A 107,485-nucleotide genomic window follows, 5' to 3' on the forward strand; every position below is an offset into this window, starting at 1 on the left:
ACGCCTTTAATCCCAGCACTCGGGAGGCAGAGGCAGGCAGATCGCTGTGGGTTCCAGGCCAGCCTGGTCTACAAAGCGAGTCCAGGACAGTCAAAGCTACACACAGAAACCATGTCTCAGAAAAAAACAAACAAACAAGCAAAAAAACAAACAAACAAACAAACAAAAAACATCAGCAAAGCTTACTGCACAGGCATGAGGATTTAAGATCCTCTAGCACCCGGGTGACACACCTGAAGTCTCTAAATGAGGTAAGCAGACAGGAGGCCAGACAGTTTAGCTGATTGACAAACCCAAAGTTCAGCAAGAGATGATGTCTCAAAAGCTAAAAAGGACATGAGCTGGGGAGATGGTGCAGCAGTTAAGAGCACTGGCTAGCCGGCCGTGGTGGCGCACGCCTGTAATCCCAGCACTCGGGAGGCAGAGGCAGGCGGATCTCTGTGAGTTCGAGGCCAGCCTGGTCTACAAAGTGAGTCCAGGACAGCCAAGGCTACACAGAGAAACCCTGTCTCAAAAAAACCAAAAAAAAAAAAAAAAAAAAGAGCACTGGCTACTCTTGAAGTGGACCAGTGTTGGGTTGCCAGTACCCAAATAGTGGCTAACAACCATTGGTAACTCCAGTTCCGTGGGGGGCGGGGAAGTGCCCTCTTTGACTTTTACTGGCCTTGCTTGCATGTGGTTCACAGACCTACATGAAGGCAAGACACTCCATATACATTAAAAAAAAAAAAAAAAAGATGGTTAGGTTTGATGGAACCCACCTTAAATCTTAGCACTTAGGCAAGTGGATCTCTGATCAGTTCAAGGCCAGCCTGGTCTACATAGCAGGTGTCAGCTGCCTCTGAAATCCCCCACACCATAATCATGCTGTATGTATGCATGTGCGTGTCGTGTGCATGTGCGGGTCCAGATGGGTTGGGAGTGGGGCAAAGATTCTTGCCTAAGGGCTGGAGAGATGGCTCAGAGGTTAAGAGCATCGTCTGCTCTTTCAGAGGTCCTGAGTTCAATTCCCAGCACCCACATGGTGGCTCACAGCCATCTGTAATGAGATTTGGTGCCCTCTTCTGGTATGCTGCCATGCATGCAGGCAGAGCACTGAATAAATAATAAATAAATCTTAAAAAAAAAAAAAAAAGACTCTTGCTTAAGGAATAACCTGATTGCCTGCAGCCAACGTTTGCCATATATGGACATATGTCACTTCTTATGGTCTGATTAGTTGGCAACTCATGATTGGTTGAAGCTTGGTTACTGCAGCTATCTTGGACTCACTTTGTAGACCAGGCTGGCCTCAAACTCACGGAGATCCCACCTGCCTCTGCCTCTGCCTCTGCCAGGATTAAAGGCATGGCGCCACCACTGCCTGGCTAGAGGGCCAGTCTTGAAATCAGTTAAGAGAGAGGAGACAGGCTTTTGAAGGGACTGATACTGCTTCCCCACAGAGACAGGGAAAAGACGGGGTTTTGTTTTTCTTCTTCCCACCAAGAACTGGAGCCAAAACTGTAGTCCTATCCCCAGTCCTATCCCCAGTGTGGAGGGGAAGCTGGTCCAGGCTTGGGCCACATGCTCATGCCACAGAGCATCCATGGTCCAAGCATCTGTTGCTCTCTCCCCACGTCCACGTATTAGCACCTGCCTACTTGAACAGTTGACTGATGGGGAAGGCCTTCCTGGTCACCCATTGGTCCAGGATAAGCCAAGGGCCCTGTGATATCGGTGTCTGTAAGCTGAGAGCTGGGCCTCTGCTCTGACTCACCTGGAGTCTTCCTCTTCCGGTACTAGTGCACAGTTAGCTCAAGGGAACAGCTAGTAAATAAAGTCACAGCTGGGAATTGTGGGTGAGGGAGTGCTGGTGTGTGTGTGTGTGTGTGAAGACCTGTGAATTGGGTAAACTGTGGCTGTGATCTGCTTGTCTGAGACGCATAAATACATGATGCCCTTCCTAAGAATATGTTTTTCTTTTGACTGTGGCAGTCAAAGAGAAATTGGCATCTCCTTTCCACAGATTGGGAAAGTGAGAAGAAATAGGAAGGGAGAGCCGGGCGTGGTGCCGCACGCCTGTAATCCCAGCACTCGGGAGGCAGAGGCAGGTGCTATGAGCTGGAGGCCAGCCTGGTCTACAAAGCAAGTCGAGGACAGCCAAGGCTACACAGAGAGACCCTGTCTTGAAAAACCAAAAAAAAAAAAAAAAAAAAAGGGGAAAATTCATCTGTAATCCCTTATAAATAACCCCTGACTAATATTTTGGTATATATCTCTTCATACATTTTAATGCCTATTTTAATGTAATTGGATCCATAAGCATATACTGCTGTCATTCCATTGTTTCACCATATGAACATTTTCCTACATCACTAAATCATTTCAAAACTGCTTCTATTATCTGCATATTTCCCATGTGAATAGTCCCTTAATCATTCTCCTAATCAGAATTAAGTTATTCATTCACTTATTCACTCTTTAGTATTGTTATGACCAAAGATGCAGGTATGGGCATTTTATTTTATTTTAAGATTTATTTACTACTTATTATGTATACAGGGTTCTGCCTGCACATACACCTCCAGGCCAGAAGAGGGCATCAGATCACATTCTAGATGGTTGTGAACCATCATGTGGTTGTTGGGAATTGAACTCAGGACCTCTGGAGGAGAAGTCAGTGCCCTTAACCTCTGAGCCATCTCTCCAGCCCAGGAATGGGCCGTTGAAAGGCTAAAGCTGGTCCTGGTTCTGTTCTTTCCTTCAAAGTCTATCTTCAGGATAGAGTTCAGGAAATGGAATTCACTATATAAAAAAGCAGGAGCATTCAAGACCCTGAAGGGCTGGGTGGTTTTGTCTTGCTTGGAAGTTAACCTGTGCAGAACTGGGGTTGTTAAGTTCTGTGTGAACGGCTGAGTATGTGCCTGTGAGACCAGGATCCTCAACATGGAAGGAAGACCGGGTCTGTTAGCTCTCCCAAACTACACTGTCAACCGCACAGGGTCCCATGAGTCTACTAACTCACTCTTGGTGGAGAAGGTCACACAAACACATTTTCTAGCCGATTCTCAAGGAAGCCATTCTAGTTAGCGGCAGAGCCAGATGCTTGTAGATGGCAGGACGTGTGGCCACTGCTGAGTGACCTTTGTGATAAAAGCGCACCACTGGCAGATTATAAGTGGCTCAGAAAGCCAAAACTAGACCACCAATCTGTTCACAAGCCCTCGTGGTACCATCAGAGTTGGCTGATCAAATTGGAAATTTGGGAAAATATGGGAAAGTGTCAACAATGGTCAAAGAGGCGGTGACTATACCCTAGCCTGTTTCCTTTTTATTTATTTTTAATTTATTTATTTATTTATTCATTTTGGTTTTTTGAGACAGGGTTTTTCTGTGTTGCCCTGGCTGTCTTGGACTCATTTTGTAGACCAGGTCTGCCTCTGCCTCCCAAATGCTGGGATTACAGACGTGCACCATCTCACCCAGCTACCTGTTTCCTTTTTAATTTCCATCCATCATCACCAAAAAAAGGAGGGCCAGTCCTTTCATGCACTCTGCATATTGGAGATGTCATATGCCTCTGGTGAACGTTCTACTTGATGCTTTGTGCCCTCTATCCCACAAGGCAGATCCCCTCTGGGTGGGAGCCGAGAACACACTGGGGAGTAGTTTATGGCTGTGCTCTGTACAAGGTGAGCTCTTTCCTTGCAAGAGAACTGGCCAATCACGAGCCTGGCCTGCTGTGGTAGTTTCTGATTGGCAGCAATCTTTCCCGGTATGTCCAGCTCACAACAGTGGATGCGTTGCCATGTCCAACATAATGATGAATAGGATCTGGGTCACGCAGTCTATGTTAACAGCCTTATTCCAGTTGGTTCAAAACACAAACAAACATGTCCTTAGGATGGGCATACGTATTTGAGAGAGACTGAAGAGATGGCTCAGTGGTTAAGAGCCCTGGCTGCTATTCCAGAGGACCTGTTTGATTCCCAGCACCCACACGGCAGCTCACAAACTGTCTCTAATTCCAGTTGCAGGAAACTTGACACTCTTTTTTTTTTAAAATAATTTATGTATTTTTATTGTATGTGCATGATGTTTTTGCATGCATGTATGTCTGTGTGAGGGTGTCAGATCTTGGAGTTACAGACAGTTGTGAGCTGCCATGTGGGTGCTGGGAATCGAACCCAGGTCCTTTGGAAGAACAGTCTGTGCTCTTAACCGCTGAGCCATCTCTCCAGCCCCTTGACACTCTTCTTTCTAGCCTTCAGTCAGCAAGCACACAAGTGGTGCACAGACATTCGTTCAGGCAAAACACCCATACATATAAAACTAAGATAAAAATAAACAGACACACACAAAACCAGTTGAGGTTTTCTAAGTGACAGACCAAACTGGGCCACTGACAACAGCCCAAGATTTAGGGGGAGATAAGGTCAGTGAAATGGAATGCTATGTCCAGGCCAATCAACTGGTCCTGCTTACAGGGCAGTGACTCATGCACTTTCGGTTTGGTGTGGCTGCTTCTGCGTAAACAACCACAGCTGGCAGACACCACGGTTTCAGTTCAGTCAAGCTATCAGTAAACCAGCAGATGGTGTTAAGGTCCCCCATGGAGCCTGTGGCTTTGCTGCGAGTATGGCTGTGTTCTTCCCTCAAAGGCTAGCTGCCGATTTTCTTCATGAAAAGCTGAGCTACAACCTGGGTGGCCCCGGTAGCTTTAAGCTTGAATAGACTGCTTCCATTTTACTACCATGGCTTTCAAGAAACATCTTAAGGATGGCCTTTGAACTCACAACCCTCTTACCTCAGCCTCAGGGCTGGAACTAGACATGTGCCACCATATCCAGCAAAGGACTCTATTTTAATTAGTATCCAGAGGAGCCAGGTTCAGTGCCTAGGGCCCATCTGGTGGCTCACAACCATCTGTAACCCCAGTTCCAGAAGAAGGTCCAAAGCTCTCTTCTGCCCTCCTTGGGCATGGCATGCACATGATGTACAGACACACATGCAGGCAGAATATCCCCTAATAGTCAGTCAGCTTTGTAGGATGAATAGCTAGTCACTGTGTCAGGGATACACTGAGCCCCCCCACACCCCCGCAATGTTCAGAGGCACCTCTAGCGTCCCTCTGTCTGAAGCTCCAAGCAGCAAAGTTATCAACTGCAGAGCCTTAACAGCCTTTTAAAGGGTGTTTGGGTTGCTGGAGGCCTCAGGTAGAGCAGCTCACACCTTGCCGGGCACTTTAGAGGGCTGTTGTCTGAACGTTGCTCAAAGGGTGCTGATCTGCAAAGCAGCATAAAGAGGACCCACTAGGGCTGAGTGAGGCCCTGCCGCTCCTACTGGGGAGGAGAGAGGGGACAGAGTGAGGCCCTGCCACTGCTACTGGGGAGGACAGAGGGACAGAGTAAGGCCCTGCCGCTGCTACTGGGGAGGACACAGGACAGAGTGGGGCCCTGCCGCTGCTACTGGGAAGGACAGGGGACAGAGTGAGGCCCTGCTACTGGGGAGGACAGGGGACAGAGCGAGGCCCTGCCACTGCTACTGGGGAGGACAGGGGACAGAGTGAGGCCCTGCTACTGGGGAGGACAGAGGTATAGAGTGAGGCTCTGCCGCTGCTACTGGGGAAGACACAGAACAGAGCTTCTCCTTAGCACCGGAACTGGAAATGGCGAATCATGCACTCAGCCTGTAAAAACTGAATCTTGTCAGATTATCAGTCATGTCAGCTGGTGGAGGTATCATAACACACCAAAAGCCTAGAATACCCTGGCGTCTGGCGGCGGGGAGCAAGGGAGGGGCACAGGCAACAAAGGCTGGAGCCCTCCCACTGAGCCCCCTGCTCCCTTCCTGTACAGACCATCTACTTCAACTTAGCAAAATGTCCTATCTTCTTTAAGAACTGGTCCGCATTCTGAAACACACACGTGCTATCTATCCAGCCTTGTCCAGCACTGGGGCCTTGAAGGCAGAGAACGAAATTCTTAACCCAGCTAAAACTAGATACAACATTCCAAGGGCCTGGTTCTAAGAAGTCAGGCCAACGATTTGGGGAGACAGAACTCTGTGGACCAACACAGCTTCCCAACACCGGACAAAGGGTGCTACCACTGTACAGTGAGAATATTTATTGAGAATGGCTCATTTCAAACAAAATATATTTATGTATAAAATCCTCTGCTATGCAAAAGATCCCTTTCACCCTCCTGTGGCTGGTGACAGAGACCTGGAGTCCCACACGTGGCCTCAGAGCCTACACTGGGCTGCACGAGAAGCTGAAACGTGTTGGTGTCACATGCTGTGGGCAAGTAAGATGATAAGGCTTTGTGTCGGCCATTTTCATGACAGCATGCCATGCGCCCTGCCCCTGTGACCCTCCTCAGGCAGGTGGATCTTGAAGACAGCAGCTTTCTTGTTATTCTTAGACAAGTGGACTCGGTGACTTTTGGCTTGCCCTGAGAAGCCTTTATCTGGGTCCAGAGACTGAGTATTTTTTAAATGTCCTAGAGGGTAAAGATAACTTCCTCCTATGGAAGCCATCTCCCATGAGCATCCAGGAGCATGTATACCGTGCCACATCCATCCACGTGTGAAGGCTTGACCTCCTAGCAGTTAGTCTCCCCTGAGGCTCCTCTGAGGACATCCACACCCACAGCTTCTGTGTGGTACTCCTGAGCTTGGAGCCAGAGTTCCTTGGGGCCCTGGACCACCCAACATTAAGGCAATAGAGATGAGACCAGACTGAGAACAGCACTAGTCTCTGAGACCCAGAGCGGCTGCCTAGCCGACAGCACCTCCCTTCGACCCAAGTCTTCATCTCCTATTGAAAAATATGGTGACTGCTCTGACTGCCCTTGTAAACACTGACCACCTCTGTCCTCAAACTGCCATGAGGGGGCAGCTAGTGGTAGGGGAAGCAGCTGCTGCCACGTCATGCCTTGAGTGCTGAAAGACCAAGGCCCCTGCAGTACAGTGATGGTGAGAGGCTGTTGGGATACCCTTTATTCTTCACCAGAGCGCCCAGGAGGAGTAGGCTCCCTAGTCTCTGTAAGAATGACCCATTCAAATTGTCTTTGGTGCAGTTTTACCATGCAGACTGCTGCCCAGGCCAGCCCAGCCCAGCCATCTTATTAAGAAAGGACTTGGACTGCCCTATCTGCCCTCTGTAATGAAGGGTTAGTGGTTTCAAAGTACCTGTATCTATTATTTCTTACTCCCCACACAGTGGAAACTGGTCTTAATAAAACAATACCCTTGCTACCAAGAGCAAAATAAGACAAATTCACTAGCTGTAGCTGATGCTACCTGCTGTGCTGTATGATGCTGACACTGCCTTTCTTCAAGACTAAAGAGACCCAGTACTTCGTGCAGATGTTCCTGGTGTGAACATCAGGGTGGAAGGGAAGCTCCCTGCTGTTTTAGGAGCACAGGCCCTCTAGCACACATCCTCAAAAGGCTCCCAGATTTAGAGGGCAGACCTGGTTGTGGGAAGTCAAGCTGGTGTCAGGTGGCCTTGTGGATGCAGGGACTCTCTGAGAAGTCTCTTGTCAACTCCATCTTCCTAAAACATTTTCTTCTGCTGTCATCCACTTGGCCCTGCCCATTTCTAAAGGCTTTCCCATTCTACAGGAGAGCACCTAGAAGCTGAGAAGGCATCAGCATCCTAGGGTCAGAGGGCCTCAGAATGGCTGTGAGGTATGCTTATGCTGCGTGGTAACAGACCGAGACCTAAGTCCATTGGAGGCAGAAGAAGCAGTGACACCGTCCGCTATGGGGCTTGGAGTGGCCCAGAACCACAGGCCTGGATTGGGGCGCGCTCTTCCCAAATGTGCTTCTCTCCCAGGGTTCTGCCCTTCCCCTTTCCTTAGGCACAGCTGGAGTCAGACGTGAGGTCTTCTCTGGGCACAGCTAGAGTCAGACGTGAGGTCTTCTCTGGGCACAGCTAGGGTCAGACTTAGGATCTTGAGAGATGCTCCCCTTAGATGCTCTTGGGTTGTCTCCGGCAACTACAAGGTGTTTAGGGAAGTGGCATGATGACACTGGAGGACAAAGCAGTCAGAGTTCCCAAGGGCTTTGACAAATAGGCTGAGACCACAATTCTGAGCCCCAGTGCCAACAGCCCTGGGTGTGAGCATCCTGAGTGGGCCTGGCTGGGGTAGGACACAGGGTCTGAGGACCTGGCTTGTCAGGCTCCTGCTGTCAGCTGTCCAGGTAGACAAAGAGGATGTCTTCATCTGTGCCGTAGCTGGTTCTGGCCTCCTCGAAGTTACTGATGCTGGTGCTGCACATTCCTGCTGGGTGTGGGAAGGACCAGAGTTGGGTCAGCGGGTGGGGTAAGTACTCAGCCCATCGGCGTTCTGGTTGACTGGATGGGGTCTGGGTTCTACCTGCCTTGCCACCTCTCAGCTCAAGCCTTCCACCCATAGGAAACCTTTCCTGCCCATTCTGGTCTTCATGAGTTAATTCTTTCTTTTGACTCCTTCCTAGATTAGCAGATAGAGAGCAAGGCCCAAAGGGAAGAAAAAAATATGCTAAATATGTTCCAGGCCACACAGATCAGAGAAGGCCCTGTCCACGTGATGGGGTGAGGACAGTGGATAGTCTACGACAAGGGCAAGGTCTGTCCCAACTGTCTAGCTTGTGTGCTGGCTATCCTATGAAGCCCAGCGAGGGACTACAGCCTGTGGAACCTAAGTTATCCAAGAGGGGACTGAGCAGTAAAGTAAAGCTGGTGGCCAGGACAGCAGCAGGTTGGTTTGTACAACCCGATGGGCAAGGCCTGATGACAAAATCCCAGGAGGAAAAGGAGCTTTGGAGACAAGACATTGGCCATAGCAGCTTGAAAGAGAGGAAGTGTGGTCTGTACAGAGGGGACAATCAACACAGGCCACCGTGGATCTCTTGTCCCCAGCACTCACGGTCAGCATAGGCTGGGTTGTTGTAGAAGATGCAGCCGGTAGCCCTGTTGTAGCCACGCAGGACGATGAAGTGGCCCTGGTAGTCGGGGGTGCGGCAGAAGCAGTGGTGGCCGCTGGGAGTGAAGCAGCAGTACTTGACAGGGCTGGAGCACAGGTCACAGTGCAACACCCCTGAGTTCACCAACACGATGGCCACGTGGCCCTGCGCCAGGTGTGCTTGGATGTCCTGCACGCTCACTGTGCTGTGGGCAGGAGGGAGGTCAGCCAGTGCCAATGGGTCCTTGTCCTCTTCTCCCAGACTGGTGTCCCCTGAGTTTGCACCCACTCCCCAGTGGTTCGCCTGCCCTCTGCCCTGAGCTCCCTGTCACTGTGAGGCAGGAAAGTGGAGTGGGAAGGCTTACCATTTCTCCACTCGCACCTTGCAGGCCTTGGCTTGTGCAAACAGCTTGTTCACCCGGGTCTCCTCTGTGTCGAAGTGTTTCCTGTAGAAGGACTGAAGACAGAAGAGCAGGCGGGAGTTACCATCCTGGACGCACACACTGCATTCCAACAAATCAAAGAGCATATTACAGAAGTAGGTACAGGAGTCCCACTGCCGGGCAGGCGACTTTACCCAGCATGCCCAGGAAGAAAGCTGTGTCTGTCCCTGGCTGGAGAGTGGACAGGACCACAGAGGGGCATGAAGAGGATACTCAAGAGATGAAAAAGCCGAAGATTCAGAGTAGCTCCCAAAGGAGGACTAGGGAGGCAAACCTCTGGTAGATGTGAGGAGGAGCCTAAAGCAAAGGATCATGGAGGGCAAGGCTGCCCTCCCAACCCCCACTAGGACAGCTCCGTCACAGTCCAGTGTAGCCAACTGTGATTCACAGAACATACTCTGCTAAGTGTTAGGGCCTCATGTGACCCGAGCCCCAGGAGGCAGGCCAAAGACATTCTGTTCTCAGGTCCCCTTTTCCGTCTTACGATTTAGTAGCCGCCTTTACCTGGCATGGAAGGCTCAAAGAAGAATTAGGCCAACTGCCACTGGCCACCATGTGACAGCTCTTCTGCCAATGAGTCCAGCCGAGACAACTCTGCCAAGTCTTGGCGCCTGGGCCTCAAGGGCAGGTAAGACTGGCCCTGGCTTTGCCAAGGGGACAGAACGCATTGGTGTGCTGGGGCGGCCATCTACAATGGCTTTATTTTTCAAGAGAGGAAGAAAAAGAGAAAGACGGAGAAGCAGACGGACACTTTTCTTCCAGAATACCAATTACCTTGGCAAGAAGGAAGAAAACAAGCCAACGATAGTCACACGAGAGCAGTGTACTCTGCAGCCTTTAACCTGCCTTGTGCTATGGTGGAGAAAGACCCAGAAAGGCAGACACAAGTCCAGGCCTCAATGTGTAGATGCCCCATACAGGCCAGGCCTCAAGGCCACCTGCCGGTAGTCTTTCTGCCACTGATCTCTGAACACCTGTGCATTTACGCAAGTGTCCAGGCTTTGACCGTTATCTCCTGTGACTGATGACTGGGTGGCCTATGCCTCTGCTTTCCCACATGTGGAAGGCCTGCCCAGTGGGTAGCTGCTCACCTGGTTCTTGTAACCCTTGTCAACACCCAGAGTCTGGGTACAGAAGCGGTGTCTCACACCAAAGTGGCGCATCAGGTAGGCCAGGTCAATGGTCCAGATGCTCCTGGTCAGTTGCAGCTCCTGGAGGGCATTTTCAAACTCCCCATCGTCTAGCTGGCCCAGGTACCTGAGGCAAGAGGACAAAGAGGTTAGCTTGTTCTTGGAGCAAAGCTAGACCAAGGCACCCTCTGATGCGACTGCCACAGGTACTGCGGGCTCTTCTGATCCTTTACCACGAAGCCCCACGGCATGCCCACCCGAGACCTGAACACAACCTGAGGCTTTGGAGGCTCAGGCAGCCTGGGACACTGTGTGGCCCCAGGGGGAAGGGCCTGGGTTTTGGTTCTTTCATCTCTCACCGACTATGTGAACTTGGGGAAGTTATTGCTCTCTCTGGCCTTGTTGGCTGCACATGTAAGATGAAGTGCTTGGATCACAGAAGTGGTTTTCAAAATTGCAGGCACTAAACATTTCGTTAAGCTCTATCGTTCCCAGAATCCTAATACGTAAGATAGATAAAGGAGAACTGATCTGGGTCTCCAGAGCCAGACAATTGCCCACAGTGATGGGAACAGTCCTTTCTGGCTCAGACTATCAAGGTTCTTATATTTATGGAACATTCTGGTCACCTGATATCAGAGCGAGGCAGATGCACCCACCCTGAACACCTGGGACTTCCTTGATCATCACAAGCCAACACCTGCGCAGCCTGATCCACCCTTTGTTCGTGGTTAAAATACAACAAGGCCTAAATGGCAGTCGGGCCTCTTACAAGGTTCAAACAAAGCCCGCCCATACAGTTGCTGGATCTCACCCCTGAGCCAGCGCGGGTTCGCACACTCACCGGAGCACCATCCTGGAGCAGGCCAGGCCACAGTCCCAGTGGTAGAGCTGCTGGATGATGGGCACAGGCAGCTGCACAAAGTCCCCTGCAAAGAAACAAGAGTGAGGGCCCAGAGCTCTGCAGTGTCCACTAACGCCGCCCCCACCGGAAACACCATCACAGCCTCTGCTGACACTCCACAGGACCTCAGGGGCCTTCCCATAGCCCCTGCTCCCTCCTAAACATCAGCCACAGCCAGTCACCCCTACTCCAAAGTCTCCAGCATGTTGGTCCCCAGGTTAAGACAAATCGGTGTTAGCTGCTGCCTCAGCAAGTTCATCAGTTTTGCATCACCAGGGCCCACTCTAGGCAGGGGGCGGGCTCTGCACACAATTTCCTAGGCGCTTTAGGCTTCCCACAAGCTAACACCTGCCCCTCTCCTCAGTGACCCCAGGAGGTCTGCCTGGCTCCAAAGTTTCCAAGATGAACAAGCAACATGGCAAGACCATGGCTAGGAGGAGGGGGATGTCACACAAGATAGCTAAGCAGAATGTTCCTCCAAACCCCAGCTAGTATTGTCCCTGGGCAAACCTGTCCGTCTGTCCGTTCCAGGCTGTGAAGTGGAAGAGAAAGGGCCACGCCTCACATGCTGTTACCACTGGCTGACTGCGGGGCTAGGCGACTATCCTCTCACTGGATTGAGTTTACTATTCCTACTGTTCCAAGATCCTGGCACATGTACTGTAAGATAGTGACAAGGAACAGGGCACGGTCCTGTCCCAGTGCGGGGCAAGAACAAACACATACAGCAGATAGCCAGAAGCTTAGGGTAGGAAAACAATGGGCTGTGCCTCAGAGAACACAACACGGATGGGAAACAGCATGCGCTGAGGCGCTGAGGGGAGGACAGCTGGCACGTGGCCTGCAGGAGCCTAGCCCGTGCCTGTGCCCAAAGTTCAGTCTAGCTGGGTATGGTGACACAGATTCATAATCACACGACTTGGGAGGCTGAGACAGGAGGAGCATAAGGCCTCATAGACCGACAGACAGACACGCACATGAGGAAGTGAAGGAGGAAGGGAGCGGGGAACAGGGCAATGCAGACTTTAAAAAACCAGGAGGGACGGGAGCTGGAGAGATGGCTCAGTGGTTAGGAGCACTGGCTGCTCTTACGGAGGACCCAGGCTTATTCCCAGCACCCACATGGCACCTTACCACTGTCTGTCACTCCAGTTCCAGGTAATCTGATACCTTCATACATACACATTCAATGTTAAAAAGTTTAAAAAACAAGCCAGGAGGTGGTGGCGCACGCCTTTAATGCCAGCACTTGGGAGGCAGAGGCAGGTGGCTCTCTGTGAGGTCGAGGCCACCTGGTCTACAGAGTGAGTCCAGGACAGCCAAGGCTACACAGAGAAACCCTGTCTCAAAAAACCAAACCAAACCAAACCAGGAGACGGACTTCTCTATATTGGTCGTCACCTCACTCAGCCTACTCAAATTCCCCGTTGTGGATTTCTGGGATCTCCCCTGGGCCAGGTGACTCGCTCTTTATAGTGTCACGCAGGAGCCCACCTACCAGGCCCACCCCTCTCCCACCACTCCCAGTATGTGTCAGAGGAGGGTCATTCAGTAGCCTGGTGTCTTGAGTTGTAACTACCTGCTCTACCATGTCTTCAGGGACTCGCTTTCCCTAACCCGAGGCGGTCAGTCACTCCCCACCCTTCGTGTGTGATCCTTTAAGCCTGAGTTCACACTTCAGGTCATAGAATGCAGCCCTTACACTGATTTTTTTTTAAGGTTTATTTATTATTATGTATACAGTGCTCTGTCTGCATGTACACCAGCAGCCCAGAAGAGGGCACTAGATCACATTGTAGATGGTTGTGAGCCGCCATGTGGTTGCTGGGAATTGAACTCAGGACCTCTGGAAGAGCAGCCCCAGTGCTCTTAACCACTGAGCCATCTCTCCAGCCCTGCTTACACTGATCTTACCTGTAGCCTGCTGGTCAGGGACTCATGACTGTTCCTGGCCCTTCACCTCCAAGTAGGAGGCAGGATGTAATGGCAAATCCGCCACCTGACTTTTCTGTGTCGGCTTCCTCCTCTAGGAAACGGGACCACCACCACCAAGGCAGCTCACAGAAGGCAATGAGTAAGTGGAGCAACAACACGCATAATGCTTTTTTGTAGGAAATTATGTCAACCACCAGTGGCCATGCCCGGGCCTAGGCCAAGCTGAGGCTTCATGTCCTTTATTCTCTTTACCCCAGGCACTTCTACACCTGTGTCTTTCCAAGGCCCTTGGCCTTTTAGCATCTGGCAGATTCGGTCCTGCCTGGCCCCTTCCCAAATCCTGTCCCATCACTTGTGCCTAGACATGGCAGCCAGAGGAATTTCATCTGCAGTTTCTAATCTTTAGAGTCCATGTGATGGGCAGATGGCTCAGTGGGTAAGAAGCTCAAGCACGGGCTGGAGAAATGGCTCAGTGGTTAAGAGCACTGCCTGCTCTTCCAAAGGACCCGGGTTCCGTTCCCAGCACCCACATGGCAGCTCACAACTGTCTGTAACTCCAAGATCTGACACCCTCACAGCAACACACATAAAAAAAATTAAATATTAAAAAAAAAAAAGCTCAAGCACAACAACCCAGGTGCAGACCCCAGAACCCGCTCCTGCCTGTAATTCCAGCGCGCAGATGGAGAGAAAACATCTAGAGCAAGCTGACTAGCCAGACAACAGAAACAGCAAACTGCACGCTGACTAAGAGGCCTTGCCTCAACATAAAGAGTGGGGTTGATCAAGGGAGACACCTGATGTCAGCCTTGGGCCTCCACGTGCATGCACACACACATGCACCCATATATGTGAGAGCATACATATATGCACAACACATACAAAAATTGTAATAATAAAAATAAATGAAGTTCTCACTGCCTCACCACATACTTTTTTTTGTTTCAAACGGGCTGTCCTCAAAGTTGAAAGGTGACACTAAACTTCTGATCCTCTACCCTCCCACCTAAGGGATTACAGGCATGTGCCACAATGAGTAACTTTATGTGGCTCTGGGGATGCAACCCGGGCTTCCTGCTGGGCAGTCACTATGCCAACTGAGCTACATCTCTCCCTAACCACCTTCCACAGGCTGCAGGCCCCTGCCCAACTTAGGTCCAGCAGACTCACTTCAGCCTTCATCTGGTTCCAGGTTTTAAACCCAGCAGTCTCAGCTATGAAAGAGTGTCTCTGCCATGTGGCACCGTCAGTCTGGAACTCTTTTTTCTTCACTGTTCTCGTCATTTCAGCCTCAGTTCAAAAACCCCCTCAGAGGTTGTTGTTTTTTTTTTTTTTCTGGCCATGCATTGGACGGGTGAGAAGGGCATTCCTGCTTGCTTAGTGGTTATGAGTACTGACTGCTCTTCCAGAGGACCTAGGTTCAGTTCCCAGCACCTACACGGAAGCTCACAACCGGATATAACGCCAAGCCTCAGGGGATCACCAACACTCTCTTCTGACCTCAGAGCACACATGCGGTACTCAGACAGACCCACAAGCAAACACTCATACACACAAATCTTTAAATAAATGAAGAAAGTTGGATCTTTGGGGAAGTAATTACCCAATCGCAGGGTCTCTAAATGGGCCTTCATATCCAAAATCAGGAACAGACAGCAAAGAATATATGCATGTCTGTCCTTCCCTCGCCCCAACCTTTTTTTTTTAAAGTCAGTCTGGGGCTCTATCCAGGAAACAGACCTGCCCACATTTAGGGCGAGTCTACTCAGCTCAATTAACCCACTAAGAAAATTCCTGAAAGTGGCACTAGACAATTCCTCATTAGACACTGTGCCCACGTGACTATAGATTATATCAGATTCACAATTAAAACTAAATGGCTGGAGATTGCTCAGCAGTTTTTTAACTGCTTAATGCCTTCGCAAAGGACCCAGGCACAGTTCAGTTCCAAACACCTACACAGTGGCTTACAGCTGCCTGTAACTCCAGTTCAAGGGGTTCTGACATCCTCTTCTAGCCTGTGAGGGCTGCATGCAGAAAAAACACTCAAGACACATGCAATTCTAGAAAGGAAATCTTAGAAAACAAGCTAACAGTCGTGGGCCCTTTTCTTGTTATCTTTCTCACACTCGGCTGTGCAAGGACACAGTATTTCTCCCTTCCCTCTCTTCCTGGAAAGGACGGATCTTGTACTGAACTTGCCAGCATCTTGATCTTGGAATTCTCAGCCTCCAGAACAGTGAGAAAATACATTCCTATTGTTTATAAATTATTCAGCTGTACAAATGGACTAAGACACACGGGAACTTCTTGTTTCCTGTTTCCTTAGTAGTAACTCACTGTTAGTATACTTCAGGTTGGGGATACAGCACTTGTCAAGTGCTGCCCAGGACCTAGGCTCAATCTCCAGTGCTGCAAATTTAAAAAAAAAAAAAATGGAAAAAAAACTCACACTTACTGAAGTGATAGCCTCTGGGCACACCAAGGTGACGTAAACCTTGGTCTCTAGGGACTTACATTCTAAAACAATTCTCCCACAATATGCTAGTGGAAAAACTCTCGTCAGGGTGTGGCTCTATCAAGCTGGGTGTCTTCCCTTTTCAGAACCCTCATTAAGGCTGTAAATGGCCTTTCTGCACTCATCTACTCAGGCCGATTACTACCCCGGTTTTGTCTTTATCTAACCATTGGTCTGGAATGTTGCTCTCTCATCTCCGGCATCCAAATGCTCGGCCCCACCCTGCTCTCCTCCCTCTCTGTGCCCTGCAATATGCTCACAGAGGGGGCATCTACTTTCTCCCTGGTCAGCCTGAGACGCCTATGGTGGGCATGTAGGGCCAAGATTGCATTTGGCTCGTCCCAGCCCTCACCCACAGCTAGCACTCATTTATGCTGTTGAATAAGTTTCTAGTTGTTTTGGTTTGGTTTTTTTGGTTTGTTTGTTCATTTGTTTTTAAAGCTCCACCCTTTAAAATGCCTACTTGTCACTCCAAGTGCCCATTGGTTCTAGGCTTCCAGATCACTAACTTCTGTTGGAGGCTCCCTCCTTACTCTGTGGCCTGAGCTCTGGTCCTAATTAGTTGGGCCATGCCTTCTCTTATACTGTCAGATGCTCCTCCTCAGGGTCCTAAGAGACTCGATTGTCTCTCCTCTTTCACTCACCCTGAGATCGCCTAGATCCTGAGGCCTCACACGCCGAACATCCCTGCTTGACTATCCTGATCCTTAGCACAGGAAAGATGTTTTCTGGGGGGTAAGTGATAACGATAGAAGAGGCCTTGGTATTTGTCCTGATAACAGCGTTAGCATTCAGAGCCCAAAACTGCTGCAAATACCGATGCCTTAAGCCAAGATAGTTCTCCACCTGAGAGCTAAGGTATGCTTTGGAGAAAGTCCAGACCTGGCTTCAGGTGTCACAAGAGAAAAGAGGGCAGCCAAGTCTTCCTGGACACTCTAACCCTCTCAGCCTGTCTGCTCACCTCAAAAAGTACTAAAGAGGGCTGGAGAGATGGCTCAGAAGGTTAAGAGCACTGACTCTGCTCTTCCAGAGGTTCTGAGTTCAATTCCCAGCAACCACATAGTGACTCACAGCCACCTATAATGAGATCTGGTGCCCTCTTCTGGTGGGCAGGCACACATGCGGGCAGAGCACTGTATATATAATAAATAAAAATCTCTAAAAAAAAAAAAAGTACTAAAGAACAGCAGTAGCCTGCCTTACTGGGATTTATGAAAATTAATTTTACAGTTCATACACTTTAGCACTGCATCTACCTCTGAACGCCCTACACAAGTGAGCCATTATTTACCGAGGATAAGAAAGAGCAATGATCTTGTCAAAGTTCACAGTTAGGTAACTGGAGGCGTACGAGTAAATTCCAGTACAAGCCCTGCTCCAGGCAACAACTAGAAGCAATCACATCCGGAACTTGATGCTGCTCTACAACTGCCACTGAAGGGGTTGATCCCAAACTCCTTGACCCCTTCCAAGAGATGGCACCTCGCCGTAACAGTTTATTAATATCAACTCTCGTGCCTTAAGCTGAGATCCACCATGACTTCTCGCTTCCCCTACTTATTGGTTTTTCTCCTCAGGGCAGAAGGAGCCAGAGAACAGTAACAAGACAAGAGCACCAAGTTTGGGAAGCAGGAGAAAAAGACCTTCCCTTTGCTGAGTGTTCTCAGACCATTCTCCCCCCTCCCCCGCCCCCCTTTCCCGGGCCCAGGCTTTCCAGTTCCCCGGGGGGACAGGATCACCCAACGTGGTTCAAGCAGGACTTTACCGGGAAGGTAATGGTGCCTTTGCCCCTTGGGCTTTTCCACTAGACTGCTCAGAACTCTCTGGGCTTCAAGCCCCGGGAAATTCAGGAGCAACCAAACAGAAGTGGAGCATGGAAGATGGGAAGGAATATCCACTTAGCTAACTAAGATCTACTTAGAAGCTCCAGGCTGGCCTGAGGACGCAGATCTCCCCAAGGTCGCGCGCAGCCAGACCCTGCGGGGCTCTAGGGCGGAGTCCCCCTCCGTTCCCCCGGTGAGGGCAAAGGCCCTTAAGAGAGGCAACTGACCCGGCTCGAGCGGCTGCCCCGCTGCCTCTGCCTCCGTCCTCATGACCCGGGTGGCGCAGGGCGCCCATGGCCCCGGCCTGGAGCTGAGAGCCGCTGGGACTTCTGCTGGGCAGCGAGCGCGGCCAGTGAGTGTCGAGCTCCTCCGCGGCCGCCGCCTCCGCGGTACAGAGTCCGGTAGGCGGCGGCTAGGCCGCCACAAGCCACGCCTGGTCCCTTCCAGGTCTGGGACCTGGAAGCCCGCCCCATACCATAAGCCACGCCTCTTCCCTTCCACCCACTTCTCTCCCATAAAATCGCTACCCGCAGGTCCATCCTCGAAACGTTCTCCGGAAGCCCCGCCCCCTTCCCGAACCCCGCCCCCCCAAACTCTTCCCATTTCTCAAACTCTCCAAAGCGCTCTCCCTCCGCTAGGTCGGCTCTTTTGTAGCTTCAGGTGTCATCTGGTGGCCCTCGCAATGCCTCGTCGAGATGCCAGGGAATCCTTTTTTCTGATTCCCCTTAGGTCGTACCTACACAGGGACTAAGGATAGTTTCCCTGGTGTCCGTGCGCCGCTTACCTGAAGGCGAGCGGATTCAAAACTTAAATTCCTACTCCGAGCCTCCCTTCCTGTCGCCCCAGAGCATTGGGTTCAAGCCTAGATGCCGCCCAGTCCCTGGAGTACTTTGTTAAGTGTGGGTCCCCCATGTTCCTTTTGGCGCTCCAGGGAGCATTGATGTTTCCGGCGGTCCCGGGCCCTCCCCAGTTCCGGAACTATAGTGCTGGAGACATCGCTTCCCAGCCGGCAGAGTAAGGAGGAAACGTAAGTAAGCGCGAGCTCACCGCTGGGGAAAGGAAAGGGAGGAGCCCCGCGCAGGGCATTCTGGGAACGCGTGGTATTCTGGGTACTCGGGGCCCGCCATTCCCTCGCTTCACGCCTTCGTCTCCTAACGTTTGTGCCAGAACCGAAAAGGAACCTACAGTTACTTGGTGAGGAGAGACGGCGAGTGGGCGAGAGGAGGCCGAGGCTCTCCTCGAGGGCTAGGGGCTGGAAGGGACGCTGCGGAGGGTGGGCAGCCGGGGCCGAGCCACACCGTCCCGCTTTCGCTTGGAACTGTTAACAATTTACGCCGCTGGTCTGCACGTTCTGTGCCTTTCCGGGTCGCGGGTTTTCGAAGCTTACAAGCAGTCATTTCTTGGCTAATTCCCTCTTTTCCCTCTGGTTCGTTATTTTCTACGTCCTTTGCATCTCTGCCTCTGCTCCCTTTCCGGCCCTGGTCCTCTCACTGCTTGTCACGCGGCTGCAGAAACTATACGTTCGCGCCACTTTGTAGATGCAGCTAATTTTTTTATTTTTTGAGTCTTTGGCTATCAGCCTGCAGTGTTTCCCCCACCGTTTCCTGCATAAAAACCCACCCTCCTAAAGTTGAAAGTTGTGGTTCCTCCCCGAGAGAGCCTGCGTTTAGCATTCTGAGGGGTCTTTTCATGAAAGTAGGTGACGTGAGTCGTTGCCTATTGCAGACTTTCAAAAGCCCTGTGCATAGTCTTTGTCTTTTAGTGAGACTTCAGTCGAGTGTTTACCGTGATTGTTTTCCTGCATGAAAAGCATTTCCTGTTTGTAGCACGTATCGCTTTATGAGTGCCTTGACACGTTATTTTTGCCTTTGATGGGGAGTCAGAAAGCTGAATTGAAAGCACATCCTCTCTTCCTAGATTTCTCTGGGTTTGGGTCTGTATGTACTATCAGGTACTGTAGCCTTTTGCCAAATATGGTTGCTGAGTACTTGGAATATTCCTAGTGTGACTCAGGGACTGTTTTGTTGTTGTTGTTGTTCATTTTTAATCTACATTTTGTTTAAATAATTAAATGTAAACAGTGATTAGTTTACACACCGGGTCCATATCATAGTTGTTTTGATAGCTATAAAGGGACAAATGGTTGGGATGAGAAAGGAGGCATTCTGTTCCCGTTAGCTTTCTCTCTCTGTTTTTGTTTTTGGTTTGGTTTGGTTTTTTCGAGACAGGGTTTCTCTGTGTAGCTTTGGCAGGTCCAGACTCACTCTATAGACCGGGCTGGCCTCGAACTCACAGAGATCCTGCCTGCCTCTGCCTCCCGAGTGCTGGGATTACAGGCTGTAGCCACCCCGCCCATCGGGTCGATTTCTTTCTCCAGCTTACCATCTTTTCTCACTTTACATGTTTCCCTAATTTGCCATGGTGGTTCCTTCAAGTCCAGAGCCAGGCCCCTTCCAAAGAAAATGCAGCTCTGACACATTTGCAAAAGCCTGTGGGAATGCCAGTCCGTCTTAGGCTCTGACAGGTGACTGTTGTCTCTCTTTCACTACAGCACAGGAAGAGTCCTGCCAAGATGTCTATTGGAGTGCCGATTAAAGTCTTGCACGAGGCTGAGGGCCACATAGTAACATGTGAGACCAACACTGGCGAGGTGTACCGGGGGAAGCTCATTGAAGCCGAGGACAACATGAACTGCCAGGTAGCTTGCTTTGCACCAGGGGCCGTGAAGGAGCCATGGGGGATAACAAGACGGACTTGGAGGTTGTGGGGAAGTCACTCTCGTGCAACAGTTCTAACTGAAGTCTTAACATGTGTCGGGCACTCTTACAGGCTCTGAGATTTGTGCGCTTGCTTACTTTTTGTCTTGCAGAAAGTCTCATCTGATAACACTACCAAAGTTTTGACATGGCTTTTGGTTTTTCCACTAGTTAAGAACTTGAGCTTTGGAATCAGAACTCCCTGGTTCCAGTTTGAGTTGAATCATAATTCTATGACCTTGGGTATCTTAATCATTTATTCTCTCTCCTATAAATGAAGGTGGAGTTGTTTTGGATGGACTGTGCTATAAATGCAAAAACACTTAAATCTACAAGAGACTTACTGGGAAATGGCAGTGAAGGGTCACAGTGAGAGAGCAGGAGTATGTCCATGATTAGTTACCTTTCTTGTTGCTGTGATAGGATTTCTGACCAAAGCATCTTAAGGAAGGAAGGGTTCTAACTACAGTGTGAGGATATCATCTGTCAAAGAGGAAGTCACAGTGGCGTGACTTTGAGGGCTAGTCACATTGAATCTGCCGTTGAGAAGCAGAGATGAGTGCCTGGACCAAGCACATCAAGTTGGGTCTCCTCACTTCAGGGTAAACTGGATAATCCCTCACAGACACGCTTATCCCTTCAGTGGCTCTAAATCCACCAAGTTGATATTGTTAGCCATCGTGGCAGCAGAGTTTTCAGTCCAGGGAAAGGAAGGCAGATTGAGTGAAAAGAGCCTCTGATGGTCCCTTAGTGCTGAGGAAGTTTCATCCAGGTAAGAGAAGTGACAGGACAGAGGCAGGAGTGGACTGGCAGCCTGTGGGGAGGCTACTGCGGAGCAAGTGCCGTGGTGGATCCACAGAGTGGCAGCTGGGGGCTATCAGCTCATACACTCCTCCCACTTACTTCTGAGGAGGTGAAGCTACCATCCAAAGACTGCTCCAGGTCGGCAGTCATCCTCCTTGGCGTCGCTACAGAGATGCTTTGCTGTTAGAAGCTTAGTATACCTGTCTATATATGGTGTCTGTTGCTGCACTCCAAGTGAGAAAACAAGGTTGGTGAGTAAAGTACATTATTTACGGTCACACACCTGTGGTAAGCTGGCCTGGTAAGTAACCTGTTGGTTACTTTTTTGTGGCTGCAACAATACCATTCCATAGGAGTTTATTTTGTCAAGGAGGTATGGTGACAGAAGCAGGAAGCTGTGAAATTACAAACTGGAAGGGTTGCAGGGTGTTAATCTCAAAGTGACATTCTTCCTTCAGTAAGGCTGCATTCCCTAACCCTCCCATCCCCCCGCCACACCCCCATACACACAACCAACCAAACCAAAAGAGTCACCAACAACTGGGGGCCGAGTGTTCAAATGCTTGCAGTTATGTAGCATAGTTTTCATTTAAACTACAATTGTGCTGGTTAGTTTTTTTGTCAATTTGACACAAGCTATAATTGTCCTGGAAAAGGGAACCTCAGTAATGTGGGAGGGCCCAGGCTATTACATTGCATACTGTGCCACTCCTACACAGTTGTTTCTGAGTGGTATAAGAAAAGTAACTCAAGGTTGAACATGCTGGTGAAACACCTTTAATCCCAGCACTTGAGAGGCAGAGACAGGAGGGCAACCAGGCTCACATAGAGAGACTATCTCAAAAAAAAACAAAAACAAAAAAATCAGAACACAGTGTGGTAGTGAACACCTTGAATCCTGGCACTTGGGAGGCAAAGGCAAGTGGATCTTAGAATTTGAAGTCGGTCTGGTCTACAAAAACGAGTTGCATGTCAGCCAAGGCCACACAGAAACCCTATCTCACAAAAAACAAAAACAACAAAGGGGTGTGTGTGTGTGTGTACACATGTATGTGTGTAAAAGTAAAGAAAGGTAACTGCATTAGAGCCTGGAGGGCAGTCAGTAAGCGGCGTTTCTCTGTGATCTCTACTTGAGTCCCTGCCTTGGCTTCCCTTAGTGATAACTGTGGTCAGGGTGTGTATGCCAGATAACCCCCTCACTTTTAGCTGGGATGTTACAGCAACAGAAAGGAAGCTAAAAACAAGGTTAGTTTTCAGTTGGTGTGAGGAGGGTGCCCTCTTTCTCCTTTTCTGGGTATGGAACCTAGTGCCTCAGACACAATAGTTTAAACACTCCCTTTCGCCTTTTTGGGGTTGTTTTTGAGTCAGGATCTCTTTAGAGCCCAAGCTGGTCTTTAACACTTGGTCTGCCTGCCTCATCGTTACTTCTGTAATTTCAGGCAGGTGTTACCCCACCCAGCTGTCAGGCTTTCGGAAGCCCTGTACTACTTGGTTTGCTTCTGAGGGAAGGCCATGGGAGATGTAGCTGACTAGTGCTGTCAAGATCCTGGCTGCAGTAGTCGGCCTGGTGACATGCCGTGTTCACAGGTCTAGTCCTCTCACTTTGTCTGTTTTAGGGCATTTAGTTTTATGAGTAGAATGAAACTTTCCAGATAGTGACGATTAATGTGTATATTATGCGCAACATGCTGAGGTTTAGGGGCCTTAGACAGCCTAACTGTAATATGAATTCATCTGACTAAATGATGATGGTTTTCTCAGAATGCAGCCCACATGTTACTAAGCACACACATCTTGGTGATACCAGGTTACGAGTTAGAAAGAAATATGTCTTGTGCTGGGCCTTTGTGTCTCCCTTACTCTCTATTCCCTACAAAATCGGTGACCAACTAACAGCTAAATGCTTGTTTTGATCTTGTAGAGTCTATAAACATGATTACACTCTGAAGTACTGGGAATTAGGACTTCACTAATGTTCTAATCTTGCTGGGGCACAGTTTAGCCATAACACTGGCCACATCATGCCGAGCACTGGTGGCGCACGCCTTTAATCCCAGCACTCGGGAGGCAGAGGCAGGCAGATCTCTATAAGGTCGAGGCCAGCCTGGTCTACAAAGTGAGTACAGAACAGCCAAGGCTACACAGAGAAACCCTGTCTCAAAAAAACAAAAACAAAACAAAAAATACTGGCTATATCAAGATAGTGAGGCTTCGTTAGGTTGACCAGAGCCTAAGCACATTGCGTAATTGAGACTATTTATTATTTTTAACAGGGACTTAATTGAATAGACAGGACTGAAATACGGATATTCATGTGCAAAAGTGATTTGTACAAAAAAGAAAAAGCAATATTATCTCATGCTAACAGACTGTGGTAGATAGGACGTCTGTTTCCCTTAGTGCTAAGAGTGTAACCCAGGGCTTTGTACACGGTAGGAAAGTAATCTACCACTGAACTGTATCCCCAGTCATTTCTTTCTGAATTGAAAATTGTGGGAATTTACTTACAACCCCAGAACAGAAAGACAGATCAGAATTTGTTTCTCTGACCAACATGAGGTAAGAGAAATTCTAGCTTTTGTGGACTGTTTTTAAAAGGGAATTATAAGGCCGGAACCATGAACAAAATACCATATTATATATTCCAACATTACTTCACAGTCCTGCATCATGCTTTCTCTGTCTTGGCCCACAGAAGCCATTAAGTTTGTGTTATTTATTGTGGCTGCTTAGGAAAACCGTAAACTCTATGTTTCTGTCTGACATCCAGAAAAACCTAAGTTCTTGTGGCTGGATGGCTGACCAATTCAGAGTTCTTGCTGCTTTTCCAAAGGATTGGTGTGGGTTCCTAGCGCTCAGGGGATCTTAACCCACGGTCCCCAGCTTCTGCAGTCACTCACACACTACACTCACTTAAATAAATCTTGATGTTTTAAGGTAGTTGAGGTAAACATATTACTTAAAAGAGGATGCCTTTGGCTTTAAGAGGAAACACGGGGCTTCCTTGGAACAGAGTTACCGCTTGTTCAATATGCAAAGAAGGAAAAAGATGCATTAAAGCAGTAACTGCACATGATTTAAACACCAAAGTGCTAGAATATTTGTCAGGTGACATTGAGAGCCCATCATGGGACATTGGTAGACGCACCTAGTTTAAGTCTTGTTGGATCTGTGGGACAGTCTCGTGGAGACTATCAGGGCACAGTGGGGAGATGAGGCTTAATAACAGTGCTCCCCAAAATAAACATCATAGTTCAGATTAGACACAACTGGGTTTGCTCTATCTCAGGTAGTTGAGACAACATTTAGATATGCATGTTATGCCTTATTTAATTTGTTTTTTTTAACAATTTCAGGAAAGTAGTCTGTTATACTTTCAAGTAGGGAGTGGTTCAGATCTGATAGACCTGGGTTTGAACCTCAAACAAAACATGTGAGGGCTGGGTGACCTTGGGCAAAAGTATAGGGAGAGTAAAGGCGTGGACCTTTAGAGACCAATCTGCCTCTGACGGGTTGTGCTGTCTCCTGTAGGGTGTCATGGTCTGAAATCAGTCATCTGTGCTAGTGCCAGCTGTCTGTATTTGTGCTCAGGAAATGTTGGCCTTTCTTACTGTATTTCCTCTAGTCTGGGAGGGAATTGGGGCTCAGGGCTATACCTCTGGAAGGTGGCAAAGCCAGGTCTCACTGGAGGTCCTTGGACCACTTCGGTGTCTTCTACAGAGTCGTAAGTATGCTTAGAATTGCGGGGTGGGGTGGGTGGAGTCCAGGTTTTGGGGTTGGGTAAGCCAACCATAACTACCTATTTGTGGTAGCAGAGGTGCTGGCACTTGTCCAAGGAACTGTGGCAAGGACTTAGGAACTGTGAGATTTTAAGAGGATGGCAATAGGAAATCTGCAACTGGTTGGTGGGAAACTGGGGCCCTCTTGAGCGTAGAATAGGACCAGTGGTTTGAATCAGGCTGGAGAGATGGCTCAGAGGTTAGGAGCACTGACTGCTCCTCCAGAGGTCCTGAGTTCAATTCCCAGCAACCATATGGTGGCTCACAGCCATCTATAATGTGATCTGATGCCCTCTTCTGGCCTGGAGGTGTACGTGCAGCCAAAGCACTATATACATTGAGGGGGGAGACAGACAGACAGACACACACACACACACACACACACACACACACACACAACACACACACACACGGGGAGGAAGGGAGAGCGCTTGTGGTAGCACACGCCTTTAATCCCAGCACTTGGGAGGCAGAGGCAGGTGGATCACTGTGAGTTCAAAGCCAGCCTGGTCTACAAAGTGAGTCGAGGATAGCCAAGACTACACAGAGAAACCCTGTTTCAAACAAAAAAAGAAAGAAAGAAAGAAGGAAAGCCTAAAAGTCATTCCCACTGCTCAGATAAAGCGGGGATAGTCTCAGAGCATTGATGGGTTTTGGTTTTGGTTTTCACTGTTGGTGTTCAAGCAGAGACCGCCTGGCCATATAGAAAGCACTTGGGAGATGGAGTCCTGGGTGACAATGCAGCTGAAGATGATCTTTAAGCAAATGAACCCAGTCTTAGAAAGAAGATGTTTTCTCTGTTTGTGAGTCCTAGATTTTATAGTCATATAAAATCATGTGTGTGTATAGAAAATGAACGTAGACGGGAAGTTGTCTGGGAATAAGGGGGACAGACAGCAGGGAGAGGAAGCACGGAAGGAGAAACGAGTAGGGAGACGTGTTCAGTGTAAAGTATAACACAGACATAGTTTTACAAAGAGAGAAATCTGGGAGCTGGCACATCTTTGCAGTGTGGGCTTGACCCATTCTAGATAAAGGGTAGTCCTCTTCTGCCCAGAAGACCACAATTAAGCAACTGTGATCAAAGTGGCACCTACTGAATTTGGTGCTGGCAGGTTTATGTCACTTTTCCTGTTCCTTGTGGGTCTCCTGACTGGATTTATAGAGACAACTCTTTCCCTTCATCCTACACCTACTCCGGTTAGCACATTTGTCCTTCCAAAATACTGCCTTAGTCCTGTTGGCCATTTCTCCACCTACAAACTTGAGTGATCTGCCTGGTGTCTGAAGTGTCCTCAGCACTGTCCACATGTGCTGCTCCGATGCTCCGGTCCGGGCATGCTGAAGGCTACAGCTCAAGCCTCCTCTCCTTGTGTAGGCCCTGGGAGCAGGCGCTGCCGCGTCCGTTGCTCCATCCCTACCCTTGTCTTCCTAATGTATACTGAGAGTCAGGACTGTGTCGGGTGCGTACATACAACCTTGAAGGTGCCTTTCCAGCCAGAGTGGCAGCAGGTCCCCAAGGCTGCACCTTGGACATGAAGTAACAAAGGCCTTACTACCATCCCTCACAGGCTGGCCTAGGAGCTGGAACGCTGCCTCTGAGCTCCCTGGTGCCAGCCTGATGGCTCCTACATATCAGCTGTTTGAGTTCGTTTTCGTTTGGTTGTAATCTGTAATAGTAGGAGAGCACATACTTATGTCTGACGTTTCTGTGCAGTGTGCAGCAGCCATTGCTGTGCTAGCTTACCATCTTGGTCCAGTTCTTTTTTCATGCTGGTGTCAGGCTTTTGTATGCCTAAACTTACTCCAGTTAAGGCTCCCTGGCCTTGTGTGCTCTAGCACTTTGTCCTCACAAATAAGCTGGTGGTTCCCTTCCAGATGTCCAACATCACAGTCACGTACAGAGACGGCCGAGTGGCACAGCTGGAACAGGTATACATACGCGGCAGCAAGATCCGATTTCTGATTTTGCCCGACATGTTGAAAAATGCACCCATGTTAAAGAGCATGAAAAATAAAAACCAAGGCTCAGGGGCTGGCCGAGGAAAAGCTGCTATCCTGAAGGCCCAAGGTAGGTGCCCCTCTGGGACTGGCTTTAGAATTCCCATTACCTTGTTTCTTTTAGGGAAGGCCCTGTTGTTGCATGGGGACGGGTGAATCTGATTGCACTGCTCTCCACGCTTGCTGCTATACCCTGTCCTGATCTGCTTGAGAAATCCTTGGGAATGGGGCCTTTCCCCTGTTTTTTCTTGCCTTACTTGATCCTATCATGGAGTTTACTGTAAAAATCCCAAACTTCTCCTTAGGGAAAAAAATTGCAGATTTCTTAAGCAAGGTGTGGTGCTGACACCTATTATCCTAGCACTCAAGAGTCCCAGGCAGGAGGAGTACAGTGAGGTGGAGGCCAGCCTGAACTACATAGCAAGACCCTGGAGAGACGAGCAGAGAGAACCCTGTCTGAAGTGGTACAGTCTATAGTGAAGGCCCTCCTTTTCAGAAATTCTATCCAAGAGGGCTGGGCAGCTTGCTCTGGACTAGTGAGGGTATGGATTGGTGTCCAAAACAGTACAGTGGCATTTCCGGGACTATGTGTGATTTCCCACCCCAGCCCCCAAAGAGTCTTTTTTTCTATTTACTCAAGATAGAAAGGGTAACAACAAACCAAAGAAACAGTTGCACCCAAGTCTGTGGTGATAAACCAGTGGGCTTATCAGGGTTGCTTAGGAGCATAGGTGGCTCTTGCAGCGTCACTGAACTCTGTCACCCGACCTCAACATGAAGCTGCTTCACTGGAGTCCCTGTGGGTTAACCGTCCACTTTCTCTGTACTGATCACCTCCAAGACTGCAGCTACGGCAGGGTTGCGAGAGCAGGAGAGTGTGTCAGGAAAAGTGAGTGGCTATAATCTGAGGTGAGGGTCTCCTATGCCTTATCCCAGCTGCTCTGATTTCACGGTGTAAACGGCCTTCATGTATCTGGGAAGTGATGTTCCATAGCAGCAGGATGTAAGTGGTGTCTGGTACCCCATGTGTCCCAGATAGATTTGAGCCTCTAGTGCCCAGGCTGGCCTCAGGCTTATTGTGTACTTGACAGCAACCTTGAACTCTGGTGCACTTGCCTCCAGCTCCCAAGGGCTAGTGCCCACACACTCAGATTAGGAATGAACACGGTGTCTCTCTACAAGCACTCTACCAACTGAGCTACATCCCAGCCCTCTAGTTAGAACCATCTTGTTTTGATTGTACAGAGCTTTTTGTTCAGTTTGCATTATTTTATTTTATTTTTTGCGAGGGTCGGGGAGCGGTTCGAGACAGGGTTTCTGTCCCGGCCCACGGGGTCTTCAGTGGGTACCTGTGGAGGGGGCAGACAAGTGGGGGGACAGGAGACACAAAGAAATGAGGGCAAGTCTGGGTTCTGATCAAGCCCCATTTATTGAAAATTTTCAGAGTTTTAATAGCCACGAGGGCATGGGTATTTGCGTAAGCGAGGGTTGCTATGGATACCTAACTCTGGAATGCTCCAGCAGGTGTCTACCTTTGCAGCTGCTATAATCGCAGAAGATGGAGAAATTCCAGAGAGAAAGGGAAGCTGTAAAAGATGTAGTTAGTCAGGAAAAAGTTCTCGGAACTGCTACTCACAGGCAGCTGGCCTTTAATCTGATTTTACCAGTAGTCTTACTGGAAAAGCTAGTTTATAGCCAGAAAGGAGTAGCTCTTACTATGACGTGTGGGGGGGGGGGTGTCTTAGAATGACCGTCCCCCAATAAACCACAACAAGTGTCTAACTGCCGAACCACAACAGGGTCAGCTGGTTTCTGGTAAATGACAGACTGCTGGAGAAATAGGAACCTAGGCTGAGCCATCTTGCCAACCCTTGCTTTATGTTTTACATTTTCTAAAACTTGACATTAAGTCCCTCCTTTGACACATACTAGCATTGTAGCCACAGTGTCCCCAGTGACTGCTTAGCTGCTCTCAGAGGCTAGCCCAGTCATGGTTTATATTTGTGTCCTTGAAAAGCTCTGCCACGTTATTAGATACAGAAGCATAGTGTATTTAGAAGTATATTGTGTGTTTTATGTGTGAGGTAGCTTCTATGTTTAAAGATAGAATGTTTTGGAGGTTTGTTTGTTTGAAGACTTCTGTCGGGCATGGTAGTACACACCTTTAATCCCAGCACTCGGGAAGCAGAGACTGGTGGTCCACTGTGGTCTACAAAGTCCAGGACAGCCAAGACTACCTTGTCTCAAAACAAACAGAAAGACTTCTAAAAAGACTGATAAAATCTTGGAAACAGCGGTGGCTTAGTGCTAAAGGTGATTGTTACACAAGGCTGCCAGAGGTTGTCCTCTGACCTCTACATGCACACAGTACACACACAAATAAATACATATTTTTTAAAAGAGAGAAAAAATTTTCTTTGCCTCTGAGAGGACTGTTCTTTCTGTCACAATGAAGCTAGCTATCACATCTTCACCGTCAAATTGCTGTGCACTTCAGGCAGTAAGTTTGTCCAGACCCGCTGCCTGCTGCCTGAGCCACCTGTGCCTTTCCCAGCCCCTGGCTCTAGTTCCTATCAGCACGTGCGTAGGTTCCCATCAGACTCCTCCCTCAGACTGCTCCAGGCTCTGAAAGAACAGAGAAGAAGGAGCCTGGTTTGTCAGTCTTCAGAATCCTCCATGTGTCCTTTAGAGCCTCTAGCCTCCTGGGTACATTGGGTCACAGAGTGGAATTTGTCTTTGCTGTGTACTCAGACTGCTGTCAGCACTGACACCTTGACGCCAGGGATCAGTGCCAACTTCCACTCCTCTTCTTCCCCTGTCACCATGTGGCAGGTAGTGATTCTGGGTGATGGTGTCCAATGGCCTTCCAGGTCCCTTCCAGAGCTGATGGTCAGGCTCCAGCTAGTGCTTGTCCTGAGCATCCCTAACCCTACTGACCTCTCTCCTTCTTCCTTTCAGTGGCTGCGAGAGGAAGAGGACGTGGAATGGGGCGTGGAAACATCTTCCAGAAGCGAAGATAATTTTCTCTGTTGAAGGGAACTTTGTCCTTTTTTCTCTTAGGTTTTGGGAGGGTTACATGTGCATATGTCCTAGGTTTTCTTTTGATATTTCTCTTTGTATCAGAGAAACTGTTAAGCTAAATAAAGTGTGGTTGTTTTATGGTTTGTGTATGTGAGAGGCTTTTTTTTTTTTTTTTGGTCTTTCCCCCCCCCCCCCCCAAGGAAATAAGAACTGTGTGTTCATTGTGTAGTTTGCTTTGGCAGCATGTTAGAATCTGGTATGTTTGGATGTGTGCTGAGAGAATGCCAGTGCTCTTCAAATAGCAGTTACGGATAAGAGTTCAAGCGCTGGGGCTGGAGAGATGGCTCAGAGGTTAAGAGCACTGTTTGCTCTTCCGAAGATCCTGAGTTCAATTCCCAGCAACCACATGGTGGCTCACAACCACCTGTCATGAGATCTGGTGTCTTCTTGTGGTGGGAAGGCACATGTGTGGGCAGAATACTGTATAAATAATAAATAAATCTTTAAAAAAAAAAAGTTCAAGCGCTGTTCAGGCCAGATTCTAGTTGAGTCAAGAAAAGCCTAACTCAGAAGTTCTGGGGCCTGTGTTATCTCTACATGTGCACTTAGTGTGGCACTTTGCTTAAACTTTTGTGGAACACCATCAGCTCAGCTCTGGCAACTCTACCTGTAAAGGTGTCTTATATTCTGATCAGTTGTCTAGTGACCCTGGCACCTCAGCCCTTGAGTGCAATCTTCTAATACTAAAAACTAATCCAGGGCATCCTTGTGAGTGGCTACTCTACTGCTCCACACTGCTGTGAGCTCTCAGCATGCATTAGCGCACTGATTATTAACAGAGGGAGAAAATAAGCAACGTAAGTGGTTGGCATAAACACATTGGGGAAACAGCCTGAAGCATTCAACTGTTGGAAAGAAAGTTGTCAAAGGGTCATTCTGAGGTGAGCTAGCAGAAACCCTCAATAGAAAAAGGGTCAGTTACTTGGGTTTTGTTTTTTTTTAATGTATAAGTACTCTCGTCATGTGCGCATACGCACCAGAAGAGGGCGTCGAATCCCATTATAGATGGTTGTGAGCCACCATATGGGTGCTTTGAGTGGAACTTAGGACCTCTGGAGCCAGTGCTCTTAGCCTCTGAGCCATCTCTCCAGCCCTCTTTTGCTTCTTCTTGCATTTGCGGTACTCTTTGATGATATTCTTGACCTAAGGGTTTTGGGGAGTGGGGGGCTGGAGTGGCCATACTCTTGTAACCAAGTCGAAGCCTGCAGCATTAGCAGTCACCCGGTGCTCAGCTTAATAAAATTCCTTTGCTTTCTCATCCACTCTGGACTCTGTCTCTCAATTGGGCTTCCAGGAATAGACTCTGATGACCTGAGTCTAGCATTCCAAGTTGGAACTGGTTTTCCATCGTATTGAATGACTAATCCTGCCTGGAGAGATGTGAACAAACACCTACTCTTCCCAGATAGGGAACCAGCAACAGACCAAAGTACATATGCTACCAGAGTCCAACTTGGTGAGCCAGTGGATTTTAGTACGTTATTTATAGGAGTATGGGTAAAGGGTTACTTACAGGAGCAGAAAATGGCAGGTTCACCACCAAGACTCACACCAGCGTGGGTGGTGGCTTTAGAAACTTGGAGTGTGCCCTTTCCAGGCAGCTCACCTGGGCTAAGCTGAACCTCTTCTAGGCAACTCAGCTTGTCTAAGTGTCAGTGGTGTTTAATTGCTTATATATGTTTAGGGAGGTATAGCATGGTGAATTTGATCAGATTCAGGGCCTTTTGAAGCCTTGTGTTCAGTTAATGAACTTAAGGACCTTCCCATAGGATGGAGGGTTCTGTTCCCCCTTGGAACATCCTGTGTCTTGAGCTTCCATGCAAATAGAATGTTTATTCTCTGAGGATATTACTATACAATACTTCAGACTTTGAAGGCATTCATACTTTGTGGTTTTGCAGCTGTTAGGAATGTCACCATTAACATACCTTGAGACATGGTCCTTACCATGTGTTGTGCAAGTCCTTGATGAACTCTTTCAGAGCTGATCATACCCTTTTCTGGGAAACTTTCTTTGTTGGCTCTGATTCCTTAATGGTTTTACTTTATTAGGGATTTATTAAAGGCATGTACTTCCCTTACAACCCAACTGCCCTAAATAGGAGGGAACAAGAGTGAAACTTGGATTATCCGTTTTGTGGGGCAATTCCCCTGGCGTAATTCTCAGGAGTCTAGTAGATCATCTGTCCAATAGAAGAAGCCATACCTTGGACTGAGGGTCTTTCCCTCCACCCCCCTGCAAGTCCTGAAACTCCCAGCCAAAAGCTCTCCATTTCCCCAGTCTTCATCCCCACCTCCACCTCACTTTCTCATCCCAATCTATGGTTTTTGCAATACAATACCCCTGAATCGCCCTGGCCCCTGTCTTTTGTCTTAGGCTAACCCTCCCTCCCTCTTAGTCTATAGTAAGATGTTTCTCAGTTTATAGAGACCAAGTCTCAGTGGGGTCAAGCATCCCAAGATTGTTTTCACCTCTGAGGGCCCAGACTAAGGCGAGGTTACATTTTCTTCACACTTTCTTAACTTATTTGTTAATAATTTCCTTCCATGGCATGCCTGTGGCAGTCTGGAAACAATTTCTGGATTCTATGGGTCAAGCTCAGGTCATCAGGCATGACAGCATCTAGCCAGCCCATTTTTCAGTCTTTACTTTAGGAAATATTATTGCCCCAAGCTGATTTCCTGAGTGTTCTGAAGTTTTGTTATGCCAGTAGTGTCTTCTCTTTGGGAAACTTAATGTGTTTGATGCTTTTATCTCCTTACATACGTTTTTCTGCCTTTTTTGTTTTTGCCTTCCTTGTTACAGATTTTTAGCTTGCCTGATAATCATTAGTAATCTGTGGGGTTACTAATGATTGCTAATATGTGTACAGATTACTAATATATATGGAATATTAGAAGGAATATGTTTGTAGGGTAGTCTGGTTGAACTTTGCCAAGGAATTGAATCCAGAGCTTTACACATGCTAAGGAGGTGCTCAGCTCAGTGTCTTCAAGCGTTCTTGGGATAGGCAAATTCTCTGGGGAAGATGGCCAGGTTTAGGCCAGATGTGGTGGTCCATGCCTGTAATTGCACTTGTGAGGGCAGAGGCAGGCAGAGCTCTGTGAGCTTGAGGTCAGCCTGCTCTTTGTATGGAGTTCTAGGCCAGCCAGGAATAGTGAGACCCTGTCTCAAAAATAAAAATAAGTATTTTTCTAAAGAAAGGTGACACTGTAGAACAGTAACTGGTCCCCCAAAAGGCCAGTGAGTAACATTGGCTCTGACTACCACACTACTGTTCTCCTCTAGACAGGGAAGTTTAGACTCCACTGAATCTGTGGGACCAACTCTCCCAGCATGAAAGGGTTTTACTGTGTATTCCATATTTAAGTTAAGTGTAGGCTTTTGTTTTTACTATTGGCCAAAGCAAAAGAAAGTAATTACATTTACAGATGTCCCTGAAAAAATAAAGCAAACAGAATACATGAAATTCGTTTTCAAAGATATTGAAGAACACTAACGTTTAATAAATAGGGGAGTTACCCTTTGTCCAGCTTAGACTTTACAAAGAGATTCCGCCCTGTGGACCAGCCAGGAAGGACTGAGCCTCACTGGAGCCTGCCTGCTGCATGAAGACTCAAAAGCTAAGAAAGAAGCCAGAGGAGCCCAGGGTATCTGTAGGGCAGTCCTGAGCATTTAGCAGAGTATGAATCAGCACATGATTGCACGAAAACAGGTTCCAATCAGCAGGAAAGTCTCTTGCTATAGATCTTGGGTGATGTCTGATGATATTCTTAGCTTTAGAGTTGTTGATGGCTTGTGGCCTAGCAGTACATTCTGGGAGGCTTTCCCAAGAACCACGGGATAGTTAGGCCAGACATAGAGGTGGGTGATAGATGGCTATTAAGTAGACCAAAGATATTCGCAGATAATTTGGCCAAATCTCCATATATTTGTTACTCTGACATTACAAATCTCCACATTGGGTCAGTCTTGGGTCTTTAACGTAGGTTTTTGATTTTTCTGGAAAACTCAGCTCACCTGGAGAAGCACCAAGGTTGAGTCAGAAAGCAAAGGGGACAAGGGGACACTGGCTCGGAGCCTTGATGGTGTTTTCTACATGAGACAAATTTGATTTCAATGGGTTCTGGGTAACAAGAGTGGTCTTCAACTATCAAGTTTTTGGCTCTGGGCTTTGTGGAAAAGTTAGATAAAGTTAGATAAAGGAGGGGACCTGTCTAGGATTGATTGATTTGTGTATGAAAAACACACTGGCAGGCATGATGTTTGCAATTTTTAGGAAGTAGCTAGTCCTGGGAGCAGCACTGTCTCTGAGATTACCAAGAACCCAAAATATCAAAGCATACATTCAGAAATATATGTGTGCATATACATATAAATGTGTGTGTGTGTGTGTGTGTGTGTGTGTGTGTGTGTGTGTGTGTATTTCACAAAGAACACTAAAACACAATTGAGGCTTTTGTTTGGTCGGTTTTGGTTTTTGAGACAGGGTTTCTCAGTGTAGCCTTGGCTGTCCTGGACTCCCTTTGTAGGCTAGGCTGGTCTCAAACTTGGCAGAGATCTGCCTACCTCTGCCTCCCTGAGGGCTGGGGTTACAGGAGGTTCTTTGTAACAAATAACAGACTTTAGTTATTTAAGAGGAAAAGCATGTCTACAGACAGGAAATGTTAAGACAAAATGATTCAGTCTTACTAATTTTAATATTTGCTGTTCTATCTGTGAGTGTGGAGGCAGAATATCATAGGGTACATACGGAGGACTGAGGGTAACTTCCAGGAGTTGGTTCTCTATCCCCACTAAGGCACCCAGAGATCAAACTTAGGGGATCAGGCTTGTGTAGCAAGTTCTTTTACCCATGGAGCCATCTCGCAAATTCACCAAAATTGACATTTATTATTTAATATTTTTGGTGAAAGGTTTTTTTTGTTTGGTTTTTGGTTTTTTGGTTTTTTGGTTTTTCGAGACAGGGTTTCACTATGTAGTCTTGGCTGTCCTGGACTCGCTTTGTAGACCAGGCTGGCCTCAAACTCACAGCGATCTGCCTGCCTCTCGCCTCCCAAGTGCTGGGATTAAAGACGTGTGTCATCACGCCCGGCTAAAAAGATATTCTTAAGAAATTACAATCGATCATATTTATATAGCTAAATTTTGTTTATTATGAAAAGTTTATTTGCTCAGATTTTTTTAGGTTATATATTTTATGTGTATGAGTGTTTTTCTTCCATGTATATAGGTGTACTGTGTTCGTGCTTGGTGCCTGTGGAGGCCAAGAGGGCATCCAATGCAGAACTGGAGTTAGAGATGGTTGCGAATCACCATATAGGTTCCGGAAACCAAACAGCTAGTGCTGAGAACGGCTGAGCCATCTCTTCAGCCCCAAACTTGGGGTTTTAATGCCTTTTTGTTGTTATTGTTTTGTTATGTTTTGTTTTGAGACAGGGTTTCTCTCTGTAGCCTTGTCTGTCCTGGACTCACTTTGTAGACCAGGCTGGCCTCGAACTCACAGTGATCCACCTGCCTCTGCCTCCTGAGTGCTGGGATTAAAGGCGTGCACTACCACGCCTGGCTTTAATGCCTTTTATACTTAAGTTGAGACTTAAATTTGAGTTGCATTATAAGAACAATGTCTGGTGACGTGACGTGACTTTTAAGTGGTACTGTTGTTGTCTTTCTAAATGTACTTTGATAAAACAACAAAGAATTTAGAAAGCTTGTCAAAGTTGGGGAAATGACTGAGTAAATGAATACTTCATACAAATGAAGACCTGAGTTCTAGGCATGGCCAGGGAAGTCTCCAACACCACACGTGGGGAGCAGACAGGTTTCCTGGCTGCCAGCCTAGCACCAGGTTCAGCGAGAAGCCTCTCACACCAGTAAGGCAGAGAGCCAGCCATAAGCATAGCACGTCTACACACATACAAGCCCTACTGGTCTTGACAATATGCAAGGGACTGAATATAATATTTCATCTTTTTTTAAGATTGATTTTTTTGAATGTGTATGAGTGTATGAGACAGTATGACACTGTCTCCCTGCACACCAGAAGAGGACATCAGATTCTATTACAGATGGTTGTTAACCACCACGTGATTGCAGGTAATTGAACCAGGACCTCTGGAAGAACAGACAGTGCTCTTAACTGCTGAGCCATCTCTCCAGCCCTCATCTTTTATTTTACAAGTAAAAGATTACACTATTACATTAGCTTATGTGTATAAGTAACACTTTGAAATTTATTATTTGACTGACTAAAATAACTGAAAAATAAGGCTGGCCGTAGTGGCGCACGCCTTTAAACCCAGCACTCAGGAGGCAGAGGCAGATGGATCACTGTGAATTCGAGGTCAGACTGCTCTACAAAGCAAGTCTAGGACAGCCAAAAAAAAAAAAAAGAAAGAAAGATGAGCAAACCTGAACTATGTTTGATCCCTGTAAACCCATGGCATGCATGCACACACACCCTCACAGATACACACACATATTCAGACATCATCATCATCTTTTTTTTTTTTTGAGATGGGTTTTTTATTTTGTTTTGTTTTTTGTTTTTTGAGACAGGGTTTCTCTGTGTATCCTTGGCTGTCCTTGACGCACTTTGTAGACCAGGCTGGCCTCAAACCCACATTGATCCCCCTACCTCTGCTTCCCAAGTGCTGGGATTAAAGGTGTGTGCCACCACACCCAGCGGGTTTTTGTTTTTGTTTTTAATGTATATCATTTTTTTCAAAGTGTGTGTTTAGCATCTGTTTGGGGTTTGCATTCTGTATCTCAGGCTCTGCCAGGAATTTGTGCTGAAGGTTAGGCTGGCATCAAAGTTGCGATCTTCCTGCCTTAGCCTCCCAAATGCTAGGATTGCCCACATGCCACCATGCTCTCCTCAGCTTAGAAACTAACTACATGTAAAAATACAAATAGTAGAAGTAAGAAAATGAAAGAGTGAGCCCCTCCTCCGGGCCACCTCCACCTGCTAGTGGCAGGGCCCTTGGTGCAGACACGGGTCCTCACAGTTCAGCCTTTCCTTCTGTCTACCCACAGACGTTCCTCTGTGACCCCCGCTGGCCAGCGTTTCCACTCTGTGCTGGGGATCACACAGTTGTCATACTTGCCAAGGATCCAGCAACCAAAAGAATGAATACCCATCCCCCCCAAAATAAGACCAGAAATATCTACACTGAGGAACACTTCAAAACCATAAGTGCAAATGCTTACATTCCAGTACAAAAATGTAGACGTGAACAAACAAGACAATATGCCTCCTCCAGAAGCCAACAGCTTTTTTGAAAAACAATTTACCTAAAGTGCAAGACAAGGACATCAAAATATCAATGGGCGAATATGTTTAAGGACCTTAAATAGGATATGAATAAATGTCTTAATGAAGATTATAAACACAAATAATTAGATGAAATAATGAAAATAATTCAAGACATGAAAGTAAAATGTAATGAAGAAATAGAATCACTAGAGAAAACCCAAACTGAGCCAGGCGGTGGTGGTGGTGCACACCTTTAATCCCAGCACTTGGAAGGCAGAGGTAGGCAGACGGCTGTGAGTTCAAGGCCAGCCTGGTTACAAAGTTAGCCCAGGACATTCCAAGGCTACACAGAGATACCCTGTCTTAAAAAAAAAAAAAAAAAAAAAAAAAAGAGAACCCCCCCCCCCTACCCAGATCTAGCCAATGGACAGGACATTCTCCACAATTGAGTAGAGAGTGGGATCTGACTTTCACACGTACTCTGGTGCCTCATATTTGACCACATACCCTGGGTGGGGAGACCTGGTGGCACTCAGAGGAAGGATAGCAGGCTACCAAGAAGAGACTTGATACCCTATGAGCATATACAGGGGGAGGAAGTCCCGCTCAGTCACAGTCACAGGGGAGGGGAATAAGGGGAAAATGGGAGGGAGGGAGGAATGGGAGGATACAAGGGATGGGATAACCATTGAGATGTAATAAGAATAAATTAATAAAATAAAATTTAAAAATTAAAAAAGAAAAAGAAAAGAAAACCCAAACTGAAATGAAACTGGAAATGGATGCTCAGGATGTCAAGTGAAAGCTTCAGAGGTAAGCCCTGCCCACAGATGAAAGAAAGAATTTCAGGTGTTAAAGACAAAGTAGGAGAAATGAATGGCCCAGTAGAAAAAAATGTTAAATCTAAACAAACCCAGGTGCAAAACACCCAGGAAACCTGAGGCACTATGAAAAGACCAAATATAAGAATAATGGAAATAAAGGGAGGAGAAGAAATCCAGGTTGAAGGCACAGAAAGGATTTTAAACAAAATCAAAGACGAAAACTCCCCCAGTCTGAATAAGGAGATGCCTATGAAGATAGGAGAAGCATACAGGATACCAAATAGAGGTGACCATAGGAGAAACTCCACATGACACAGAATAATCAGAACTCTAAATGTACAGAACAAAGAAAGTGTATTAAAAGCTGCAAGGGTGGGGTGGGGGGCGACAGCAACACAAACAAGTCACTTATAAAGGCTCGCCATTAGAAGAACACCGGATTCTGCAGTGGAAACTCTGAAAGAAGCCTCTCAGATATTCTACGAACTCTGAGAAACCTGCACAAAATTTAACTACAAATGAATCTAGCACCACAACATAAGACCAGATATCATGAAGCTGATAGAAGAGAAAACAGGGAATAGTTTGAGCTCACTGGCACAAGAAAGGACTTTCTGAATAGGACACTAGTAGCAGAAACACTAAGACCAACAATTAATATATGGGGCTTCATGAAGCCAAAAGCTTCTGTATTAAAAAAAAAAAAACATAATTCAAGCAAAGTGCTGGCCTGCAGAATGGGAGAGAAAATATTTGCCAGCCACACATCTGGTAGAGTGTTAGTATGTAGAATATATAAAGAACTAAAACAAAACCCAAAACAAAAAACTAAACATCAAGATAACGAATAGCCAATATAAAAATGGTAAATACAACTAAACAGAAAGTTCTGAAAAGATAAAATACAAATAGCTGAGAAATGGGTTGTTTGTTTGTTTATTAGTTTGTTTGCTTTTTTTAATGTTCAACATCCTTAGCTTTCGGGGAAATGCAAATTAAAATTTCCTTGAGATTTCATCTTGGCTGGTCAGAATAGCCAAGATCAATTAAAAACAGAAATGACAGTACATGCTGGCAAGAATTTTGGGAAAAGAAATGCTTATTCATTGACGGTGGAACTGCAAACTTAAACAGCCACTATAGAATCAGTGTGGCAGTTCCTGAGGAAGCTGGGGATTGATCTGCCATATGATCCAGCTATACCACTCTTGGGTGTATATGCAAAGGCCCCTGCATCTTTCTACAGAGACCCTTGCTCATCCATGCTCATCTCTATTCTACTAATAATTTCCAGAAATTAGAAACAGCCTAGATGACCATTAGTTGATGATAGTGAAAATGTGCTCCATTTACACTGTGGAATATTCAACTGTTAAGAAAAATGAGATTATGAAATTTTCAGCTAAGTAGATGAAGCTGCAAAAAAAAAAAAAAGGGTTTTTTTTCCTTTTGAATGGGGTAACCCAGACCCAAAAAGCAAATCTTGCATGTTTTCTCTTACATGTGGATTTTGACTTCTAAGCTTTCAATATGTGTGTTTCACTCTGAATAACCACAGAGATTAGGTATTTAGTAATGGGGGAGGATGGCGTCTTATAAGGAAGGGAAAACTGTAAATTGTTATAAAGAAATACAGAGGAAAATATTATAGGGGAATTAAATGGGCAGGCTAGAAGAGAAAATATGAGGATGGTTAATATGAGATATTAGTCTGTGAGATATACTGGTGCAATATGGGACAGTGTTATGGGAGTAACCAACCACTCTTTGCTTGGCCCACTCCATGCCATGAAATCGATAACCTCACACAGCTCAAGTGACCAGGAATCTGACACTAGATAGGCCATGAGCTCCAGAAGAAAACCTACTACTAAAGGAACATATTAGCAAAGTGACTTCTAGAGACATGTTATTGTGCCCATGGATCATAATAGGAAAGGCCTTTTGAAAGTTGTATGGATACCTACTATTGTAGACGCTTCCTAATGATATTTACATCCATGAAAGGTATTTAAATGAAGTCACCTAAATAATGGGGAAGACAATGCCCCAACTAGACATCTTATGCCACCACATAAGACCTCCAGGACAAGGAATGGATTACATCTTGTTGAGCCACTGGCCAAAGGAGTCCCATAAACACACACACACACACACACACACACACACACACACACACACACATACACACAGTGAGAGAGAGACAGAGAGAGAGAGAGACAGAGAGAAAGAGAGAGAGAGAGAGAGAGAGAGAGAGAGAGAGAGAGAGAGATAGTGAGAACGCACACAGGTTATTGCCAAGGCTATTGGTTACTCTCCACAACCTACCAGTAAGGTGATGGTGTTGAAAATGCCAGTTATTTATGCCATTGAACATATCAACAAAGTGACTTCATTTTTTTTTTTAACAAAGTGACTGCTAATGACATGGTATTTTGCCTATAGATTGGTACATTGCTCAGCCTTCATCAGGAGAACTTTTTTTTCAATGGATGGTGATTAACAGAGATTCACCACTGGACAATGTGCAGATATTGAGAGACTTGGGAGCACTTAGCCCTATGTGAGCTGTCTTTGCCAAACTTCTCCTGTCAGAGCTTGGGAAGAGGTGGGAGATTGTGGGTGTCAGGGCTGGTAGATGACTCTGGGGAAACACTGTTGTACAGACACACAGGACTGACATACACAGTAACTCACAGAGACTGTGATAACATACATAAGGCCAGCACAGTTCAAACAAATTCATACCACTGAGAAGGAAGGTAGATTTAGAAGTCCTACCCCTCACCATGAAGTTAGTTGTAGCTGATGCCTTCTGGTAAAAGGGAAAATCAGTGTTGAGGGGTGCTTTACTGGGTTTTTGTTTGAATTTTTATTTTTGTTTTTGTTTTTAGAGAGACTGAATATGAGGCAGAGAAGATCTGGGAAGAGTTGACGAGGAGGAGGATATGACTAAAATACATTGGTTTTTTTGTTTGTTGGGGGGGGTCTTTTTTTGTTTGTTTTTCGAGACAAGGTTTCTCTGTGTAGCCTTTGCTGTCCTGGACTCACTTTGTAGACCAGGCTGGCCTTGAACTCACAGAGATCCACCTGCCTCTGCCTCGAAAAACCACAAAAATAAAATTAAATTAAAAAATAAAAAGGCACATATACTATGTGTCTTTGTTAGGTTTCTCTTGCTGTGATAAAACACCATGACCAGCAGGGCCAGCCTGGTCTACAAAGTGAGTCCAAGCCAGCCACAGCTACATAGTGAAACCTTGTCTTGAAAAACAAAAAGACAAAACAAAACAAAACACACCATGACCAAAGCAACATGGGGAGGAATAGGTTTACTTCAGCCTATGTTTCCACAGTCCATGACTGAGGGAAGTCAGGGTGAGCACGCAATTAGAACAGGAACCTGGAGGCAGGAGCTGATGCAGAGGCCATGGAGGGTGCTGCTCACTGGCGTGCTGCTCCTGGCTTAATCAACCTGCTTTCTTACAGAATCCAGGACCACCAGCCCAGATTAGCACCACCCACAGTGTGTTGGACCGTCCCACATCAAGCTCTGGCTGTCCTGGAACTTACTCTACAGACCAGGCTTTGAACTCACAAAGATCCGCCTATCTCTTCCTCCTGAGTGCTGGGATTAAAGGTGTGCACCACCACCACCACCAGGCTCTGGTGGGTATATTATCTCAACTAATTCTTTCTTCCCAAATGATTCTAGCTTGTATCAACTTGACATAGAACCTAGCCATTAATAATAATCTAGCTGGGCTGGAGAGATGGCTCAGATGTTAGGAGCACTGCCTGCTCTTCCAAAGGTCCTTAGTTCAATTCCCAGCAACCACATGGTGGCTCACAACCATCTATAATGTGATCTGATGTTCTCTTCTAGTGTGCAGGTGTACATGGAGGCAGAACACTGTATAATAAAAATAAATAAATAAATAAGTCTTATAATAATCATCATCATCATCATCATCTAGCATTGATGTTAAGTATTGTGTGACTAATTAACATAAGGTAAGCACATTTCAGAAGAAGGATTATTACCAGGATGTAATAAAGGTTCAAATCAAGGGTCCGTAGCAGTCTTTTATGCTCCCAATATTAAGTCTTCAGAAAGTACAAAGCAAAAAATGGTAGACCATCAATAAGAGACAGACAAATGCACAATTATAGTCAGAGACGTCACTGTTCCCTCCCAACAGATAAAACAAATAGGCAGGAAATCAGTAAGCATAGTTCAGACTTAAACAATGCTACCCACCACCTTGACTTTGATTAACACTTAGCAATTGCCCAACAGCACTGGGATATACATTCTTTACAAGCACACACATTTACCAGTTATCGGCTGTATAATGGGCTGTGAAACTAGCCAATAAATTCAAGCAGTACAAAGCCACGCTGCATTCTCAGACAATGGTGAAACCAAATTAAATACCACAGGGCCAGTGGGATGGGTTAGTGGGTAAAGGCTCCGGCTGTGCCAGCCTGGCATTCTGAGTTCAATTCCTAGAGTCCATGTAGATATAGAAGGAGAAAACTCAGTCCATAAAGTTGTCTTCTGACCTCCCCATGTGTGCCATGGAACCCCCCATCCACCCCCACACCACACTATTAGTAATGTTTTCAGTTCGCAACTATAAACGGGAGGACCCAAAACCATGTACCCTGCTACTAAGACTGTGAAATTATATAAAGACCTTGAAGATCAGTGTGCCACTTTTAATTGTTAGAGATGTCCACTCCGTGACCTAGCCATTCTATTATGGGTGGGCTGTGAACTGTAGCCCCTAAAGGCTCATATCCTGGTGGCCTGATTCACACAGCTGGTGGTGCTCCACAGAGCTGACTAGACCACCAGTGGGTTAATCCTTCACCAATGAGTTAGAGAATGGCTTTCCTTGAACACGTCTAACCTTTCCTTAGGCCCAAGTGTACAGGGCCGAGGAACCAAATGAACGTGGACAGACACCCCTGAAATAATGAACCAAAGTAAATCCTTCGTCTCCTCAGTTTTTCCCCTTTAGGTGTTTTGTCACAGCAAGGAAAGGCTGGTTAATATGCATGCCCAGGTGCTTACTCAGGAGAAATGAGACGTTGGCGCCACAACTAGCACACGAAATCTCATAGCATCCTTGTCTGTCACCGCCAGGACCTAGAAACACCTGAGTATCCATCAACAGGTTCATGCACAAACTGTGGTACACCCATGGAATACCATTCACAAAGCAGTTCTTCATCCATGCAATAATACAGTGTTTCAAAGTGACTATGCTGTCTTTTTATTAAAAAAAAAAAACAACTATGTAAACTAGTACATTTGAATGATCCCACGGACTGGTGTAAATCTAGAAAATGTAAGCTGATCTATGGGGGCAGAACACACACCACTGGAGAACACACACCACTGGTTTCTGAGAGGTAGGGGTGGAAGGGAGAGGTCAGCAGGGAACATAGCACGCTTGGAGATAACAGACACATTTACTACCAAGGGTTTCATGGATGTGTAAATAGGACAAAACTATATTGCACACTTTAGATTTGTCACAGTGTGTTTGCCTTATTATGTGGCAATTTTTTTTTTTTTGGTTTTGGTTTTGGTTTTTCGAGACAGGGTTTCTCTGTGTAGCCTTGGCTGTCCTGGACTCACTTTGTAGACCAGGCTGGTCTCAAACTCACAGTGATCCACCTGCCTCTGCCTCCCGAGTGCTAGGACTAAAGGCGTGCGCCACCACGCCCGGCTTATGTGGCAATTTTATGGGCGCTTACTACATAGCCAAGGCTGGCCCAGAGGCATGTACAACCACACCCAGCTCATAACTTGTTTTTTATTTTTGCTTTTTTTTAAAATAAATTTCTGTTTTAAAAAACAAACAGTATGCAGTTGGGAAGAAAGTACTGAAGGTTTCTGTTAGGGGAGGTGACGTAGTGCTAATGACTGACGACAATCTCCCAGGACAAGTGTGCTTTCCTTTCTACCCAAAGAAAACCTTGGTGCATCAGGAACCAGTTGCCCATCATTCTGGATTCTTTTTCTTTCTTTCTTTTTTTTTTTTTCCTTTTCTTTTCTTTTTTTGGTTTTTTTTTTTTTTCGAGACAGGGTTTCTCTGTGTAGCCTTGGCTGTCCTGGACTCACTTTGTAGTCCAGGCTGGCCTCGAACTCACAGCGATCCGCCTGCCTCTGCCTCCCGAGTGCTGGGATTAAAGGCGTGCGCCACTACTCCCGGCTCATTCTGGATTCTTAGAAAGATTGTGCTAGACGCAATGACACCCGCCTTTCCTTCCAGCACTCAGAAGGCAGAAGCAAGGTAGGCTGCACCACAAGACTGTAGCTAGCTAGCTAACTAAATAAATAAATAGGGAGCTGGGATACAGTCCATTGAGAAAGTACACGCCTAGTATGCTTCAGGCCCAGAGTCCAATTCTCAGAGCTAAAATGAATAGATCAGACAGACAGACAGACAGACAGAAAAACGTGTTATTTCAGCCTAGCTCTTGCCAAACTTCAGCACCCAAATGCACCTGGCCTGTAGCCCTCATGTGGTAAGCTCTTTTTAAACCTCATTTCCTTCTCACTTCAGCAGGACAAGGGATTTTTTTTTTTTTATTTTAAATTTTTGGTTTTGGTTTTTCGAGAGAGGGTTTCTCTGTGTAGCCTTGGCTGTCCTGGAGTCACTTTGTAGACCAGGCTGGCCTCGAACTCACAGTGATCTGCCTGCCTCTGCCTCCCGAGTGCTGGGATTAAAGGCGTGCACCACCACGCCCAGCCCAGGACAAGGGATTTTTGTACCTAGTTCCCAAGTGGACCATAGTACTGCTAGGAAGCGATGGGTTCGTTTGCCTCCAGGTCCACACGCACGTGAGCAAGGCCAGTGCTCTCTTCACCACCAAGCTGAGTGAAGCATGCTACAGGCTTGAATGCCTCCCTCAGAGTGTATGCACCGAAAGCCCAACAGGTTTGAGGCATGATTTAGAGCGATTATGTTAGCGGAGCTCTTCCCTCACACGTGGGCGTGCTCATTGCCCCTTTCCTGCTCTCTGACCATGTGATACATACAATGACACAGCAAGAAAGCCCTCGCCAGACCTCTTCTGTCTGCCTTTCCAGCCTTCAGAGCCACGAGCTAAGTAAACTTCTGTTGTTGATAAATGACCAGGATGTGGTAATCTGTTACAGAGGCACAAAGACAAGGCACAGTCTTCACTTCTGGAAATCTCTGTCCCTGCCTGTGGAATCTCCCTCCCTCCTGGTAGTCATGAGAATCCCTTGAGGGCCAGGCCTACTTGCGTAGCACCAAAGCCAACTTAGCCCACATCTCCAAAGCTGTCTCAGGAGCTGGCTCAGCTATTGCGTCACTTGCCTCCGAAAGGTGGAGAAGTTGAGGCCATCTGCTGCCATCTGGCTTTGCTTAGAAACTGCCTGGGATGCGTGGCTCCGGTCCTGACACACCATCCTAAGAGGAGTCTCACCGCACCGCACCGTGCTTCTCAAGGTTTGTGGGCTGGCTTTAGACCAGCTGTAGGCAAAGTACGGAGGGCAGGGGAGGCTTGGGGCTTTGCTTTCCTACAGCAAGGACTTACAGGGAGAACTCGGTCTGGGCATGTGACGATGGGGTTAGCAGTCTGCTGGGCCCAAAGCTGGCCCTCCCTCCCTTCCCTCAGCTGGCCCATACTGCATCCTGCTCTGCCTGGTTCCAGAAAGCCCAAACCCTTGTCCTGAGTGGTTAAGGCAAAGAGAAAAGTCCCACAACTCAAAGCCGTGTCTTTAAAACAAGAGGGAGGGGGCAGGGAGTAATTCAAGGCGAAACACTGAGTGCCAGGATCCAGGACAGCGAGTTCTATTTAACAAGAGGTTGGGAGGGGGATGAGGGGGGAGTTGGGTCCAAGACCCAAAGAGGTAGAAGACCTGGCCAGGTCCCCCAGCAAGTGCAAGGCAGGGCAAGAGGCCCTGCGCTTTTCTCAAGCAATGGAGCATAAGGTGAAATCCTTTTCCTCACCTGTTCTCTTTCCCAGGCCTGAGCTCTGACAGAATCCAGGCCTCTCTCTTCTTAGCCACACTGGGCTGCACATGTGCTGGTACTGATGCTTCTTTTAATAATTTATTTTATTTTATTTTAGTGTGAGGGGTGTTGCCATTGGAACTGGTATTACAGACAGTTGTGAGCTGCCATGCGGTGGCTGGGAATTGAACCCGGGTCCTTTGGAAGAGCAGACAGTGCTCTTTAACCACTGAGCCATCTCTCCAGCCCCTGGGACTGATGTTTCCTGGGTGTGGATATACTGTCCCTAGCCCACTTGGACTCAGACAGGCAGGTGGGGGGTGGTGTCGGAACTGGTCGGAATTGGTGGGCCACGGGCACATGGGTCCAGCTGACACCAGCCTTTACTTTGACCCCAAGGCTTCCCTCTGTTACTTGGTCTCTCCACTGTCACCACACCTTTAAGTCTTGGCTCTATGAGAGGCCTTAGGCCACTGGCTTCCCTACCCTGTGTTTCTCTGAGTCTCTTTCTTACTTGCCCTGCCTGTTACTAGTTGGGCTTAAAACTAGTTTTCTAAATGGGGCCGTGGGGGGTGACCAGACATTAGGCTTCTAGTTGGGAAGTCATCTTGAGGGATTTTGGAAAGGAAGACAGGAACTCTCTATAGAGACACCCTTAGGTCTGTTCTGCCCTGAGAATTCCTGATGCTCTCTGGGCCCACCTCCACCCCTTACATGCTGTGCGTGACCCCAGAACTAGAGAAAACACCACAACTCTTCGTCTCCAGCCAGACGCGTCTCCTCACCCTGCCACAATGCTCACTCGGCATGTAAGAAAGCCTGGGCACTAGAGCTAGGCAAAGTGGGCAGTGCTGTGCCCACTGGGAAACAAACACATAGTCAAGCCCCTCAGATCCACTATGGCCGTGCCTTTGGTGGGCACAGCCTTGTGCCCAGTCCAGTGCACACTAAAGGGCCCTGACTGCATTTGCTGTGGGGCCCCTATACAGAGCTCTTCCTGACTGTGCCTCCCAGCCTGCTCCCGTGAAGCTGCCTGCTCTGAGATCAGGTCCCCTCTAATAAACTCCCAAGCCCACACCACTGAACCCGTGACCCCTACACTTTGATCTCCATGGAGCCAAGCGAGCAGGAAGGGACATCGGCCTGGCCGTGGGTCACCTACCCTGAGCAGGTGGGGGTCTTCCTACCTCTGCAACAGGCCTGGAGCTCAGTGAGTCTGAAGTGTTGTGGTGCAGAAAACCTGAGGTAAGGGAGACTGTCCATTCCTGGAAGGTCTGGGCTGTGGATGCTGGGGCCTCTCTTACTGGGTGAAGTGGAGGCCCTAGCCTGGGCTGGCTGGCCTGCCTCCCATGAAACCCTTCTCCTTCCACCTGCTTCACCCCAAGCTGAGCATTTTCACTGTCCTTCCGTAGGCTGACCTTGGGCCTTCAATACCTGGTTCTTAAAATACCTCAGTCAGTAGCAGTGAGCCAGATCAGTAGTAAGTCACCTGGCACAACAACCCTGAGGCTCTGGTCCCGGCTCAGTAGCTGCAGAGCCCCAGGTGGAGACAGCAGCAGCCCCAGCCATGCCACCCCCAGACTCGAGGTCCAGGCCCTCGTAGATGGTAGGGAGTGAGGTGTGCTGACTCAGCCGCCGTCGCAGGCCAACCAGGAGGGGCTGGGGAAGTGAGGACACATCCACATTGTTACCCAGATCTACCCAGGCCAACACAGGGAATCTAGTGGTGTCCTTGATGGCCTCGGTGAGTTCTCTGGCAGCCGCTCTCGTCAGCCGATTGCCGTTGAGCAACAGCTGGGTGAGGCGGGGCAGCGCCCAGAGGCTGGGTAGCAGCAGATGCAGCAGCTCGTCGCTCAACTCCGTGAAGCTCAGGTCTAAGACCACCAGCTCAGCACCGTGGCTGCCCAGGCAGCGTGCTATGTGCTGCACATCTCGGGTTGATAGTGGGATGCCGGAAAGGTCCACGGTCTCCCCTACCAGCAGGGTCTTCTGGAGGCCGCTCTTGAGGCTATGGAGAGACGCAGCAGGTGGGTGCACTTGAACCCGGGTCCAAGCCCAGGCAGGACCCTAGCCACCGCAGCCAAGTACCCAGGGCAACCTATCTCCTCTGGCCTGGCAAAGCCCGGTTTAAAATGCCACTTCTGGGACTGGAGAGATGGCTCAGCAGTCAAGAGTACCTACTGCTCTTGCAGAGGACCCAAGTTCAGTTCCTAGCACCCAAGTGATGACTTAACAACCATATGTAACTTCACCCCCTAGCCTTCTCAGGCACCAAGTACATCCACAGAGCACATACATGCATGCAGGAAAAACATTCATATACTTTTTTAAAAAACATATCTTTTTAAAATCTGGTTTGTTTGTTTGTTTGTTTGTTTGTTTTTTCCTTCAAGACAGGGTTTCTCTGTGTTATTTTGGCAGTCCTAGACTTGCTTTGTAGACTAGGCTGGCCTTGAACCACCTGCCTTTGCAACCTGCCCCTCTCCCCAAGTACTGGGATTAAAAGCATGTGCCACCACACCCGGCTTTTAACTCTATTTTTAAAGTTGCTGGCCAAAGGCAATGCTTGGAATCTTTTTGAGCTCAGTTTCCCCTCTGGTGAAATGGGGACAGGATCGTTGTAAAGGTTACATATATGAATTAAGTGCATAATATATGGTACATATATGTAGACTATTATTATTATGCTTTCTGCCTCTGTTAATATTACTTATTTTCATGACAGCCCAAGGGTGTATAAGTGACGGCCCACTCCACAAAGGAACTATGAGCAGTGGAAAGGGTCTCTTGGCTACACATCATTAAGAGGGGACCAGGGACCTAAATCATGGTGCTCTCTGACCCCTGAGCCTACGCTCTTTTTCCTGTGCCCCTCTGGAAGTTGCATCCTTTAAGCGAATGAAAAAAGCAAATAAAACAAAAATGAAAACAAACAAAAAAAATCCAACAACAACAAAGAGAATGAAAAACTCTGCCATAAACAGATATGGTATCATTCTGGTCCTCTTGGTGTTTGGGGGCTAGAGGCGAGACAAGCATCAGTAGACGGGAGGGGGTAGGTGGATACTGTGGCCTGAGGGACGTGTGTGGGAGGCCTCCCTGTGTCACGCTGAAAGAGGCATTTGGAGACTGAGGAAGGGTGCCCGCAGGTCCCCTGGAACATTTTCCTCTTCCTCCTGCCCTTTATCCTCAGTGCCACAGGGGAGACAGGCCTGCTCTGGGTGATAGGTTATGAAGAGCAGTGCAGGCATTGCCAGGGCCCCATGAGGAAGCAACCTCATGGGTTCTGGGTTCACCTGGGGCCCCACGGCACGAGAATCAAACAGAGTCGGGGATACATGGAGCTCAGGTCGGCTCCCAGCTGTAGTTCTACGCCTTTGGGTGCCAGAACTGGTTGTGGACTGACACTGTGTCACGAGGCTATGAGACAGTGACCAAAATGGGCGACCATAAGCAGAGAGCAAGCTCTCGGGAGGCCGTGGAAGTCTCTGCATCAAGAAGTCTGGAGCTGATGAATTCCCAAAAGGATGCAGGATGTTCCAGGAAGGAATGGCCTTAGGCAAGCCTCTTACCCTCTCCTGACTTGGTGCTCTTCCCTAGGAAGATTTTACCGAATGTGCCTGGACAACAAGGAGGCACAGGCCCTAAAAGGGGGCTGGGATGGAGGGACAGGTGAGGGATAGTGAGTGACAGTGAGTGACACTGTCCTAAAAGAAATGGGAACTTACAGGGAGCATGCTGCTTGGCTTAGGGACATCTGCTGCCATGGGCCAGGGCGGCTGCCAAGGCTGGAGCCTTAATGTAGATGGGGCAAGGGAGCAACAACAGAGCAAGATTTTTTGCACACTTAGCTCTCAGAGAAGGGACCCCAAAAGATGACAGCATGCAAGGGCTGTGGCTGGGCTCTCCTTACCTGCTCTGGGGTTTCCTGTGGGGCTTTCTCTTGGAGTGAGGAGTGAGGTGGTAGATGAGCTGCCGACAGATCTTATCCGAGGACTTCCAGGGCTCGTGGTCCTACAGGGGGGGCGGGGGAGGCGGAGAAAGGGGACGCTGTGGTCAGGATGAGCCGGAGCTCCTGCCCTGGCTGTAGCCTGGCATACAGCCAGGCGAGGCTGCCTGCTGGGAGCTGGACAGGCTAGTCTGAGGCCCCGCAGTGCCAGGGGGGAGGAAAGCCTAGACAATGAGCCCTTGTTCGCTGTCCTCAGGCCTTAGGCCAGTAGCTCGAGCTATCAGCCGGCAGCTTGCCACCCTCAACACCCCCAGGGGACTTGCCACAAGGAGGAGGCCAGACCAGGCCCCTTGAGGGAGCCCTATTCCAGAGACGCCAGTCCCAGAGAATAGGAACAAGGTCAGCACGCTCTTCCTCTTCATTCTTCGAGCTATGCCGTGCGCTGCGTCCCCAGCCGTATGGGGCCTGGGTCTGGGCTGACGTGGCCGGTGCTGGGCAGGGGCTTGACGGTTTTTTACTGCACCACATGGCTCTCTCTCTCTCTCTCTCTCTCTCTCTCTCTCTCTCTCTCTCTCTCTCTCTCGGTCCTAACTGTATCCCCCAAAGAGGCCCAGCTTGGGGCAAAACACAAGGCATGCTCCAGTACCCAGAACATTCGTTTGTACTATTAGCAGCACCCAGAGCATGCAACATACACAGTGGCAGCAGATTAGGTGGCTATTGGGATGGCTGCGGACTAGCCAGCTGAGTACAGAGCCCACAGTGGACCCCCCCTCCCCTTATTTCATGACTGTTGTGGGGGAGGCTCATTGGGTTTAAGCTTCTTGGGAACACGTGGCTGAGCACAGACATGCAGGCCAGTGCTGTGTCCATGTTCACAGGAGGACACCTGGAGGTGGTGTCAGAACAGGGCCCAAGGAGGTAGAGGCTGCACATCACAGGCTCCAACCTAGCATGGGGTATGGATTTGTTTGTGACTCAAGTTCCAGTGGAAGGGATTCAGTGATGCCCCTGCCCCGCCCCACCCCCCATGCCCAAAGGTGTCCAGGTGGGATAGAGACCAGGATCCTCAGCCTAGGGTGTCTCTCTTCTGACCCAGGAACAAGAGTATATGGTTCTGGTAGTGGGTGTGTCAAGACAGGCTGTGTGTTCTGTGTCCCTGCAGGCCTTCTGCACAGATGGGGTACACAGCACCTCACAGTGGGAAAACCTAAGAGTTATTTTTTTTTTTAGGGGGATCAGCAAGACAGTTGCCGCCTGTTCCTAAAGCTGTTCTTGAGGAGAGACAGTGGCTTGCCCAAGGCCACCCAACAAGCATGAGAACCCAAGTCCCCAGGGTCTGTGTCTGCTGAGCTCACCTTCTTGGGGCACTGCAGGTCCCGGGCCAGGTTCACCAGCAGGTCATGGGTGATTGGGTCCACCAGGTTAAGGAAAGTCACATTCCTGTAGAGGATGTCAGTGAGGAGGTTCCCTTCAAGCCCCAGGTCCTATGGGTGGTGAAGACTGAGTAAGCTGTCCATCCATCAGGGCTTTCCTTCTCACTGGCACCCGTGTTTCTAACGCTCTCCCCAGGGATAGCTGGAACTTCTCAACAGCCGTGTGTGTGTGTGTGTGTGTGTGTGTGTGTGTGTGTGTGTGTGTGTGTGTAGGGGCATAGTAAGGCCTCAGGGGGGTGATTATCAGGTTACTCAGACAAGTTGTCATCTTGCTGTGATACCTTTCCCCTCTAAGACCTTGAATGCTGATGTCCCTAGCACTCCCTTAAGGGCCTTTGTCTCCATCCTATCCCTGAGGTCTCCCAAACTGTGGCGGCCAACCTTTGTGCCTCAGGGCGTGATCTTCTTCCGGATCATGTTCCCAAAGGCAGCTCTGCACCCAACCAGTTCACTTGCCGACCTTAGATCCCTTTCAGAGTGCAGTAGCTCCCCCACCCCCACCCCTGTCCCCCTCTGTAGGGCTCCCCTAGCATCCTTTCCCTTTATCCTCAGCTCACTCAGTGAGGATTCTCCCACTGCTGTCGCCAAGGTTCGGACCTCATACCTAGTCACCTTTGCTCAGGGTTCCTAGCCTTCCACAGTCATTCCTGGGATGCCAGGGCCACTCTGTGAGACACACCCGACCTTTACCCATCACTCCATTGGTGGAGACTAAGCAGTCAGAGACTTACAGAGGAGCCATGGCTCCCTGGATTGGGTTATCACACCCTTCCCAGCCTACCAGAAACTTCTCTTTGGGCAGACCCCAGAGTCAGGGCCCTGGCTTGGTACTGTTGCCTTCATCCCTCGGCCTTCGACCATCTGCAGCTATAGGCCTGATGTGAGACTGAACATCTCTGATTTCTTTTTATTTTTTTCAAGGTAGAGTCTCACTATGTGGCCCTGACCAGCTTGGAATTCGCTGTATACATACCAGGCTGGCTCCCATATACTGAGATTAAAGGAGTGCACACAAAGATGCCTTTAGTGGACACACAGGCAACCTATAAGCATCCAGCCTCCATGTGCCATCTCCTTCCCTGTTAGCCAGAGAAGGGAATGCCCCTATGCCATGCTGAGCACACAGGAAGTCAGGCCAGGCAACAGGAACGCAATGGGCTGCAGTTACCGAGTTCCTACAGGTTATGAGGCTGAGCAGGCTCCTGGATCTGCCTCAGACCTCAACTTCAGGGATACGAGGAGGGGACTTAGCTCCTTTCTGAGCTTGGCTCCCTCTGTGATGCTCTGAGGGCAAACGCAAGCTCCACCATCCCAGATAGTGATCTGTAATTCTAGGCAGTATGCCTGCCTGGGGGCTGCTTGGCAGTTGCTCTCTTGTTTATATTTCCAATATGGTTCAAGCCACAGATGCCAGAAGGAAGGAGGCTTGTGAGTCTAGACAGAGCCCCAGACAGCAGCCTACCTTCCACTGGCCTGGTCAGTGCCTCTTAAAGTGACAGCTCCAATTTTCCAGACTGCTGAGTCTACAGAGAGGACACCCAGTGGCGGAGGAAGAGCAGGATTGAAAAAGATCTCTCTCTCTCTTCTCAAATGCTCTAACAGCGAGCCACATCCCTAGACTCCTTTCTCAGTCTCTGTCTGGGTCCCTTCGCACGGTTTCTCTTAACTCTAAGCATCTACCTCCATGGTGGGAGCAGCAGCTACTGCAGGAGATCAGAAAACTGAATAGGAAATGATTTGCCCAGGGGGAGTGCTGAGACAGGCATCCCTGTCTCGTAGGGCAACTTGGGGCTCAGGATCTCTGAGTAGGGTACCAAATATGTCTCCCAAGGGCTCAGATGTGGCACTGCAGTGTACAAACGTGGTTATGTATACCCAGTGGGCTCAAGCTGCCTGTTAGTGGGTGGTGCGTGCGCTGTGGCTTTGTCTAGGCTGTCATGGTGTCTGTCTCCTGGCGCGCACCCGCAGACCATCTGGGCTGTGCATCCCAGGACGCTTTCTCCTGCATCTGATGCTACCTTTCTTGCTGCAGGATGGGGAGCTGCCCTCTTCCCATTGTCCTGCAGCATGAGATATCCCTACCCTCACCCACTCCAACTCTTGAGAAGGTCCAAATGCAGGCTCTCAGCTCCAGACTGTTGGTCCCTTAACACACACACCATACCACACTTAAAATCTCAGTGCCCCAACATGCCAACCCCATCTTTGGCAAGCAATCCACCAGCCTCACTTGGCCCTCTCTTTAACCGCACCCTCCCTCCAGGCAAGAACCCACCGTGTGCGCCGCTAGGAACTTCCCCCCCACCCCCCGCGCGCCATCTCCAACCCCCCCGAAGCCCACAACCCCGGCTCCTCCTTGACGCTCCCAATCCCGGGCCGCCCCGCTCTTTCTCTCGCCTGGCGCAGGAGGCGCAGCAGCTGCCGAGCGCGCTCCGGCCGCCGCTCGCGGAGCGTGGACTGGATCTCTCGCAGCCAGCGCACCCGGCGCTCGTAGGGCGCGGGCCCGGCGCCAGCCGCCGCAGGGGCATCTGCCTTTGCCCGCCGCCCCAGCCGCGCCCCCATGGCCGCCTCGGGCGGGCACTGGGAGGGTGGAGGGGAGGCGGGCTAGCTGCGCCTCGCCCCGCCCGGGATGCGCGGTATGGGCAGTGCCGGCTCTACGGCTGCGCGCCCAAGCGCTGGCCGCCAGCGTGGAGCCCAGGGTCACTCCTCTTTGGCAGAGGTTTCGCTGTCGAGGGCCCCGCCCTCGTAGGACCTGGCGTTTGGAGCTCTTCCCAGGAGCGGCCAGGGGAGACGCTGAGGAGGACAAGGTGGCATTTGACACCTCCCAATCATGTGGCCCTAAGTCACTGCTGACTTGGGGAGAATAGTCTTGACTGTACACAAAGTGCTTCAGGCGGGTGAAGTTGCTGCTTTAGGCAATGCCAGCACCTGCTTTCAGGGATCGCTCCTGTGAGCAAGTGCGTCTGTCTTGTCCACTCTGTGTGGGTGTTACCAGGCTTGGCAAATCCCGAATGACACTTCCTGCTTGAAGGGGGACAGAGGCAGGCCCAAGGAAGCTGAGCATAGTCGACTTATTCTGACCCCCATGCCTGAGAGATGAACAGGCTAAACCCAGCTCTGGGCAGCCTGGCACCAGGCCCTGTATACGTAGCTGGTTCTGCTTTTCCCACCTAACAAAAAAGGGATGGTTGTGCCCTCAGGGGTTCCTGGCTCCCCTGACGACCAAGTTTGGGCTCAGAACCATTTAGCTCTTAGTCCCTGTTGGAAGCCTGCAGCCCCATCTGGGCCCAGTTGCAGGTTTCTCACGTTCTGTAGGAAGGGGCATTTGTGGCTCTGCACGATAGCCTCACACTCCCATCCGTAATCAAGGAACATGTGTCCAGCCCTAGTCTGGGAAGCATGTGAGGGTGGAGCTATCCCGGGGCATTCAGTGAGGGATGCCTGCCAGAGTCCTTCCGTTGGGGCCAAGCAATGCTAGACCAGAAACTGGAGGTGGAGGTGAGACACTGGAGGCCAGGCTTTATGATGCCCCAGGACTGGGGCCAATAGACAAGGCAGAACGTGTACTTACCAGACCACTCACTGACACCCCCTAACCACTTCTAGGCTGAGTCCTGGGCCTCCTTTTTCCCCAGCAGTCTCCCCCAAGGTCCCTCCTCTGCAGCAGTATTATCCTAGGGCCACCTTGGCACGACAGGTTTCCTCCCTGGCAAACCTGCATGACTACCCAACCCGCCCTCCCCCAACCCCCAACCCTACCAAGGGCCAAGGCTGTCGCTGAATTGAGAGAGTGTGTGTGAAAAAAGCCAGAGCTTCGAGCAGCAGTCCAAGTACCTCAGGGCCTTCTCGGACCCCGTTGCCCAGAGCGGGAGGCCAGGTGAGTCCTCTTCCTCTCTCTTCCTTCCTGCGCCCTCAGGGCTGTGAGACAGACATAGATGCCTTCCAGATCCTGACCATGCTGTTTCCGGAGGCTAAGCCAATGCTGAGCATCATACCTTGGAGTATGAGGAGACGGAGGCGGGAGCCAAAAGGGAGGAGAAAGCAGGGAGGGCCGAGCACCACACCAGAAAGGAACTAGCGAGGCAGTGGCATAAGCGGGAAATGCCTAAAACTTAGTCCTGTGGCAGGTAGAGAACGGCCCCAGCTTCTCCTCTATGACCCTCCTAAAAGGACTTTTTTCAGGAGAAGAGCAAGTGTAGTATCCAGACCCAGATCCGAGGGTGAGCTTTCTTTAGCCTGCTGTCCTGGTGCCTGGGTGAGTTGGCTCTTGGGCACTGGTTTTTTTGGTTTTTTGTTTTTTGTTTTTTCCTTAACCTGACTTGGACAAGAGATCCCATAGACAGAGCTGTCCCCTCTGGGGGTGGGGATACCATTCCACCTCACCAGTCTCCATGTATACTGAACTAAAGGCTGCTGGCCCCTCTCCCTGGAGCTGTCCTGGGCAGCAGGGTTTGTGGCAAATGCCACAGTGAGGCAGAGACTCTGATGCTGCCATCTGGATCTCTAGGAATGACGTGGCGGCATAGAGGGTTGGCTTCTGTCCTTTGGGGGCAGACTTGCCATCCTTAGTAAGCCCATGGGGGTATAAAAAATGAGGAGGCGTGAGTGTGAGGACACCACCAGACCCCGGGCCTTGATGGGGAGATATGAGGCCCCAAGGAGGAACCGCCTGGAGATTGAGTATTGGCAGCAGTTGCACCCTGGTTGGTCTAAGTCCTTAACTACCCATGTGGTAACCCAGTGGGAGCAGACACGATGCCATGATGTGAGTGACCAGCAAGTAGGCTGGAGGGTATGGAACTGAACTAGCTCTGTTGTTGGTCTCCTCCATCCATGCAATGAGAAAGCCCAAACAGGAAAGCCACCTCAAGGCTGTTATCTCAGCAAGGATCCAGGTCATCCCGACCTTCCTGGTAACCAGGACAAAGGATACAATCTCTGTTGTTTGTTTGCTTGTGATAGAGTGTCACATTGCTTAAATTAGGAGTTCTGTGGCTGAGAGTGGCCTTGGACTCCTGATCTTTCTTTATTTACCTCCCAAGTGCTGGGATTGTAGATTTGAACTACCGGGTCCAACCACAGAACCTTTCCTGGGAGGAAGGAGGCCGCCAGTTTCCCTGAGCTTACTCTATCAGGCATGGGTCCTCTGCCTTTCAGCAGGAGTTGCCAAGGAGGAAAAAGGAGGAAGCAGATCAGGGCTTCAGTTCTCTGGGTTGCTCTTCACTGAGTGCGTAGCCATTCACAAAGCAGGGAGAAGCACTGCTTTCCCAGGTGGCTACAACCCAGTGCCTCAAGTTCAGCGGCTTAAAACAGCTAGTTCTTGCTGGGCGGTGGTGGCGAACGCCTTTAATCCCAGCGCTTGGGAGGCAGAGGCAGGCAGATCTCTGAGTTTGAGGCCAGCCTGATCTACAAAGAGAGTTCCAGGATAGGCAGGGCTATTACACAGAGGAATCCTATCTCAAAAAGCCAAAACAAAAAACAAACAAAACAAAACAAAACAAAACAAACCAACACTCCCACAAGTTCTGGTTATTGGGAGCCTGGAATCCAAATAGTAGCAGAGCCGTCTCCCCTGAAAACTATGGGGCCAGCCTCTTCTTCGCCTCCCCTCCTTCTGAGCTTTCTGGCAGTCCTTGAGGCTGTTTGGCTTGTACTTGTGTCACGCTGACCTCAGCTTCCATCTTCCCATGGCGGTCCATCCTGTGCAACTGCTCAAACGGTCATCTTGCGAGACCACTAATTACCGCATTTAGGGCCTACCCTAATCCAAGATGATCTCATCTTAACTAATTATCATGAGAAGACTCTATTTCTAAATAAGGTCACACTCCGAGCTCCCTAGTGGGCATGAACTTGGTAGTGGGGAGAAACAACACACCACTGAAGCCCGAGCAAACCTCAGTTTCCTTGTCTGTGAAGTGGCAATGGCATCAGAGGATTAGAGACATGAGTAAAAAGGCTGGTGTAGCACGGTGTTGCATAAGTGTATGTTTATTTTTCATGTAATTAATCTTCTGTGGTATTTTTCCTTTCCTTCTTTTGGTTCTGATATTTGAGCCCAAGGTCTCTTGCATGCTTGGCATCACTCTACCTTTGAGCCACACCTAGCCCCTCGTGATGGCTTTTTATTCTACTTTATTTTATTTTATTTTTTTGGTTTTTTGAGACAGGGTTTCTTTGTGTAGCTTTCACTATCCTGGACTCACTTTGTAGACCAGGCTGGCCTTGGACTCACAGCGATCCGCTTGCCTCTGCCTCCCGAGTGTGCCACCACGCCCGGCTTGTGCTGGCTTTTGTTTTGTTTTGGTTTGGTTTGGTTTGGTTTTTCAAGACAGGGCTTCTCTGTGTAGCCTTGGCTGTCCTGGACTCACACTGTAGACCAGGCTAGCCTTGAACTCACAGGGATCCGCCTGCCTCTGCCTCCCGAGTGCTGGGATTAAAGGCGTGTGCCAACCACCACCTGGCAGTGATGGCTTTTTAATAAGCCTGCCCATTCAGCCCTCAGCCAACATCAGCCTGTTCAGGAAAGGGTGACTGGGTGCTATGAATGCTGCTTTGGCAGAGAAAGTAGGCGTGACAGCTTTGCCCTCAGAGTCGGGAGCAAAGGAAAGTTTAAGAAGGTGGTGTTGAGGTAGGGGGTCTAGAAAAAGAATACTTTAGGCCAACGTAGTAGCCTATAAAATGTCCTGGCAGAAGCACTGGCTGCAGACAGAGGGCAGGGCAGGCACCAGCAAGGCAAGAATTTCTCTGCAGGGCAAAGGGGGCCTTTGAAGGGTTTTCCAGTAAGAGAGGAAAGTGTTCCAACTTCCATGTTGAGCCGGAGTTCCATTAGGGAAGCAGCAGCCTTGCAACCTATGACTGGGCGTCACCAGGTGATAGGAGTGGCTCGTTGGGGCTGATGGGGGAGGGTGTTAGGTGTGGCTTGGAGGTCACAGATAGCACCAATTGGAAGGGACCAGTGAAGATGCAGGGGTGGCCTCCGAGGGGCTGGACTCTGCCTTCTGTGGCTGGTAGAGGTCTGAGGAAGGCAGTTGCCTAGTTCAGGTTTGGGCATGTTGACCTCAGGCATCTGACCCAGCCAGTGGCTCAGACTTGGACTCTGTATGCTTGATGTGAGAGTTCAGCATCCAGGAGCTAAGGGAGGCAGAGGAGCTGCCACAAAGGGGAAGGGAGTTCCGGGAGCCTGGGTAAGCTGAGCAGTTTGGGTAGCAATAAAGTCACAAGGAGGTGGAGGTGGAGGGTGAGCCGGAGTGCCTGCCTTGTGGTCCAAGAGTGTAGGAGACAGAAGTGAGCTGGCTCTCCTGCAGACTGTGGCCTGTGATGCGGTGGCGGGTGGGGCAGGGCATGGATAAGGCTGGGCTTCTCTCCCAGCCCCCTGGAGATTCCAGGCAGCACAGCTAATTACCAGGTGATACAGTAAATGCCACCTGAGCAGGGTAGCTGGGGGGTGGGGTGGGGGGCACTTTGGGCCCTGGCTCTGAATGGTTCATCAGACAAAACAGAAGTGACTACAGAACTGAGGGTCAGAGCCAGGCCAACACCGTCTTGGAAGAGCATCCGGGCCTCCTGGAGTCTGTCTCATTCAGTCTTCTAGCTCCCTGATGCTCTCTAGAGAGGAAACTGAGGCCAGAAAGAGAGAGGCTTCCCAGGTCCCCATACCAGCTATCAGGGAGGTGAGGCATGAAACTGAAGACCACTGGGGCCCATGTCTGTGATTTGCCCATTGAATTTTGAAGTTGGACTTGATCCACCAGATGCCGGGCTGGCCCTGTTGCTGAATGCTCCCAGGCACTAACAAGCTGAGGACCCTGGAGGATCACACACTTGACTGAGTACAAGCTCTGCTCACACCAAAGGTGAGTGCTGGAATGGGGCAGGGGGGGTGGGGTGGGGTGGGGAGATGGAGGTGGGTGGGAACAGTACCAAAAAGTTAGGCTTGTGGGCTGGGTGGGGAGCACAGGAACTCTGACCTTGCTGTGGTCAATCAGGGCATCCTCAACACCACTGGGTGAACTAGCCCACATAGGGACTCTTCCATCTGGTTGGTGTGGTCTGTGTGGTTCTGAGGGTACTATTACCAGTTAGCTGCGGGGTGTGGGTGTCCCCTGCCTTTCTGATCTGTGGCCTGGGATGATTGGATGAATCGAAGGGTCTGAGAAGGGACCCATCCAAAATGAAATGAGTCTGGTAGCTTGTAGAAGGCACCACAAGCGGCAAGATGGGGCTCGAATCTGAATCTGGGGAGAACTTGCCAAGCACTTTTAGAGATTCTGAGCTCCCCAGCAGTGGCAGATGTGGAAGCTGGCATTTCTAGGGGCTTGGAGAATCAGAACAAACGTTGAGATTCTGTGATCCTAGAGTTAACTAGGTTGTTAACTTTTGGATTTAAAGTCAGTTTCATTGCACTAGTTTACTAAGAGGGGGCATTAAATGTCCTGGATGGGATCAGAGTTCTTGGCTTCTGCCCCGCCACACCCCCCCCACCTCCTACCCCCGGTGAGGAGGGAGGGCCTGTCTCAAGAGTTCTAGAGTAAGCTTATACCTGGATCCACCCACTTTGATTACTCACAGTGACTAGGGACTTCAGCTGTGACCCTTACCCACCGGGGGCTCAAGACCTGCCCAGAGTCAGGTGTAGTCAGCCTTCCACACCTGACAGTGACATGGGGCGTGGCTGGAGGCCGCAGAGAGATGACAGTTTCAGGAAGTGGTTGGCACAGGCTCTCCTTGTCTAGGTTCCTGTCCTGCCAATGTCTGTGGCTAGAATCCCTCCCCAACCTAGTGAACTGCAAACCGCCCCCCACCACCCCCACCCCGGGTTTTTGGTTTCCTGTGCTGGCAACACAAGTCTTGCTTTATCAGAACTTGGTTTTCTAAGGTGGGGTGGAGGAAGAGAAGCCCTTTGAAACAGGAAGTGCCTTGGGGGCCACTGTGAACCCACTTCCTGAGCCACCCCTAAGTGTCCTACCTGGCCAAGGCCCCCACCCCCTCCCTGAGGCATCGACAGATGGTCCCAGCAAAGGAGTAATTTTAAAATGAAAGGCACTAGGGCCTGGCATGGTGGTACATGCATATAGTCCCCAGCACTAGGCAGGCAGAGGCTGCCTGTGAGGAGGTCTCTGTGAGTTGGAGACCAGCCTGGTCTACAAAGCAAGTTGACAGCTAGGGTTACAGAGAAACCCTGTCTAGAAAAACAAAACAAAACAAAACAAAAAGAGAGAAAGAAAGAAAGAAAGGCATTGAAATGGTGATGTGGCACCCCTAGGCCACTCATGTGCAAAAGCTTCTGCAGTGATAAACACAGAGAGCACCCAGCTCAGCCAGCCCTCACCAGTGCCACCGCCAAAACTCTCCTTCTCATGGATGCCCTCTGCCCGTTTCCCCAGAACAAACCAAGGAGCAAAGAGGCACACACTAGGGTCTTAATGAGCAAGCCAGGGTTAATGGGTTACCCAGCATGGTGATATATTCACCAGCCTCCCAGGGTTCTCAAAGTCCAGACTGGCTTAGCTTTCAAGGTCTAGGCTTGTAGGCCTTTCCAGCTCTGACACCTTCGAGTTCAAGGAGGGGAGGGGGAAGGGAAGTCAAGAGATCTCCACACCGTACATGGAACTGTCCTGCAGCAAGTCACCAGTTCCAGCCTCCTGCCGTAGTTAGGATCCTTTCCTGGGTCACTGTTTGCTCATTTTTAAGTTTTACATGTATTGTGTTTTGCTTGCATGTATGCCTGTGGTCCACTTGTGTGCCCGGTGCCCCTGCTGACCAAAAGAGAGCATCACCTGTGGGTGATGGAAATCGAACCTGGGTCCTCTGGAAAAACAGCCAGTGTCTTAACCATGGAACCATATCTCTCTAGTCCCTGGGTTTTTGTTGTTGTTGTTTGTTTGTTTGTTTTGTTTTGTTTTGTTTTGTTGGTTTTTGTTTTTCAAGACAGGGTTTCTCTGTGTAATAGCCCTGGCTGTCCTGGAACTCTCTTTGTAGAGCAGGCTGACCTCAAACTCAGAGATCCACTTGCCTCTGCCTCCTGAGGGCTGGGATTAAAGGAATGTGCCACCGTGCCACCCCCCCTCCCCCCGGCTGTTTGTTTGTTTTAAACCTTTCAACTCCCAGCACCTACAGCACCTGACACCACACTGATTTTCTCGTATGCAGACACACACCTAAGTGTGTACACCTAAGTAATAATAAAAGCCTTTTACGTTTTCTTTTATTATTTTACGTGTGTATGTAGCTTGCCCACAGGCATGGCTTATGCACCACATATGTGCAGGTGCCCAAGGAAGTCAGCGAGGACAACAGACTACCCCCGGAACTGGAGCTATAGATGGCTGTGAGCCACTGTGTCGGTGCTGACCTTTTCTCATTCAATGAGAAGTCCTAAGGGCTTAAACAGATGGATTCCCCCACTTCCCCAACCAAGCACACTCCCCATAGGCCAGACTGCTGAGGAATTAGGAAACACTCTTAGGTTGTTAAACCGGAATACTTGGGGTAGCAGCCCCTCCTCCACTCTGTGGGCCAGATAGTCTGGAGGGCCAGCCTCGACCTGGTAATCTCGGAGGGGAACAGACTCCTTGGACCTTGTAGGGCCTTCAAGGCTTTCAGCCATAATTCTACTAGGATAGGACATCTGGCTGCATCCCGGACCTTATTTGAACACAGGAATTTCGGCCCGGTCGATACAGCTGAGCCCAGGGCCCTCGGGCTTCTTCTCAGGCCCTGAGCTATCCCCAGGCTGTTCCAGGTCACTTGGCGCCAGGGATTGGATTCAGAGCCAACTTTTACTCTCACCTGGTGCAGTTCCTGTACCTTTAAAGCCTCCTCCCATCCCAGGCCAGCTAGGGGGGGTGGGGTGGGGGCGTGGGGAGGAGCTGGGTCACAGCTGGGGATGGGGATTTTAGTCTTCCGCTGCTGCTGCTGCTGTGGAGCTGGGAGCGGACCGCATCACGTGTCTGGCTGCGCCCCAGCTGCTGTGTGACCCTAGAGCCCTCCTCACCCTCTCTGAGCTGCTGGACACCGTAGGTGGGGAAAATAGACTTGGGGGCCCTCAAGAATGTATGGAGTCCTGGTTCTGGCCCTCGGCCCTGTGCCGAGCCGTTCTAGAGGCTCTAGTGACCCTTTCAGCGCCTGAGTGGAGCCACCTGCGCAGCAGTAGTGCGCCACACTTCTGGATAACAGGGCAGGAGGCTTCTGTGCCCTGGTGCCCCTGGGTTCACACAGGTAGGCAGAACCCGATCCTTATCAGACAACTGAGCTTGAGGGAGCCCGACCAGGCATCGTGTAGGGGGGTGTTAGGGGCTTGGAGTGGAGTCCCGGACTCCTCAGAAGAAGACTTTGGGTCGCGGGTTTTCAGAAAGTGGATTTGGGATTATGATACTCAGGGTGTGTGTGACCGGCCTGTGAGGAGTGATGGTCAGCCATCCGGACATGTCTGCCCTTCTCTGAGCTTAGGGTGGGGGTGGGGCAGGAACCATTGTGCAACGAGTCATTATCAAGCTCCAGGGGGCTCTGTCATCCTTAGGTCTCTACATAGGCACTTTTAAGCTCTTTCATCAGGTTTCCAACAAGCAGTGCTTTGCAAGTCATCAGAAGGAAGGGTGTGTGTGTGTGGTGTGTGTGTGTAAAAGTATATAAGTGTGTGAGGGGTATACATGTGTTTGTAAGGGGTATAGGTGTGTATGTAAGAGGGTGAGTGACCCAGTGGTGCTGGCACAGGCCTTTAATCTTAGCACTTGGGAGGCAGAGGCAGCCGGATCTCTGTGAGTTCAAGGCCAGCCTAGTCTACAAAGTTAGTCCAGGACAGCCAAGGCTACACAGAGAAACCCTGTCTGGGGGAGGGGGGAGGAGAAAAGAAAAACAAAACAAAACAAAAGCCAAAGTTTAGATGAAAGCAATTTGTCTAAGATCAGCTGTCCCTGGGAGGTCAGCAGACCACACGTGGGCCAGGACACCCCTCACTCCATCTGCTTGTAAGGACAGGTGGGTAGGAGAACACAGATGTCCTTGGGCTCCCAGTCTTGTCTGATCCTGACGGGATACTTACTTCTCCAAGACCTCAACTTGGAATCTGCCTTGTTTGCTGCCCAAAGTGGTGTGGATGGCAGAGGGCCACACCTATAATCCCCCTTAGAAACACTCTAAAAACCAGGTGTGAGGTGCATGCCTGTAACCCAGCACTCTTAAGGCAGAGTCAGGCAGATCTCTGTGAGTTCAAGGCCAGCCTGATCTACAAGACGAGTCTAGGACAGCCTAGGCTACATAGAGAAACCCTGTCTTGAAACAAACAAACAATCAAAGATATACACATATATCGCCTTACACATGCACCTATCTATACCCTTGCTTTGTAGACCAGGGACCAGGCTGACCTTGAACTCACAGAGATCTGCCTACCTCTCCCTCCCTGAGTGCTGGGATTAAAGCTGTGCGCCACCATGCCTGGTTTAAACTTAAGTTTCTTTTCTTTTCTTTTTTCGTTTTTGTTTTTGTTTTTTTGAGACAACAGCTCACTATGTGTGGCTCTGGTTGGCCTCGAACTCATGGAGAACAGCCTGCTTCTGCCCCCTAGTGCTGCTGTTAAAGGCTTACACTACCATGCCTAGTCTTAACCTTCATTTCTTGCTGGTGGATGCCCCTTGAGGCAGACCCGTAACTGCATCTGCTTGGAGCTTCATTGGTGAGCTAGTCAGCAGCAATGGGGGGCGGGGGGGGGGGGGGGGGGGCGAACCAGGTGGCAAGATTGCTCTGCTGGGCTGTGTGACTCTGGGCCAGGTCTGGCCTTCTCTGGGCCTTGTCTTTCTAGGCTGCTCCTGTCATTGACTGGGCTTGTGGGCTAATGTTTCTTGATTGGTGGATGCTGAGGCCCCAGGTCCTGTTCCAGGAACGCACCTCTGTCATTGACCAGTAGGGTACAATGAGGCTTCTTAGATCTTGGCGACAGTCTAGTGCCTGAGGGTACCCCCACTTCATTGCCTCAGGAACGTTTTAAGGACACTGTGTCTGTCTCTAAATTCACAGAGGGACCTAGTGGAGAGGCGGGGAAGGACTCACCGGGTGGCCTCTGCCCTTTGGAGGGAGCCAAATCTGAAAGGGGGGGGGGGGCCCTTTCCCAGGCTCTTAGCACCTCCCACCTCCCCCCCACCCCTGCCTAGGGCCCTCCTGGGGCTGCGTGAACTTTAGTCACCTGGAGACTAGCCTGATCACTGGTGCTGGTGCGCCTCCTTGCTGCTGTGACGTCAGTATTGACCATCCTCCCAGCCTGGCTGGACCTCTTGCCGAGGACTCCCTATTCCACACCCCACTCGGAAGCCTCCAGCTGCCCTTCTGGGAAGCTGGGCACCCCTTAGCTGTCCTCTTGCCCCTCTGGGATTAGGTAAGCACACGGGTCCTATTCTGCTACCACCCCCTTCCTACCTCTACCCTGAGGAGAGGCCCAAGCCCAGATCCTGATCCCAAATAGGGGTTGGGAACACTGAGCTGTTCTGCAAGGGTGACAGGCATGGCTCTGGCTGCTTCTGGGGGATAACCACTTTTGTGGCCAGGACTTCCTTGGAGGACCTATATACCTCCTCTCCATCCCAGGACTCTCCTCTGAGGAAGAACGGGCTCTCTCCTAAGCCCTGCCCCCCCCCCCTCCATTGTCTCCATGACCTCTGGGAAACCCACCAGAGTTACAGAGAAGGAGGGGTCTGGGTCTGAGGACCAGTGCCTCAGTTTCCCTCCCGACACTGATCTGGGTGAAACCACACTTGCACATTCTTTTAGTGAATCTTTGAGAAAACTTTGGGTGGAGGGGTGGGAAATGGAAGCCTGGGCTTCCAGCAGGGCGTCTTCCGCTCACACTGGAACATCTGCTTGCAGAGGCTGGGCCAGCCCTCCCTGTCACACTGTCCCAAAGGAAGGGACAGGGGTCAGGGGTCAGGGCAACCCACTTCCCAGGCTCTTTGGAAGAGGAGACCCTGCCGGGTGCCCGGGTGCCCTTTGGGGCTGTTCAGTGGACAGGAGGATGAGTGGGTGGTTAAGGAAGGGTGAAGTGTGTACCACAGGAGTCGCAGATGGTTGACCTCAGGGCCCTGAGACCCTAAGACTACTTTTAGTTTACAACCCCAAGCCTGGGAGAAATGAAACCCAAGATGCCCCAAATGGAGCAGAGAGCGCTACATGAGGTCATGGCGTGGGACACTGACCACGCCCATCCCCTACCCTACTGCGTAGAGGGAGTGTTCTACATCAACAATGCATGATGCCACGCATGTTCCTGGCCTGGCTCCTACAACCCCTTGAGATCCCCCCAGCGTGACTTTCTCACCAGGAATCTCAGACCCTGACCTAGGTCCACCCTGGGGGGGGCCCAGGGTACCTGTATCAAGGTCTAGAGAAGGGTATGGACTGTCCCTTGGACAACAGGGACAGAGGCTGGTTGGCACTATGGATAGGAGGACCATGCTGGCCAGAGGAACTATAGGAGTAAGACTGTATTCTCAGGGCAGAGTGATCCCTGCATTCAGGCAGGGAAGAGACATTAGGGATGCTATACCACAGGGTGGTGTCCCCTCTGCCCTGGGGTTTCGTTTCCCCTTCTGCCTCAAGAGCTGCAAATCTACTTTCCGTGAGATGAGGCATGAAATCCCATTATGCCACCCACCAAACCCACCCCCTAATCCAGGGGAGGGAACTTTTCCGTTGTGGCATCAGTAATTTTCTCCTCAGGTGTGGGGAGGAGACAAGAACTTCATTCCTGCCGGGCGTGGTGGCGGCGGCTGCGCACACCTTTAATCCCAGCGTTCCGGAGGCAGAGACAGAAGCAGAAGCAGGCGGATCGCTGTGAGTTCGAGGCCAGCCTGGTCTACAAAGCGAGCCCAGGACAGTCAAGGCTAACAGAGAGAGAGAGAGAGAGAGAGAGAGAGAGAGAGAGAGAGAGAGAGAGAGAGAGAGAGAGAGAGAGAGAGACCTCCCTGTCTCAAACTCCCCCCCCCCCAAAAGAACTTCATTCCTAGACCATGGGATACCCTGACTGGTTCTGATCCTCCAGGGTTCTGAACAAGGACAGTGAGAGCGAGAGTGGGAGACAGCCCAGGACTTTAAGAAGGGCTCTCTGGTGGATGCAACCCTTCGGAAGGAATGGAGTCTGGGAGAAGCGCACCCCACACACCTTTGTCAACACTCACCTACCCCCAAGCCTCAGTGTAAGGCTGGGCTTTCCTTCTCTGCTTGGCCTGAAAGGAAATCCTCGGGAGAAATTGTCAGCTAGGAGTCCCACCTACCTATTTATTTATTTGTTTATTTAATTATTTACTTATGTTTTTTGGAGACAGGGTTTCTCTGTGTAGCCTTGACTGTCCTGGACTCACTCTGTAGACCAGGCTGGCCTGGAATTCACAGAGAGTCACCTGCTTCTGCCTCCCTGAGTGCTGGGATTACATGTGTGAGCTATCGTACCCTGCTGGGCACACTTTTTTTTTCCTTAATATTTGCTTACCTTATTTTCTGTGTATGAGTGTTTTCCTTGCACGTTTGCATGTGTGTGTTACTTTCTGCATGCCTGGTGTCCACAGAGGCCAAAAGAGGGCATCAGGTCTCTTAGAACAGGAGATCTGTTATTATGAGCTGCCATGTGGGTGCTGGGAATGGAGGTCCTCTGGAATAGCAGCCGGTGCTCTTAACCACTGAGTCGTCTCTCCAGCCCACCTCTTGTTGTTGTTGTTGGTTGTTTTTGTTTTTGTTTTTTGAGACAGGGTTTCTCAGTGTAGTCTTGGCTGTCCTGGACTCACTTTGTAGACCAGGCTGTCCTCGAACTCACAGCAATCCGCCTGCCTCTGCCTCCTAAGTGCTGGGTTGTTTTTGTTTTTGAGACAGGGTTTCTCTGTGTAGTCTAAGCTGTCCTGGACTCGCATTGTAGACCAGGCTGCCTTCAAACTCACAGGGATCCGCCTGCCTCTGCCTCCTGAGTGCTGGGATTAAAGGCGTGCACCACCACCGCCTGGCCCACCTCCTGTGTTTTTTTATTTGTTTGTTTGTTTGTTTGGTTGGTTTGTTGAAGATAGGATCTCATACTGTAGCACAAGCTAGCACTGGGTAACCTGTGCTGAGCTCAAATCTATGGCAATTCTTCTGCTTGGGCTCTCTGAAGGCTAGGGTTACAGGCGTAGCCACCAATGCCCATTTTAGCATTTTACGTGTCCTTATCCAAGTTATTCAAAAAGCACCCCGTAAGTGAGGTCAGGGACACACACAATAAGAGTTACACAACCGGCGAATACCAAGTCCAATCTCAGGAAGGGCCTGGACCCTTGGACCCCTCTGTTTGGTTCACACTCTGCTCTTACTACCAAATCCTGGGCTTAACACATGAATGCCCCAGGCCCCTCCCTGCCCTGTTCTGTGACCTCTTCCCTAGGCGGCTCTTGGGAGAAGTCATGCATACATACAAGCAGCTGGCAGCCTCTTTGGCTCCAGAGTTCAATGGGAGGCAGAGGGTGATTGTCACATCAGGCACTCCAGAAAGTGTTGGGCCGGTTTTAGGTTTAACTCTGTGATTTTTTTTTTCAGGAGTACAAGGAGGTAGCCTGCTCCAGCAGTTTCAGAGAAGACTGGCCGTAGGTTTCTGCAGAGTGTGGGGGAGTTCCTCCTGCTTATCCAGAGAGCTGTTTTTCAGGGGCCACCTCCCCAAGGAAGGTGTGGGGCTCCTACTGGACGGTAAGTCTTGGCCCATGCAGCTAGTTTACTTTTGGGGGTGCCTCCTTGGAAGACATGATAGATGTCCAAGCGTAAGCCACTCTTGGGGGGGTCTATGGATGGGGTCAGGCTCTCAGCTAGGGTAGGGGACACAGAGGGAATAGGGAAGCCTAGCCTGCCTCGAGTTTCTCTCAGGCCAGTAGCCGCTCTGTTTCTGTAGGCAGGTACCCAAGGCACGTGGAGTCTGAAGGGTCTCCTTGGGAGGGTCGGTGCTGGGAATGAAGTCCATACAGAGATGAGCCCTGAAGAGAAAGGGGATTTCTAATAGCAGAGGTGGGGTCCAGAGCTTCTGGCAGAAGGAATGGCCTGGCCAAAGGTCTGGGGGGGCTGGACAGCCCACACATGTTCAAAGAGACTGAAAGGAAGCTCAGGGCTGTGTCCCTGACGCTTGACTTTAGACTGTGCCCCATGGGGGGTTGGGAGGGGATGGTCTGGGAATTCCCAAGGCTGGGCCTGACAGTAATCCTTCTCACGAGGCAACAGAGCCATGAAGAATCGGTTCTTGGTCCTGGGCCTGGTGGCTGTGGTCCTGGTATTCCTCATCATCGGCCTCTGCATCTGGCTGCCCTACACCTCTGGGAAGCCGAGCCATGTGTACTCCAGGGCAGCTGTGGCCACGGATGCCAAACGCTGTTCAGAGATTGGACGGTAAGTGGGTCTGCCGGCTCTGGGGCAAGGCACTGTGGAAGACAGCCGGCTAGTGAGCTTGTGCGAGACTTGAGTTCCCCATCTGTAAACTAGACATAAAGAGTGTGTGGTGGACAGGGAGCTGCCGTCTGTTCCTTGGACTCTCTTGGTAGCCTCTGTCTAGGGATAAGGGACAGTGACTCTGCAAACAGGGTATTAATTTTCTTACACCCAATTTGGGACCCTCTTTTCAGCGTTATCTCTGAAAAATGCTGCCGTTCCATCCCCATTTTAGATTGTGAGGTTTGTTTGTTTTTTTGCTTTATTAAAATTTTTTTTTATGTGTGTGGGTGTTTAGCCTGAGTGTATGTTTATGCGTCACTTGTATGCCTGGTACCCTTGGAGGCGAGAAGAGGGCATTGGATCCCCCCAGAACTGGATTACAGACTGTGAGAGCCGGGCGTGGTGGTGCACACCTTTAATCCCAGCACTCGGGAGGCTGAGGCAGGTGGATCGCTGTGAGTTCGAGGCTAGCCTGGTCTACAAAGTGAGTTCAGGATAGCAAGGCTACACAGAGAAACCCTGTCTCGAAAAACCAAAACAAACAAACAAACAAACAAAAACCCAAACAAACAGACAGTTGTGAGCCATGCTATGGGTGCTGGGAATTGAACCCAGATCCTCTGGAAGAACATCTTAGATCCTGGACCATCGCTCCAGCCTCTGCTCATTTTAGAATTTTATTTCATTATATGTAAAAGTCAGTTCCCATTTAGAGACATAATCAGAAAAAAATAAATTAATAAAAAATAGCCTCTTGTCAGGTGTGGTGGCTGCACACCTTTAATCCTAGCACTCGGGAGCCAGAGGCAGGTGAATCGCTGTGAGTTCGAGGCCAGCCTGGTCTACAAATTTAGTCCAGGACAGCCAAGGCTACACAGAGAAACCCTGTCTCGAAAAACCAAAAACCAGACAAACAAACAAATAAACAAACACCTTTGAGGCCAGAGATGATGGTTCAATGAGTCAGACAGTATGCTGCTCTTTCAAAGAACCCAAGTCCAGTTCCCCATACCCAGGTCAGGCAGTTCACAACTGCCTGGAACCCCAGAATCATCTGGTGCCCTCTTTTGACATCCATTGATACCTACCTCCATTGATACACACACACACACACACACACACACACACACACATAAACACAGGGAGCTGGAGAGATGGCTCAGTGGTAAAGAGCACTGTCTGCTCTTCCAAAGGACCTGGGTTCAATTCCCAGCACCTACATGGTGGTTCTGACACCTACATATCAATACCCATAAAAGAAAACTAAATAAAAATTGCATAAACAAACCAATTCACCTGTAAAAATAAAAATTAAAAAAAAAAATTCCACCTGTAATCTCAGCCCTTGGGGTAAAACCCTGTCTCAATAAACTAAAACAGGTGAACAAGCAAACAAAGCACCTGGCTCAGCCAAGCGCTGGCAGCTGTACTCCCCAGCCTGAGAGATGTGAAGCCAGCTTGGGCTGCATAGTAAATTAGGCACAGCAGGTGATTCTGTCTCCAAACAGAAAGGCCAGGCCTAGGATCTCGTCTTCTAGGATCTCATCTTCCTTGGGGCAGGGTGGCCAGAGAGTCTCACTTCCTATATGCTGCCCATAGGGACATGCTACAGGAGGGTGGCTCCGTGGTGGATGCAGCCATCGCGAGCTTGCTGTGCATGGGGCTCATGAATGCCCACAGTATGGGCATCGGGGGCGGCATGTTCTTCATCATCTACAACAGCACCACACGTGAGTGCCCAGGGTGGGGAGGGTGAGTGGCTCAGGCCATCCCTCTGATGGCTGAGTGAGTTGGTCTTAGGGCAGCATAGCTGGGTGTCTCCTGGGCTCACTTGACAGGAGGGGGTTGGGATAACCCGGCCCTGCCAACATGATGTTTTTATAGGAAAAGCTGAGGTTATCAATGCCCGTGAAGTGGCTCCCCGGCTGGCCAATGGCACCATGTGCAATACCTCTAAGGACTGTGAAGCAGGTAAGGTATCGTATGGGCCGTGGGTACGGCTCAGCGCCCACAGGGGACACGGACCATCTGAGGCCTGCGGGCAGCTCTGGTACCCATGACACCCTTCCGTAAAGAATAGTTTAGATCACTATCGTGAGGGTAGGGGTAGCTTTTATTTCTTCTCAGCCCCTGCATGCAGCCAGCTCTGTATGCACACAGAGAGAATAATCACAGTGGAGCTCTGGTGTCCACAGAAAACCTGCATTTGACTCTTAGCACCCACATGATGGCTGGCAACCGCCTATAACTACTGTCCAGGGGAATCTGATGTCCTTTTCTGACCTCCTCAGGCACCACATGCGTATGGTACATCCACATGCGTGCAGGCCAAGTACTTATACACAAAAAATAAATAAACTTCTTTTTCTTTTTCTTTTTCTTTTCTTTTTCTTTTTCTTTTACCCCCAAGACAGGGTTTCTCTATGTAGTCCTGGCTGTCCTAGACTTGCTTTGTAGACCAGGCTGGCCTTGAATTTACATCGATTCACCTGCCTCTGCCTCCTGAGTGCTGAGATTAAAGGCGTGCGCCACCACACCTGGCTAGCCCCCTTTTTTAAAGGGCCTCCCTCCTTCCTGATGAATCTATAGCTTTTGTCAAGTTGACGTAAAACTACCCAGGGTTTTGAGGGTAGCTCAGACTGAGAGTCAGAAAGTGTGTGAGGGGTTCTGGCTTTCCCCAAAGCTTGTAGATAACCATAGTCTGGACACAGGATTTTGCACATGGAGGTACTGTAAGGTCACCCCAGTACACAGCCACCTGTCCCACCTGCTCCCCGTTCTGTACTCGGTGAGAAGTGTTTGGTCACCACTTTGTTTGTTTCCCGAGACATGGTTTCTATGTGTGTAGCCATGGCTGTCCTGGAGTCACTTTGTAGACCAGGCCGCCCTGGAACTCACGGCCATCCGCCTGCCTCTGTTTCCCGAGTGCTGGGATTACAGGTATGCACCACCACACCCGGCTTGCTCACCACTTCTTGCCTGTGAAGCTCAGCTATGATCTTAAACTTCTCTCTGCCTAGGATGGGGCTGTAGCTCAGTGGTAAAGCCCTTGTCCACCACTCAGGAGGTCCAGGGTTCGATCCCTAGTACTACCCTTTTTTCCAAGCTGATCCAGCACCACTCATTAAATGGGTTGGAGGAAGTGCCTGGAATGTTACTGCTTTTCTTTTTCTATTTTTTTTTGAGTATTTTTTAAAGGTTTATTTATTTATTATTTACAGTGTTCTATCTGCATACGAACCAACAGGCCAGAAGAAGGCATCAGATCTCATTTTAGATGGTTATGAGCCACCATGTGGTTGCTGGGAATTGAACTCAGGACCTCTAGAAGAACAGTCTGTGCCCTTAACCTCTGAGCCATTGCTCCAGCCCCTTTTTCTAATGGGGTGCTAGGAACAAACCAGGCAGTAACACAGAGTAACTACACAATGGCCCTTTTCTCGTCTTCCTTTTTAGATAGGGTCTTGTTAATCTGCTCAGGCAGGCTGTTTTTTATTTTATTTTATTTTATTTTATTTTTAATTTTTTTTGCTCAGGCTGTTCTTGAACTCCCTCTGTAGCCTAGGCAGCCCTTAAACTTGAAAGCCCTCTTGTCTCAGCTTTTTAGTAGCAGGGAACATAGGCCTAGTGATCGTACCCAGCCAGTCTCTCAATCTCTTTGTCCTTTTTTTTTTTTTTAATTTTTTGGAGACAGGGTTTCTCTGTGTAGCCTTGGCTGTCCTCGCTTTGTAAACCAGGCTGGCCTCGAACTCACAGCGATCTGCCTGCCCCTGCCTCCCGAGTGCTGGGATTAAAGGTGTGCACCGTCACACCCGGGTCTGTCTTTCAAACTCTGTTCATCCCTGGTTCCTAGGTGGCCTTTCCGTGGCAGTTCCTGGTGAAATCCGTGGTTATGAGCTGGCACACCAACGGCATGGGCGGCTACCCTGGGCTCGCCTCTTCCAGCCCAGCATCCAGCTGGCTCGCTATGGCTTCCCTGTGGGCAAGGGCTTGGCCATAGCACTAGACAGAAAGCGAGAGACCATTGAGACGACACCTGCCTTGTGGTAGGTGGCCTCATGTCCAAGTAGCCCGTCCCGGGGTTTAGAGGTCCCAGGGGGAACATTGTGGCCTGAGCAAGATAGGACACTGGAAACTCTGAGTGAGAAGAAAATCCACCTATGGGCAGGATTTACCTGTGTTTGTACTCTGCACCCTCAGGACAAAAGGGTGACGGGGTGGGTGTGAGGTATAAGGGGTTCTGCACATCTGTTGCCTCACGTGAGTCCCCTCTGCCCCAGCGAGGTGTTCTGTCACCAAGGGAAGGTGCTTCGGGAAGGAGACACAGTAACTATGCCAAAGCTGGCCGATACGCTGCAGATACTGGCCCAGGAAGGTGCCAAGGCCTTCTACAATGGGAGCCTCACAGCACAGATTGTGAAGGACATCCAGGAAGCTGGTGAGTGGGGGCTTGCGTGGGGGAACTCCACAGCAGGAGCACTGGGTGGTGCTCCCTGCCTAGGAGGCCTCTGGGTCCTCGGGGAGCACTTGGCGGGGAAGGGTCAGCATGGACCATTGGATCCATAGCTCCTGGCCCAGCAGCATAGGAAACCCCTTGGAGTATGAAGAGAGATATAGGCAGCCCCTTGGGACTGAGGAAGAGCTAAAGGCTTCAGACGTGTTCAGATGATGTGCGCGAAGTGAGCTATAGTGACTGTTAGGCAGAGAGGGGAGGGCGTGGCCTAAGGGTTTGAGGAAGACTTTGTGAGACTGGCATTAGAGGCACTTGGGCGGCCAACGAAGGCTGTTGTTTGAGCCTGGCCTAGGTGGCGAGCACCAGTAGTGCCTAGGGCTCCCAGTGAGGGTCAGGGTTACCAGTCTGATGGCTCCGTGGCCCCTCCTGGTGGTATAGACCATCTCGTCACTATATACAAACTTGTCCTTCTACTCGATGGGGACCAACCTCTTTCCTAAACAGCCCTGACCTCATCGTGTACCCTTGGCGGTACTTCTTGCTTTCACCCTGTACTCTGCCCAATGATAAATCCAGTCCCGCGTGATGCAGCCCTGTCCCCAACCACAGCACAACCCCATCACACAGCCATTGAGTCCTTGTCCCATGGCAGGGGGCATTATCACGGTTGAGGACCTTAATGACTACCGTGCAGAGCTGATAGAGCATCCAATGACCGTCAGCCTCGGGGACTTCACACTGTATGTGCCCAGCGTCCCACTCAGCGGGCCCGTGCTGGTTCTGATCTTGAACATCCTCAAAGGTGAGATGTCCCCCTCTCTGGCCCCGCTGAGGGGCAAGGGGGCATAAAGTCTCCTTCCTGGGGCTCCATATTTGCTGGGCCTCTTTGCCCTATATCTTTCCATCGGTGATCTGGGGGAGTGTCTACCCTGCCTCATGGCCGGTGGCCTCCTGGAGGCGGTGTTGAGTGCCAGGGCACCCCATGGGGGTGCAGGTGGGGGTGACACTTAGTAGCTGGAAGAGGAAAAGTGTTCAGGAAGAGAATGGGAGTGCAGAGCAGGGCCCTTGTCCAGAGTGTGTTTCTGGCTAGTGTAAGTGATCTTCCAGAAACCCGTAGACAGGGCTTCTCTATAGAGCCCTGGCTGACCTGGAATACCAGGCCATACTCGAACTCAGAGATCCACCTGCCTCTGCCTCCCAAGTGCTAGTATTAAAGGCATGAGTACATCACCTCCCAGTTGCTATGCCCTTGCATTACCATCTTTCTCAATGGCCACTGCTGTTGGTTATATTTGTTTTTTCCACGGCAGAGGGTAGGAAACATGGCTCAGAGGTGTGCTAACCCCTTGAGCCCCTCCAGGCCCTAATTGCCTGCCAACGTGTGCCTGCCTATCCACTCAGGGTACAACTTATCTCCGAAGAGTGTGGCAAGCCCAGAACAGAAGGCGCTGACGTATCACCGTATCGTGGAGGCCTTCCGGTTTGCCTATGCCAAGAGGACTATGCTTGGTGACCCAAAGTTTGTCGATGTGTCTCAGGTAAGGGGGTACCTCACAGTGGGTGGGAGACCTGCCAAAGGGGTGTTAGGTGAGCCCTGAAAGGCCCACCCTACCATCCAGCTTCATGCATGCTTTCTGAACCAGATGTGGTTTCAGGGTAGACTTGATACCCTGTCCCTGACCTCTGTTTTATGGAGATCATACAATGGGGGAAACTGAGGGAAAAGGGTTGTTATGCCGTCTCCAATCCCTCTACCCCTGCAAGCCAGCTCCTAGCTCAGATCCTTTGTGCATGCTCGGGGCTTTGGCCTGGAAGATTCTGGACTGCTCAGTGCAGTAGGGAGGGAGGGATGGAAGGGTTGCATCCCTCAGGAATCATGAAGGCTACGGGAGGAATTAAGACCAGGTGAACAGCTGGGCATAGTGGTGCACGCCTTTAATCCCAGCACTCGGGAGGCAGAGGCAGGAGGATCTCTGTGAGTTCGAGGCCAGCCTGGCCCCTACAAAGCAAGTCCAGGACAGCCAGGGCTACACAGAGAAACCCTGTCTCCAAAAAAAGAAAAGAAAAGGAAACCCCAGTTACCTGGTGCCCAAGGCTAAATGCATCCCCTGTGGTTTGTTTGTTTGTTTGTTTGTTTGTTTGTTTGTGACAGGGTCTTCACTAGGTAGCACAGGCTAACCTGCAATTCACTTCTTAGGCCAGGCTGCCCTTGAATTCACAGAGGCCTTCCTGTCTCTGCCCTCTGAGTGCTAGAATTAAAAGCATGTGCCATCATGCACCCTGTGAGGCCATTAGGTTTATTTGATGTCAGAGGTTGAAGAGTAAAGAGGAGAGTTGAAACTGCTCAGAGAGCTTGGGGTGGGGTGGGGTGGGGTGGGGGCATCGGAAACAGTGTATCTTGCACAGGGAGGGAGGGAGAAAGGACTCTAGTTAAGGCATGACTTAGCTGAAGCAGAGGAGGTGGAGGAGGGGGCGGAGCTAGTTAGCATGGGCCCATTATGCCAGTAGCCCAGGAGGGGTGGGGGTGGGGGTCCTGCCTGGCCCGGTAGCAGCAGGGGTCCCAGAATCAGCTAGCTGGTGGAAGAGCCACAGGATCACCTTAACTGAATAGGGAGGGATTTGCCAATAGCTGCTCAGGAAGACAGGGAAAGGCTGCTGCAGGTGAGTGGCCTGATTGGCCTTTCGCCTAAACCTGACAGGGTCCCAGGGCTCCTTTCTTCCCAGCTGCCCCCTTCGGTTTCCTCTTCCAACCCATCTTCTCTTGCCAGTAGCTTCCAGCAGCCATCCATCGCGTGCCCACGCTGTGTTTATGCCTTCATTTCTGTCTGTAAATATCACACATGAACCTATGTTCAGGGACCCATCTGCCCAAGCCACACTTTTCACTGTCTCCCGAAGCAAGCAAGTCCTTAACTGCCCCCAACAGCTCCTACAGCTGCTGCTTCTCCTTCTCTAGCATTTACTTCCCCAGTCAATGGCAACTCCAGGCCCACGCACTGTCCTTTTTCTCCCACCCACAGTGACATCTTCATCTGTGATATGCTTGTCCACAGCCTTTCCCGTGACCCCCCCCCCTTCTCTCCAGGGACCCCCCCATCCTCCTTACTCCTCTACCCCAAGCCTGTGTGGCTCATAGCAAAAGCCAAAGTCACTCTTTATAGACCACTGAGACCTCACAGAATGGATGCATGCTGGCCAGCATCCTTCCTCTTCATCCTGTTCTTTGCTACCCAGGGTCTTCGCGCTTACCTTTTGGGCTCCATTCTGGGCTCTTTTTAGGAAGCTTTGAGCGTCCCCTTCTCCACTGCAGTCTTCCCAACCGCTGTTGTTTTTCTCCCTGTTATGCAGAGCGATGCCCCTGTGTCTCTTCCCTACTGATTTCTCAGCCCTGAGCAGGTGACACAAGTTCCATAAACCATTACACACATATATCATGTAAGGTCACGGCAAGAGTCTAGAGGCTTGAGGGATGGGCAGAGGTTAGAGAGGGTGTCCAGGCAGGAGTTACCAGGCGCTGTCCCTGGTCCTGGGCAGGTCGTGGTTTACAATGGAGGTAAGTTGTGGTCAGATCCATGGCTGGCCCATCTTGAGACCAGCTGGGACAGCCCTGTTGTATCCCCCTCCCCCATCCTAACCTCCTCAGGCCAGCTCTGGGGTCTCGGCAGGTAATCCGCAACATGACCTCTGAGTTCTTCGCTGCTCAAATTCGAGACCGCATCTCCGATATGACCACTCACCCAGCCGCCTACTATGAGCCCGAATTCTACCTTCCCGACGATGGGGGCACTGCTCACCTGTCTGTGGTTTCCGAGGACGGCAGTGCTGTGTCTGCCACCAGTACCATCAACCTCTAGTAGGGGCCGTGGGGCAGTGCAGAATCATGAGCATTGGGTTGATCTTCATTTCCTATAAGGACCTATCTCTTTCATGGTGGGAAACAGAGGCCACACCTTGGTAACATGCCCACTGTGGGCAGGAGCTCCTAGGGAGTGCTGCTGGCCTGGAGGTGGGTGGGGACCAGGTTGGGGGAGAAGTGACTGGGTTGTGAGTGGTTGTTGCCTGAGCCGGGTCTATCTTCAGCTTTGGCTCCAAGGTGCTTTCACGAGTCAGCGGCATCCTGTTTAATGACGAGATGGATGATTTCAGCTCACCCAACTTCATCAACCAGTTTGGAGTATACCCCTCGCCAGCCAACTTCATCAAGCCAGGTGCAGGGTGGGTCTGACTTGGGAGGGGGCCGGTACCTCAGCCAGGCAGCTGACCCGTATCTCTGTCTCCTCCCACGGAACCGTAGGCAAGCAGCCACTTTCATCCATGTGTCCCTCCATCATTGTGGATAAGGACGGCAAGGTGAAGATGGTGGTGGGAGCCTCGGGAGGCACCCAGATCACCACATCCATTGCACTGGTATATGCCTTCCGCCTGCCCTTTCTGGCCCTGTCTCTCCCTGCCCTTGCTCCCAGGCTATGCTGACATCTTCCTATCCTCTCCCTCCAGGCCATCATCAACCACCTGTGGTTCGGCTATGACGTCAAGAGAACAGTGGAGGAGCCCCGGCTCCACAACCAGCTTTTTCCCAACACCACAACAGTAGAGAAAAATATTGATCAGGTAGGCTGAGAGCTGTGAGGAAACAGAATCAGGGTGTGGCATCAAGAGGAGATCCCAGACTCGGGGCTGGCATCTTCCGGCGTCGCTACAGAGCAAATAGTGGCTAGGGTCCCCTGCCCAAGGCATATATGGTCCCCAGGCTCTCAGAATAGGTCATCCTCAGCCCTTGCTCAATGACAGCCAAACAGCCTGTTCCCAGGAGACCTTAGAGGGTCCAGTGTACCTCTATTTCTTCCTGCCTACTTGACCAGAAGTAGCTCTAATCAGATGTGTGAGGCCCATGTCACAGCCACACCCATGGCCTCGCTGAACTCGCTCTGCCCTCTCACCTCCCCCAGGCGGTGACTGCAGGCTTAAAGACTCGCCACCACCATACAGAGGTCACTTCCTCCTTCATCGCTGTGGTTCAAGCCGTTGTGCGGACATCGGGTGGTTGGGCAGCTGCCTCAGACTCCAGGAAAGGTGGGGTGCCAGCTGGCTACTGAGTGCTCAGAAGGGGTTAAGGCTGACCTGCAATCCCAGCATGAGACACTCAGAGTGAGACTCTGGAGAACGTGCTGCCCCCCCCCCCCCAGTGGGACAGAGCGGCATAATAAATGGCTACTGGCAGGGAAGCCTTGCTGGCTGGACTATCCATATCACCGGCTTTAGTGTCTTGTGTATGAAATGGAGCCATCTGGTTGGGAGAATGGTGAGGCAGGACCCTAAGACTTACCACTGTTATTCATGAAGCTAGCCTCAACCTTTTAAATGAGGCGGGGTGAGGGGGGTAGGGGTGGGGAAAGCCCATTGTGCCTGGGGAGTTAGGGGTGAAGGGGTAAACAAACCAAGCACCTAAATTGTCCTAGGCCGGAACACTTACAATATTAGCCACTAGAGGGCGCCCCAACCTTGCCGTTAACTGGGACAAAGCAACCCCTCAACAAAGGGGGCTCTCACTGCTTAGCACTTTGGGAGGTAAAACTGAAAGAGAGATGACTAGACAAGACGCATAAACAAAGCAACTTGGCAGGGGACATACTTGAAGTCACTTTTCAAGCACAGACCCATAGTGACATCCAAGCTTGCCTTGCAAAGAGTCCCGGTTCTCAAAGAACAGCTGGTCAGCAAGCTATAGGAAACCCATAGGTCCCAGAGGAGGACACAGATTAAAATGGGTGGGCCCAGAAGAGCACCGTTAGTTACAACACTCTTCCTTGTCTTGGGGTGTCTATCGCTGTGATGAAACACTATCACCAAAGCATCTTGGGGAGGAAAGGGTTGATTTGGCTTACACACTTCCACAGCACCGGTCACCATCACAGGAAGTCAGGACAGGAACTCAAACAGGGCAGGAACCTGGAGGCAGGAGCTGATGCAGAGGCTGTGAAGGGTGCTGCTTACTAGTTGTTCCCCATGGCTTGTTCAGCCTCCTTTCTTATAGAACCCAGGGCCACCAGCCCAGGGATGGCCCCGCCCACAATGGGCTGGGCCCTCTTCCTTCAACCACCAATTAAGAAATTAAGCCCTATAGGCTTGCTCACAGCCTGGTCTTACGGAGGCATTTTCTCCATTGAGGCTCTCCCTCTGATGAGTCTAGCCTGTGGATATAAAACGAGCCAGAACATTGCTAAAAGGGCAGCCCCTCCCTCTGCGTCAAGGTCTGGAGAATTCCAAGCTGTGACCATGAAGTAAGGTGAACGCTTGGAGACACGTAGTGGGCCATTGGGGTGCCTGAGGGAAGGGGCCCAGTGGCTGGAGGAGGGTCCCTGGAGGCTGGAAATCCTGATGTTTCCAACCTGCCCACGAGAAAGCAGGACTGTCCTATAAGGTATGCTCCATGTCCAGGCCCTAGAAGTCTCTGTTTCTGGGCTTCCCTGAGGAAGTCAAGAGACTGAGCTGGGTGGGGGTGCCAGTCATTCCTCAGTCCGTATTTGTAAGGGAGAAGGCAGGCTTCCCCAGGCCACTGTGTTGAGGTGTGGTATGTCACAGTGTTCCATGCCCCCATGGGACTGGCTGGAGAGGTCCATGGACCCGGCACGCCCAGGGATGTACTTTACTCTCCCAGATGCATGAGATTTATCCCAGAGTTTCTTCAGGGACTTGGGGCCTTGAGTGACCTTTCCTTTCTGCCGTCCTTTCCCAGTTACCTCCTGGGTAAAGGCCCTCAGAGCCATCAGAACTGGCCTTCCCAGCCAAGTCCGGTATGATACCAGTCTTGAGAATTTGGAGCACTCTCTCTACACTCTGGCCTGTGCCTGACCAGGGTGTCCCAGCGAGGGAGGAGAAGGGAAGACAACCTACCCTTGGGTCGCCTTGTCCCTCACTGTTGCAGCCTTAGAACTTAGCTGCGGCCAGTGGGGTGGCCTGGCCTACACTTAGGAATGCGCTTTGGTTACTGGTTGAGCAACAGGCATGGCAGTGTGGGAGACAGCTGGGATGGGGATGGCTCCCACAGACACTACCCTCTCCCTCTAGGCAGATGTGGGAACAGGCTTCCAGGAAACAGCCTCTCTGGCCCAGGCTGCAGGCTCTGGGTGTGACACTTAAGAGGCTGGGTGGCCAGCACAGGCATTCCCTCTCTGGGCCTCATTTTTTTGGTGGTGCCAAGCAGGGGGTATGAAGATGGGAAAGGGGCACAATCAATGGAAAGAGAGAGTGAGGGATGCTGGGAAGGCACTGAGCTGGAGAGAAAGTCCAGCCCTGTGCTCTCCTGCCCTGCACGCCTATTAAGCCTGATCAAAAAGAACACATCAGTGGGTCCTCACTCCTCCAGCCTGCCTCCCACTTGAACACCCTGAGGCCCGGGAAAGACAGGACCTAAGCCAGGCCCCCAAGAGGAAGAGGCTCCCCAGCACAGCAATGGTCTTGAGCACCACTGGATCCAGGGAGACAGGCCAGCAGCCAGCAGGGTACCCAAGCAGGACAGTCTTACCCGCCAAAGGCCTAAGGTTGTGTTTCTGGGTCACCGTGTCCCAGGGTGTATGATGCAGAGGCACTGGGTACCAGGAGTTAGACATGTGGCCCATCTGCTCACCCTCTTCTCACTGAACGTTCACATGTATGAATAAGGCTGTGGCGAGCTGTGGTAAAATGGTCCGGGGTGGCTGCCTTGGTCCACTTTCAGCGCCATCTCTGTACCATGTGGGTGGCTAGATTGAGTTGCTGCTTAGGTGGAACCAGCTGGGAGTTGTGGGACTGGGGAGTCGAGCTCCAACGTGCACAAGGAGACACTACACCCGTGAGCTGTTGGGAGCCAGGAAAGTGGCGAGAAAGCGTTTCTGTGAGTCCTGTGCCTAAGTTCCCCTGGCAGGCAGCAAGCCTCACATTCCCAAGGGCACTGGGATGAGGAGCCGCTGGGGTGGTGTTGGGGCAGCAGAAAAGGCCATGGGCTCAACTGGCAGTGAAAGAGTTAACAGCAGCAGCTGGCTCTTCTCTTCAAGAAAATAAAACTCCCTGTAGATGCCTGGCCACCTTCCAGAGCCAAGCTCTAGAAGCTAAAAACTGGAAGTTCAGACCTGTGGCCAGATCTGCCTCTGTAGCAAGCAGTGGTGGGTAACAGCCTGGCCACTGTCTGTCTTGTCTGTCTATCCAAAAAGCCATCTGGCTGGCTGGCTTCCTGTTGCTCCTCTGTAACCTGCCTGCCTACCTATCTGTCAGCTGGTCTGTCATCCTTTCTATCCAATTGCTTGACTTGTGTAACTATTTCTCTTCTCTTTTCTTCTCTTCTTTTTCCCTCCTCCCCCCCCCCTCTGGACCCCATTGATCTTTTCCATCTGTCCAATCACCTGAGAGTTCACCTGTGTTGTTTCTTTTCCATTCATCTGGCAGTCAGTTTGTCCCCTCTGTCTGTCCACTGCCTTGTGTGCCCCACCTGCCACCTCTTCTCTCCCTGGACCATTGAGTCATGGCGTGGGGCCACCAGGCCACAGTCTGCCTGGTCCTGCTAGGTCTGGGTCTGGGTCTGGCCATTGTTGTGCTGGCTGTGGTGTTTTCTCCTCATCAAGCCTCTTGTGGTCCTGAGGCCTTCGCACATGCAGCCGTAGCTGCCGACGCCAAGATCTGCTCTGATATCGGACGGTGAGTGTGAGCTCAGTGGCCTTTGGCAGCTGGCTGCCTCTGGAGACCGTGTGTCTGTGGTGGTGGGGGTGTGAAGAGGATACGTGAGTGCCATCCTGCCTGTGAGGTAAGGGGCATGTGTGTTTTGGCTTCCCAGTGCCGTTCCCATAATGTGTCAGGCCCAGGGCCCTTGCATAAAACAGTGAAGGCTTATCCCTAGGGAAGACAGGCACATGGGACGGTTTTGAAAAGATAGTGCGACTCTATTGCTCAAGAAGGCCACTTGTACAATGCTGCTTGGAAAGGCACACTGAGGCCTGCTACCTTGTCCCTATTTGTCCTGACCAAGGCTGGAATTTTTTCAGAGACCTCAGCAATGGGCTTCAGGGATCCATGTTTGTCTGTCCTGCCTACCAGCCATACACAACGCTTCCCAGGGCCAGTCTCCTTCCTGGTCCAGACTACAGCTCCAAGTCTGTCAGCACACACACACACACACACACACACACACACACACACACACACACACATACACACATACACACCAGTGCCACATCTGTCAGGACCTCCCTCTCTGTGACAGGGTCTGGCCTTGGTGAGTGGTGTGACTGATGTTTGACAGGCTGGGAGGAAGAAAGAGTGACAGGAGCCACAGTGTGTGTTTCCTGACCACCTTCTAGGAAACCCAGCCCATGGGAAGCCTCTGTTGCCCACCACAGGACCAAGTTGTGACAGGAAGCCATTCCTGCTCCCCTGCACCCAACTGGGCCCCTCAGAAACCTGGGCAAGCCTTTCCTTCCTTCTAGCCCTCTGGGCCCTCCTTCCCAGAATGTCAGCCTGGTAGCCCACTATGGGGGCGCAAGTGCCTTAAACACCCGAGGCTGGGTCCTGCAGCGGGGAGAGTGGTAACCCAAAATACCACACTAGTACGCTTTCTTTGACTGTTCTTGAATTTGTTCTCCTTTCCTTCTTTCCTTCCTTAATCCATCTGTCTATCCATTTTCTCCCACCTCCTATGCTTATCGGAGCCCACAACCCTGCCGACCCGGTTTTTTCTGTCTCCTCATTCACATCCACGTTTAACTTGGTAACTGGAATAGCAGTTCAAATCACCAGGGCCCATCCTTTCTACCACACATGGTGTTGTTCCCCATGGACGCAAGAGTTAAGACCAACTGTTGCTCTGTCCTGTGAGATGCAGCGTCTGTTTAATCCTCCCAGAATGCAAAAGAATAGATGAGGGGTGTGTGTGTGTGTGTGTGTGTGTGTGTGTGTGTGTGTGTGTGTGTGTGTGTGTGTGTGTGTGTGTGTGTGTGTGTGTGTGTGTGTGTGTGTGTGTGTGTGTGTGTGTGTGTGTGTGTGTGTGTGTGTGTGTGTGTGTGTTGTGTGTGTGTGTGTGTGTGTGTGTGTGTGTTTGCTCAGACCCCACAGATAGCCAGCCAGATGCCTGTCCCGCCCCCCCTTCCTCCGGGTCCCTTTCCTCCCCCTGCCCCTGCCCCCTCCCCCACATTCCCCCTGATTCCCCTATCTCCCCCCCACTCCCCATGAACAAGGAAGGAAGATCTCTGCTCACCCCCATGAGGGTCAGGCTGTGGTTGGACTTGGAGCCAGCACTCCTTTGCACTCTAAACTTTTTCTCCCAAGCTCTCCCCTGGTGAAAAGCGGATGCGGGTCCCCCACAACCCCCCCTCCCTCCACAACCCCCACTCCTGGTGTTTTGTCAAACAATTCTCCCTGCTTCCTGTTCTTGTTTTAAGAAGCCAGGAGTGGGAGGAAGTCTCCCCGGGCCCCAGCTACTTAACGTGAGGTCAGTGACCATAGCCAAGCGAGGCCTCAGGAAAGTGCCCCTGCTGCTGTGGCCTCTAACCAAGAGCTTTCCATTTGACTTAAGATGTCTGCCCAGGGGAGGACCATTGTCACAGCCGGAAGTGTCAGTTGGCCTGGCATTCTCCCCCTGCTGTTGCTCCTGCCAACTCCTGCCAGGGTAGAAGGGCTGGGTACAGGGCGGGTGCCATTCTTTCTAAAGCCCCCCCCCAACCCCAAGCTGCCCAGCCCTAGGCATGTAATGGCTACAGCTATATTTACCGACACTGCAGAAGGAAGGGCCACCTTGGAGACCTGGGGACCAAGTTTCTGGAGGGTTGCCATCTGGAATGACAATGGGCCACAAGTCGGGTGACAGCTGAACCCCAAGGGCTGAGTATGGCCTGCTCAGGGTTGCGCTCTGGACTCAGAGGAGAGCAGTAACACAGGCCAAGCTATATAGCACCATGTGGGCTTGAGTTTCTTCCCTGCGAAGCGACATTTAGGCTGGCATCTCCCTCAAGGGATGGCTGTGAGCCAGCAGGTGAGTTCAGCGCACACGAAAGACCTGTTTATTCCCTCAGTAGCTCTGTATAGTGTCGTCTGCCTCGGTCTATCAGGACATAGGCCAACTTCTCAGGACCTGAGGGAAGGCTAGGGTGTGGCTCCTAGACCCTAACTTCCAGGGCCTTTCTTCCTCCCCGCCAGAAACTTTTTCTGCGACCTTCATGTTGTCCGTATTTCCTGGCCAGCTCACCAGGAAGTGGCTGGCTGCCTTCCCTGACCACTGGGGCTCACGAGGAAAAGCCCTTTGCATCTATGGATGGTACACATGTATGTAAACGCCTGTGTGAACACACACACACACACAGCTGAGCGAGCGTGTCTCGGCAGCGGGGGTGACAGCAGCCTGCCAGTTCCTTAAGGAGAGGCGCGTGCAAAGTGTTTCAGTCTCTTACTGATCAAAGCCGATCCCGTTTCTCAGCTGAGGAAAGCCAGGCTCCGGAAGTTGATTACTCTTGCAGCCGGCTGGAAAAAAACTATAGCCCTACTGTAGTCCTACCACAGTGGGGCAACTACAGTCCCAGGCTTCTGGCTTGGCTTGTGGTTGTGGGGTTGGGGGTAACACGTAAGTAATTCAGGAACCCCCTCCCTTCCCTGCAACATCTAATGCTCCTGTTTGCTGTGTATCAAACATGTGAGAGGTCAGTGCATGCTCAGTGGTGTGGCGCTTTGCCTACCATGCTTGAGGTTCTGGGTTCCATTTCTGTCACGGTGGTAAAGTAATATGTGAGGAACCAAGTATAGTCCTGGTGTGGCCTAGGGACACAATGGTAAGCCCCTCCCCCCTTTCGTGGGAGGAGATGCGATGCTGGATGGTTGGGTGTGATTACTGTTTACTTTCTGGTCTGTAAAATTCTCTCTCTCTCTCTCTCTCTCTCTCTCTCTCTCTCTCTCTCTCTCTCTCTCTCTCTCTCTCTCCCTCTCCCTCTCTCTCTCACACATCTTTCTGTGACGATCAGGACATTGGGAGCCATCCTGGCCGGCAGCATGGAGCACTTCCCTGCCCTCTTTCTGCTGGTCTTACTAGGTTGAACATTAGAGGTATTTTCTATCTTGTTATTTCTCTCCCTTTAAAATGCAGTGAGGAGGGCTGGAGAGATGGCTCAGAGGTTAAGAGCACTGGCTGTTCTACCAAAGGTCCTGAGTTCAATTCCCAGCATCCACATGGTAGCCCACAACCATCTATAATGAGGCTTGGCGCTCTCTTCTGGCCTCCTGGCTCACACGCAGGCAGAACACTGTGTACATAATAAATAAATAAATAGTTCCTTAAAACGCAGTGAGTCTTAAGCCACTTTGTATTCCTAGCACAAGCTCCGCCAAATAGTGATTCAATATGATTTTTACGTCATAGGCGATAAAAATTTTGACCCACTAATTTTTGTCTTGATGGTCTGCAATTTCTCTTTCTTAAAGTTGTCACATCAGTTTAGTTTTGTTTCAGCACATGGATCCAATGCAGGGCCTGGTGCACACTAGGAGCATGCTGCACCTCCCGAGCCACACTTGATTGTATTTGGTGACATGTTCATGTTGGTCCCATAAAGACCTGAGAAGCTGTGTCTTCTTTTCCCATGGCTATGTTAAAATACCCCGATGACAAAGACCGCTCATTACAGACAGTGAGGAGGTCAAGGCGACAGCAGCGGGAGGCAGCTGAGCGCATCACAGCCACAATCAAGACACAGAAAACAAGCCGTGCGTGGTGGTGCATGCCTTTGATCGGACCCACACACACTCTGGAGGCAGAAGCAGGAAGATCTCTGAGTTTGAGGCCAGCCTGGTTTATAGAGTGAGTTCTGGAAGAGAGAAAGAGAGACAGACAGACAGACTGAAGAGAACAAGGCATGCCTGTGCTCTCTCTACTTTCTCCTTTCCATACAGTTCAGGGTCCCTCGCAGGAAACCCACAATAAACCTAGTCGAAATCATCCACTCATGCCCAGGGGCCAGTCTCCCAGGTGGCTCTGGATCGCTGCCACCCGATCCTAACTGTCATAGAGCCATTCTCTCTTTTAGTGTTTTGTGTGCTTTAAATGGGCTTATTCTATCTTTACTTGCTGAGGAGGATTTACTGGCTAAGCCTTCTGCACTAGTTTGGATCTTATATGTCTTCTCGAGGTGGTGCTCAGGGTGAGCTCGCCTCTTGGTGGGTTCGGAAAATGGTGGAACTTTACGAGGCAGGCAGAGTAGGAGGCCTTGGGAGGCCTGGGACATGCCCTGGAAGAGGACCGGGAGACCCAGTCCCGTCCATTTTTCTCTTTTTTACTTCCTAGGAGGTTTTGTGCTGCCAAATACCTCTACCACATGTCACCACAGCCACAGAGCCACAGGAGCAGCTGGCCTGTGGACTACGCCTTCTGGGCTGTGAGTCCAAACAAAACTTTCTTTTTTAAAGTAGATTATCTCGGTATTTGTTATAGCAACAGAGAGCTAACATCCCCTCTGTGCTTGAGTTATTTGTGGGCGAATGTGAAACATTTCTGGGGGTTTTGGGTTTTGTTGTTGTTGTTGTTTGTTTGTTTGTTTGTTTTTGAGACAGGGTTTCTCTGTGTAGCCCTGGTTGTCTTGGCCTTTGTAGACCAGGCTGGCCTCGAACTCACAGCGATCCACTTGCCTCTGCCTCCCGAGTGCTGGGATTAAAGGCATGCACCATCACACCTGGCTTTATTATTATTATTATTATTATTATTATTATTATTATTATTATTATTAATTATTACTATTATTATTAGTAGTAATAGTATTAGTAATTACTTTGTTTTGTTTTTCTTTAGACAAGGTTTCTCTGTGTAGCATTGGCTGTCCTAGACTCACTTTGTAGACCAGGCTGGCCTCGAACTCACAGCGATCCGCCTGCCTCTGCCTCCCGAGTGCTGGGATTAAAGGCGTGCGCCACCACGCCCGGCCTTGAGGTTTCTGTTTCTTTAGTAGGTATCAAGTTTCTATGTTTTAAATATTTTACATTTATTTTTTTACTTTGTATATATGTGTGGTGTGGTATGTGTGTGTATGTGATGCATGTGAGTATGTATGTGTGTGTATGTATGTGTGTGTGGTGTATGTATGTGTGTATATGTGTGTGTGGTATATGTGGTGTATGTGTGTGGTGTGTGGTGTGTGGTATGGTGTGTGTGTGTGTGTGTGTGTGTGTGTGTGTGTGTGTGTGTGTGTGTGATGTAGGTCAGAGACCAACTCATGGTGAAGTTGGTTTTCTCCTTTCATCATGTGGATTCTGGAAACTGCATTTTAGTCATCAGGTTTGGCAGCAAACACTGAACACTGAACCATCTCACCCACCCAACTTTCTATTTCTTTGTATGAAATACAAGAAGTTAGTAAATTCTTTTCAAGAAATGTGTCCAGTTTATGCACACCGTCACATGTATTGACATACTTTTTTTGAAATGTAAAAATCTTCTTTCACTGAACATGGTGGTACACGCCTTTAATCCCAGCACTTGGGAGGCAGAGGCAGCTGGATCACTGTGAGTTCGAGGCCAGCCTGGTCTACAAAGTGAGTCTAGAACAGCCAAGGCTACACAGAGAGACCCTGTCTTGAAAAAACAAAACAAAACAAAAATCTTTTTTTTAGTCATGGTGCCATACACCTTCAATCCCAGTACCTGGGAAGACTCTGAGTTCGAAACCAGCATTGTCCACATAGTAAGACCCTGTTAGCATCTTTCGAATGTTTACAGGGTCTTTAGTGAATCTCTGTTCCTGACTCATCTTGATGGCCCTTATGAAGAAACAGTGTTTGGCTCTGCTGATTTCCTTTTTTAGCTTGGGTGGCTAAGCCCAGGCCCTTGAGCAAGGCAGGCGCCGGATCTCTGTGCCACACCCTGGGCTGGGATGGTATTGCCTGGGTATTTGTTTCCCCTTTTACTACTTTCTGATTCTGTGTTGATTCTTTTTTTTTCCAGACAGGGTTTCTCTGTGTAGCTCTGGCTGTCCTGGACTCCCTTGGCAGACCAGGCTGGCCTCAAACTCACAGAGATCCACCTGCCTCTGCCTCCCAAGTGCTGGGATTAAAGGCGTGCACCACTCCCGGTTCTGTGTTGATTCTTTTCTCCCATCTCCTTGGGCTTATAGTTGCTGTTTCTGCCTAGGAATGTAGCTCAGTGTATAGCATGTGCAAAGGCCCTAAGCCTTTCCAAGCATCAAAAACAACAACAAAAACTGATTTTTGTTGTTGTTTTTGGTTTTTTCTGAGACAGAGTTTCTCTGTGAAACAGCCCTGGCTGTCCTGGATTCGCATTGTAGACCAGCCGGCCTGGAACTCACAGAGATCCACCTGCCTCTGCCTCCCAAGTGCTGGGATTAAAGGTGTGCGCTACCACACCCAGCTAAAAACTGATTAAAAAAAATATTCATGTTGAATTTGTGTTGAGATTCAGTTTAAGAAACAAATGATAAACCGGGTGGTGGTGGCACATGCCTTTAATCCCAGCACTCGGGAGGCAGAGGCAGGCGGATCTCTGTAAATTCAAGGCCAGCCTGGTCTACAAAGCGAGTCCAGGACAGCCAAGGCTACACAGAGAAACCTTGTCTTGAAAAACCAAAAACCAAACCAAACCAAACCAAACAAAAACAAAAACAAAATACAAAAAAAGAAAGAAATGACAATAAGTTACAATTTGTTTCTGACTAAGTGATCCTCATTCAGGGCACTGACCCAGGACCGAGTAGCAGTGTCTGCTGATGGTCTCTTGCTGGCAGTCTTCCGAAGTGATGGCGGAGTGCCATGTGACCCAGGAAAGGGACAAGACAAAACCAGATTCCCAAACTTACAATTGCCTCACTATCCATTGGCGATGCGCTTTAGCCGTCCTCTCCTCTCCCTGCCCCTGAATCTTGAGTGTTACTGCTGACTCACGGATGCTTGCTTTGCTCTATTATGTTTGTGTGTTTTGGCTTTTGCTTTAAAGACATATTCTATGTGTGTGAAAGTTTACAGGCACGTAAGTATGTGTACCTCGTGCCAGATAGGTCAGAAGAAGACACCACGTCCCGTTGAACTGGAGTTATGGATGGTGATGAGCAGCCATGTGTGTGATGGTAACTGAACCGTGGTCCTCTGCAAGAACAGCCAGTGCTCTTAACCACTAAGCCATCTCTCCAGCCCCTTCTTTCTTTTTTTCAATGCTCAAATTTGGTCAGAAACATGCGCTCTCTCTCTCTCTCTCTCTCTCTCTCTCATATACATATATATTTATTTTATTTTTATGTGTATGAGTATTTTGCTGCATGTATGCATGTGTACCACATGCGTGCCTGGCGTCTTCAGAGGGCAAACAGAGACATTGGATTTCCTGAAACTGAAGCCACAAATGTCTGTGTGCTACCATATGGGTACTGACACTCAAACCTTGGTCTCTGCAAGAACAATTAATGTTCTTTTTTTTTTTTAAGATGTATTTATTTACTATTCATGCAGTATTCTGCCTGCAAGCCAGAAGAGAGTGCCAGATCTCATTATGGATGGTTGTGAGCCACCATGCGGTTGCTGAGAATTGAACTCGGGACCTTTGGAAGAGCAGACAGTGCTTTTAACCGCTGAGCCATCTCTCCAGCCCATAATTAATGTTCTCAACTGCAGGGCCATCTCTCTAGCCCGTGGCTAAGTTCTTTTACACATATTGTGTTGGTCACAATTCCATTACCATAACAAACACCTCAGAAGAAGGAAATTTTTTGGCCTGCTCTTTGGGAGATTTTGCTCATGATCTGTTGGCCTCATTGCTTTGGAGCAGCACATGGCAAAGCTGCTTACCTCATGTCTGAGATAAAAAAAATAGAGAGCTTGGCCAGGCGGTGGTGGCGCCTGCCTTTAATCCCAGCACTTGGGCGGCAGAGGCAGGCGGATCTCTGTGAGTTTAAGACCAGGTTGGTCGACAAAGTGAGTTCTGGACAGCTAGGGCTACACAGAGAAATCCTGTCTAAAAACAAAACAAAACAAAACAAAACAAGGCAAAAGTGGAGAGCTTGGGTGAGGGGCATTAAGGCTGTCTTCAATCCCCAAAAGACATCCCAGGGGGCTACATATCTTGTGCTGGTTTGAATAGGACTGGTACCCATAGGCGCATATATTTGAATGCTTAGTCACCAGTTAGTGCAACTGTTTGGGAAGGAGTAGGAGGTGTGGCCTTCTTGGAGGAGGTGTGTCAATAAGGGTGGGCCTTGAGGTTTCAATAGGCCACACCACGTCTGTGCATCAACCCCCCTATCCCACCCCGACCCCCACCCCTGTCTGTCTTTCTCCCTCTGCCTGCTGCCTGTGGATCAAGATGTAAAGCTCTCACCTACTGTTTTCAGCATTATGCCTGTTCTCTGCCATGATGATCATGGACTGACTAACCCTCTGAAACTGTAAGCAAGCCCCCAATTAGATGCCCTTTTCTAAATAAGAGTTGCCTTGGCCATGGTGTCTCCTCACATCAATTAAACAGTAATTAAGACACACCTTAAATATTCCACCACCAAAAATAATTTTCCATCATCATCCAAAGTGCCAAGTTGGGGACTAATCCTTTCACAGACGGGGAGTCTTCTTGACATGCTCACCAGGCTTGGAGAACATTCCAGTCTCCTAGCCCCGATGTCTCAGGATCAATCTGCATGTTCCTTTAACGAGATATGAAGTCAAGACCTAACCAAGGATGTTATGCGTGCATGTCTGTATGTATATGTATTTTCAGTTATTTTGTGCCCCTGTTTGGCCTGGAACACACTATATATATAGACCAGACCCTCCAGTCTTTTGCCCCCTGAGTAATCCTGGAAATCAAATGGTAATCCTAGAGGTGCTGTGGAGGGCCTCTGAGTGTTAAGGAAGAGGCGGTCTTTGGTGAGCTGTGCGGGTTGTACTTCCTGGCATAGTAGCCACTGTTACATTGTCCAGCCTCGCCAACACTCTGGAGTGGGAAGACCTGCCCCTTGGACAGGTGAGGTGGCATCTGAAGCCCAAGAGCATTGCCATAGGCTTGAGGGTAAAGAAAAAGATGTAGGGGGTCATCAGTCCAAGTCCTGGACCCTAGTGACTGGGTCCTGTGGTCACCCACCAAAAGCCAGCTTAGACAGTCTCAGCTTCTGCCTGCTGCAACGAGCCAGTGTTGCCTGGAGCTCCAGGGGATGAAGGAAACAGAATCTTCTATAAACTGAGAACCAGCTTATCTATGTCACAGGGATGCGTAAATGCCACCAGACTTTGCAGTCTAGTGATTGGGTGTGATGCTAGGCCAATGAATAGCTGGATTGGAGAAGGGCAGCTCAGTGTCTTTTCTCACCCACCTTGGGGTTTGGTGCCAGAAGATTGACCAGCGATGTGTCACTATTTCCCAGTCGATGCCAGTCAGATGAGTACAGGAAGAGATATGGGGTAGGGAGGCCAGATCGCTGATTCTGTGTCGTGTCCCCTAGAGCCATTCTCCAGCAGCGAGGTTCACCTGTGGATGCCGCCATCGCAGCCCTGATCTGCACTGGTGTTGTTAACCCTCAGAGCATGGGCCTGGGAGGAGGGGTCATCTTCACCATCTACAATGCGTCAACAGGTGGGCCCTCATGTGATGCCCCCTGGGGAGATAGAGTCATCAGTCATGGGGTTCTCTCTCTCTCTCTCTCTCTCATTTCTCATGGGGCACTCATTGCTTGGGCCCCTTTGCATGCTTCTTCCTCGGTCCTCTGGGGACCCTCTGCGCTGCCTTTGCCTCTGTTGCGTAGAGCCCTGGAGGTTGGCAGTGTTCCAAGGGTTAGCACAGAGATGGGAACCAAGACTTTGACCAGCTTGGGGCCATTGCTCACGCCGTCTCATCTCCAGGGGAGGTGGAAGTCATCAATGCTCGGGAGACAGTGCCAGCCAGCCATGTCCAGGACCTGCTAGACCAGTGTAAAAACGCCTTGCCACTGGGCACAGGTAAGGCCTGTGGGAAGGGTTGGGAAGGGTTCTTTAGACAATCTAATCCCCTAACCCTCTCTGTTATGGGTCTGTTTAGAGTACCCCCAAATGGTCAGTGTGACTCATGCTGTGACAACCTGGGCATGGAGAGACTGTTGATTCCCCTGTGTGGACCCCCTGACCTGATGGGGTGGGTTGGGGGGATTTTTTTTTTTTTTGAGTAGCCTTGGCTGTCCTGGACTTGCTTTGTATTTGTAGACCAGGCTGGCTTAGAACTCACAGCAATCCGCCTGACTCTGCCTCTGAAGTGCTGGGATTAAAGTTGTGCGTCACCATGCTTGACTAGAAGGCTTCTTTTCCAGGGAGATTCTGAGTTGGGAGAGGGAAGGGAGGGGTGTTCCATGGGGAAGACCAGTCTTGGGGAGCTCCAGCATCCTAGGATCTTTGAGGGCCAGTTATCTTAGGGCAGAGTAGGCTCTGGGGGACGGGGCGGGGTATCCTAGGTCTGGCTCCATCTACTGCAAGGATCCAGTGGCTGGTGGTGGTCTTTCTATGTGGATTTTATATGGAAGGCTGTAGGGCGCCACAAAAGGTCTGTGCAGGGAGCAGTATGGTCAAGCACGAGCTCCAGAAACTGGGAGACAGAGTTGGGGTGAGAGAGTTGTGCTGGGCTGAGGGAAGATGCCTATCATGCAGGGGCCCAGTGGATCGGGGTTCCCGGGGAGCTCCGTGGCTACGCTGAGGCCCACCGCCGACATGGCCGCCTGCCTTGGGCTCAGCTCTTCAGGCCCACCGTCGCACTGCTCCGAGAGGGTTTCCGTGTGCCCTCTGTCCTCAGCCAGTTCCTCAACAACAGCTTCCTGAAGCCCTTCCTGTTTTCATCATCCCTGAGGTGAGCACTGCCGGGTAGCCCTCAAATCCCTCTCCACCTGTTGTGTGTGACTGAGCTCAGCCATGGTCCGGCCACATGCCCCAGTCCTTCCTCAGCTGGGAGGCTGATCCTAAGGCACCAAAAAGCCTTTAGGGCCAGGATAGCCAATGCTTATCTGTCTCCAGTCAGAACCTAACTTAGGCTAAGGATAGCTTGCCCCTCCAGCTCTGGCTCCCTTCAACTTCTCTTTGGGGGTGGCAGACGGTCTTTGGCTGACCCCTTTCTTATTCTGATACCTCAGTGATAAGTGGTCCCAGTAGGTGAAGGAAGTGACCCTGGGTGACACAGCCACACTAGAAAGGTTCCAGGGCCAGGAGTGAGGGTGGTGGCGCCAGCCCCACTTCCTTCTAGAAACCAGCTTCTCAGTGCTCCAGGGCTGGGGCCATGGCTGTTTCCCCCAAGAAGAATCCTGAAGATCTCTCTAGAGTTCTACAGCAATGTGAGCGTCGTCGCTGGAATCTGGCATCGGCCTGAGGTTGCCTCCTACCCGCCTTAGACAGCTCTTCTTCAATGGGACAGAAGCCTTGAGACCCCAGGACCCATTCCCGTGGCCGGCACTGGCCAACACCCTGGAGACCGTGGCCACGGAGGGTGCGGAGGCCTTATACACGGGGAGGCTGGGCCACCTGCTGGTGGAGGACATTGCCAAGGAAGGTTAGCTGAACTGACACTCCAACATCCAGCCCCGGCTAGAGAAAGAGCCACATTCTGGGCACTGGGAGTAGAGTCATGCTCCTTCAGTACCACCGGGAGCTCCAGGGATTTGAGGGGAGGTCAGGTACCCCTCTAGTCCAGCCTAGCCATTGCTAGCCTTAGTGGTCTCAGTGGTCAAGTACCTCGAGTGGCAGGGCCTTTGCAAATCTACCCATGAAGAGGCAATGGGAGGCCTGGGTGGCCAAGCTGGCCACCTTTCTCCTCCTATCCCACTTGCCTTCCTCTGCTCTCGGTCCACCCACCCTATACAGCCGCCCATATACTCAGCATCCCCCCTCTGGGCTACACTACTAGCCGTAAAGAGGAACTTCTTTGTGTGTCCTGAGTAGCAAGTCTTCCTTGTCCTTTGACAATCCCCATCTGCACCTGGGGCTCTCACTGTCTTTCTCCAGGAAGCCAGCTGACCATTGAGGACTTGGCTGCCTTCCAGCCTGAGGTGACGGAGGCCCTGGAGATGCCCTTAGGAAACTACACGCTGTACTCACCACCTCCGCCTGCAGGGGGTGCTATTCTTAGCTTCATCCTCAACGTGCTGAAAGGTAAGACCCTCAGAGGCCTCCTCTCTCCTTTTCAGCTCTGCCCTGCCAGGAACCTGAGCTCTCACTCATCCCTGACTCTGGGGAACACATTAGCTTTCTGTCATATAGCTATAATGCCTGACACAGGTACTTATCAAGAACAGTTTAGCTCAGTTTAGCTCAGCAGTACTTAAGGCCTGCTTTTATTTTATTTATTTGTTTATTTATTAACATTTTTATTCTTTTTAAAGATGTATTTCTTTATTATCATGTAGACTTGCTTGCATGTATATGGCCAGAAGAGGGCGCCATATCACATTACAGATGGTTATGAGCCATTACGTGGTTGCTGGGAATTGAACTCAGGACCTTTGGAAGAGCAGGTGGCGCTCTTAACCACTGAGCCATCTCTCCAGCCCCCCCTGACTCCTTTTATAAGAACTACCAGAGTCACAGGTGAAGCACACTCCAATAACATACTCCCAGTGATCTATAGACTTCCTATTAATTAAGACTTACCTTTTTGTTTAGTTTGGTTTGGTTTGGCTTTTTGAGACAGAGGTTCTCTGTGTAGCCTTGGCCTTGTAGACCAGCTGGCCTACGGAGATCCGCCTGCCCCTGCCTCCCAGATGCTGGGATTAAGGGCATGCACCACCACACCTGGCCTAAGACTTAGCTCTTAAAGGTTCAGCTACCTCCCAATGCTGACACTATAGGGACACTCAAGACAGAGTCTAATCATAGCATAGAGCCACTGTCTTTTCTACGCACTAGGTTAACAGATGTATGCCATCCAAGACTGTCCAGGGCAGTGGTCAGGACGCTATGTTCCAGATTGGTCTCTGCCTCAGGAACTGGCCCATATTGTGCAGACAGAAGTGACATTCTTTTCTTTAGTCTGTGACCCAGTCTCAGGGCACAGGAGCTGAAGGCTCTGCAAGTAGCGAGCTGCCTGTCAGGGATGTACACAGCACAGGGAACCAGCCTGCAGGGACTGCCTGAGGCCTCACAGCTCTGGAAGCTACAAGTCACACAGCAGGTCGTACACAGGCACCATTGGCTGCCTCACACTAGGCTCTCCCTCTCAGAACAGACAGCACAAAGCCTTATACACCCCACATGCTTCTCTTACACTTGTGAAGAGTTTAATTATAAATTTGGGACCGTAGGACACTCACAACAACCTTTCCACAGACAGGAAGCACTGTGGCTTCTCTTTGGTGTATGTAAAATCACCCCACTATCGCCACTGTTGGTCAGCTTCCGGTAGCTATAGCAAATACCTGCGATAAAAACCCGCATATAAAGAGAAACGGTTTATTTTGTGCCACGGAGTCCATGTTTGCTTGGCTCCACTGCTTTTGGGCCTGTGGTGAGGAGGTGTACCGTGACAGGGGTGTATGATAGAGCAATAACCTCAAGGCTGACCTAAACCATCCTGTTGGTCCCACCTCTTACAGCTTCCATCACTTCCCAGTGGTGTCAAGCTCAGAACCAAGCCTACAAGTGTGCCCAGGGGCCATATGTCACCTCGACATAAGCACTTTAGTACGGTGACAGTTGATCTCATCATAGAGATGTTCAGTAGGGTCTGAGAGCTCGGTGGTAGAATTCATGTCTAACATGTGCCGTGTGTGGGTACCGAGCTCAGTGCTGTGATGAAGGAACAGGCAGCACACACAGTATGGGTCCATTAGACTACGGAATGGTTTACATCCTTGGCACAATGGAGCACTGTGGTGGCACAAGATTTCATCAGGCTACGCAGAATGAACTGTTTCTTCTGGAACTTTCCATTTAATATTTTCAAACTATGATTGGCGGCAGGTGACTGAAATTGTGGAAAGTCAGACCATAGAAAAGAGGCGGACATCCCTTCTCCTCAGTGTATCTGATTTATAAAGACGCATGCGGCCCTGTGTGGTGGTGCATCCCTTTAATCCTAGTACCCAGGAGGCAGAAGTAGTCAGAACTCTGAGTATAGATTGAGGCTGGTCAACAGAGTGAGTTTCAGGATAGCCAGGGCTACACAGAGACACCCTGTCTTGAGACAAAAGAAGACACGTGATCACATTTAGGGCTACCTACATAATCTACACAATGCAGGGTAAGTGCCTCCTCTCAAAATCCTTAACATAAGGCCAGGTGTGGTGGCGCACGCCTTTAATCCCAGCACTCAGGAGGTAGAGACAGGAGTGCTGTGAGTTCGAGGTCAGCCTGGTCTGCAAAGCAAGTCCAGGACAGCCAAGACTAACCAGAGAAACCCTGTCTCAAAACACCAAAAAAAAAAAAAAGCCTTAACATATTTTGTCATAAAATGTGTAATTTTAATTCTCATGCTATATAAATCAATATTTATAGATTCTGGGGACCTTTGGGGAATCCTACATTCACTACACTACACAACGTAACCCCCCTGCACCCCGATACCTCCCCAGGGTTCAACTTCTCTGCAGAGATGGTGGCCCAGCCTGAAGGAAAGGTGAATATGTATCATCGCCTTGTGGAAACACTCAAGTTCGCAGGAGGGCACAGATGGCGGCAGTGGGACCCTCACAAGCACCCAGGGATACAAGTAAGACTCCTCAGAACTGGTCCTCACTTCTTCCTTTGAAAATAGCAAGATGGGAGGGAGGGTCAGGACTGGCTCAAGGAAGGTGGAAGAATTTCTTTGTAGTTTTTTTTCTTTTTTTTTTTTTTAATGAGACAGCGTCTCTCTGTATTAGCCTTGGCTGTCCTGGACTCACTTTGTAGACCAGGCTGGCTGGGAACTCACAGCGATCCACCTGCCTCTGCCTCCTGAGTGCTGGGATTAAAGGCGTGAGCCACCATGCCCAGCTTGTGATGGCTTTTGTTTGTTTTGGTTTGGTTTTTCAAGACAGGGTTTCTCTGTGTAGCCTTGGCTGTCCTGGACTCACACTGTAGACCAGGCTGGCCGCGAACTCACAGCCATCCACCTGCCTCTGCCTCCCGAGTGTTGGGATTAAAGGCGTGCACCACCATGCCAGGCAAGGATATCCTGACAGGGGTCCCCAGGGCTGGAAGGAACTCAGGTGGTAGATACAACAGGGAGGGGCAAGACTTCACATGGGCTCAAAGAAGGCCCTTCTAGATTGGAGAAAGTGGAGAATGAGTTCATCCTGTCCTCTGCTCTGAGGACCACTCCCCAGCCCTGGCTCCTCACTAACTTGCTGACTGCTTGCTCCAGAACAGCTCCCAGGAGCTTCTTGGGGAGGCTCTAGCCCAGCACATCCGCTGGCAGATCGATGACCGCGGTGACCATCAGCTCAGCCACTACAACCTGTCTGGAGTCACGGGCAACAGGATGGGCACCTCTCATGTGTCTGTGCTGGGAGAAGATGGCAGTGCTGTGGCAGCCACCAGCACCATCAACACACCGTGTGTGGGACCTGGGGGTGGGGGCGAAAGGGCAGGGGCAGACACAGCTCACAGCTCAGGGGTGGGTGGGCAGGCCCCTCTCCTTTGCTCCGTTGGTCTGCTGTCTCCACCTGTCCTTGCTAGTTTCTAGGCAGGCAGATTCTTGCTTTTGCTTTTCCCTCTATTTATCTGGCACCAGGGACATTTCTTGCTGAGAAAAGCTATTGCTAGGTGGCCGTGAGCCAGGTCTGGAATGGCATGGGCCTTACGTTAAAAAAAAAAAAAAAAGTATCCTGATAGAGGCCAAAGTGGATCTTTGGGGGTGGAGCATGGGTGGTGTTAGGCTCTGGTGTGCTGGAAGGCAGCCTCACGCTGTTGGGAGCCAAGGCCCCAAGGTCAGGCTCCACCTTACCCCTGTGCAGCTTTGGAGCGATGGTGTACTCACCCCGGACAGGCATCCTCCTTAACAATGAGCTACTGGACTTATGTTGGAGGCATGTACCAGGTTCCACAGTCACTCCTCCCCCTGGTGAGAGCAAGGGAGGCCTCCTGCTCAGCACCCCTAAAAGAGAGGAAGGAGGGTGGGTGGGTGGCTAACCCCTCGGTGGGTCACCCCCTTCCCCATCATTTGAGCGCTGTTTACTGGGTGATACTCCTGGAAGGTGTGAGTGATGCTTGTTGGCCCCAGTTCCAGGTGAGCGGCCACCATCTTCCATGGTACCTTCCATCTTGGTCAACAAAGCCCAGGGATCAAAGCTGGTGATTGGTGGGGCTGGTGGGGAGCTTATTATCTCTGCTGTGGCTCAGGTGAGTCTGAAGGTTCTTGGTTAGAGTGTTTCTCCTTGGCGGGGGGAGCTCCCTGGGGTGGGGGGTGGGGCACGGGGGATGGAGTGTTGTGGTGGGGCAGCCATTGCCACCTCCTTCCCCTGCCCTCTTATTTCTTCCAGACCATCATGAATAAGCTGTGGCTTGGCTTTGACCTGACAGAAGCTATTGCAGCCCCCATCCTACATGTCAACAGCAAAGGCCAAGTGGAGTATGAGCCTAAGTTCAGCCAGGTAAGGCTGAGGTTCCCACCCACCTGCCTTGTGATACCCATGGCGCTCGAGGGGCCCCGGGAAAGAACTCAGTAACTGTGTGCGGCCAGGCAGGAGCGTGTCACCTGCAGGGGCCACGAGGAGAAGCTCAGTGGGAGAGACAATAGGTTTGTCTCGAGGCATCCATCGGAGAGCAGGCTGTTGCCCGAGCTTCTCCCAGGATGAGGACTTCAGTCTTGTCAGTCTCTGACTGTGGCCATATAGATGCTCCTCCCTGGGGGTCGCACTGTTGTTACTTGCAAACATGTGATTCCCCACTGAAGGGCCCTGGGCTTGAATTCTCTGACTGGCTACCTACCACCTTCCTCCTCAGACAGACACTTAGCTTCCTAGGAGTTTTCTGAAGCTAATTGAGTGCACTGTGTTGGAACACAGGGAAAGAAGAGTAGCTTTGGGGCTGGAGAGATGGCTCAGTGGTTAAGGGCATTTGCTCAATGGCTCTCAGACCCCCACATGGCAGCTCACAGCCACTGTATAAAAGTTATGAGAGATCCAACACCCTCTTCTGACCTCTATAGGTTCCTCCTATATGCGTGTGGTGCACAAATATGCGCTCAGGTGTACAACACATACACATACAAGTGTGCATGCACATACAAATAGATGAATGTTTTGAAAAATAAGTTAAATTAAAAGACTAGTAGCTTTTTGAGGCTATAACTTTGTGTTTAGGACCATTTGAACTATCTATGGTTCAAGGGTCTCAAAGTACTGTTTTGGTTCCCAAGGACACCTTCTGGGAATGTCCCTTAGAATTCTAAAAACCATTAAAGCAGGAGGCCTTTAGTAAAAAGGGGGCATTAACAGACAGTCTTCACCTCATGCTAGTTTGGCTCCTGAAATTTTCAGCTTCCCAGTGGTATAAAAGCCATATGTGCAGGGCTGGGGATGTAGCCTAGTGAAAGAGTATGCACAAATTCCCAGCACTACAAAATGAAAAGATGAAAAAAGAAAAGAAAGTTATACCCATCCAGTGGGAAACATTTAACGTTCACTCGACATTAATGATGATTACTCATATAGCTATTCTGTGTTCGAACTTCAGGACAATGCTCAGTAAATTACATGTGAGGTGCTCAACACGTTGGGATAAAATGATCTTTGGCTTAGACCACACTTACAGTAGGCTAAGGTAGTGCTCTACACATTTAAGGCAGGCTACAACATTTGATAGGTTAGAAGTACTTATATTTTAAAAACAGATTTATTTGTTTCATGCGTATGAGTGTATTGCCTGCATGTCTGTGTGCTCTTGGATGTCAGAAGAGGACACTGGTTTCCCTGCCACTGGAATCATGGTGGCGAGCCACCATGTAGGTGCTGAGAACCGAACCTGGGTCCTCTGCCAAAGCAACCAGCACTCTTGAGTGCTGAGCCATGTCTTCAAGTTAGATATAGTAAATATACAAATGCATTTTGCCTTTAAATATCTTCCAGTTCTGGTGCATTTGAACAACATCTGTAGAGTCGAGAACCTTGCTGTTCACACCTGAGGCTCAGTGCTCAGCCCCTTGGCCTCAGATTCTTGGCATTTTAGCATCTGTGCAGGCTTCTTCCGGGGATCTCAGGTGCTCTGTCCGAATACCAAGGGACTAATGTTTAGAGGATGCAAGAGCCAAGGCATGTTCTTTTAAGCCCTTACTTCTTGGCCCTTGCCTCTGAACTGAAGATTCTTTCTCAGCGACTATTGGTTCTCAAGACTTGGCACCCTGAGACTCTTTGATTCTGAAAATTTAGAAGATGACACACAGTCCGGGAACTGAGGTTAATGGAACCCAGTGCCCCTCTAAGGCCAAGATCCCTGGCTCCCTTGGGGTGTTAGAATGCCGGTTGTGCAGATCCAGGCCTTTCTGTGGAGAACATCGTCAACTCTGGCTTGGAGACCTCAAATCTCCAAGGACCTTCATAACACCACCAAGGCGAGGGAGGTCTTGGGGTTTGGCCACTAAATTCCAAGAAGCTGAGCCTCTGAGGATTTAAACGTTCGCTTTGGCTTCCGCACTGAGTGCCTCAGCCTTTAAAGCTAAGGCCACTGCGCAATTTGTACAGTAAATACAGAAAAAACTGGAAAGCCCTAAGGGCATGCCTCCAAGTGTCATCTTGCCAGTGGCTCAAGTCACATAATGTCACCTGAGGGAGATAGGAGGTGGCTAATTATAAAGACTGTAGAGACATGGAGATACCTGGATGTCTGTGGAATAGCTGATCATAGCGGACAAAATTCTTGGCTCATTAATTTGAAATAGCATAAGGAAGTGTGAGGCTGAATAAGTGCAGTTCTTAGGACTTTTGCCCGCCCCCCTTTAATTGGTAAAAGGCAGTAGTGGGGGGTTCATATCCCCAAAACATAAAGTCTTTAACATTTTAGAAACCAGAATTTGCCAGGTGTGACAGACAGCACATGCCTTTAACTCCAGCACTTGGGAAGCAGCGGCAGATGGATCTCCATGAGTTCGAAGCCAGCCTGATCTACAGAATGAGTCCAGGATGGTCAGAGCTTGTTATGCAGAGAAACCCTGTCTCAAAATAAACAGACAAACAAACAAAAACCCAAATCAACCAAACAAACAGATGGTGGCTCACACCTTTAATCCCAGCACTCAGAGGCAGAACAGGCGGATCTCTGTGAGTTCGAGGCCAGCCTGGTCTACAAAGTGAGTCCAGGACAGCCAAGGCTACACAGAGAAACCTTTTCTTGAAAAACAAAACAAAAACAGAAAGGAAAAAAAAAAAAAGAAAGTAAGAAAGCAATCAAGCAGAACTTCAGGGTTAAGGCCTACTTTAATTTCTACCTTGAAGTTCACAGATTTAGTGTCTTATGCCTGAGCAGTTATGGTCCTACAACCCCAGGTGTCTCCCAATAGGTCCCCCGGGGGTCTAGTTTTCTTGGATACACACAAGTTTATTTGCTTTTGAGACAGAATTTGGCACAGGCTAGCCTCAGACTTGCTATGTAGCCTAGGTTGATCTCAAATTTATAACCTCCATGCCTCTGCCCACCTGAGTGCTGGATTGCAGGAATGTACCACCATACCTGGCTTTATATATATATATGGTTATACATTCAAATGCACACATACAAACATACACTTATACATGCACACGCACACATATAATGGAATCTCCATGAATTTACAAGTTATCCTTGTAACAAGTTACAAGCAAAGGCCATGTTCCTCTTTCTGTATGGTTCCAGTTTTAGTGTATACGCTGCTGAAATTAGTGCATAGTATAAGGATATTCTGGACAAATGGGATCAGGAGCTTTGGGGGCCTCCTAGACACCCCCTTATAAGCCCTAAAAGTATAGGTCCCCAGGAGTTTGACTGCTTCATAGCTGGGTGTCTTAGGTCTGAGTTCTTGTCTGTGTTGTTATTATCTTATATGTTTTGGTAGTCCTTGAGTTGGTGGGCCTGGGTACCTAGCATCTAGTACTTCATCCTCCTCAGTGTGGTACCTAGCATCTAGTACTTCATCCTCCTCAGTGTGGTACCTAGCATCTAGTACTTCATCCTCCTCAGTGTGGTACCTAGCATCTAGTACTTCATCCTCCTCAGTGTGGTACCTAGCATCTAGTACTTCATCCTCCTCAGTGTGGTACCTAGCATCTAGTACTTCATCCTCCTCAGTGTGGTACCTAGCATCTAGTACTTCATCCTCCTCAATGTTTCAGGGCATCCTTGGATTCCTAGCAGGTGCTATTTTCAAGAGATTCAAAATTGGGCCCCTTAGGTCAAGTCTTCCAAAGCTACTTTCTCAACGGAAGCTCCTAGATCATCTCAGATTTGTCCTTGGAGCCATAGCTAATCGGACCCCAGAACTTGGTTCTTGGGGGTAGGGGAGGTTTGTTTGGGTTGCTTCATCCTTGCATAGTCCCCATAGTCTATGTGGCCCTCTTACATCTCTCTGATATTTTCTTTTTTAAAAAATATATTTTATTGATTTATTCATATTACATCTCAACTGTTATCCCATCCCTTGTATCCTCCCATTCCTCCCTCCCTCCCATTTTCCCCTTACTCCCCTCCCCTATGGCTGTGACTGAGGGGGACCTCCTCCCCCTGTATACGCTCATAGGGTGTCAAGTCTCTTCTTGGTAGCCTGCTCTCCTTCCTCTGAGTGCCACCCGGCCTCCCCATCCAGGGGACGTGGTCAAATATGGGGCACCAGAGTTCGTGTGAAAGTCTGACCCCACTCTCTACTCAACTGTGGAGAATGTCCTGTCCATTGGCTAGATCTGGGTAGGGGTTTGAAGTTTACTGCAGGTATTGTCTTTGGCTGGCGCCATAGTTTGAGCAGGACCCCTGGGCCCAGATCTGCCCACCATAATGTTCTTCTTATAGATTTCTAGGACCCTCTGGATCCTTCTATTTCCCCATTCTCCCATGCTTCTCTCACCTGGAGTCCCAATAGCCCTCTGATATTTTCAAGTTATAAAGTCCATGCTCTAGGACCAATGCCTGCCCACAGTCTTTCCCTAGCCAGGGTCCTTAGACCCTGTCCTTCCCCTGCCCCTCCCCCCTCCCCTCCCTCCTCTCCCTCCCCTCCCCCCTCCCCCACCCCCCACCTCCACCTCCCAGTCCCATCTCTTTAGGTTTGTTTTCCCATCTCTTATCCAGTCCCTGCCTTGTGTACGGGGGTGACATGAGCTGCTCTCTCCATGAGTGTTCCTTCTCTCTCCTTCAGGAGGTGCAGAAGGGGCTCCGGGACCGAGGCCAGAGCCAGAGCAAGCGGTTGTTCTTCCTGAATGTGGTCCAGGCTGTGTTTCAGGATGGGCCCTGTGTCTATGCAGCATCTGACCGGAGGAAGGACGGAAAGGCTTCGGGATACTAAGACAGCTTTGCCCAGAGCTAGGATCTGGCCCTCTATGAGTCCTGTGTCCCACGTGAAGATGCTGTTGGTCTAAGTACTCTAGGACCTGAATCCCTTGCTGCGAGGTCAACCTGGGACTGAAATGGACAGGGGTCAGCATGGCAGGTGAAAGACTGAAGAGGGGAGGATTGACTTGTCCCTGGTCCAATCCCAACACATCCTGCCGCCCTGCTGTGGCTCTTCTAGCCTTCCTTTGGCCTCATGTGTCACCCTCTAAATGGTGTACCTGCCAGTCCAAGATTAAAGAGGAGCCACAGTGTGGACTGATATAGTGGTTCCAAGCAGGTAAAGGGACCCTGGTGACATACAACCTAGCACAGACTCCTTTAGTCCTTCGTGACTCACCATCAGGGCTCAGAGATGAGCCAGGCTTCATAAGGCTCGATGGACAGAGGCCAACACCCCGCCAACCTCTACACTGCTCAAGCTATAATATCTTTGGGGGCTTTGCAGTATGTCTAATCCCCTGTCTTGCCTGCCGGTGGGAAGGCAGGAATGTGGCTTGTTGCACTTGTTCCTAACTCCACTCCAGGGAAAGGTCTGATGAAACAAAACTCAAGAGCCTTTGCTTGTTTGTTTTTTTTTTCCCTTGAGACAGAGCTTCTCTGTGTAGCCCTGGCTGTCCTGGACTCGCTTTGTAGACCAGGCTGGCCTCTAACTTACAGTGATCCACCTGCCTCTGCCTCCCGAGTGCTGGGATTAAAGGCGTGCACCACCACGCCCGGTGCTCCTTGCTTGGGTCTTAACACTTCACGTTCTGGAGAGTAGGGCTCGCTTTCGGCAGTGCTGGCGTATGAGATAAAATATTCCTTTGTTGCATGGAGCTGTCCCCACGTTGCACACCCCTGATGTCACAGCATCCCCTCATATACCCCCAGATGCCACAACACAAACTATCTCTGGACAGGGCTATGGCATCCCTGCCTGAGAATTGCTGCTCCAGATGGGTGGGAAACTGCCATAGATGGCTTTGCAGGCTACTCCAATAAGGTGCCCATCATAGAAGTCCCCTGGGACCTGAGTATCTTGTACTCCAAGTGTCAGGGAGTTGCTGTACTAAATGTAAGATGCTACAACAACCTGTGTGGTTTGTGCATCTTTGAGAAACTCATTGGGCTCGTCCAACAGTTAGGAGTTCTTTTTGCTAGGACCTAACGTTTTGATTCTCAGTACCCACATGATGGCCCATAACCATCTATAACACCAGTTTCAGGGAATCTGATGGCCCTTTCTGACCTCTGAGGGCACCAAGGATACATGTAGTACACATACCCACATGCGAGCAAAACACTCACACATGAATTTAAATGAATAAATCTAACTTTAAAAATTAAAAAAAGAGAGAGAGAGAGAAAGAAAGTGATGACTCCCAACTCTGAAAAACAGGTACTCTGAGAGAAAGGTGTCAGCAGAGTACCTGTTTGGTGGGGATTGATTTCCTCACAGACAGTCCATCCTATGGTGGGAGGAGCTCGGTGACTCGCTAGGGTCTCTTAAAAGATGTCAGAGTCACCCCCTCACCATCTGCAGAGGACGGGCTCCAGGACCCCCAAAGAAGGCCAACTCTGGGTGCTCACATGTGTTTATATAAAACGGAATTGCATTTGCACCAGCTGCTTGTAAAATCAAGAGCTGGACGTTAACAGAAGGCCAAGTGAGGTCCAGGCGCTGTCTTTCGGTGTTCCGGAGTGCAGTAGGATTTTTTTCGTCTTTGTTGTGGCAAGGTATGGACTCCCCACTCCCTTGAGTTGAGACCGTAACATTCTCTGCTTCCTTCTGAACACAGCTCCCCTCTGGGCATGCACCTCTGCGCCCAGCTCCAGGAGCTTTCCCGATTTTATGATTGCGTGCTTCAAGCTACTTAAATCTTGCTCCGCGGGCTCTTTCTCTCCCGCTGCATCTGTGCTAGCCTAACACAGGTGCTTTTGATCAAAGAGGGGCGAGTGGCAATATTTTCTGGGTATCTCTGCTGCCATGTGATAATGTCAGTGCAGTTTCTATATCAGACTAGAGAGGTGACGTCAGACCTCCACGATGAACTCTGTTCTTTCTTTCTTTCTTTTAAATAATAAATCTCTTTTTGGCTCATTTATTATGTATACAGTGCACATCAGATCATATTATAGATGGTTGTGAGCCTCCATGTGGTTGCTTGGAATTGAACTCAGGACCTCTAGGAGAGCAGTCGTTGCTCTTAATCACAGAGCCATCTCTCCAGCCCCATGAACTCTGTTCTTGAGAGATTTTTTCCCCCTAGTATACTAATTGGGTTCTAAGAGGAACTTAGAGATTCTGCTATAACCATGTGCCTCTGACATATTGTGACCAAATTTTTTTTGGCAATTTTGGTTTCCTCCTGATTTGTTTTTTTTGTTTTGTTTTGTTTTTGTTTTGTTTTTCATGACAGGGTTTTTCTGTGTAGCCTTGGCTGTTCCATACTCGCTTTTTTTCCCCCTTACTCGCTTTGTAGACCAGGCTGGCCTCGAACTTAATTCAGGATCTCTGGAAGAACAGCCAGTGCTCTTAACCTCTGAGCCATCTCTCCAACCCCCAAGCCCCTTGTTATTAATGACAACACATTCCTAGGCTGGTGAGATGGCTCAGAGGTTAAAGTTCTTGTCACATAAGTATTAGGAGTGGGGGTTTGGGTCCCCAGAAATGCTGAGTAGGGGTGGTGGCCCAGCACTTGGAAGGCAGAGAAAGGATCACTGGAGCAAGCTGGGTAGCCATGCTACCCTGTCCCAGTAAGCTGTGCGTTCAACTGAGAGGCCCTGCCTTAGACGGATAAGGTGGAGGGCAATTGGACAAGGCTGTTGACATTAGCCTTCATCTTCCACATGCACACACATACATGCACGCCTACACACGCGTGCCCTCACACATACAAACACACACACATGCGTGTGTACCGTGCACACATGCAGATGAGGAAAATAATAATACAAGGACAAAGCCTGCTGCCCTTCACCAAATTCCTATTCCAAAAGGAAGAAATGAGAAGATGGTAAGGAGAGATCAGGGCAAACACCAAACCCTGCAGCAGCATGCCCAGTATTTGGGTCTGTAGTAGTATCATATAGGTGCCGATGGACTTGGGTAGCCTTGCCGCTCCATTTACAGCTCTACCATTTATAGCTCTACCATTTATAGCTCTACCATTTACAGCTCTACCATCTGCAATGTACTTAGGCTCCCTCTTGGGTCACTTCCGCTCCCATACCTTTCAACCTCCTTCAACAGAGCTTCCATAGTCCTGGCATCTCCAACATCTTGGGGTTCTCTGCTGCAAGTTAGTTTTCACCTTTCTGCGAGGCTTTATGTAGTAGCTCTTTGGGGTGTTCTCACAGGTAATCCAATGCTATCCCACATTTCCTGCATTCGTGGCCTTCTGGAGGCATGGTGAAAGCCTCAACGAGGCTTTAACGCATTCTGCCTACCTGCAAACATGCATGCCACATGGATGCCAGTGCAAAGTCCCGAGGCCAGCTCAAAATGCAGTGTGGCCTCCCGTTTATCAAAATGACGCTGGCCTCTGAGTACCTCCATGACTAAGCCTGGGGACGCACTTCTGTAGGGGGCCTTGCTCAAGCAGGGCGTTGTTACAGCCCTCTTTTC

General features: G+C 49.8%; 5 protein-coding genes and 1 long non-coding RNA gene across 11 annotated transcripts; 3 read left to right on the top strand and 3 right to left on the bottom strand.

Moving 5' to 3' along the window:
- Nucleotides 1-6,092: 6,092 nt before the first annotated feature.
- GUCD1 (guanylyl cyclase domain containing 1) lies at nucleotides 6,093-18,608 on the bottom strand. Of its 3 annotated transcripts, none has more exons than XM_084755081.1 (6): nucleotides 18,471-18,608; nucleotides 11,351-11,435; nucleotides 10,468-10,633; nucleotides 9,299-9,390; nucleotides 8,898-9,139; nucleotides 6,093-8,273 (listed from the first exon to the last, which is right to left on the bottom strand). In XM_084755081.1, exons 2-6 carry the CDS (start codon nucleotides 11,359-11,361, stop codon nucleotides 8,179-8,181), a joined length of 606 nt encoding a protein of 201 aa, XP_084611207.1. In that variant the 5' UTR covers nucleotides 11,362-11,435; nucleotides 18,471-18,608; the 3' UTR covers nucleotides 6,093-8,178. The 3 variants fall into 3 exon arrangements, with proteins under 3 accessions (XP_084611207.1, XP_084611208.1, XP_084611209.1); XM_084755082.1 differs by lacking the exon at nucleotides 18,471-18,608 and adding an exon at nucleotides 17,914-18,132; XM_084755083.1 differs by lacking the exon at nucleotides 18,471-18,608 and adding an exon at nucleotides 17,914-18,127 and having other exon boundaries at nucleotides 6,093-8,270.
- On the top strand, nucleotides 18,575-30,185 carry SNRPD3 (small nuclear ribonucleoprotein D3 polypeptide). Of its 2 annotated transcripts, none has more exons than XM_084755085.1 (4): nucleotides 18,575-18,713; nucleotides 20,238-20,384; nucleotides 26,904-27,096; nucleotides 29,985-30,185. In XM_084755085.1, the coding sequence occupies exons 2-4, from the start codon at nucleotides 20,259-20,261 to the stop codon at nucleotides 30,044-30,046; spliced, it is 381 nt and encodes a 126-aa protein (XP_084611211.1). In that variant the 5' UTR covers nucleotides 18,575-18,713; nucleotides 20,238-20,258; the 3' UTR covers nucleotides 30,047-30,185. The 2 variants fall into 2 exon arrangements, with proteins under 2 accessions (XP_084611211.1, XP_084611210.1); XM_084755084.1 differs by lacking the exon at nucleotides 18,575-18,713 and adding an exon at nucleotides 18,725-18,880.
- A 15,816-nt stretch (nucleotides 30,186-46,001) lies between these two features.
- Nucleotides 46,002-54,238, bottom strand: LRRC75B (leucine rich repeat containing 75B). Of its 2 annotated transcripts, none has more exons than XM_084754002.1 (4): nucleotides 53,970-54,238; nucleotides 51,495-51,579; nucleotides 50,101-50,201; nucleotides 46,002-48,195 (listed from the first exon to the last, which is right to left on the bottom strand). In XM_084754002.1, the coding sequence occupies exons 1-4, from the start codon at nucleotides 54,098-54,100 to the stop codon at nucleotides 47,673-47,675; spliced, it is 840 nt and encodes a 279-aa protein (XP_084610128.1). In that variant the 5' UTR covers nucleotides 54,101-54,238; the 3' UTR covers nucleotides 46,002-47,672. The 2 variants fall into 2 exon arrangements, with proteins under 2 accessions (XP_084610128.1, XP_084610127.1); XM_084754001.1 differs by having other exon boundaries at nucleotides 51,495-51,623; nucleotides 53,970-54,236.
- Nucleotides 54,239-62,615: 8,377 nt separating this feature from the next.
- On the top strand, nucleotides 62,616-78,698 carry GGT1 (gamma-glutamyltransferase 1). The gene is made up of 14 exons (XM_084753998.1): nucleotides 62,616-62,792; nucleotides 68,121-68,267; nucleotides 68,783-68,954; nucleotides 70,596-70,726; nucleotides 70,881-70,967; nucleotides 72,850-73,042; nucleotides 73,277-73,434; nucleotides 74,102-74,251; nucleotides 74,851-74,987; nucleotides 77,115-77,302; nucleotides 77,530-77,657; nucleotides 77,744-77,856; nucleotides 77,947-78,060; nucleotides 78,399-78,698. Exons 1-14 carry the CDS (start codon nucleotides 62,630-62,632, stop codon nucleotides 78,543-78,545), a joined length of 2,028 nt encoding a protein of 675 aa, XP_084610124.1. The 5' UTR covers nucleotides 62,616-62,629; the 3' UTR covers nucleotides 78,546-78,698.
- On the bottom strand, nucleotides 75,932-77,108 carry LOC311581590. The gene is made up of 2 exons (XR_014773815.1): nucleotides 76,699-77,108; nucleotides 75,932-76,274 (listed from the first exon to the last, which is right to left on the bottom strand). It is a non-coding gene; the product is annotated as an uncharacterized lncRNA (long non-coding RNA).
- Nucleotides 78,699-78,994: 296 nt separating the features above from the next.
- GGT5 (gamma-glutamyltransferase 5) lies at nucleotides 78,995-104,137 on the top strand. Of its 2 annotated transcripts, none has more exons than XM_084754706.1 (12): nucleotides 78,995-82,119; nucleotides 91,887-92,017; nucleotides 92,284-92,379; nucleotides 93,058-93,253; nucleotides 93,789-93,946; nucleotides 94,399-94,545; nucleotides 96,963-97,099; nucleotides 97,733-97,923; nucleotides 98,325-98,431; nucleotides 98,591-98,709; nucleotides 98,850-98,960; nucleotides 103,685-104,137. In XM_084754706.1, exons 1-12 carry the CDS (start codon nucleotides 81,947-81,949, stop codon nucleotides 103,829-103,831), a joined length of 1,713 nt encoding a protein of 570 aa, XP_084610832.1. In that variant the 5' UTR covers nucleotides 78,995-81,946; the 3' UTR covers nucleotides 103,832-104,137. The 2 variants fall into 2 exon arrangements, with proteins under 2 accessions (XP_084610832.1, XP_084610833.1); XM_084754707.1 differs by lacking the exon at nucleotides 78,995-82,119 and adding an exon at nucleotides 84,277-84,445.
- The last annotated feature ends 3,348 nt before the right edge of the window (nucleotides 104,138-107,485 follow it).

Source organism: Acomys minous (genome assembly GCF_964271855.1).
Source record: "Acomys minous genome assembly, chromosome: 13".
In the NCBI taxonomy this organism is placed as follows: Eukaryota; Metazoa; Chordata; class Mammalia; order Rodentia; family Muridae; genus Acomys; species Acomys minous.

Coding starts and splice junctions, on each gene's coding strand:
- GUCD1 (XM_084755082.1), bottom strand. CDS start 17,956: ATGAGGACGGAGGCAGAGGCAGCGGGGCAGCCGCTCGAGCCGG. Junction 11,436..17,913: donor GGGGCAGCCGCTCGAGCCGG/GTCAGTTGCCTC, acceptor GTTTCTTTGCAG/GGGACTTTGTGCAGCTGCCT. Junction 9,391..10,467: donor ACAAGGGTTACAAGAACCAG/GTGAGCAGCTAC, acceptor TTCTGTCTTCAG/TCCTTCTACAGGAAACACTT.
- SNRPD3 (XM_084755085.1), top strand. CDS start 20,259: ATGTCTATTGGAGTGCCGATTAAAGTCTTGCACGAGGCTGAGGGCCAC. Junction 20,385..26,903: donor AGGACAACATGAACTGCCAG/GTAGCTTGCTTT, acceptor GTTCCCTTCCAG/ATGTCCAACATCACAGTCAC. Junction 27,097..29,984: donor TGCTATCCTGAAGGCCCAAG/GTAGGTGCCCCT, acceptor TCTTCCTTTCAG/TGGCTGCGAGAGGAAGAGGA.
- LRRC75B (XM_084754001.1), bottom strand. CDS start 54,134: ATGGGGGCGCGGCTGGGGCGGCGGGCAAAGGCAGATGCCCCTGCGGCG. Junction 51,624..53,969: donor TGCTGCGCCTCCTGCGCCAG/GCGAGAGAAAGA, acceptor CACCACCCATAG/GACCTGGGGCTTGAAGGGAA. Junction 48,196..50,100: donor CACAGGAAACCCCAGAGCAG/GTAAGGAGAGCC, acceptor GTCTCTCCATAG/CCTCAAGAGCGGCCTCCAGA.
- GGT1 (XM_084753998.1), top strand. CDS start 62,630: ATGGAGTCCTGGTTCTGGCCCTCGGCCCTGTGCCGAGCCGTTCTAGAG. Junction 68,955..70,595: donor CGCTGTTCAGAGATTGGACG/GTAAGTGGGTCT, acceptor TGCTGCCCATAG/GGACATGCTACAGGAGGGTG. Junction 77,658..77,743: donor AGCCAACTTCATCAAGCCAG/GTGCAGGGTGGG, acceptor ACGGAACCGTAG/GCAAGCAGCCACTTTCATCC.
- GGT5 (XM_084754706.1), top strand. CDS start 81,947: ATGGCGTGGGGCCACCAGGCCACAGTCTGCCTGGTCCTGCTAGGTCTG. Junction 92,018..92,283: donor CATCTACAATGCGTCAACAG/GTGGGCCCTCAT, acceptor TCTCATCTCCAG/GGGAGGTGGAAGTCATCAAT. Junction 94,546..96,962: donor CATCCTCAACGTGCTGAAAG/GTAAGACCCTCA, acceptor ATACCTCCCCAG/GGTTCAACTTCTCTGCAGAG.